This window comes from Chrysemys picta, chromosome 3 (genome assembly GCF_011386835.1).
Source record: "Chrysemys picta bellii isolate R12L10 chromosome 3, ASM1138683v2, whole genome shotgun sequence".
NCBI lineage: Eukaryota > Metazoa > Chordata > Testudines > Emydidae > Chrysemys > Chrysemys picta.
The window spans coordinates 169,468,688-169,612,866 of record NC_088793.1 but is presented as its reverse complement, the minus strand read 5'-3'; the positions used below and the strand labels follow the sequence as shown (position 1 = coordinate 169,612,866).

General features: G+C 44.7%; 1 long non-coding RNA gene across 1 annotated transcript; it reads left to right on the top strand.

The window, feature by feature from the left end:
• Window positions 1-49,894: 49,894 nt before the first annotated feature.
• Window positions 49,895-139,599, top strand: LOC101945303 (uncharacterized). The gene is made up of 4 exons (XR_256378.4): window positions 49,895-50,091; window positions 84,404-84,584; window positions 88,376-88,472; window positions 134,710-139,599. It is a non-coding gene; the product is annotated as an uncharacterized LOC101945303 (long non-coding RNA).
• Window positions 139,600-144,179: the final 4,580 nt, after the last annotated feature.

The following is a 144,179-nucleotide window of genomic DNA, read 5'->3' as shown; positions in this document are numbered from 1 at the left end:
CAAATCTTTCAGACTGGGTAGTGATCCAAGATCCTCTGTACAAATGAATCTTTGCATGTCACGGAATTCTGGTTGGTCACTTGAGTAGATATTAAACAGCAAGGGTGATAGAGCAACTGAACCTTGGGGCAATCCATTCCATTGAGTACACCACTGACGTTTCTGACTATCCATCTCAACAAAGAAACATTGATTCTCAAGCAAGGAGAGGACCTGGACCATCTTGCTATTTCCCAAAGTTCTTCTCCAGGAATTGTGCTGCTTAAAATGGAACTCTGTGTAGTTTGAAAGCTTGTACCTACCACCAACAGAACCTACTTTGTCTCTCATATCTTGGGACCAATATGGCTACAACACCAATTTCTCGCTGCTGCCAAGCAGCGTAGTCATATTAAATCTAATCTGAACATACTTCAGTCTGAGAAACAACAGCCTCACACACTGAGGTTTCACTGTTGAGGAATTAAACCCAACACCTGTTATACTCTGAGTTGCCGGAAGAAAGCAGTTCTGCGGGTGCTGTGGCCTGCTTCTTAGGGTACGTCTCTACTGCAGAAGGGGGTGTCAGTGGCAGCTTGTGTAGATGTACCCGTACTGGTTGTACTTTAGCTAACTCACTAAAAATAGACGTGGGGACTCTATGGTGTAGGTTTCAGAGTGTTCTGCACAAGCAAATAAGTACCCTGGGGATCAAGCAGACTTGCGCAGCCTGTGCTGAAGTCCGTGTCATGGCAACCTCACTTCTGTTTTAGCAAGATAGCTAGATTACAGCTAGTGCAGGTACATTTATGAATTACCATTCATATCCCTGACTGCAGTGTACACATACCCTTACAGTGCCTTCCTCACCATACAGATCACACTCCTCTCACAACCATGTAAGGGAGGTGCTTTCTAGGCCACATCTCTGAATTTAGGGTCCTGAGGTGCTGAGCACTCCTCTGGGACTCTGTCACCATAGAGACCACACCCAAACTACTGCCACTTCATGGCAAACAGGCAGGCAGCAAGGTACGTTGTACACACAGGTAATCTAGGTGAAAACATGCTCATATTATTGTTACCTCATCCTCCCTCCCCTCTGTCCCACCTGTTTCTTGCACATACTGTTGTGTCTTGTCATTGACCTAGAATGTAGGGCTCTTTGGGGCATAGACTGTCTTTTACTACATGCTAATGGGGACTATTTAGCTGGGGCCTCTAAGTAACACAAACAATAAAAAATAATAATTTCTGTATCTACTCAGCAGGAATATAAGCAACAAGGTTGGGCTATTACACGTAACTTTACATTTACCCTCATGTTGCCCCATTAACCAGAGTGGTTAGCCAATATTTGTAGGCTTCTTTCTTTTAGGTTGAGATATCAGTGGTGTGAGGCAGGAATATTCTTGGTGCCGTCGTGTATATTTATCAAAGATGTACATAAAGTACTGTTCCCTGGACAGAGTAGAAACAAGTGACAGCAGTCAGTTCATCTACCTGGGTTAGCTACAACATGCCATGCAGCCTTTTAACTTGGGCAGTCACCATTATTGTCCCCAGCTGTTTTTACTACATAAAAAGCTTGATTGCTCCTTCTGTTGAGCCTGAAAAAGTGTTGGCTCACCCATTGGTTTTAAGGAGTCTATGACTGTCTTTGGATCCAAGACTCATCTAATGGCGTCCGTTAGCGCCTTTCAGAGTAACATCTCATAATACACTGACGTTCAGTGATCACTGAGTGCTTGACGTGATTGCAAGAGCCCTGCTCTATTCTGTGTCTGATTTCGTCTGGCTGTGCATAACAACAAGAGCCTCACAGCACCCCACTCAGGCTCTAACTGGGAAGCTCAGCCCTTAAATTCACAACTCCTAATACCACATACTAGTATCTGGGCTCTAGTACCCCAAGGCATATGCCATGGCATAAAATTTACATTCCTTTAATTTCGGTTTTCAGCCTCCTTTTGAGGACCCATACCGAAAATTGCATAGCTACTTGGGGGATAATGGTAAACTGCACGCAGAGCAGAGGTGCAGGTTGGGAAGGGAGTGGATCAGCATCTACAAATATATAATGGTACTACACATCCGCTGGCATCCAAACTAGACAGCATTAATATGTGAATACACTATTCACCTTAGCATATTCTCAGGCAGTGATGCAAAGCAGTCACTAACCCAATTTAACTGGCTGGTTAAACTGAGGTTTACAGCTGCTTCATGCTGCTGTCCTGGAGAGGTGCACAGCAGCTAGATCCCAGAACTGAATATGACCCAGACTTTGCATTACCTACCATTATGAGACTTCCCATTTACTGTAATCAGACCACTCAGCAGAATATCTCAAAAGATACCACGGGAACATCACCACAATGCAACTGTTCAGCTGTTTCTTGCAGAGTTTAGCCACACATTGTAGAATTTTAAACAATGCACAGTAATTATTCAGTACTAATATCATCTGCATTTCTGAAGTTTTGCTTATAACATCATCCTTGCTGATTTGACAACTTCACATTTTTCTTGGAGTGTTACAGCAGGTGACATCATTTGTATGTGAACTTCTCTTGAATGGGATAACACCTTGTAAAGTGCTTTAACAAGACAGCAATGCTAAAATAAAATTTGGATTTGGTTTCAAAGATTTGCCCTTTAGGAGACCACAATAAATTCAAACCCCAAATTGACACCCAATTCGCTCTATAAATCTACTTTTCTAGGGTTCAGGTTTCTGCATGGTGCAGCATAATTGCTTTATAAGGAAAGACTACAAAACTGTTATATAGTTTCAATTGCTTTTCCTGGCTTTTGGGAAGTATATGGTTTTACAATTAAGCATCAAGGATGCTCTAGTCTGTCACTTATTTTGGTTTGTTAAATCCATCAGCAAGCAGTAAAATCTCTAGTATTCTGTGATTTTTACTGTTTATATTTTATTTTCTTCCTACACTTCCCCCCTCCCAGCTTTTTTTTTCTTCCACGGTTTGCTGGTTCCCATTTTATTTACCTAACCCCTGATTAGATGATTAGAGATGCTGCCAATACTGATTCACAGCTAAGCCACCAGGGATTAGTGTATCATCTTGGGCCATGCTCGACCTCTGCTGTCTATCAAGCTCTTCTTCATTATTGAGCCAGGATTTCTGTCAGTGGTTTCAGATTCTGTATTTTAAAATCCTCTAAAGGACAGTGTGAAGTAGTTTCAGGTCCCAAACAAAGGCGGTGGTGTTGGGGTGGGGTTTTTTTTTGTTTATTTGTTGCGGGGGTTGGTTGGTCAGTTATTTTGGTTTCTTTGTCTTTGTTTTATGGGGTGGGGGTTAAGGAAGGAGGATTAAAACACAATAGGTGAATTTTGCGCACACAATCCCAAATACCCTGGCTTTGTGCAGGAAATTATGGATGTAAAGAGCAGCAGGAGCCCTTCCAAGCCCCATCTGTGTGGATTCTAGACACTGGATATCACCCGCCCTCAGTAACTTATCCCAAGTTGGCTTGTTCAAACCAGGGCCGGCTCCAGGCACCAGCCGACCAAGCACGTGCTTGGGGCGGCACCTTGTAAGGGGTGGCCAATCTTGGGGTGATGGTGGGGGCACTCGGGGTTTTTGTTGTTGTTGTTTTGGTTTCGGCTGGGTGGCGCTCGGGGGGGGTGGATTGTTTGTGTTTTGGTGGCGTTGCACTTGGGGGGGGGTGTTTTGGTGGTGCGGTGCAGCGATCCGGGGGGGTGTTTCGGCGGCGCGGTGCAGCGCTTGTTTTTTTTTCCCGGCGGCGCGGCGGGGGGGGGGTGTGTTTCAGCAGCATGGCGCTCAGGGGGGTGTTTCAGCGGCACGGCACTCCGGGGGGGAGGTGTTTCGGCAGCATGGCGATTGGGGGGGTGTTTTGGCGCGGCACTCAGGGATTTTTTGTTGTTGTTTTTTCCAGTGGCGCGGTGCTGGGGGGAGGGTGTTTAGGCAGCACAGCGCTCAGGGGGGCGTGTTTCGGCGGCGCAGCACTCGGGGGGGTGTTTAGGCGGCGCGGCGCTCGGGGGAGAGTTTCCATGGCGCGGCGCAGCACTGGGGGGGGGGGTGTTACGGCGGGGCAGCGCTCTTTTTTTTTTGCTTGGGGCTGGCCCTGGTTCAAACCATCCTCCATTGTGCAGAACACAGAGGTTGCAGAGGGTAACCTGCTCAGCTGCTCCTTCCGTGTCCCCTTCTAATTCAAACCATTTGATAAGAGTCAAGTTGCATGGTGGATGTGGCTTGTGTTGTTTGTACTACAATAGACCCCAAAGCTCCCAACCAGAACTGGGGCTTCGTTGTGCTAGGCACCACTTAAAAACAGCTTCCCTATGAGGAGAGATGAATAAGACTGGGACTTTTCAGCTTGGAAGAGATGAGTAAGGGGGGATATGATAGAGGTCTATAAAATCATGACTGGTGTGGAGAAAGTAAATAAGGAAATTTACTCCTTGTAACACAAGAACCAGGGGTCACCAAATGAGATTAATAGGCAGCAGGTTTAAAATGAACAAAAGTATTTCTTCATACAACACATAGTTAACCTGTGTAATTCTTTGCCAGAGGATGTTGTGAAGGCCAAGACTATATCAGGGTTTAAAAAAGAACTAGATAAGTTCATGGAGGATAGGTTCATCAGTGGCTACTAGCCAGGGTGGGCAAGGATGCAAAACCATGCAAAACAAACAAACCAACAAAAAACAGAAGAATTTATAATCTAAGAAGAAAAAATAGATGAAGAAAGATAGAGTCCAATACATAAGAAAAATGGTAGAGCTGGATGTGAATTTTCTGTCAGAATGATTTTTTGATGAAAAATGCTGTTTCTGCAAAATCAAAGTTTTCCATCTTTTTCAATTATCCATCATGAAAATAGAAACGAAGTATTTCTTCAGGTTGGTCTATCCCAAATCATAATATTTCAGTCTAATTAACTGACTCTACATGTTTTGTTTCAAATCAGTAAGGTATTTCCCTATTCTAGCATGTTGCCTGATATTGAAAGTGGTGGGGACTTCTCTTCTCTTCGCTTCTCGGCTCTCTATGAGCTAAGATCAAGTGTCAGTAGTTTCTTGGTCTATCCAAGGCCGTGATCAAGTGTCTTGATGTTTTTGGTCTTTTGGCCTCGAGATGAAAACCTTGGCTTTGTTTCTGGAACCTTGAAGTGAAAAAATTCTCTAAGTTATATCTGTTCTTATCAGTTTAATATCTGATATGGTCTTGATTTGGGGACTTCCTATGGGCCAGGCTCTCTGGCTGGACTACATGTCCCATGATGCAACACAGTGTCCCCTCTAACCAAATGAAAGGTTTTCTCCTGGGAATTATATGGCTATGGGCAGCTGTTTGTAAAGAGATAGTGTCCTTAATATGCATGAGTATTTGGAAGGACCTTCTCTTAAAGAAATACCATCAACATAGACAGGTCCAAAACGGTACCACCTAATCCTAAAAAACACTCAGTGCTTCCCAAATGAAGGCTGCTTCACAGCTAAAATCACAGCTTTTTTAACTGTGAAACAACAACCCACAGATGAGGATGCACTTAACATAAGCAGGTGGACAAATATGTGCCTTCGCACCCCCCCATCCTTCCACTTTTACCTCAGTCTGTGTGCAGGCGGGAAACTGAAACAGACCCAAATCCTGTTATCAAAAGTGTTCAATTAAGTCTAGTTTGGAAAAATAAGTTTATAAAGCTCTGAGTACAATGAAATGTTATCACTCGGTATTTTCAATATCAGTGTCAGAAGTACCACATTCCAGAAGGCTACTGACCTAGAATAAATGATAAAGCCACTATGTACTCAGTTAATACTGATGCCATGTTATCTGTAAACTACCAGTTTTTAATAAGCTTCTGCTTTGGAAGAGAATACATGTAAATTAATGAGGTGAGAGTGTTGTGATACATAAACCTTTAGGCTGAGATTTTCAAAAACCAACTAAGGGAGTTGATGCTCAATTACAGGTGATGATAACATTAAAGTTAATAGAAATTGGGCTCCCAACTGCCCTGGGAAAAATCTCAACTTGAAATTTTACATAGCCTTGTTGATATTCAACATAAAACCATGAGTCTGATATTAGAGAAAGCAATTCTCCTATCCTAATGTTTATACATTTTACCCATCCACCATTTCCCTCCTTTCTATAGCAGAGCTTTCACTGCAGGCCCCCCGCACCTGGAGTCATGTGTTTACAGAAGACTCTCAACTTTCACTTTAAAAAAAAAGAAGGTTCTAGCTCGCATGATTGCAGGGGGAAAGGGGGAGGACGATCTTGAAAACGTGTCCTGGTTGTAATAATGATGCAGAGCTTGAAGCAATAGCTCCAAGAGTTGAGAACTGCTCCATTCACCTCAATAAGACTCACTGCTTCCGGGCCCTGACAGCACCACCACCCCGTAAGAGGGCTCTGTGCATGGTAAAGGGGAAGAGTGCAGCAGGCCCAGTACAGCTTCAAACAGATACGTTCTGGCGGCTGGAGTGAGTACTTGTGGGAGGGGAAAGGGGCAGGGACCCTGCCGCCACCCCTACTTGTCAGAGAGACCCCCTCTCTGTGGGGAGAGAAGAGCTCTCTGCTGGTCTGAGCTGAAGAGGGCCCTATGGGAGTCAGGGAGGCTCCCTGCCATCACCACTCAAAGTAGGGCCACAGAACGTGGGCAGGGCCGAAGGGTTCCTATGTTGTGGTGTGCTCAGGACTCTAAATGGCCTTAAGCTGTCTCTTGACTCAAGTCTCTCAGTAAAAATCTGTAACTTCCATTAGCTCCTTTCAGTGCAGAAAGAACCTCAGATATTTGCAGCAAGCACTTCTGCACACTTGGCTATTAAAATTAGAGAGAGAGAAAAGTCAAGCTGTACCAAATGCTGCCTTAACATACTGTATTAAAATGTAATGAGTAGTCATGAAATTTAAGTTAGCAATGGCTTTGCTGTACATAGATTTGCATTCATTTTTCATCACACTGTATAATAGCATTCCTGTTCCACTATATATATATGTGCATAAGCTATATTCTTTGGATGGATTGAATCTATCACATGACCAGCACATGGGTGGTCATAGCTAGTGGTTGGAGCAAGAGTCACAGCTAGTAGTTAGAACAGGAGTCAGTAGCCAGAAATTGGAGCCCATGAGCCAGAGTGAGAGATCAGGAATCAAAGCCAGGAGTCAGAACTAGGTTAGCCAGAGCAAGGAAAGGCTGGGGCCAGCACAGGAGCAGGACTGGGAACAAGAAGGCAAAGAAGCTATCATATCTGTGAGCAAATGCTGTGAGCAGTCACTGAACTACTGCTGCTGCTGACTCTTACAACCAATCAGGTGGTGTAGCCAACTGGGTAGCCTACTACAGGACAGCTGTGCTTGTTAGGTTGTTCACAGACTGGCTTTGATGCAGGCCCTCACTCGTGACAGAATCTGAAGGACTTTATCAATCATGTCAAACTAGATTCCACGCATAATTACTGTGTGGAAAAGAATATACTTCTTTAGCTTGTATTGGTTTGTTCCAAAAAAAACCCCATAACAAATAATTAGTTCAAAGTACACATAAAAAAATTATGTGTTCAGTTCTAATTAGTCCAAATTTCAAAAACCCTTGCAAGTTTTAGTGTACAATACTTCAGATCATCAAAAACTATACAATAAGCATATGCTTGTCAGCAGTTGATTAAAAAGTTCATTTGTGAAACCCTGAATCAATGATCCAGTTGCCAAGTGCCAATTGTTGGGATATTTTTTAGCATTAATCTACCAGAGCTTTAGTGGAGATTCGTATGCCTATAATTTATAAGGCCTGTAGTCTGATAGTCTTAAATGGCTATCCAGGGGTTGAAATAAAAGGAAAATGATCCCCGTGCCACTGAAACAACATAAATTTGTGGTCTATGCTACAGCTTTATTGGCTGGGAACACTCCCAAAACTAGAAAGACATGAATTACATTTCATTTTGCTAACTAGAGTTAATAGCCAAGATATGACCAACATAATTAGGCAGATTTAAAGTAATTTAGGGCAAAGATTTTGAAGTTGTTTGATCCTAGGTTAAACATTAACCAATGATGTCATACAAGCCAAACAAACCACAACTGTGAAATGTTTAGATTTTTTTATTGTCCTACTTACCATGATACATTGGCTTTTTGGAAACTGAAACATAAAGCGAGATGTTATATTTCTCAGATTAAGGAAGCATTCTGATTGACTGATGAACATTCTAATGTGGAGCTTTAATCTAGGCAAACCACAGGGCTCAGCCAAAACAGATGTTCAGTGTGCTTCTAAACTGACAGCCCCATCTTCTTTCAGCAGAAACATACACATTTTTATTCTGGTCCCAGCTCCCCCATATATGCTGTTTTAGGATACACTAAGTAAATTAGTAGATGGTGGCTATCCTGATATAATCACACCCATAGCAGATTAGAGACACTTCACTGCACCTTCTGCCTCATAAAAAGCCACTGGTGTAATTATCTTGTCAAATATACTTCTGGAGGTACTTATCGATCAATTAAAATAGAGTGTCTCTCAGCTCGGCCCCTCTTGTTGAATCTTACTTTCCACTAGTTTCTTTCTTTAAGAATATTTGCATGGTATCTCTCAGTGCATACAAATACACAAACCCATTGATAAGTACAAAGAAAGGAGATATTTCAAAGACAACAGTAATAAAGTGCAGTTAGTTTTTAGAACCAGACAGCCTATCAACAAACAAGTAGCAGACAACAAAGTCAAACATATCAAAATGAATAAACTGAAAGCTGGCCAATTTCTTTGGCTTGTTTAGATGAGGATCTTATTTGACATTTTCAATTAACCATAGCCAATTGGCTAAATCATTAAGTTTGGAATCTCTCTTTTTTCCCCCATGATAGGATTTTCAGATTAACCTAGAAAAATCTTAAAAGTAGAAAAGAGTCAGTTAGGCACAGTCAGAATCTGGCTCAGGATTAGGCTTGGGCAGGAATCTGAGGCTGACTCAAAGCTCAATTTGGAGTTCAAGTTCAGAGGATGCCAAAAATCTCACACGCAGTTCTTGTGAGATTAGGGTTTCAATGGGCAGAATTCTCATGAGATCAGCTTTTGTGAGAGATTTTCACCATCTTGAGCCAAACTTTCACAAGCATAGTTTTTCACACAGGATTTTGGGAACTGAACCTGGAAAATAGGCCTTTGTGGTTTTGAATCCCGCCTGGAGAAAATTCCAGGCATTTGATTCATACCCTTTCTCCTTTGAAATTCAAATGGGTTTTCTCCAAGATTCCAGTTTTGGTTCATCTCTTAAAACATGCTGGCATTTATCCTCACTACAGGAATAAATCCTTTCTTCATATATTAGCCATTAAAATTTCTGAGTCATATTCACTGGCACACTGATGATACTGAGTAGCCATGAACCCAATTTAACAAGCATATTAAACAGAGTTTCTAAACTACTTTTATCATCCAAGTAGCTAATGCAGAGAAGCCAGTTTCCCAGTGAATCTGGCCATCTTTTCCAGTATCCATATAAAATAGTGAGTATTCTATCGAGAAAAGTATTCTTCCAAATTTCAGCCAACATATAAATATTACATTATATGGGCTAAGAAATGTAATGTAAACCCAGCCATATTCTGAATTCTTAAAGAGAACAACACCATGCAATTTAGAACCTGAGGGCCAGATTCAGGATATGCTCCAGATAATTTGTGCTCCCGCACTACTGCAAAGAAGCTATACACCCAGGTTAACTGCAAACCAAGTATGCAGCTGCTTTGTATTGCCACAGTGGAGCAAAACAACCAGTGAATACTGCTGCACCTAGCCCCAAATTTCCATTCCCATACCTCAGTATGACAAATGTTGACCTTTTAGGGCTTGTCTCCACTTACTATGGATCGATGCTGCAACGATCAATCCATCGGGGGTCAATTTAGCAGGTCTAGTGAAGACCCACTAAATTGACTGCAGATCACTCTCCCGTCACAATAGTAACAAAGTAGAACCGACAGATATAATGCAAGTAAAACATTTGGGGAGAGATGGGTCACAGCAAAAGCATTTCCCTGGCAGCCTCCTTAAATAAACAGAGGCATCACATATTGATTCTGCAAAATAATGCTGATTTCAATTAGATATCAATTAAGGATGTTAATTTAGGGTACTGAGCATCTCCTGAAAGGTGTGGCGTATTCAATCAACTCCCATTGGAGTTACCGGGAGTTGAGGGGACTCAACAGTAGAGAAAAATGCAGTTTCGGGTTGACCAAAACTACTCATAAATTTGGGTCAAATTCAATTAATAGTTGTGGCTGAGATAAAAATGGAAAAAAAATGGAAAAGTCAAAATGTTTTTCTGTCTTTTCATTTCCAAATGACATTTCAGTTCAAAATATTCCTAGATTTATTTATAAAAACACACACACAAACCAGAAAAGGGTTTTAAAAAAAATGAAAACAAAAAGAAATGAAGAACACACTGAAAAAATTATTTTGGGTCAAGCAAACATTTTGTTTGACTCTAAACAAATGTTTTTCAGAATTTTCTATTTGGTCACTGAACTGAAAAATAAATTATTTGCTCAGCTCTAGTTCAGCATCTTTCAAAAATCAAGCCCAAGCCCTTGGAAACCAGAGAAGACCTTATAAAACCTGAAGTTAATTGGCACGGTGAAGAGATAAGGGCTTTGTCTGCATGTTAAGACACTGCGCTGCAAGCCAGGCTATGAATTTATACTGCATCAGCTTGCTGCGCAGTAACATCCAGTGTTGACGTTGCTACAGAGCACGGGAATTCCCAGAGTGCAGCTTGGTTTACTACTAGTTGAAAGTCTAGTATGCTAAGCCACACTCTAGGACTTTCACTGTCATAGAGCAGTGTCCATACAGCTCATGGACTGTAGATTCACACCCTGGGCCTTGCCGCATAGTAACTTGCCATGTAGACAAGCCCTAAGGAAAGGGCTCGTTGACGTAATAAAAAAGATGCCCCAAAAGATGGTATCTGTAGAAGTGCAAGGAGATTTTATATATAGTGACAGGGTTTATAGAATGCTTGTGTTGAATTCTACATTGTGTTTATAGAACAATCTGTTGGTTTTCCATTAGGAAAGGAATAGATAATAAGACAGAAAATATCATAATGCCACTATATAAATCCATGGTACATCCACACCTTGAATACTGTGTGCAGTTCTGGCAAACCCATCTCAAAAAAGATATATTAGAATTGGAAAATGTACAGAGAAAGGCAACAAAAATGATTAAGGGTATGGAACAGCTTCCATCTGAGGAGAAATTAAAAAGACTGGGACTATTTAGCTTGGAAAAGGGAAGACTAGTGGGGGATATGACAGAGATCTATAAAATAATCAGTGGTATGGAGAAAGTGAATAAGAAAGAGTTATTTACCCCTTTACGTAACACAAGAACCAGGGGTCATCTAAAGAAATTAATAGGCAGCAGGCTTAAAACAAAAGAAAGTATTTCTTCACACAACGCACAGTCAACCTGTGGAACTCATTGTCAGGGGATGTTGTGAAGGCCAAAACTATAACAAGGTTCAAAAAAGAATTAGATAAATTCATGGAGGATAGGCTATTAGCCAACATGGTCAGGGATACAACACCATGCTCTGGGCTTCCCTAAGCCTCTGATTGCCAGAAGCTAGGAGTGGATGAGAGAGGATGGATCACTTGATGATTGCCTGTTCTGTTCATTTCCTCTGAAGTTCCTGGCATTGGCCACTGTAGGAAGACAGGATACTGGGCTAGCTGGACCATTGGTCTGACCCCGTATGGCCATTCTTATCACTGCCAGCAGTGACATTCTCCAGGTTGGAAGTTCATGAAATAAAGAGACTGTTGGGTGGTACTGTTGACAAAGGGATTTGTATTTTGAGAGAGGATTATCATGATAACATAGACCACTGAGGATGATGGATATTGTAAGCAGGGTTTTTTAAGAAGACATTCAGATATTTGCAGGAAATTCTTTTACCAAAATAAGCCCATCTACTATTAACTCATTCCTTGCTTTTCAGTTTTGTAATAAATGAGAGCCTTCATTGTGCATGAACAACTGTTCTCCCCTTTCTTGGAACTGATCTCAAGAAACAAGAGAAAAGTTAGAAGTAAACACAGTAACTCAGGAAAAATCTATAGACAGCACAAACCGAAAAAAAAATGAATTGTCTCTTATTCAGACTGAGTGCTAAAAAGAGGTTTTCTAAGCACAAAAGTGAATTCCTCTATAACCGTCACACCGTCCAATTCTAATATATATATATGCACCCAGTTAAAGCCAGTTTTCTAATGCAAATCTTTGCTCTGCATTTGGGTTAGCACATCATAACAAATTTGCTTTCTCCTTAAGTAGCAAAGCAAATATTCTCGGGAGCAGCCAATTAGCTAATTGTAATAATAATCAAAGAAATGTAAATTCCTGGGAGTTGAATATATTCCTCTTCAAACAGCAGATGAGTGATTTTCTTTAGGGTATATTTCTCCCAGTAGGTGTTTCAGAGTTCTTGTACTGGCATGGTGTTGACTTCCTAAGGTCCGTAAACAATGTGCACTAAGAGGTTGTCAAGTATCAGAGGGGTAGCCGTGTTAGTCTGAATCTGTAAAAAGCAACAGAGGGTCCTGTGGCACCTTTGAGACTATCAGAAGTACTGGGAGCATAAGCTTTCGTGGGTAAGAACCTCACTTCTTCTTGCATCTGAAGAAGTGAGGTTCTTACCCACGAAAGCTTATGCTCCCAATACTTCTGTTAGTCTCAAAGGTGCCACAGGACCCTCTGTTGCTTTTCACTAAGAGGTTGTCCATATGTACTGCAAACACAAACATTTTCATGACCAGGCTACTGCCAGGACATGAACAATAATCCAGTTTCTTCCATGCATTCATGATATTTTTCTTTAGAAAAATCAGATTTCACTCACAATGAAAATTGATATTTTAACCAGAGATAAGCTAGCCTTTGGGGCTAGGTGAGCAAACAGCCAACCATCTGTAATAGTATGCTGCTGTGCTGGCTGACAACTAACATCTGAGTTCCAAGTGGCTGAAAATAACACAGTCTCTAAAAATAGCCCCTTGCCAGAACACAGAGAGAAGAAAAAATGCAAATACCTGTCTACATTCATGAGGTCCACACCCTGGAGAATTGTTCAAGCAGTACTTGGGGAGTGTGGGGGAGGGTTAGTTAGTGTTGTGAAGATCTGCATCCACACATGCTCATAGAAGTTAATACAGTAGCTATGCACTTTAATTCCAAGTCCTCAGTTAGTATACTCATTCAGTAAGGTCCCAGGATGCTAGCTCCACCACAGTGACTACAGGTTTCTGCCACACCGTGTCACTTGGTTTACAGCATTCTATTGCTGTATGGAAACCATAACACAAAAAACTTCAAATCTTGCTTCTGAAAGACAAGGTTGGTGAAGTAATACCTTTTATTGGACCAACTTCTGTTGGCGAGAGAGACAAGCTTTCGAGCCACACAGAACTCTTCTTCAGGTCTGGGAAAGGAACTTCCTTCCATCATCACAGCAAAATGCAAGGTGGAACAGATTGTTTAGCATAAGTAGTTAGCACATACTGTAAGGGACCATTCAAGGTAGCAAGTTCAGACAGCAGCTGCTGCCAGCAAACTCCCTCCCTCCTGAGCCCTGTCGTGTGTCCTCCCGCTCTGTGGGGAGGGGGACACCCTGACAGCAGCACCCCTATTCCTCCTCACCCCCTGCACAGCAAGCAGGAGGCTCCCGGGAGCAGCTCCAAGGCAGAGGGCAGGAGCAGCAGTGAGTAGAGGGACACCTGAACTGCCCGGCAATTGATAGTCTGCTGGGCGGCTGCCGCTCAGGGAACTTAGGGGAGCTGATGGGGGACTGCCGGTCCACCCTGGTTCCAAGCCCCCACCAGCTATCTCCAACGGGCTGCTCTTCCTGCAAGCAGTGGACAAAGCAGGCGGCTGCCAAACAACGTTATAAGGGAGCATTGCGCAACTTTAAATGAGCATGTTCTCTAACTGATCAGCGACGTAACAATGAAACAACGTTAACCGGAACGACGTTAAGTGAGGAGTTACTATACATGGCTAGACATTCATATGGCAGTGGTTCTCAAAGCTGGTCTGCCGCTTGTTCAGGGAAAGCCCCTGGCGGGCTGGGCCGGTTTGTTTACCTGCCACATCCACAGGTTCGGCCGATCGCGGCTCCCACTGGCTGCGGTTCGCCGCTCCATGCCAATGGGGGCTGCGGGAAGGGCGGCCAGTACATCCCTCAGCCCGCGCTGCTTCCCGCAGCCCCCATTGGCCTGGAGCGGCGAACCACACCCAGTGGGAGCCGCGATCAGCCAAACCTAGGGATGCGGCCGGTAAACAAACTGACCCGGCCTGCCCGGGGCTTTCCCTGAACAAGCGGCGGACCGGCTTTGAGAACCACTGCATTAAGAGACAACACGCATGGGAATTACTTTTGAAATCCCTTAGGCAGCAAGGCAGGAATATGAAGAAACACCTTCAAAGTCACAGTGTGTACAGACTTGTACAGTACAACTGACATGCTGAGTGCTGTTTCCTGTTTGGCTTGTTAACATAGCGGCAGTACCTTTTCAAAGGCCCTAAAACACCAAGGTGAAGGCAGACATCAAAAAGAAAAGATACACCTTAGTGTGTTTTCAAATACATGGAGTCTTCTCCACCAATGCCTGCTGCTGACAAACAGAAATAAATTAGTCTGTTGAGATCTCTCTCTCTCCCTAGAGCATTAAATTGCAGTGTTGATGTGCTGATGGTCTTATAAATTGTAGCATTCTGACTGGTCTAAAAAGCAGCTATTTTGGAATACTGTTGTGATTTGAAAAATATATTGTTTAAAAGGAAAACATAGCATCTGAGTGGACACCCATCAGGGTCTGCCAGATCTACAGCAGTGTGAGCTGCAGATGTTCATCACAGTACCTTCACCAGGATAGTCCGCTGCTAACCTGAACAAAAAACCCTATTGATGGGTTAACCTTCTTACATAGTTGCTAGCTTCACTGCTATGGTGCTGCAGGTAACAGATTCCTACAGGAGCTAAAATCAGTTCCTGTGTTAGGCTGAATAGTTACCAGTGTCTCAATTCTTTAAGTGGCTTTTTTCCCAGTGACAGTCTCTTAAAACATATTAGTCATATCAGGCTTGCCATCTGCTTGAATAAATTAGCCTTTAAAATAATTTGTCAGTCCATCTACATTGGCAACATTTATTTAATTAATTGGAAGAATTAGCTCTTTGTAGCAAGTCAAAGAATGTGGAGCCAAAACATACTGTACTTTCTCCCAGGTGACCTGCAGACCCTTGGACGAACTCTTGGGGTGCCATTAAAATGAATAGTTATACAGAAAAAATATCATTTTCGTGTTTGTTTAATGTTTCTACCTTTCCAAAAAAAGAACTTTCAACATTTTTTAACATCTGGTTGCCTTATTTTTGAGTTTATTTATTCAGTGGTATGAAAAGAACGTCTTCAATTTAGAAAATACAAGTCTAAATTCTTATCCACACAGATGCTATTAGGTTGCAAGTAGTGCAGAGGAAGAAAGATGTATAAATGCTTCTTTAAAAAAATCTTTTATGACTGAAATCTGAAATTTTAGAGGGCCAAGTTCCACTCTCAGTTACACTAATGAGGTCAATGGAGTTACTGTCAAGTGCAATGGTGTAAATTAAAGCAGATATCTCTCATATTAAACATTCCAGACATTGCTGCATGTTAAGCACGCAGCTACTATGTTTCAAGGCATGGTGGCCAAGAGGATAGATGGGGACCGGACAGGGATGCAGGAGACTTGGGTTCCATTTCTAGTGCTGGCTTCAGTTCAGTTCGAATCCTTAGACCTTCCTTTGTTTGTGTTGGTAATTTTGAGGTTATCTTTTGTAAGGCTTTCTTATTCAGAATTCCTCCTGCAGTCAATTCCTTGGATGGAGCATGATGTTACGTAATCACCAATGCAGGAGTCCTAGGATAGACTGTTTCCCCATTTATTTCTAATAGTTTGGCCACCATTTTCAGAAAAGAAATAAGGCCGAGACATTAAATTCTCTTACATATTTGCACCATTCATCACTTTATTATGAGATAATATGGGATGGAATCATTTTTGCTGGTCTTTCTGTAGCTAAAATGAATGCTCTCTTTGGTGCAGTTACTCAGAACACAGTGACAAGTTAGTGGTATCATTCATTGCAATGCAGCACACAAAGCAATAAATGACTTTTATGACTGGCTAAACTCTAAGGCAAAGCTGGGATGTTGAACAACTGCAAAATGCTGTTCATTGCAAATACACCCCAACACCACGGATATTATTCCTACTATAGGGGAAAATTAAAAAACATAAAATTAAAAGCTTCTTTTTTAAAAAGAAAGAAAGAATATTTCATCAGGGCTTGAAAGTACTATGTGGCATCTTTCGTAAAATTTCTAGTTCTAAGTTTTCTAAACACAACCTCCCATTTTGCAACTGTAATTTGCATCCCTAAAAACTGCATTATTTTTCTTTTTTGGTCCTCTCAACTCAGTGCAGGGAGAAAGAAAGAAAGCAAGCAAGAAAGAGGCAATGTTTGCTGGCACAGTACTGCTCCCCCCAAAAAGGGAGGATGGGCTAAGGCCCAGCTGAAAATCAGGCCTCAGCGCATCAGCAAGTGTTTTTGTGTCCTTGTCTGAGGAATCATATTTGAATTTTGGGAGAGGATGCAATTCTTATCTTCTCACATTACAACAGCAATGGCAAGCCTTTAGCATCTTCAAGCTGCTTTGCAAACTTAACTCACTAATCCTCACAGCTTCCCTCAGAGGTGAATATTTTACTCAAGGGAAATACTTTACAGAAGGGAAATCTGAGGTTGAGAGGTTAAGTGTTTTGCCCAAGACTATAAAAGGAGTCAGTAAAAGAGTCAGGCTTAGAAATTAAGAATGCCAAGCTCCCAGTCCTGTGTTCAGGTCACACAGCCCTCTATGATAATGGATATTGATTTTAAAACAATTGCCACCAAACTATTATATTATTACTTTCTTTTGCACAGCAGAAATAATCATGTGATTGCTATGTAATCACAAGACAATTGATCCCTGCCATATGGGTAAAGTTAAGCTGCTTGATTTGTATTTTTTCACTAGCTGTGCATTTCATGTTTATCAGCGGCATCTAGACTGTGGGAGAGGCCCTTATTAAAAACTTAAATGTATGTAATTTGTTTAATAGGGAAAAATATTCACCTTGCCTCTAGGGCCCAGATCCAGCAAATCACTTACGTACATGCTTAAATGTAAGCATGTGAGTAATCCTGTTGAAGACAGTGGGACTACGAGTGTGCTTAAAGTTAAACATGGGCTTATAGTAAATGCTTTCCTGGACTGGGGCCAATGTCTCTAATGTAGACAGACAGCGTGTACCTATACCAAGATATATGTGTGTGTGCTTCGGGTATATTGTGAGTTATTATGTAAAAAAGTCATGTCTACCTCAGGAAAGTTTGCATTTGTTTTCCAGCAAGAGTACAGCTATAGCAATGCCAGCAATGGTCTACGAACTAGCAAACCTCTCCAACTCTCTGAATCGTGCGGTCCATTCCTCATTAGGGCAGGTTGTCCTGCTGCTCCACCTCAGTGGGCAGAATTCTCAGTTGTGCTGTTCTGCCCTGCTTCTCTCTGCCCTTAAAGGAGCACAGATGCCTCAGTGGGAAGACAGCAGAGCTGCTTGAGAGCTCAGCTGATGGCTGCTTCTGAGGAAACCATGCAGGAGGACCAAGGAAGCAGCCGGGGCCACTGCTTTTTTCACAGGAGGGAGGTGGGGAGGCAGTCCCTGAATTGCTGCACTCTTTACTGGCTGGGCATGAGGAGAGAAGCAGCATTCCAGGGCTTACTGTGCAACTCCCTTCCCTCCTGTGAGCAATGTACCAAGAGAGCGGACAATATGGATTACATTGTATTGAAGAGGACAGGGCAGCATGGATTGAATATAGGGGCAACCTGGACAGGGAACACCCCTTGTGCCATAAACCACCTCTCTCTAGCATCATACAAGAAGCCAGGACTGGGACCCTATCCCCAAACACCACGAACAGCCTGAGCAAAGGAGTCAGACAGGGAGGAAACATCCTTTAAAGCAGGTGTTATACTTAAACCCCATTATAATCTGTCAGTTACAGTGGCAGTGTGCAACGAAACCCACGTGTTCAACATTTCAGTCATTTGTCACACATTCTGGTAAATCGACAGGTTCAAAGGCTGAGAAGCGTTTTCAGGCCCACATTAACGAAAACTTGCTTAGAGCTGCCCTGAGCCCTGTCTACACTAGCACGTATATCACCTGTGCTGGAAACCATTTTCTAACAGCAGGTATGTCTACTCTGCAATCAGAGGTGTGACTGCAGCATTTCTATTCATACCCCAGCTAGCTTGGATCTAGCTAGTTTGAATAACAATAGCAGTGAAGCCACAGCAGCATGGGCAGCAGCATAGGCTAGTCACTGGGGTACATCCCCAGAATCCTGGGCTGGGTTGTATGGTCTGTGCTGCCACCTGTGTGCCATGGCTATCTCTGGTACATCTACATGTGCTGCAGTGACACCTCTGACAGCAGCATGCAGGCACACCCACGGACAAGTGTCCTCTACCTCCTGCGAAGCATGCATGTGCATCACTGTCCTTCTAGGTGTGCATTATCACCTTTGGGTAATATAATGTACCTCTGGATGGTGCTCAGTCCTGTAAACTAATCCCACCGCCCACACAGGTAAGTTACTCAGGACCAGACAAGAGGATTGGGATGGGGCTGTTATTTTTGTATAGATATTCATAGCACATAGACCTCATCATATACTAAGATTGTTCCCAATATCATCTCACAGAATACAGGTTGACTGAGAGCTACACCTAAGGCATGTGTTTAAGGCAGTAGGACTCAAACCATGGCCCTTCCTAGCTATACCTCAGGGCTTGTCTACACTACAAAATTAAGTCGACTTTATCTAATTCGACCTCGAGCCTCTGAATTAATGAAGTCAATTGTGCGTGGCCACACCATGCTCATTGTCTCGATGGAGTGCATCCTCACAAAGCAGTGCATCGTGGGTAGCTATCCCAAAGTGCAACTTACTGCAGTGTGTTTTGGGAAGTTTGTGCAATGTCTCAAGGGACCAAAACATTGTTGCAGGGGAGAATGGGAATATTGCGTCGGCATCCCATGATGCACTGTGCTCAATAGCAAACAACCGAGTGGTTTTCGTGCCTTAAAACCACCGCGCGTATGCCATAACCTCAGAAGCATGAAGCCAGCACAGTTGTGCACTCTTTCTGTGAGCATCTCAAACACCTCGTGCCTTCTCCTGCTGTATTTCCAGAGCCAAAGTAGGGTCTGCCACATGGAACATAGCGATGTCCTGCAAGCAGCCCTGTTGCAAGCCATTGGAAAAAACAATTCACAGTTGCTGCTGGCAGTCACAGAGCAGCTGCACTCTGTTGAGCGCCATTTCTGGTCCCATGACACAAGAACTGACTGGTGGGACTGCATCGTTTAGCAGATATGGGATGACGAGCAGTGGTTGCAGAACTTCCGAATGTGGAAGGCCACCTTCCCGGAACCGTGTGCAGAGCTTTCCCCTGCCCTGCAGCACAACAAAACACAAAAATAAGAGCTACTCTAACAGTGGAGAAGCGAGTGGCGATTGCTATTTGGAAGCTTGCAATGCCAGGCAGTTACCGGTCAGTGTAAATCAACCATGGGAGCTGATGTGTTCCAAGTGTGCAGGGCCATTAATCGCCTTCTGCTACGAAGGGTGTGAATCTGGGAAATGTGCAGGACATAGTGGATGGTTTTGCAGCGATGGGGTTTCCTAATTGCAGTGGGGTGATAGATGGCATACATATCCCCATCTTGGCACCAGACCACCTTGCCAAAGAGTATATAAAACCAAAATGGATACTTTTAAATAGTGTTGCAAGCACTGGTGGATCACAGAGGGCATTTTACTGACATCAACGTAGGATGGTCGGGAAAGGTTCATGACGCGCACAACTTTAGGAACTCGGGTCTGTTCAAAAAGCTGCAATCCGGAACTTTCTTTCCAGACCACAAAATGAACTTTGACGATATGGAGATGCCTATAGTTATCCTGGGGCACCCAGCCTACCCTGTGCTCCCATAGCTCATGAAGTCATACACCGGCCATCTGGACAGCAGTAAGGAACAGTTCAACTATAGGCTCAGCAAGTGCAGAATGGTGGTTGAATGTGCCTTTGGTCATCTGAAAGGGCGCTGGAGAGGTTTACTAACAAGGTTGGACCTTAGTGAAGAGAATATCCCCACGGCTATAGCTGCCTGCTGTGTGCTCCATAATATCTGTGAAAAAGAGGGGGGGGGGATTTTCCGCAGGGGTGGGCAGTTGAGACTGATCACATGGCAGCCATTTTTGGGCAGCCAGACACCAGAGCAATAAGAAGAGCACAGCAAGGGGTGCTGCATATCCACAAGGCTTTGAAAAAACGTTTCAATAATGAATCACGGTAATGTGAGCTGCTTGTCTGCATTGTGCTTTCCCAAACCTTCACCTGCCTTGTATCACTGTCCCTGTAAAGCCAACCCCCTGCCCAAGCCCACTGCTTCTATTCAATAAAGAACATTTATTTCTCAAATCCATTTACTTTATTTAACAAACATAAGAGGGAGAACAGAAGAAAAAAAGGTAACCTTGGGGGAAAGGGGTTGTAAAGTTGGAACAGGAGAAACATTTTCAGCTGTGTAACATAACACTGCATTCCAGACCATCAAAGATCTGTGAATGGGAGCCTTCTCTTCCTTGTACCCTCCCCCTGAGTTAAGTGAAAGGGATAATGGACTTTTTGCCCACGCCTCATGGAACACTTGGGGGAGGGTGATTCTGCACCAGGCGATGCTCGCTGGCTGTCCACCAGGGTCTGCAGAGGGACTCTACCCTCCTGCTTCTGTTCCTGCAGTTCAACCAGACGCCTCAACATGTCTGCTTGGTCCCTCATAATCTGAAGCATCTCATCCTGCGCCACACGCCCTTGCTCATTGGAAGCTTTTCTGCTCTCCATGTCCATATCTAACTTCTCAGACACTGAAATCCTCCACGCTCTCAGCTCTGTGTCAGCTATCCCGGAGGCGTTCATTATCTCAGTGAACATGTCCTCCCACGTTCTCTTTCTCCTCCTTCTAATCAGCGAAAGTCTGCTTTCAGGTGTTGATGACACACCAAAGGACACATTTCCAGCAGTCAGTCATGGGAAAAAATAAAGGAGCCATTGTACATGAATAAAATGTTTCCATAGCATGGTCATTTTCATAAAAACACAAACACTTATTACACTAGGTGCAAGCCATAACATAATCAGAATCCATAACCATTCACTGTGCTGTTTTGCTGCTCCAGCCATGGTGAGTAGGCCCCACAGGTCATGGGTGACCACACTTTTAATGAAGTTTATGGCAGGCGCATGTTGGAAGTAGAGGTAGCTAGTCGAACAATGGCCTTTCCCCATAGCACCACAAGAAGCTGTTTATGAACGGGGCTGAGGGGGGAACGTTTTCACTCCCAAATTGTGGAATCGCTCATGTGGGGCTCCAGTCCCCTATCAGCCACTTTAAACTACTTGCCAACCCATGCCAAGCACAGTAAAGGCACATTAGCAGCCGGGTGGTTTGGTGATCTGGAATGTGTGTGTATGTGGAGGGAAGGGGGTCTATATGCCCTTTTTTTTTCTTCTAAGAGCACTTTTAATGAGAACTTCCATTTCCCCTAGGCAAACCGATGTGATATCAGTCTCCTGAGGGTAACAGTAGTGGAAAGGAAGGAGATGCAGCAAGCGTCTGGGTATAGACCTGGTCTTTATGCTGCTATGCTGTGTACCACAATGATGCCAGCAGAATTAATTCAGGAGTTGCGTGGGAAAGTGTCCTTCCATGGTGGAAGAAATGAGACTGCCCTGCCCAGAAACCTTCTGCAAAGGATTGCAGAGTACCTCCATGAAAGTTTCCTAGAGATATCCATGGAGGATTCCCGGCCTATCCCAGTTCACCTAAACAGTCTTTTCTGGGGACCACCCTTTGCGTAGCTGGAGCAGCCTCTTGTAAGCAGAGAACCACAGCACCTTGCTTTTTCTTCACAGTAAACATGCAATACCACCGAATGTGTGTGCCCGCTAAAGTTTAACTGGACTTTGATTGTAACTGTACACTCACCAGAAGTGCCTTTCCCAGCATCACGGTCAGCCACCGTGATGTCCTGTAACCCACCGGCCTCCAGGGTTAAAAATATTTCCTGGCTCTTGGGGAGAATGGATCCACCGCTTGCCTGTCTCCCATTCTTCTCCTCTTCTTCCTCATCCACCATATTGTCCTCCTTGTGCCTAGACTCACACACCTGTGAGGTGTCCACATTGATTGTGGGGGTGCTGGTAGGGTCACCCCCAAGAATCGCATGCAGCTCATTGTAGAACTGGCATGTGTGGGGTTCAGCACTAGAATGACTGTTCGCCTCCCTTGCCTTCTGATACGCTTGGTGAAGTTCTTTTATTTTCACATGGCAGTGCTGTGTGTCCCTCGTGTAGCCCTTCTCCCCCATTCCACGAGCAATCTTTGCATAGATGTCAGCATTTCTTCTGCTGGATAGGAGCTCTGCCTGCACAGACTCTTCTCCCCATACAGCGATGAGATCCACCACCTCCTGTGCAGACCAGGCTGGAGCACGTTTGGGGCATGTAGTCTCCATGATCAGCTGTGCTCAAGCTGGCACGCTCCCACTGCTGATCAAAGAGGAAATGGGAATTCAAAAGTTTCCAGGGCTGGGGGAGGGGCTGTTTCCTGTGTACCTGGCTGCAGTGCAGCAGAGTTGAGAATGATCTCCAGAGCGGTCACAGATGAGCATTGTGGGACACCACCTGGAGGCCAATTAAGTCAAATTACACAACGCTGCGCCTGCACTACCTTGCAGTCGACCCATGAAAATTGAATTAAGCGCTACACCTCTCACAGAGGTGGATTACAGAGGTCAACTTTAGAAGTGACTTAGGTTGGCGTAAAGGACCCGTAGCGTAGACACATATATTAACAGGTCAACTTAAGGCAGCTTCCATTGACCTAACTTTTAGTGTAGACCAGGCCTCAGTCCCACATTTCAGGGCTATCAATGCAGCTCCCTGTGTGGTCTCTGAAACCAACAGCAGCTAGGAGAGAGGGGAAATCTGCCTTTTTTATTTATATAAAACCAGCTAAAAGTTTGTATTTATTTAGAAAGGAGCTTAAACTGCACTTGACTCTAAATAAATAAAACACATTATTTTCCCTCTCTACTGGTTGCCACCAAGCCGTGTGCATTGCAAAGACCACACAGAAAGCAGTGGTAGCCAAAGCACTGTGCGCTGAAATGTGGGACTAGGGCAAGTGAGTGAGTGCACCGGAGACTGCATTTAGCAAAACCTACAGGTGAAGGGGGTTAGGAGAAGAATATTTTAAGGCCAGGGCTGAGTACAGTCCCTTAAGTTACATCTGTGTCCCAGTACATGTCAAAGAATGTCCACTCCTTCACCATATCTGCCTGCTCGGATAGGACTAGACTTCCCCCTTTATTCACACTGAGTAGGACCTTAGACTGCAAATAGTTCCAGTCAATCATCGTGACTAGTCTGTTTGAATAATGATGGCCCGGAGGGAGAGGAATGCTGAAGACATAGACAGGAAAAACAGCAGGACAACACACACAGAATGGGCCAAGTGTTTTTCATTCCAACTTTAAATTAACTAGAGAGAGAAAATTAGGGAAATATCTCAAAGATTTATTTCAGCCTGGTTATTGCTGAGAACTAACCAGCTTCAGATCCTTGAAAAAATAAACACTCAACACAGAGAAATCTGGAAGGTGAATGTTTCCTAGGGGTCCTTTTTTTCCTCCCAGTCCACAAAACACATTTCTGTAATACAAACCCCAAGCAAAAAAGAGAAATAAATCTCTCCTTCAGCTGTCAAGCCATAAACACAATGGGCCATCAATTCATAGTAAGTACAGTGATTAATTTGGCTCAAGCTTCTATATAAGAAAGATCAGCTGAAAAGTAATTGCACAACAACTCCCCCATTTCCTGCTTCAAGGGTGAGTCTGATCTCAGTGCCTGATCAGCAAAAGATACTGAGTCCCAACTACCTCCCACATCTGATAGTCCCACTTGTCTCCACACAATAGGTAATTGGGTAACTTTAGATGAACCCATGGCTGGGCTTTTTGGCAGTGCTGTGAGGGGAGACACCTGCTTCAGCTCTGTTGATTGGGGGATGAAGTTCTAACTCTTTTTCCTGCCAGCATCCTCCTAAAAGCAGCCTATTTTTTGTTCCCATACAATCCACTCATAACAGATGCTACACAAAAACTGATCATTCAAACCCTCAATTAAATAAACAACAAATCCCTGTTGGAGTTGTAGCCTTCTCTCGTGTCTGAACTGCTAAGCTCTTGACTCAGACCCTTGGTTGCCCTCTCGTCCCAGCTTTTATGTTTTTTTAAATCCATGCAGAATGAATCACAGAAGTCAAGCTATCAGTATACACCTTACTGATATTTACCAGGGCCTCTGTCCTATCAGATTTGGCTCCAAATGATTTGTGGTTTGTTACCCAATTGCTATCAGGAGAAGAAGTGGCCTACATGCTTTCAGGGAAGTCATCCATGAGACAATCTGTCTGTTACGATGTGGCCCACAGGAAATTTATTAGAGTCAAAGGTCTATATCTTTATCTCATTAAAGTCAGAATTTTGTCCTTGACTTCAGTGAGACCAGGATTTGTCCTCAAAACGTCAACAGTAAGCGTTGATCCTAGCCTGAAAAGTCCACCTCTAGAGATAAGAAGGTATAATATAAAACTTCCATTAGAACTTTGTTCTCCATGGGGACTGCTAATGAAGGGCTACATTTGCCAATTAAGGCTAAATGCAGTGGGTAGCTGTTTTATGATGCAGACAGATGTCTACTAGGAATTACACTGAACCAGCAACTCATTTCACAAGCCCCAGTAGTCATAGAATGGCAACAAGGTTTAATATATACTTACCCGGAGCTTTTTTGATCTGGTGGTTGTATTATACTTCACCAGTGGTGAGCACCAAACTACAGCAGAAGGATTGGGACCCAAATTAGCATCAGGTGCTAGAATTTTCCTTCTTTTTTGGGAGGAGAGGCGGCTCAATGAAAGGTGAGAAATAATTTGCCTCAGAGACTGGCACGGCAGAAGACAGGAAGAGAGCAATAGGGCTACTATGAGGTCACACCCTGAAACTACACATTTTTTCCAAATACAGCAGGGTTTCAGCTGCTATGGTTTTTGAGGCACCCAGCCAAAGTGTGACAGCTCCAAAACCCCACCACAGAAAATCCATTGCTGAGCATAACGACACTCTTGGCTTAGAACTGGCTGTTGAACGAAAGGCCAGTGGATAGTCCTCAGTGTAAACTGTTTGTTGAGCATGAAATGACAAGCAGCAGCTGTGAAGCATAAAATATTAGAGCAGCAACTAAAATTCCCTACTTGGGGATGCTGCAGAAAGTCCAGCTCTCACTGGCCACTTAAAAACCGCAAGCCATTTTAAGATGGAAGGAGGCCAGGAAACTTAGTTGGAGTCATCTTCTCCTTTGAGTCAGTGGTTATATCCAACAGGCAGGGCTGGTTCAGACAATGGTGCCAAACCAGCAGCCACACAGTGCCCACAGGTGTAGAGGTCCCAGCAATAGCAGTGCGGTATTTTCACTTAGTGTTCCAGTAGCACATGATGAGGAGCATATGCTGCTTCATGCCAGCTACACACTCAATGGGAATAATCATTTGAGCTCCCTGTGTAACTGAGATGTCTCCCTCTGTATCCTAGCTGTTGCCAGGACACATGGCATGTTCTCACTCTTCCCATCTAACAAACCTCCATCCTTAGGTCTCAATTCCCCCCACCAGCTCTAGGCAATTCATTTTCTCTCTCACGCCGCAGACCCCATGGTCCTTGATCCCCCAGCCCTGCATCTTGGACGGCACAGGAGTTTGGTATAAAGTGCAGTAAAATTTTAAAATATGCCGTTTTCTAGAGTCATCTCTTTTTGAAGAGATGTACAGGAAAAGCAAAGTCTAGCAGCGATGGCTGATACTGACAGACACAATGCAAGCTTGCCTGCAAAGTCCTGCCAATCCACTACAACCCTGATCTGAAATAGCTTTGCCCATCCAGGCCCTCTATGTGGAAGAGAGTACCAGTCATTCAGGGGGTGCACCATGAGGACCACTCTCTACTAGGATGTCACTGCCAAACTCATAACACAAGTCAGGAAGTGGATCTCTGTCTCTCTTTACAGAGGGAAGGCCTGTAAATATCCCCACTCTGCTACCTAACCTGAGACACTTTTGCTGCTGTTTTTAACCAGAAATCTAAAGTTTTAATTCCAGTGCATTCACTGTAATAATGTAGGTTTAATATAGAAGTTAATACATATGTTTTATAAGCAGAAATGCAGACTTGAGCAAAATTTGAAGGCAAGGTTAATGGCTAGTGCACTGAACCCCCATGCCCCCTCCTATGGTCCTTCTAATTAAAGATAGGGTAGGCATTACATTAGTACCTCTGCCCATCAGAACCATCCAAACGTGTCTTCAAAGCAATTTTCAAAATACTGTATTCTAGTGGGTTAGCAAGTTTGTTGGGGGGAGAGGGGGTGAAGGGGAGTCATCATTTGTCTTCATTCAGATTTCTGGGTGGCAAAAGAGACAGAAGACCTACAGCTGAAACCTCATCAGATATGAAGCCTCCCTATAAACATGTGTGGTCCTGAATTTTTGGCAGTCTTCAGACATTTTAAATTCCTATTCACCGTTTCTGGTTCAACTCTGATTTCCATTAGTATTTCTTCTTCCTCCACTATAGAAAATTGACAGGTATCTTTGTTTCTGGCATCTGTTTCCTATTCACCTTTGTGAAGATTGCAGTAAATAAGTAATTGAGGGTGACCATGAAGTCTTCCTATTTATACTCTGGCAAGTTTCTGTGCAGTAAAGCAGCTTTCTACATTGTAACTCCCAAGGTGTACACACTGCCAAGCCACGTAGTGTGCAAAAACTGCGCAGTTGCAGCGCTGTAAAAAACCCACCCCGCCGAGAGGTGTACAGCTTTCTGCGCTGGGGTACAGCGCTGCGGTGCCAGTGTAGACACCCTGGTCGATAACAGTGCTGCAATTGGCCTCCGGGATGTGTCCCACAATGCCCTGTTCTCGCCTCTCTGGTCATCAGTTTGAACGCTACTGCCCTGCCCTCAGGTGACCAACGGTCATCCCCACCCCTTAAATTCCTTTTGAAAGTCCCCTTCCTGTTTGCTCGGTGATGCATGCAGTGGTCTCAGCACATCTTTCCAGGTGGCCATGCCTGCTCCACGCACCAGGCGATCCCCTGCTTGGAGCAATGCTGAGCTGCTGGACCTCATCAGCATTTGGGGAGAGGAGGCTGTCCAGTCCCAGCTGGGCTCCAGCCATAGGAATTATGATACCTATGGACAGATTTCATGATGCATGACAGAAAGGGGCCATGACTAGGACACACTGCAGTGCAGGGTCAAAGTGAAGGATCTGCGGAACACCTACCACAAGGCACGGGAGGCAAACCGCCGCTCCGGTGCTGGCCCACAAGCTGCCAGTTCTACAAAGAGCTGGACACGATACTCGGTGGCGACCCCACCTCCACTGCGAAGGCCACTGTGGATACTTCGGTGGCTCACATGCCAGTCGAGAGTAGACCGAGCTAGAAGGAGGAAATCTTGGACGAGGATGTGGAGGGGGAGGGGGACCCAGAGGCAGAGGATGACTCTGAGGTCAGAGATGCATACAGCCAGGAGCTCTTTTCTACCCTGGAGAGGTTAGCCAGTCCCAGCTGTTGGAAGTTGGCGAAGTGCAAACAGGAGAGGAGGCCCCTGGTAAGTAGCTGTGATTTTGGGAATCGCTGAAGCGAATTGCTGGGGGCAGGAGGGTTGCAGAAAGTGTATCACCACATGCCTAGTTTGAGCGGCAGAACAGGCTGTTGACTGACTACTTCACTTCACGGGAATCTGCCTCAGAGATCTCCAGGAAACTCTCATAGAGATACTGGGCAATCCGCTGCCACAGGTTCTTTGGCAGAGCTGGTTTGTTTCTTTCCCCATTAACAGTAACTTTCCCGCACCACTCTGCCATCACTGGCAGGGGCGGGTCATAGTTGCACACAGGTAAGCCACATAAGGGCCAGGATGGAAGCTGAAGTGTTGGAGAAGACCCTCCCTTGATTCCCTGCTCACCTTCAGCAGTGAAATATCTTCCATAATGAACAGAACCTGTGGAAAATGTGTGGGGACAGGAATGATTATCAGGCCCCCCTACAGTGCTGGCTTTCCCCAAAAGCCACATGCCCAGTGTACAGTAGGGTCCAGGAATACTGATTTCCCCTGCCCCTGCGGCTACTCACCATTTTGGGGGTCTTGTGGCTCATGTGTGCTTGCCCAGGGTCAGTCAGTTAGTGACAGGTACGTGAATAGTGGCTGTGTTTTAAATCACTGAATCAGTGTTCTGTGTGTTGCAAACAATACTGCTTCTGTAAAATGTTGTGTTTTGGCTTCACAGAGATGACCTTGGGAGCCCAGCCTCCCTCTCTCTTATCGCCAGCTGAACGGCTGCACAGAATTAGAAAGTGGCCACGAAGAACTAAGGAGGACTTTCTGCATGATGTCATGATGCACTCCGCAGATGAAAAACAGGAATTGAAGGAATGGCGGGACAGTGAGAAGGGGGACTGAAAGGAGAACACGGTGCACCAGAATAAAGCCATGGAGTGGCTCTTAAACGTTATGGAGTGCCAAGTGGACATGCTCCAGGAAATATTAGCACTGCAAACTGAGCAGCTCCGTGTCCGCCCTCCCCTGCAGCCGCTGGCGCAAAACTCTTTCCCATGTGCCCCCAGACCCGCACAACACAGTTTTATCAACCTCCTGGCTCCAGTCTGTACCCACTGCATTCCACTCCTCTCCCCTCACAGTCCAGCCCTGCAGACTCCCAGTACCCACGGCACTCAACACCTGTCCCTCTGCAGTATAGCCCTGCTGAAGTACAGTACCCGCTGCATTGTACTTCAAAGGAGAAGGTTGGATATGATCTTTAACCATCCCGGGACTCCACCTCCTCCCCTGGGACCTTTCCTTCCCCTATCCGCCTCAGTGCTAATGTGTTTTTTTGTTTGTCTCTCTCCTCTGGTTGTTGTTTTTTAATAAAATAATTGTTTGAAAGCAATCTTTATTCTATTAACTGAAAGAAACAGAGCCCTGCAAAGCACCAGACAATTATCTTAAACCTTCTTATTGCATCACCACATGGATCACCTGGATCAATCAGTCTTCAGCTGTCGTTAAGACTGCGCCGATCACAACACATCCGCCATTCTTCTCACATTCTTGCCTTTCTTCTCCACGTTCGTCCGAAATGTTTAACAATGTCATCTTCCCATCTTCTTGGAGGCCGACCAGGTGGTCTTTTCTGTTCTCGCGGATACCACTCAGTAATGATTGTGGTCTACCTATTGTCCGTGAACCGTGCTATGTGGCCCGCCCATCGTATCTTCTTATATCTGCTTTCCATGACAATATCTTTCACACTGCTGCGTTCTTTAATCATTTCATTTGGGATACGATGCAGAAGGGAAATTCCCAACATAGCTCATTCCATTGCCCTTTCAGCTACCGACAGCCGCTATTCTTCTCTCTTCGTCAGTGCCCAGGTTTCACTGCCATACAGCGTGGCTGACAGCACTGTTAAATTGAAGATATTTGTATGTGTGGTCTTGTTGATTTTTCCTTTGAAGATATCCTTGATGGAATTAAACGCACATCATCCTGCCCGAATCCTTCGTGAGAGTTCTCTGTTCATGTCTTGGCGCATATTAACTTCTTGGCCCAAATATACATACTGTTCCACTTCTTCGATTTCTTCTTCTGTTACCGTTATTCGGGCTTTTCTTAAGATGTCTGATCGCATGTATTTCGTTTTGCAACGGTTCATTTTCAGACCGACCTGACAGCTTTTCTTGTCGAGTCTTCGTAGCAAGCTCTGCAGTTGGTTGGTGCTTTCAGCAATTAGTATGATGTCGTCCGCAAATCTGAGATGAGATAATCGTTCTCCATTTATATTAACACCACTCCTCCAATTGATCTTCTTCGTAACCATTTCAAGGCAGGTGGTAAATAGTTTTGGTGAAATCGTATCTCCTTGCTTTACACCTTTCTTGATTGGGATGTGGAGGGGAGTTTCGAGGAGAGTAATGTCTGTTGTACATCCAATACTGGATGTACGAATACATATTGCATCATCTGCGCTAATCACAATCACCTTCTAGCATTACGAGCATAGGTGCCAACTTCCCCCGGGGTTGTAGAGGGACAACTGAGACCAAAACTTGTTCATCTGCCCACCCCCAAAAAAGCTGGCAGATTTCTCCTACATCAAGAAAAAATGCAGTGGTCTGAAAGAAGCTACAGTGCAACATGGCTATAATGTTATCATGAGCTTGCATTCATTTAAAATATTGAGTGCTAGATTGTGCCCAGCCCTCTGTGAGTGTATGTGTGTGTAGAGAGAGATTAGGAAGGGGGAAACAGAGTTGCAGAAGGTTTCGCTCCCTCTGTATCCTTGTGTAAGGGCTAATCACAATCAGGTTGAGGAGCAGAGGCAATGGTCCCTGTTAGCACCTCCAGCTATGCTCCCTATCCCTTCCAAACCAGTCCACAGGACTGGCCTGGCCTGGAGGGAATGCATGCTGCACTGCTTCAACAAGTGGCAGAGGGAGCTGACATTCCAAAGGGCGGCCCCTGTAGTCCCAGGAGCAATGGCTCTAGCACCAAGCCATTGCACCCCATTCCAACACATGCTGTGGCTTAGAGCCACATCTTAGCCTAAACACTTTTTGATACTTACACTTTTTTCCATGTCTCTGCACTCATCTTCTTGACTTTCTCCCAGGTGAATGGGTCTATAACTTCTAGGGGCTTAGAGACCTTGACGTCCATTTTTCCACAGCCCAGCATGGTGCCCTGGCGATGTTTCTGACAGCAGATGCATGGTGAGGTTATATATTCCCTGTCATCACTGGGAAAGAGATTGCAGAAGAAAGTTCCAATTTATGGAAAATGTAATCAAACATTTCACTGACCACTAAAATGTCATTGCTTCATATGTTTGAAAAGGCTTCTCCCACTGAGTTCGATGGGTCTGGAGAGACTCCAGTTCATGTGGGTTGCACACATACCTCCCATTTTGCTTCAAAATTAAAAGCCTAAATTCAGATTAAAAAAAAAAAAAAAAAGCTTTTAGTGGTTTGCTATTGACCCATAACGTCACAGCAACCCACCTGATTTCTATTATGATCTGATGGGTCTTTTCAGAATGTTTTCCACAAAAGGTTGTGTGCAGAGCATTTCCTCCAGATGATCTGAGAAAAAATGACTATTGCATGTAAAGAAAAAGAGAGCATAACATGGTAAACTTATTAGTAATCATTTGGGAAAGAGAGTGACAGACCTTAAACCGCATAACTTAACACAGAAGTTAGGGCCCATTCCCAGAGAAGTGAGATCACCAATGTCCTAAGTTTTAGTTGCTAGTGCGGGTCTGTAGTCGGCCAGCCCCCAGTTGGGTTTAGCCATAGACTTTTTGAGCCTCATCCCCCAGAGTTCCCTACGGAAGCACCCACTCTTGGGCAATCTCACAGTTCCCAGCACAAGTTCAACTCACCCCTGGAATCTTTTCAGAGGCCAACTACAATTCACTTGTCTGTAGTCCTGGGAGGCACTCCCCAGCTCCTGCCACAGGTCGCTGGCAGGAAGCAGCCCTCCAAAGCCCCTTGCCCATATCACACTCATAGTGTCAGTGTGCTCCCAACCAATGGGACGGGAGGAAGGAAAGGCTAGCCACTGCCTTGGGCTAGGCTCCCCTTGCTACTGTAGCCTACTAGCAGCACCTCTGCTGCTCGGCAAACTTCCCCCTTCTCTGTGGCCACTTTCACCTTGTGAAGTTCAGTACTCCAGGGGGAGCTTGCTTTGCAGGTGTGCCTAATTGGCGCTGCCTGAGGGCAGGAATGCTCATTAGCCTTCCTACCAGTGGGATGGGAGCCTGACCCATCACATGGTCTTTTATAACTATTTTAACATAGCTGTGCCTCGGCGGATTGTTTACAGTTATCACTAGACTGTACACCAGTAGTGGGCAACCTGCGGCCCGCAGGCCAGACGTGGTCCGTCAGGGTGATCTGCTGGCGGGCCACCAGGCAGTTTGTTTATATTTGCACAGCTACCCACAGCTCCCAATGGCCGCAGTTCGCCATTCCCAGCCAATGGGAGCTGTGGGAAATGGCGCGGGCTGCAGGGATGTGCTGGCCATTGCTTCCCGCAGCTCCCATTGGCCAGGTCTGGAAAAACTCCAGTTCATGTAGGTTGCACACATACCTCCCATTGGCCGGGAACGGCAAACTGCGGCCACTGGGAGCTGAGGGCAGCCATGCAAATGTAAACAAACTGTCTGGCAGCCTGCCAGCAGATTACCCTGACAGGCTGCAGGTTGCCCACCACTGCTGTACACCATGGCCACTCAGAACTTCACTGCACCAGCAAAGAGAACTCAGACACTCTTGCTTGAAAAAAGAGGTCCCCAACACTCGAGCTAAAGAAGAATCCCTATTAGCAATTAGCAGTACAGGGCCTGTAACATACAGCTGAGCAGTTTTGATTCCATCCAGTAGCAGGCAGAGTGGGACATAGTTATATCTTTTCTAATTATCAGTGTTTATATTGCAGTAGTGTCTGTAGGTCAACCAGTTCAGGGGCCCATTTTGTTAGGCGCTGTACAAACATAGTAAATGACAGTCATCAAAGAGTTTACAATCTAAAAGACAAAATATAATGCCTGGATGAGGCAAACAAGAGGGTTGGGTAGGTGGGTGAGATATACACAGTAACAAAAATAATAAGATGTATGCAATTCCTAGCCAACAGGAGAAGTAATCACAACTCATCACCTTTCTATTACAAGCAGACAATCATTTGCCTACATTTGTAGTATCTATTTTTCATGCAAGGTGCCTAAACAGAGGACAGTGAGAGAAAAGTGATTTAAAATCTGACTGTAATTATGCCTTTTTAAACATTGCTTTATTGCAGAATACACAATATTCTGTGTTGCTTTAATCTGAAGGCATATATCGTTGGATTTAAGACAATAAAACACATCTCATTAACTTTCTTTTACTTTTTTCTCTTTTATGTCAAAGTTTCACAAACCAATTTGCGGGAGAACTGGTGGGTGCAAGGCGAAAGAAGCCATGCTAGTAAATGACCACATAATGCTTTGTTTTTCTTTCTTTGACTTTGTAACATGTTTGTGTCTTTTCTGCTTTGCCTACAAAATCTGTTGATTACAAAATGAAAAAAAATATTAGTGATAATGCTGTGATGTGCTTAGCAATCCTATTTAGCTCTATCTGTAGGCTGTTAAAATATTGTTTCTAGAGTATAGATGAGCTTTCATCTTTCATTTCCACTCATGTAAACTCGTATGGAGCTTTACTGTACGTAGTAATGAAAATTAAATAAAATTGAGTTTGAGGTACACCTTATTGATTCCAGACCCAGTTCAGTAGATTGTGACACTTCAATGACCTTCACATTCTACACATTATAATCTATATTTTACAGAAATGGCTTGTACCAAAGACATGAACTAATGCCTTCATTGGCAACATCCAGCAGAAAGATACAGGCAGAAGACTAACTCAGTGAAAGAAGGAAGAGATGTTTTCCAGATGATTTTAATGGCCATATTAAGGAAAAATAATACTTTCGTTCTCAATAACAATTTAATGGGAATTACACAAGATATGGAATATACTTTTGGAGTCAATATATTTTAGGGGGAGAATAAAGATATCAGGATACGTATGAATAAGTAATAGCTTTTAGTGCAGTTGCAAAAGCATAAGTACAGTAGCCTTGTCTCAGTTAGCTTATTAGTGTAATAGAGGGCATTATATATATTTGGGTCGATCCTCAAACCCTACTCACCTGAATAGCTCCATTGTCTCCAGTGGGACTAATCATGTGCATATCAACTACTCACAGGAGACAGGGTTGGTAGGATTGGGCCAGTTATCTATACAGCCAGAATTGCCATTATGGGGAGAAACTTATGCATTATTCATGATTTTCAACTTCCCATAATCCCTTAATTCTATAATTCTGAGGGTAGCAGCTTTTTCTTAACAGCAGTGCCAGAAATAATAATCTGGAATTGCATGTTTATGAAATGAGGTCTTAGTGATTTATTAGGATCAACTGGGATTGAATTAACATTGGCTAATGTTCAAGAGGACTGAGCAGACAGAATAAAACTTCAAATATTTTGGAAACATTTAAATGGCTATTTGTTGTGTATTCCCAAAATATTAAAAACATATGAGCACATCAGATAATAATTTTCTCATATAGTTATATATAATTTATATACAGTAGAAAAAATAAATAATTTTGCATGTTCATATTCTTCTCACATTATCTAATGCCTCTTTCATTAGCTATTAAAATCACCCCGAGGGCCTGATCCTGTTCCCAATTAACCCAGTTGCACATGTTCTATTGCCTTAAATATGCACAAGATCAGGCCCTAAATCCAGTAAAAATGAAAAACTATCTTGTTAAACTAAAGGTCTAATCAAACTCCAGTGAAAGCCTAGAGGAGTTTTGGCATTGACTTTAATGGGAGCAGGAGCAGATCCTAAAATGGTATACTTTGAGGGAGGAAAAATCATTCTTAATAGGATGATTAGGCACTAAAAATTGTTTCATAGGATGACAGCATATAAAATCAATATATCATTGCACTGTTTGAAATTATAGCTTCATTTCCACTGGTGACTGAATTGCTAAAGAGACTAGCAATTCGATACATCACTTTTCACTGCTAATCACTGGTTCAGATTCAGCTGGGACTGTTAGACACAGCAAGTTGCTAGCATCTGATGGTTGTATCATGACCTGTGAAAAATGAATTGCTGGTCTCAATGGACAGGTATCCATATTGCATTTGGCAATCTATATTGGGGCTTAAGTGAGGCTTAAATAGTGTATAAGTCTTGTGTTAGACCTCTGTGCAGTGAAGTCGGTAGCGTACCTTCTCTGTGGCTAAATGTATCACTACGTTTAGTGATCTCACAGTCAGTCACTTCAGTTCTATCAGTCAAGCCCATTTTACAGGCACTTAAATTTACTTTAAAATTAAAGATTTGTTCTCTCTGTTAACAACACCATTCACAGAAAAGGCAGATAGCATCTAATATTTCAAAGCTTATCTTTCAAAGCTTAGACATGAGTGATTTCTGTAGATAAGTCATAAGAGATACATGCCTGTTTATGTTATTCAACTCATTTATTGGCCACCTGTCACAAAGGATCTAAGCACTGCACTATAAAATCAAACTACAAAGATTAAAGATAATCAAAATGTACTGACTAGTCCCAATATGCAGCCAGACAGAATGAAGACACCAACATGAGGAAACTCAAAGACAGTCAACACAAACTGCTTCACCACAAAGGGGTCATTTCCCAATTGATAGAACAGGATGGAGGAAGGGGAGGAGAGTCAAGGATGGGCCAGTTATAACATAAGAACATAAGGACGGCCATACTGGGTCAGACCAAAGGTCCATCTAGCCCAGTATCCTGTCTTCTGACAGTGGCCAGTGCCAGGTGCCCCAGAGGGAATGAACAGAACAGGTAATCATCAAGTGATCCATCTGCTGTTGCCCATTTCCAGCTTCTGGCAAACAGAGCCTAGGGACACCATCCAGATGGGACAGGTAGCTTGCAAGTCAGGGTGGACCTCTTCCAGGAGGGAATTCCACTGCTTGAAGGCCACTGGCTGTGAAAAGTTTGCCCACCTCTGGCACTGACCAAACCTAGAGACCAAGGAGAGGCTCACTCCAACTGACCATGACTAGTAGGGTGAGATAGGGAGAGAGAAGAAAAGGGGGGGGAACATTGACTGAAAACCAATTTCTTAAACAAAAAAAAATGGATTTCCGTTTTTTCATCAAAAAAATGGAAAATCTTGACCAGAAAATCATCCCAGAAAAATGTTTCAACAAAATAATTGACCAGCTCTAGTAAATAAGTACACAAGGTGCAAGGCAATGGTGAATTGAGCCCATAGAGCATCAAACTCTCCAGAGGTGAAATTACTCCAGGAATGGAACTGATCCATACATTACTCAGTTAGGATGTTCCAGGCCTCTCCTCACACCTCCCTCTGACCACTCCCACACATTCCCCACAGCTACTGCCGAGGTAGAGCATCCTCTATGCCATGGAGCTTAGCTCTGCACCATGCAGATTACGCTTTAATAAACTCAGAGACATGTTTCATACTAACGTAGCACATTATCTTAGAATCATAGAAACATAGGGCTGGAAGGGACCTGAAGAAATCAAGTCCAACCCCTACCCACCTGAGGTGAGGCAGGCCAAAATAAACCTAGACCATCCCTGACAGGTGTTTGTCCAATCTGTTCTTTAAAACCTCCAGTAATAGGGATTCTACAACCTCCCTTGGAAGCCTATTCCAGAGTTTAACTACACTTATTGTTGGAAAGTTTTTTCTAATATCTAACCTAATCTCTCTTGCTGTAGATTCAGCTCATTACTTCTTTATAGCTTATAAGATATTACTTTATACCTTATAGGATATTGCTTAGACATATCACAACCCTAGACATGTATATTCAAAGCTGTGATATTAAAGGTGCTGGTCAAATTTTCAAAGTAACTAGTGATTTTGGGTGCCCTGCAACAGTCACCCTAAAGGGGGCTGATTTTAAGAGGCTGGGTGCTCAGCACTTTTTGCAAATAAGGTCCTTTTGAAGTACCTCTAGTTGGGTACCTTAAAATTGAGGCATGCAAAATCACTAACCATGCCCAAAGTCTTAACCACTACATAAAATGCAATGTAATATAATCTAGTTCATTGCAATTGTCATGCATTCCACTTGATGCACTTAATGACTCACAAAACAGCACAGATAAAATAAGAAGGAGATAGAAATAGAGATATAGGATCAATGTAAACTATAATTCAAAGACTATAAGGTAATGATGGGCAACCTGCAGCCCACGGGCCACATATAGCCCATTCCAATAATCTGATTGCGGGCTGAGAGACATTTTGCTGATGTTGACCGTCCGCAGGCACGGCCTCCCACAACTCCCAGTAGCCGTGGTTAGCCATTCCTGGCCAATGGGAGCTGCAGCCCGCAATCAGATTACCCTGATGCACCGCATGTGTCCTTGGGCAAGTACTGGTGGAAACTAAGGCCCAGAAGTCATGTTTACAGAATGTTCATGAACAAAAACTATTGTATTATCCTTTGAAGACCATATTGTCAGGAGCTAGTGAACAGGAGCGGCTAACAGGGGAGTTTGTGAGGGACTTCTCCAGGTGAAGGAGGAGCAATTATGTGAGTCTTGGGGTAAGTTTGCTCTGTGTGTGTGTGTGTGTGTGTGTATGTGTGTGTGTGTGTGTGTGTGTGTGTGCTTGCTGCTGGACTGAATTATACCATGTGGTCTGTTTGTTTGGGGGACTGTGTGCTGAACGTGTGGGTACTGAGCCTAGCGGCCTGCTAGGCAAGGCTGAGAGCTGAGAGCTTCTTAACAAGACTTTGATCCCTAAGCCCTTTAGCACCCATCAACACTTAACCAGGAGGCGGGGCTACTCAGGAAGACCAGGACTTTAAAAAGCCCGCTCCTAAGCGACCAGAGGAGCTAGCAACCAGGAGCAGCTAATAGGGGAGTTTTGCGAGGGACTTTATAGGGGGTCTACATACACTTAACATTCCTTAAACTTTTTTAAACTTAAACTCCAAAATACCCCCCGATAAAAACAAAATAACAACAAGCCTCTGTGCTGTTGAGGAGGATGAAAGTCTCAGGGAAGGAGAACATCCAACTGGAGCTGAGGGAAACAATCCCATAGTTGGGACCCTCCTTTCAGATGATGTTGGGGTATCCTCTCGCACTGAGGATACTTCTCTGGGGGAAGGAACTCCAGTTATTAGGAAGAGACAGGTATTAGTAATGGGAGATTGGATCATTAGAAACATAGATGACTGGGAGAACCGCAAGGTGACGTGCCTGCCTGGTTCGAAGGTTGCAGATCTCTCGAGACATCTAGATGTGTAGTGCTGGGGAGGAGCCAGTAGTCATGGTACATGTAGGTACCAATGACATAGGGAAGGATAGGAAAGTGGTCCTGGAGGCCAAATCTCTTAGGCTGCTAGGTAAGAGATTGAGGTCCAGGACCTCCATGGTAGCATTCTCTGAAATGCTCCCAGTTCCACACGCAGGGCCAGTTAGACAGGCAGAACTGCAAGGTCTCAATGTGTAGAGGAGACAATGGTGTAGGGAGGAGAGGTTTAGATTTATTAGGAACTGGGGAAACTTTGGGGAAAGGGGAAGCCTATACAGGAAGGATGGGCTCCACTTAAACCCAAAATGGAACAAGATTGCAAAGTAATGCGCATTGGAAAACATAATCCCAACTATACATATAAAATGATGGGGGCTAAGTTAGCTGTTACCACTCAAGAAAGAGATCTTGGAGTCATTGTGGATAGTTCTCTGAAAACATCCACTCAATGTGCAGTGGCAGTCAAAAAAGCGAACAGCATGTTGGGAACCATTAAGAAAGGGATCGATAATAAGACAGAAAATATCATATTGCCTCTATATAAATCCATGATACGCCCACATCTTGAATACTGTGTGCAGATGTGATAGCCCATCTCAAAAAAGATATATTGGGCCTGGAAAAGGTTCAGAAAAGGGCAACAAAAATGATAAGGGGTATGGAACGGCTGCCGTATGAGGAGAGATTAATAAGATTGGGACTTTTCAGCTTGGAAAAGAGATGACGAAGGAGAGATATGATAGAGGTCTATAAAATCATGACTGGTGAGGAGAAAGTAAATAAGGAACTGTTATTTACTCCTTCTCATAACACAAGAACTAAGGGCCACCAAATGAAATTAATAGGCAGCAGGTTTAAAACAAACAAAAGGAAGTTTTTTTTTCCACACAATGCGCAGTCAACCTGTGGAACTCCTTGCCAGAGGATGTTGAAAAGGCCAAGACTATAACAGGGTTCAAAAAAGAACTAGATACATTCATGGAGGATAGGTCCATCAATGGGCAGGGATGGGCAGGGATGGTGTCCCTAGCCTCTGTTTGCCAGAAGCTGAGAATGGGTGACAGGGGATGGATCACTTGATGGTTTACCTGTTCTGTTATATCCCTTTGGGGCACCTGGCATTGGCCACTGTCAAAAGACAGTATTCTGGGCTAGATGGTCCTTTGGTCTGACCCAGTATGGACATTCTTATGTTTTTATATTGTCAGGTTATTTTCCGTACTGGAGTTTTGAATGCAGGAGATTTAAATGGTATCTTGGAGTAAAAAATTAAATTGTTGGGTCCTGCAACATTGTTGGGTCCACATTACTCCTGCCTGCTTCAGAACTTTCATATGAAGAGAGGGGAGTTGCAGGGCAGAAAGAAAGGTTGCCCAGGAAGGCTGGGAAAATGGAGGATGTACATGTTGAATTATAAATATGAAAAAAATTCTCCACTCAGTCATACCTATTTTTAAATGAAAGGACATTTAATAGAGCAGGACAAGAACATTTCCAAATTCAGTTGCCGAATAATCTTAGTAAATGACCTAACTCCTTTTCCAAGTCTCCAAAGAAAATAACCAAAGGAAACATGATGAAGCAACTAAAAGAAAACCAATATAGCAAAATCCAAGCACAGCATAGAAGGCAGCAAAAAATTCAAGCAGTGATTTTAGAAAGAAAGAAGCAAACACATCTTCACCAAAAGCCAGTTAGAGACCTCAGCCATTCTGGAGCCTGAGTTCCTGAGACACTCACTGTGCAACATCTGAGCAAGGAAGACACAGACTTTTTGTGGTTAAACTGGTTTCATTCAGGATTTGTTAGACCTAGAATCATTTTGCAATCCCACATATGTAGATTTTGTTCAGAATAGTTAATTTTTGACTCACTCACAAGTTTCCCTCTTGAGATACCTTCCTCTTTCTGGTAACTATAAATCATGGAGCTTAAATGAAGGTCGTGCACACATTCTTCATATTTCAATATGATTCAGTTGCATAAGAAAAAATGGTATGGGCTACTTGGTTTGAGGTTTGCAAAATCATCAATTCACTTCTGGACTGACTTTAACATGTCTCTATGGGACATTTTTACCTTCAGAAGCCCTCCCTGTCCTCATTAGTTCCTGACTGCTTTCAGCCAGTCACAGAATTCATGAAAAATATAACCATTACACAGCAAATTACAGACACCAACTTTCTTTCCCTCCCAGATAAACACACCATACCATAGACTAAAAGCCCAACGGAAGTCTCCCATGGAAGGCTGCAAAACTTCAATTGAACTCCGCAGGAGCAGACCCGAAAGAAGTCTTGTCTTTCTTAATAAGGGCAAAAGCACGCAAGTTTTCTGCCATAAAGCATGACAAGCTCTCTCTCTATACATATATATATATATCACAGTTTAGGCTATGTCTACATTGCAATAAAAAACCCGTGGGGTGAGTCTCAGAGCCCACTTGCAGGGCTCAGGCTGTGAGCCTAAAAATAGCAGTGTAGACATTCAGGGCTCAGAGACCCTCCCCCCTCATGGAATTTCAGAGCCCCGCAGCTCAAGCCCAAGTCAGTGACCCAGGCTCTGAGACTCGCTGCCGCTGGTCTTTTATTGAAGTGTAAACACACCCTTAGACTTAGTGTTAGTTGTGCATGTTTAGAGCCACTAGTTCAGGATGGCTGCTAGGGCACATATAGCATGGAGGAAAGAGTCTGGGTAAACAGGAAATAAAAACAGTCTTGTATTCCCCGGACCCTGGGGTTTTGTGTCTCTGTAATCGCTACATGGTGTCAGAACAGGATTGAATAAAGACCCAACAGATCACAGAACACCCCTGCAAAAAGAGAAAGGGGGAAAAGAAAACAGACAAGCAAGTCCTCCAGTTCAATCAGAACAACCTAAAAGCTGCACAGAGTCAGAAGCAAAACAAGCGGAGAAGAGGCCTAAAAACACAGAGGGCCCAGAGAAATAAAATAACAAGCCTTAGCAACTCTTTGTGAACTGCATTTAAAAAAAAAATCAAAAGCTATACTGTGCCAGAGAGGGACAGGCCCATGCTGTGTTGGTGGCACAGTCTCGCCTATTCCCCAGTGTAAAGGTAGAGTGCACACAAATCAGGATGCTCATCCCATTGGGGTCATGACAATCTAACCTTTTTCTTACTTTCTTGCCCTTATTGGTTGCAGAGAAAACCTAAAATCTGTTGGCAGCAAATACTGCCTGAAGCTGAAGACAGCCTGAAACAATAGCACTAAAAATGTGAACTGCCTATTCCTCTCAGTCAAGGGCCCTGTGATCCCAGAACCATAGAACAAAGCTTTTTTTCTGATATTTCATGGTATTCTGCATTTTTGTCATGGAATTCACCATTCTGCTGCAGCCAAGCACCCAATATTTTGTTTTCTGTCTCCCTGTCCCTGCTGTGTGCCTTCTGCCTAAGTTTTATTACTAGAATGAGTTGGAAGGATTTACACATGAGGGGTGCCCTGTTTTGCTGTCCACTGACAGAATATATAGGAAGGGAAAAATTAATTCAAAGGCATTAAAGTGTGGAAATGCACATCTGAAGCACCCAAACAACCTTAACGCTGCCCTGTAGTGACACCATGAAGGGAAAACATGAAAAAAAATCTAATGTGTCTTTAAAAAATAGTGTTATATGATCAAGGACTACTAACATGAATATGCACTAACAATAATTGTCACTGCAGGGAAGAGTTAAGGTTTTTTGGGTGCCTTAACCTGTTCATTTCTTATACCTTAAGATCTTTGGATTCCTATTAAGTTTAGACTCAACTCTGAAATTCCTGTTTTTGTAATTCTTGTTTAGGCGACAATTACAAAACTCTTAATGCTTTTACCCTTAATTTACTGACACATTAATTCCAGCTTAACATTGTGTTTATTTGGAAATACTCTAGAATTTGCTGGCTTTCTCTGTAGGTACCAAATTTTGCCTTATACAAAATACAAAGTGAGTCAGTGCACGCCCAGATGAAAAATTATATCAGACCAGTAGGGAAAGTTTATTTGGTGATTACCACATGAACACAACTGGCTACTCTTTCATTACATTTTGGACCCACTTGACAGCCTAGAAAACAATGTAAAATCATGACTTTCCAATTAAAGCATAATAAGAAATGATTGGTACACAGAATAGATATGTGGCTTGCTCCTTATAATATGCCATTTTTGTACTGTAAAATCAGGCAGAATGCTTTACACAATAATACTGTATCTATAATCATGCTAGAAATCATGACCCTAGCTGTCAGTGCTACCATCATGGTCCATACTATAAAATCCTGCTACCAGGGGCAGACATTGATTGGCAGGAATTGTCTGACTAACCCTCTACTTCCTTGTTCCACATTCCACTGAAAACTGCCATCAGGAGTGCAAGTACTGCGGTACCCTCCAGTACCCCGTACCTGCAAGAGATTTCTACCCGGTACGGGGTACCGGAAAGACGTGGGGGCCACCAGATAGCCCTATGCCAGCAGCTCTGCCCCCCCATAAACCTCCCCTACCAGAACCTGCTCCTCCCCCAGCTCCTCCTGCCCGCAGCACCTCCCCCTCCCTCTCAGCACCTACTGCCTGTGCGAATCAGATGTTTCACGGCATCAGGAGGCACTGGGGAGGAGGGGAGAGGAGCGAGGGCACAGCACACCCGGGGGAGGGGGAGGAACTGGGTGGGGAAGAGGTAGGGCAGGGGCAGGAAGAGGCAGGGTGGGGGCAGAGCGGGGGTGGGAAGAAGCAGGGCAGGATGGGGTCTTGGGGGAAGGGGTGGAGTGGGGGCAGAGCCTGGGCAGAGCTGGGGGGAGCACCCCCTGGCAGATTAGAAACTCAGCGCCTATGTCACAGGCCCTGCCCCTCCCCGGGACGGCCCTGCCAATAGCTTCTCTGTGCAATTTGAGGTGTTGCATTTGTTCTCTAAAGCACTATGTGGCTTGGGTCCTGGCTAGAACTGGTGGAATAATGCAAGAAATGATTTGAAAATAGTTTTGCAATTAACATGGTGAGATCAGGCTGCTGTTATTCATGAGGTGACATTACCAGTTGTTCTCAAGTGTTTGGACAAGCATCAAACGCCAACCAAATTTGTGAACTTTGCTCATAAATCCCAAACATATCATAATTTTTGCACCAATTATTTTTGTCTGAAAATTCATAATGGACAGTGTTTTATTTGTTACTCAACATCCATCCTTTCTTATTCTCCTTATTAAGAAGTTTCAGTTAGGGAGCAGAAACAATATGATGGCCAAAATTTTCAAAAATTATGTTGGAAGTTAGACTCCAATATCCATACTGAGGCAGCTAAATGAATGGTCTGACTTTCAGATGTTAAAACAATGACCAACTCTTAGCCTCAAGAGACGAGATTGACCTCAGCTGACCTTTGACATAAGGCTTCCCCCCGCCCCGCATTTTTCCTCCAGCTCCTCTTTGTTCCAGCAGGGAATACTTAACACAAAATTTGCAACATCACAGTCATTCCCATGGCAACTGATTGTGAAATAATTAACAGAAGATTTTGATCGCTATCCTCAGACTTCAGCTGGAAAAGAAACTAGGTTGTGACCTGAGGGAGAAATATATGATTCAGAAATAAATAACAGCAACAAGGGAATGCAGAACCACGGTGTTGTATTAAATTGCTTTGGGGATAAACTGAATCAAAGCCATGCTGTTTATATATAGCATTAGATCTGGAGCCCAGCTTCCCCAAGGTTGCTAGTGTTTGAATTCAATGTTCCCATTCAGACGATTATTAAGTGCCCTGCTCTGTGACATTCAAACCCTGATAGGGAATGGATCTAAACTCCCCAAACTTTGGGTATGTGTTACATTCAAAGTTCTGGTTCTACCCAACACAGAGACAGGTCCAAGCCATGATGTTCTGATCCAGCCCTAGATCTGAATGCCCCCAAATTTCAGAGAAGTTGGATCCAGTTAATTTGGCTTACCTCATCTGAGTAAATGTTCTTTCAGTTGAAGTTCCCTCCAGCTGAAAGTTCTTCTTTTGATGGAATGTGGGACTGTTTATTCTTATGCTTTCACTCAATTGAATGTTTTCATTTGCACCGATAATCACATCAGTTTACTGCCCAGAGTTTATCTCTCTGTGAGAGATAAAGCCGCATCACTGCTAGAATATGCTACTGCTGATGGGAATGTGCTTTTAACTAAACATCTTTAAAACATTTTAAGAACAAAATACATTACTTGTCCCACTTGAAATTTTCTCCCCTTAATTGTGCAAAAGTTACTCAAATACATTTGTTTCAAAAATAAGTCATAACCAAGCTGCGGGTTGCAATGCCCACTGTTAATTTAAGGAAATTACATGAGACAGAGGCAGCAAAGATGTACTCAGATAAGCTGAAAATTATTCAGATAGTGAACAGATGAACCAGTTAGTTGTACACTTATAACTCAAATTCAGGTTAAGAGTACAATCTGTGGGAAAACCCCCAAAGCAATCTTTGATCATAAAAAAATTGGTATACCATATTCTTGGAATAAGCATAATTCCTCTGATTTAGATCTTCTTGGACCTTGTGTATAGTAGCTAATCTTCTTTGGTTTGCTATATAAACACAGTTGTGCATACCAGGTTAAGTGTATCTAGAAGGCATTCCTACATCCTGCTGCTATGGACATTTTGACTAACCCATTACTGCTGCCTGATTTGTGTACATGAACTCATTCAGTGCTTTATTACATTAGTTTTATTAGACGAGAAGATGGGTTCCTTTATGAACAGGGTGCCATGGAAGCAGAACAGGTTCTCATCGCTTTTTGTTCAAATAGAGCTGATATACATTTGAGAATTGCTGCCTGCAGTGCACAGTTAGGTGCATAGTGCAGATGTGTAAAACTAGCAGTTTCAGTCCACAGGGATTCATGAAAATAATTCCTTAAGGCTTTATCCTTGTGTATTCATACCCATGGATTTCAGGTCTGAATGAACCCAAATGCAGTGAAAGTGAAACACAACTAAAATCTCCAAATTTGGGGAATCCCACAAAATTGCGGTGTCCCATTTGGCACCCACTCCAAAGTATAAATTAGCCCAGATTTGCTTGCAAGTCTTATTGAAAGGTTCACACACCTTTCAAATGAGCTTGGCCCAAAGTTTCACCCAACACTGATATTGCTACAGTAGTTTAGCGTGGCTAAAGGACCAGATTTTCAAGAGAGCTGAGTTCCCATTTTGGGCACTTTAAGGAAGTGGCTACATTTCCAAAAGTGCCTGGTACCCAGCAGCTCCCACTGAGAGGGGCCGTTGAGAGCAATATAAAATTGCTGAGAGCTGTTCATTTATGAAAATTCAATCATTTATTTAGGTGCCTGAATGAGAGCTGCTGGTTTCTGAGTTCTTTTGAAAATCTGGGCTATGGCATATAAAATATGGCCTCCAAAAATTCCCCTAAAGCAGCAGACGATATAAAAAAGTCATAGGACTACTGATGTGCAGCACAGTCAGTGGAAGTAGGACTTTTTAAAATATTGAATGGGAAGAGAAAATGTTTCAGACAAAAACATTCTAATCTCATCAAGTTATTAAAATTAAGTGCAACTCCCTCTGCCCTTGTTACTGCATTGTTAATATTGAGATCTCACACAAGAAACTTAACACATTCTTCCCAGTGCACCACTTTGGTCACACACCAGGAACACAGTATTATAGGCCCAGAAGTCAACTGTCCCAGCGCAACAGCTGCCTTTGGTGGGTTTGAAGCTACAATCATCCATGATAAAGTCTGAGAAGTAGGAGCCTTCTTCAAGGATGGTGGCATGTTTCTCAACCTTTTCATACTGGTGAGCCCTTCTTCGAAGTCAAAACTTTTCATGACTTCCTTACATTTCTTGTAAATGTAATAGTAAAACATGTATCAGTGATAACAATGTTAAGCCTATACAATTTATGTCTGTGTATGTTTCAAGAAGCTGACAGAGAATACTTGATCTTCAAGGGTATGGGGGTGCAGGAGCGAGACTTTCTTTGCTTCAGATTGTAATACAGTTTTCAACACATTGCAGCGCCCCTGATTGCCTTTTCATGAACCCCCTGGGAGGATCACATCCTACCAGTTGAGAAACACTAGTCTTGTAGTTAAGACACTGGACTGAAACTCAGAGATATGGGTTCCATTCCTGGCTCTGCCATAGACTTCTTGTGTGACCTTGGGTAAGTGATAATCCCTATGGGTGAAATCTTGGCTCAATGGAAGTTTTGTCAGGATGTCATCACCTATGTGCCTCAGATCCTCCTCTTCATAAAGGGGATTATAAATTACTTCCCTAATTCACAGGGGTGTTGGGAGGATAAATCTATAAATAAATGGGAGCCACTCAGATCCTACAGTGATGAGGCCATGTAAATAGCATTACCATATTCACCTCTACAAATTTTATTGAACCAAAGAAACATCTGCTTTACTTGGAGTTTTTTGGTTGGTTGGTTTGTTTTTGTTGTTGTTGTTGTGTTTTGTTTTGTTTACTATTCATCAGTAACTTAATGTCCTGGCATTTTTGGTCAGTCATTTTCCAATCAAGAAAGAAACAGATATCAAGAGAGGCTCTGCCAGGTTAAAAAATCATATATATATATATATATATATACACGGATTTCTCTTTCTGGCTAAATCCTCTTGCAAAGACAGCAAGTAACAAGCGGGATGGATAGCAGCTGGAACAGCAGTGTTGAATGCAATGTGTGGCTGTACATATTTGGTACATTTATATTTCATTTTCTATTTGTTTAATGCTCAGCAGGAAGTAGAAATTCTCTGGGGGTTGGAATCATCCATAGCTGAAGACAAAGAGAGAGAAGAACATTAAAAATCATCTTCTTTATGAGCCTGCCTCCCACTGACTTCAACTGGAGCTAAGCTGGCCCTAATAGAGACGGGTGAACCTTAAAAGGCTCAGAGTTCAGGTTCAGTTCAGATAAACATCCAAAAGTTCATAGGCTTATCCAAACTATCTGATCCTCTAGAGCCCAAAATTGGGCTGGAAATCTCCAGAACAGCCTTTCTTGAGGGATTTCCTGCACTTCCACTTTTGGACAAAAATCAGAAGTGGGGGAAAAAAACAAGATGTATTAAAATATTTCAGAATCACAACCTAGGTTCATTTCAAATTATGCTCCAAAACTAGGCCAATGCCTGAGTGCTTTTGCTATCCAAACTATTTTGGTCATCTCTTCTTTATAACAGCTTCTGAGCTGGAATCAGAGCACATATACTTAATCGCCTGGGGTTCCCCACCCTCTCTCCCCAACTCTTTTCACTGTTGGATTCTTACCCTTTTTCACAAGCAGCATTCTGTGGTTAGAATCAAGAACAGGTGGTACGATAAAGCTCTCTGCCTCCACACACACTACATACCTAACTGGAATATTCAGGTCTTGGTAACCTTGCAGAACATGTCTCTCGATCTAAAATATGTATTAAAGAGGAGGCAAGGAGGGAAAAGTGAGTATGGTGTAACAATTGACAACATGTTGACATTCATAACAGAAACATTTTTCTTCAGTATGGTAGATGTTGGTTTGGCTCGTGGACATGGATACAGGAACTATGGCAGCAGCAATGTTATCAGCAACAACATGACCCTTGACTAAGATTTCATTGGCTTTCCCAAACCAGGTGATCACAAGAGTTTCATCTGCAGCATTAACTGTAATCGTTCTTTTTCTCTATTTTTAATGATGTTTGAGATTGAGATGGATCTTTGTTCCAGTATAGATAACGAATAGGTTGCAGGCACCTTTCTTCATCCATAGAAGTATTTAGTCAGAAAGACATGGGGCCAGTTTCATCCTGCTGTAGCTCCATGGAAGCTATACCTGAAGCCAACTACCAGGCAACTTTCCAAAAACAAATATCTCCCTTTCAGTTATTTGGTACTGTGCATATACAGTAGTACCATATCTGTGAGGCTTAAGTGACTATTTTCAGTGTCTGATCAGGGATATATAGACTCCTTCTCTTCCCCTGCTGCCAACTAGAAAAAAAACACTTCGATTTCTATTGTGCCACTGCAACTTTCTAATTAAATAGGCACCAGAAAGGACCAGTTACTCTATGGCAAGACCTCACATACTGTCCACACCTTTCCTGAAACTGGCTACACCCTTCTCGGTGTTTAAGCTCCTAAAGGCACAAGCACCTCTTAAATGGTGTTAATCATAAGTGAATAAAGCTTTCTGATCTCTTTGGTGATTCTCAGCTATAGTAACTACTGAAGAAAGAACCTTATAAAAGCTCTGTTTCCATGCTCCATCCACGGTTTTCCACTTCCCTCTCCTTCTCTCACCAGTGCAGTCTGGTCTCAGACTTGCCTCCCATCGTAAGTTGGCTCAAATCCTTGAAGCAGTTTGAATTTTCCAGTGACCCTACATAATGCATTTTACAGCAAAGTTTTTACTCTTTTGCCCCTCCCCTTTACTGGAAGCCCAAAGTGTATGATTTCAGACTCATCATGAAGTCTTACGGTCAAGTGGCGGCTGAAACTTGTGTCTCTGGTAAACAGTTTGCTGCCGTCTTGCAGAGAAGCTCATCCTGTGAGATCTACTCAGCCACTGAGGAGAAGCGGGCTTACGCATGAAACCAGCAGGGGTTCCAATGGAAGTTCTATGCCTAAATCCTCTGTGCATTGGTAACCAGGGGCATACATTTGCATGCGCATATATAGCTCTCTGTATCTTCTTACCATATGGTGCATCAATCCCTTCGGAGGCTACGGACAGGTTTTCTTTTTAATGAAACTAAGTACTATCGGCCACATTCAGGCACAGCAGCAGTTTACCCAAAACAGATATATCCTTGACACTGCATTCATGTGAGCCTAAATCAAGACTGCCCATGGCTCCACACACAGTCCTCTATATAGACCCTTCCTGCCAGAACACAGCCCCTACACATCCAGCAAGCTGAAAATTCCCTTCTGCAGCAGCCCCTGCCCCATGTGAACTCCATAAATCCTGGTGAAGCCAGAACCAGAGACATGGCTCCCCTCGTCCCCGTAAGCCTAGCCCTGGTGTTCTTTAAATGCCCCAATAGGACCTCATAGTGATGAGGTCCACAAGGCTCCAAAGAAGCAATAACTCTTTAATTTATTTGTATAAAACTTGGAGCAGCAGCCTACCTGTAATGTTTTTGTCAAGCCCTGGTAAAAGACCAACGCTGATTTTATACCCTGGGCTTGGATTCTGTCAAATATCTAATAAAAAAAAATTTAAGAAAAATAAGAAGTAGCCGATCCAAGAACTGGCAGTGCCTGTATTCAGGGATTCAATCATTCCCCTGCCCCCCTTCATCCCACTCCTCCTCTTCCTCTGCCCCGCTCTCTCACTTACTTGGAAGATGTTATTGTTTAATATGGCACATTCCCAAGCTGCTAGACCAGGACACTAAAATTATTCACTGACTTTACTGTACTCCTCTACCAGTCAGTCATTTTTTAAGCTTTCAGCCCCCCCGTTCCCCACCACTCCCCAATGAAATTCTCTCTGAGGTTTCTCCCCCCACCTCCACCACCCTTCCCTGGCTGTCCCCGACATCCCCAGCCCCCCCCCCCCCTTTATTAGGCAGGATCTGGAAAAAAGAAATCAAGGCCAAGCTCAACAAAACCACTGCTGCGCAGTAGCGGCCTTTTTTCACGCACAGATGGTCAGCCAGAAGAATGAGAGCTTTATAAGACAGACATCATGCTGATCCTTGGAATCCCGTTCTCCCGGACCTCGTCAGGAGTTTTTCATCACCAAAGTGGATAATAAGTCTGTCAGGCACCTCGTACAGATCAAACAGGTATTAATAAAAACAGTTTTAAAAGGAAAATACCATAGTGACTGAATTCACAAGAAACTGAGAATCTTAATGCAAGAGTTAAAAAATGTGTGTTATGGTTACGCATGACCAATATTTATGTCAACAGTGGTTTATGGCAGGTTGCTAATAAGCAGAGAATGCACTGGTGTGTATGTACAGGGTTTGCACTTTAATGGCAACATGTTCAGTAGCCAAAGTCTATGTACAGTTGTGTATTTACATGCATTAACAAATTGTGTTTCCATATGACCATTGAGGTGTTTAACTGTACATGGTCACGTGCAATTGCACAATTTGCATGTGCAATGGCAGTATTCACATTTGCAAGTATATGATCGATAGATACAAAATAACACTGTATAACTTTAAATTTTTTTTTACCCAAAACAGAGTTTTGATAACAGATTTTTTTCCCCAAAAGAGCAAAAAGCTGAAGCCCCAGTCTCCTCTATGGTAGCTATACAAAGCAGGGTTTGTAAGTGTCAATAAAAGCATGCAAAGATCATATAAGAAGACATGTATAACACTAGTGTTTGCCAGCCCAAGAATATAAGCAAGCATTTATGGCATGGTATAATATTTTTGGACACTATAATTTTTCTGCAGCCCTGACAAAAGAAGTGATGCAAAAGAGAACTGCCAAATTCAGTTTGAACTAACAATGTTCTTTGGCACATTCAACTCTCTACTTCTGCCACAAATGGAAATCTTTAGTGCTTTTGTGATTTAATTATTTTAAAATCTAAATAGAAGGAAATAATATGCATATTTTCACCTCCCACAGATAAGGAAGATTTTAAAAGGCAGCATTTTTTCTATCGTTAATGCTTCTGCTCATTAAAACATGTCCTAGGACAGTGTAATTGAGGACTTTTGAGATTTACTTAAAGAAAATTTGTCCCTGCCAGTGCTGCACACGCCCCGTTTGAGGGGTAAACCAGTCTTAGGACCCTTCCAACAGTCCCCATCAGTGCAGCACTGCTCCTCGCCATAGGGGGTGTCCAGTCAACACTCACCTGAGCAGCGTCACCAGTCCCTGGATGTGGGTCGGTTTGCCTGCCGGAGTCCCCGACATCGGTCCACGGACTCCAGGCAGCGTTCCTTGAGCTTGAGGCAGCGATCGCCAGTGGGCTGGCACAGACCTACAGAGATACGGACCCAGTCCTCAGAACCCCAGTGCTGGGAGCACCTGAGCGCTCTCCCAGCGCACAGCACCACTCCGGAGGGTCGAGATGCCAGTCCCCGGAGCCCCGTCACTGGTCGCTAGACCGCCAGTACAGTTCACTATGAGCGTGTCGATGGTCTCTGACACATCAGTCTTCTCGCTCCCATTTCTGCTCCCGATCTATAGAGTGGCACTGCTCTCTAAGCATAAGGCGTCGATCGCTGGGGTACCATTGCAGATCTGCTGAACGCCACCACCAGTCGCTAGGATCGTGGCACCGTGAGCCATCGCCCTCCTACAGAACCTCTGAAGAGGTTCAGGGCTAGAGCCGACAGGATCCGGGTAGACGGGCAGCCTCAGCACTGTCCTGGTCCCCCAGACATGTATCCCCCTCCTCGGGCTCTGACAGCGAGGAGGAGATTCTGCCCATGGACCAGGGCTGCCCATCAGGGGCATCGGCATTTCCCGCTGGGCCACCAGTGGCAGCATGGCCACAGGGCCAGTGGTCTGCCCCTGGCAACTCTGGAACCCCTGGGGGTTTCCCCAACCATCACAGGGGCATAGGTCGGCCTCAGAGACATCCGACAGTCAGCGACAGTCTCCCACCCATCCCTGGACTCGGCCATGGAGTCAGAGCAAGCTCCCCAGGTTCAACCAGCCTCAGTTCAGGCTCCCACGGCAGAAGTGGCAGAGCTGGCAGATACCGCCCATACCTGCCTCCTCCTCATCTTCACCTGATGAGGCGATAGTGGGAGCCTCTCACCCAGTTCTCCAGGACGATGCCAAAGCTCACCAGGAGCTCTTAAAGAGGTTGCTTCCAACATGTGGCTGGAAGCTGAGGAGTTGGTAGAGCCCTTGGACTCCTTGTTTGACGTACTCAGGACGGCATCCCCAGCCAGGGTGACATTGCCAGTACAGGAGGGGGTGGCAAAAATCACTAAGGCCCTGTGGCAGACACCTTCCTCACTGCCTCCCCATCTCCAAGCGGGCAGAGTGGAAATATTACATCCCCGCCAAAGGGTACAAGTCTCTTTACACCCACCTTGCCCCTGGTTTTGTTGGCAGCCAATGAGCGCAACAGACAGGGCCAACTGGGATCGATGCCCAAGAACAAGGGAGGCAAAGAGAGGCGCCAGCTGAGAGTGGCCGCTATGATTTTAATATCTGGCAGTGCATGGCCAAGTTCTCGGATGCACTGCCAGAGGAACCCAGGAAGGAATTCCTGGCGATTCTGGATGAGGGCAGGGCAGTAGCCAGGGCAGCCCACCAAGAAGCCTCAGATGCAGCAGACTCTGCAGCCCAAACCATGGCCTCGGCGATTTCAATGAGGCGGGTGTCCTGGTTGCAGTCATCGGGCCTTTCGACGGAGGTTCAACAGTCCATCCAGGACCTCACGCTCGATGGTCTGGCACTAGTTTTCAGAACAGACAGACAGCAAATTGCATGGCCTGAAAGACTCCAGGGCTATCTTGCACACCCTGGTCCTGTACACACCAGGGCCGGCAAGGAAGTGGCTTAAGCCGCAACAGACCCATAGGTTCGGGAGCCAACCTCAGTCAGAGCCCATCCGTAGAAAGGGCAAGGGACATAAGCGCTGGCAAGGCCATCAGCCAGCATCCTCTACTCACTCAAACTCCACCCATAACCAACTGGGTGGTAAGCAGGCATCTTGAGGTGCACCCAAGGGCGACCTGCCAGCCTGTGTCCTGGATCCTGCTCCCTCATTATTTTCCAACTACCTGTCCCCCTTCCTCCCTGCCTGGACCTCTATAACATCGGACCGGTAAGTCCTCAGCACAGTAGCAGAGGGATATACCTTCCAGTTTATTTCTATCCCCATCCCCCCCTCCCTGTCTCTTTTCAGGGACCCTTCTCACGAGCATCTGCTCATTCCGGAGATACAAGGCTTCTCCAGGTGGCAGCCATGGAAGAAGTCCTGCTTCATTTAAGGGGCAAGGGGTTTTACTCCTGCTATTTTTTGATCCCAAAGGCCAAAGGGGGTCTACGTCCCACCTCAGCCTGCAGAACCTCATCAAGTATTTCAAGAAGTTGAAGTTTCGCATGTAAGTCTCCCTTACCTCAATCATTCCTTCCCTGGATCCAGGTGACTGGTACGCTGCCCTCCATCTGAAAGACACTTACTTTCACATGTCAATATTCCATGCTCACACATAGTTGAGAATGCCCACTACCAATTTGTAGTGCTCCCGTTTGGCCTGGCAACAGCGCCAAGACTGTTTACAAAATGCATGTCGGTGGCGGCGGCCTACATCAGGCGTCAGGGTATCCAGATTTTCCCATACCTCAATGACTGGCTATCAAGGGCCGCTCCAGGGCCCAAGTCCAATGCAGCATCAAGATACTGCAAGCCACCCGTTGAGCTCTGGGCCTGCTGATAAATGAACAAAAGTAAACGTTAGTCCCGGTCCAATGGATAGAGTTTATCAGGGCAGTACTCGACTCTACCCAAGCCAGAGCATTCCTGCCAGAGGCCAGATTCAGGGCAATGTCACATCTAATTGCCAGCGTTACCGCACAACCCGCTCACCACAGCCTGGGTCTGTCTCAGACTATTAGGTCCTAAGGCAGCATACACGTATGTTGTCCGCCATGCAAGGCTCAGACTGCATCCCTTCAAATGTGCTAGCGGCAGTCTACTCCCCGGCCAGACATCACCTGGACTAGGTCATCATGGTCCCTCCAAAGGTACTTACCTCTCTGCAGTGGTGGACCGATCCGAGGTTGGTGCTGGAAGGAGTGCCATTCGAAAGTCCACAACCCACAATCGCCTTGATATAGGATGTGTCTAACCTCGGTTGCGGACTCAAGGAACAGTCTCAAAAGGATCTCACATTACATATAAACAACAGGGAGCTCAGGGCCATCCATCTTGGTGTCTGCCTGCAGTATCTTCCCCAGCTGTCCGGTTGGGTGGTGCAGGTGCTGACAGACAACACGGCCTCGATGTTCTATGTCAACAGGCAGGAGGGGGCATGCTCGTCAGCCCTCTGCCAGAAGGCCCTCCGCCTGTGGGACTTTTACATTCAGCATGCGATCCACCTGAAAGCCTCACATCTTTCCGGCATCCAGAACACACTGGTGGATCGCCTCGGTGGGTCCTTTTTCTCTCACCACGAGTGGTTACTCCACTCTGAGGTCATCAAGGCACTCTTCCGGAAGTGGGGGGCTCCCTGCGTGGACTAATTCACCACCAGACAGAACAGAAAGAGTTGTCAGTTCTGCTCTCTCCAAGGCCTCGGCAGAGGCTCCCTTTCCAATGCCTTTCTCCTGTCATGGTCAGGAGACCTGATGTATGCCTTCCTGCCAATTCCGCTCATCAGCAAAGTCCTCTCAAAAATCAAGCGGGACAAGGCACGAGTCATTATGATCGCCCCAGCGAGGCCGTGGCTGCACTGTGGCCATTGTCCAACCGCCCAGACCTACTCTTGCAGGATCACAGTCAGCTCCTGCACCCAAACCTTACCACTCTCCACCTCATGGCTTGGGTGTGCGTAGCTGAACCCGGAGGAACAGGCCTGCTCTAGTCAGGTACAGCAGATTCTCTTGAAAAGCAGAAAGTCCTCCACAAGAGCGACTTACCTGGCAAAGTGGAAGCGCTTCTCTTGCTGGGCATCGGAGTGCAACATCTCCCAGACCCAGTCATCTCTGCAGTCCATCCTGGGTTACCTGCTTCACTTAAAACATCAGGGCCTCACCTTCTCTTCAATCAAGGTGCACCTGGCAGCCGTATCAGCCTTCCACACTTGCGTCCAGAGTAAATCAGTATTCTCACACTAAATGTCAATCTGGTTCCTTAAGGGCCTTGAGCGGCTCTTCCCACTGATCCAGGACCTGGTCCCCCAATGGGACCCTTTGAGCCCATGGCTGCTTGCTCCCTTTCCCGTTTGTCACTGAAGATTGCTCTCCTTGTAGTAATTACCTCAGCGAGGTGTGTATCCGAGATTAAAGCCCTCACTTTGGAGCCTCTAGATACGGTATTCTACCAGGGACAAGGTCCAGCTGTGGCCCCATCCGGCTTTCCTGCCTAAGGTGGTGTCACATTTCCATGTCAACCAGGATATCTTCCTTCTGGTGTTCTGTCCAAAGCCTCACTCAACCAATGAGGAGAGGCGGCTGCACACTATAGATGTCCGGTGCACCCTGGCGTTTTACGTGGAGCGCACCAAGCCCTTCTGCAGGTCAACCTATCTCTTTATCGTGACAGCTGACAGGATGAAGGGCCTTCCGGTGTCCTCTCAGAGGATTTCAAATTGGGTCACCACCTGCATACGTATGTATGTACTTGTTATAAGTTGGCACAGGCTGTGCCTCCACTGATAGTGAAGGACCACTCGACTAGGGTTAAGGTGTCTTCAGCTGCCTTCCTGGTGCATGTCCCTATCCAGGACATCTGCAGGGCCGTAACGTGGTCTTCAGTACACCCCTTCCGGATGCATTACACCATCACCCAGGAAGTCAGAGATGATACTGGATTTGGCAGAGCTGTGTTGCAATCAACACATCCATGAACTCTTACCCGCCACCAGTGGTACTGCTTGGGAGTCACCTACAATGGAATGGACATGAGCAAGCACTCGAAGAAGACAAGACAGTTACCTTTACAGAACTGGCGTTCTTCGAGATGTATTGCTCATGGCCATTCCATGACCCACCCTCCTTCTCCACTGTTGGAGTTTCTGGCAAGAAGGAACTGAGGATGGGGGGAGCCGGCAGTGCCCCTTATATCAGTGCATACGCACGCCATTCCAGAGGGCGCCAGAGCTGGTCCCCTATGGATACCACCGAAGGAAAAACTTCTGGCACTGGTGCATGTGGCAAGCACACACACCTACAATGGAATGGACATAAGCATCACATCTCAAAGAACACCATTTACGAAAAGGTAACTATCTTTTGGCTTCCTCTTTATGACCAGTTGATGTCTGACCATAATCCAAGTAAAATAGAGGTGGGAAGAGTGGGAAGAGAAAAACACTGACGTCCCCCCATTTTAAGGGCATCTGCTTTTCAATTGTCAAGATTGTTCTATTACTCTCTTCACTGCTCCTGGACACAAAGATAACAAAGTGGCAAGAAACATCTAGCCAGATTCTCAGATGAAGACAAACTGTGCACTAATCTGCACTATTGCAACTGGTTCAGCTGTGCCACTATAGCGCTTTAGTGAAGATGCTCCTACACCTACTGGAGACCTTCTCCCATTGGCATAGTTAATCCACCTCCCCCAAGAGGCAGCAGCTATGTCAACATGAGAAGCTCGCCCACCAACACAGGGGTTTAGGTCAGTATAACTACAGTAGAGCCTCAGAGTTACGGACACCTCGGGAATGGAGGTGGTTCGTAACTCTGAAATGTTCGTAACGCTGAACAAAACATTATGGTTCTTTCAGAAGTTTACAACTGAACATTGACTTAATACAGCTTTGAAACTTTACTATGCAGAAGAAAAATGCTGTTAATTTAAATGAAACAAGCATAGAAACAGGTTTCAGAATGGTAGCCGTGTTAGTCTGTATCAGCAAAAACAACGACAGATTAGGCCTGAATAAAGACTGGGAGTGCTTGATAATTACAAAACCTAAACCTAATTTCCCCAATACTAATTTCCCCCTACTGTTACATACATTCTTGTCAACTGTCTGAAATGGGCCACTCTCATTACGACTTCAAAAGTTATTTTACCTCCCTTGGTATCCTGCTGTAAATTGAATTGTCTCATTATACTGACCTCACACTGGGTAAGGCAAATCACATCTTTTCATGTATTTATACCTGCTCCTGTATTTTCCACTCCATGCATCTGATGAAGTGGGTTCTAGCCCACGAAAGCTGATGCCCAAATAAATTTGTTAGTCTCTAAGGTGCCACATGCACAGAAACAGTTTCCTTACCTTGTTGAATCTTTTTTTAAGCCTTCCCTTTATTTTTTTTAGTAATTTACGTTTAACACAGCACTGTACTTTATTGGGTGGGGGACAGGGCTTGTGGTTTTGTTGTTGTTGTTGTCTCTGCTTCTGCCTAATTGCTTACTTCCGGTTCCAAATGAGGTGTGTGGTTGACCAGTCAGTTCGTAACTCTGGTGTTCATAACTCTGAGGTTGTACTGTACATCACTCGGGGCTGGGGATTTTTCACACCCCTGAGCAACATAGTTATACTGATATAGGTCTGTAGTGTAGACCTGACCTGAGAAATGAAAAACACCAAGAGGATGTCACGCTGGGGCTCAGTACACTGGCTTCTGAATCAATTCTGCGTATAATTTCAGGTCTCAGCTGAGGAACTGCCAATGAGGATCATGTTACAATTCATGAAGGAGATACAAGGGCAGAGCTGTCAAAGCCTTCAGAGAACTTGGCTTCCCTATGCCTCCCTCAAGCTGGTGCTGTCAACTCTTCAACAGCATTAAATTGGCCCTTCTGGCATCTTTCTCATTCATAATAAATTTAATTTTAGGGGCATTTTTCCATTAACTCAAGCGTATTGACTTGGATTCTCCATGCTTCTCCTTTATCCAAGTCTGTGCCATAAAACTAACAATGACTATGCAAAAGTGACAAAGAGAGACACAGCTCTGTGAAGCACAGATCCAAATACACAGAATTTGGAGACAAAGAAAAATTAGTTACTGAACAGCAGACTGATATTTTTCAGTGTTTTGCTGCTTAAACTAAAGAACAAAAGCCATAGGCCCAGATCCTCACAGTTATTTTGCTCCTAACTTCCACTGAAATCAATGGAAATTAGGAATCTAAATACTTTTAAGGATCTAGGCCCTACTTATTTTAAGAAACAAAACAAAAACATTCCTTTAAATATGTAATATCGGATATAGTCCAATCTTCATAGTCACATTCAACTATTCTTTTATCAAAGTCTTGTATGTAGCCTCTAAACATGAGAAAGTTACTCACCTTGCAGTAACTAAGGTTCTTCGAGATGTGTGTCCCTGTGGGTGCTCCACACCAGTGCCGTAACAAGGGCGAGGCAAGTGAGGCACTAGCCTCGGGTGCACAAAGGGGAGGGGCACAATCACCTCCTGTCCGCCTCCTCCCCTGAATGCTCCGCCCCTGCTTCTCCAAGCCCCCCGCTTCCCACGAATCAGTTGTTCGCACGGGAAGCCTGGGAGCACAGAGAAACAACCGGCGGCGCGCTCAGGCCCAGGGAGGCAGAGCAGAGGTAAGCTAGGGTAGAGAGTGCAGGGTCAGGTCTAACTTTTTTGCTGCCGCCCCAAGCAAAAAAAAAAAAAAGAGGGGGGGGGAGGTGCTGCCGCGGTGCGGCCGGAGAAGCAAGGCGCGGGGGGGGGGGGAGCAGTGTGGCCAGAGGAGCGGGGGGGAGCATGGCGCGGCCGGAGGAGAGAGACGTGGGAGGGCGCGGCTGGAGGAGCCAAGGGGGGGGGGGGATGCGGCCGGAGGAGCCAAGGGGGGGCACGGCACGGTGGAGCCAAGGGGGGGGGGGCAATTTTATATTCTTGCCTTGGGTGCAAAAATAGCTAGTTACAGCTCTGCTCCACACGAGGTGACGGTGTGTCCCAGTGCTGTTGATCAGAGATCTTTGGTAGCAGTGCCTGGTCGGGATGCACGCACTTAGCTGCTGTCTCGTGGCAGCGTTAGGGTCTGCCTGAGCATGCGTGTCCCACAGCCCCCTCAGTTCCTTCTCTACCGTAGAGTTGTCTGATTAGTACTCCAAATAGAGGGGAGGAGGGTGGATAGTGGAGCACCCACAGGGACACACATCTCAAAGAACCTCAGTTACTGTAAGGTGAGTAACTTTCTCTTCTTCTTCAAGTGCTGTCCCTTTGGGTGCTCCACTCCAGATGAATGTGAAGCAATATCCACTATGGTTGGTGGGATTTTGGAGTTGCGTGAGAGATAACAGTAGACAATACCGTATGGCCGACTATAGTGTCTGCCATGGTATCCAGTGGGATAGTATAATGTTTGCAAATGTGTGGTCAGATGTCAATGTGGCCGTCTTGCATATGTCTGTAATAGGTACGTTGTGGAGGAAGGCAATGGATGTTGACATTGCTCTAGTAGAATGAGTTCTAACACTCTGGTGGTTGAACATTCTGGGTCTGATAGCAGGATCTGATGCAGTCCGAGATCCACTTGGAGAGTCTCTGCTTAGTGATAGCCTCACCCTTTGATCTCTCGGTAGTAGAAACAAATAGCCTAAGGGATTTATGAAATGGTTTAGTTCTGTCAAGATAGAATGCAAGAGCCCGTCGGACGTTGAGGGTATGTAACGCCGCTTCCTGTGGAGTCGTGTGAGGCTTGGGCTGGAATACAGGTAAGTGTATTGGTTGATTAAGGTGGAAGGTAGACACCACCTTGGGAGAAATTTGGGGTGGGGCCGCATTTATTGTCTTTAGAGAAAATGGTGTAGGGGGTTAGGCCATCAGGGTGCTTATTTCACCAACCCTTCTCGTTGACGTTATGGCAACCAAGAAAGCCACTTGCATGGACATGTGGAGCAGGGATGAGGTAGCCAGGAGCTCAAAAGAAGGTTTCATAAGAGCGCAGAGAACTAGGTTGAGACTCCAGGAGGCTACTGGTGAATGAATCTCAGGGTAGAGATTTTGCAGGCCCGTGAGAAAGCGTTTCATGGTGGGGTGGGCGAAAAGTGACTAGCCATCCAGAGTGTCATGGAAGGTGGTAAGGGCCGCAAGGTGTACTCTGATAGAACTGAGCAAAAGCCCATCCTGTTTTAGTTCAAAAAGATAGTCTAAAATGTCAGGGAGAGTTGCAGTCTGGGGTGTCAGGCATCTGTAGAAGCACCAGATGGAGAAGCATTTCCACTTTTGCAGGTAAGTCTTACGAGTGTAGTCCCTGCTACTGTGCAGGAGGTCGTATTGGACCTGTTCCGAGCAGGCTAATTCATGGGATTAAAACCATGAAGGAACCATGATGTCAGATGGAGTTTCCGGGGCTGCGGATAAAGAAGCCGACCACAGTTCTGGGAGAGAAGATCTGGTCTGTCAGGGAGAGTCCTTGGAGGATAGATTGACATGCGTAGCAGGTAAGGATATCATGTCTGTCTGAGCCAAGCTGGGGCAATAAGTGTGACCCAGGCCTTGTCCTCTGTGATCTTGCGTAGAACCCTGTGTATCAGTGGAATCAGTGGAAAAGCGTACATGAGGGAGTTGTTCCAAGGAATGATGAATGCATCCCCTAGAGATGCGTGCCTGAGTCCTGCTCGGGAGCAAAATAGATGGCATTTGCGGTTTTGAGGAGTGGCAAACAGATCTATCGACGGAGTGCCCCAGTGGGAGAAGAGCTGTTGGAGTGTCATGGGATGTAATTCCCATTCGTGTTCCTCGGAGAAGTGTCTGCTGAGTGTGTCTGTGGTAGTGTTGTGACACCCAGGCAGGTAGGAAGCGGTGATTTCTATGTGATGTTGTATGCACCAATTCCATAGACGGGTGGCTTCTGTGCACAGGGAGTGAGATTGTGCTCCTCCCTGCCTGTTGATGTAAAACATACATGCTATATTGTCCGTCAGAACTCGGATGGACTTGTTCTTTATGCTGGGGAAGAAAGTGAAGGCAAGCGTACCTGACGGCTCTGAGTTCTAGAAGACTGATGTGCAGACGCATCTCTGAGAGGGACCAGCGGCCCTGTACCTTGTGGTCTCCTAGGTGCACTCCCCAACCTATCAGGGAAGCGTCCGTGGTGAGCATGAGTACTGGGGAGTGTGGATAGAAGGGAACACCCGTTCATAGGTTCTCTGGTTTTGTTCACCAATGTAGGGAGGCCAATACGTTCAGTGGCGGAGTCAGTGTTATGCAGAAACTGTGTCTGCTGGGTTTGTAGTTGGAGTTGACCCAACGCTGAAGGCATCTCACGTGCAGCCTGGTGTATTTGACCACAAAGGTGGTAGCTGCCATGTGACCAAGAAGCTGTAGGCAGGTCCGTGCCTGTATTTTGGGGCTGTCAGGACTGAGATCCCCACTTTGAACTTTAGGGTACAAATGTAGGGGCCTGCATAAAAACTTCTAAGCTTAATTACCAGCTTAGCTCTGGTTCGGCTGCCACCATTTTCAATGGATTCCCTCCCTGGGAAACCTTGAAAAAACCTTCACCAAATCCCTGGTGAAAACAAATCCAACCCCTTGGATTTAAAACAAGGGGAAATTAACCATTCCCCTCCTTCCTCCCACCAACTCCTGGTGAATCAAGATCCAAAACCCCTTTGGATCTAAAACAAGGAAAAAATCAATCAGGTTCTTAAAAAGAAGGTTTTTAATTAAAGAAAAAGGTAAAAATCATCTCTGTAAAATCAGTATGGAAATCAACCTTACAGGGTAATCAAACTTAAAGAGCTCAGAGGACTCCCCTCTAGTCTCAGGTTCGAAGTACAGCAAACAAAGAGAAACACTCTAGTAAAAGGTACATTTACAAGTTGAGAAAACAAAGGAAAACTAACACGCCTTGCCTGGCTATTTACTTACAAGTTTGAAATAGGAGAGACTTGCTTAGAAAGATGTGGAGAACCTGGATTGATGTCTGGTCCCTCTCAGTCCCCGAGAACGAACACTCTCCCAAACAAAGAACACAAACAAAAGCCTTCCCCCCCCCAAGATTTGAAAGTATCTTGTCCCCTTATTGGTCCTTTAGGTCAGATGCCAGCCAGGTTACCTGAGCTTCTTAACCCTTTACAGGGAAAAGGATTTTGGAGTCTCTGGCCAGGAGGGATTTATAGTACTGTACACAGGACAGCTATTACCCTTCCCTTTATAGTTATGACACGCCCCCCAAATCACAGATAGTGTTGGATGTTCGGTTCCACACTGGCTGTGATTTCTTCCTGGAGTTCTAGGAGAAAACAGAGTTAATAAGACACATGTACCTTTAGACATACTACTGATTATATAAAAACTAACAATATGTTTCATTCCAAGAACAATTGTTAACCAGTTAACTCTGGGAAACTTTCCCGGGAAAGTGCATCAGCCACTTTGTTAGAAGCTCCCGAAATGTGTTGTATTTCAAAATCAAAATCTTGGAGAGCTAAACTCCACCGAAGAAGTTTTTTGTTATTTCCCTTGGCGGTATGAAGCCACTGTAGCGCAGCATGGTCTGTTTGTAGTTGGAAACGCCGTCCCCAAACATATGGGCGTAGCTTTTCCAGCGCGTACACAATGGCGTAGCATTCCTTTTCACTGATTGACCAATGGCTTTCCCTCTCAGACAGTTTCTTACTGAGAAACACGACAGGATGGAATTCTTGATCCGGTCCTTCCTGCATTAAAACTGCTCCCACGCCTCGCTCGGACGCATCTGTGGTTACTAGGAACGGTTTGTCAAAGTCTGGGGCCCTTAGCACAGGGTCAGACATGAGTGTTGCCTTAAGCTGGTTAAAGGCCTTTTGACACTTATCAGTCCACTGAACTGCATTTGGCTGTTTCTTTCTGGTTAGGTCTGTCAGCGGGGCGGCGATTTGGCTGTAGTGGGGTACAAATCGCCTATAATATCCAGCCAACCCTAAGAAGGATTGGACCTGTTTCTTAGACTTTGGAACCGGCCACTTTTGGATAGCATCCACTTTGGCCTGTAGGGGATTTATAGTTCCTTGACCCACCTGGTGCCCCAGGTAAGTCACTCTGTTTTGGCCTATTTGACACTTTTTAGCCTTAACAGTTAGTCCTGCCTGCTGGATGCGCTCGAAAACTTTTTCCAGGTGCTCCATGTGCTCTGCCCATGAATCAGAAAAAATGGCCACATCATCGAGGTAGGCAACTGCAGATTCTCCCAATCCCGCTAGGAGACCATCTACGAGTCTTTGGAAGGTGGCGGGTGCATTTCGCAACCCGAAAGGAAGTACATTGAATTCATACACCCCTGCCTGGGTGACGAAGGCTGACCTTTCCTTAGCGGGTTCATCTAGTGGTACTTGCCAGTACCCCTTGGTTAAGTCCAAAGTAGAGATGAATTGGGCATGTCCCAATTTCTCCAATAGCTCATCTGTGCGTGGCATTGGATAGTTGTCAGGACGAGTTACAGCATTTAGCTTACGGTAGTCCACGCAAAAGCGTATTTCCCCATCTGGTTTGGGAACTAGAACCACTGGAGATGCCCATGCACTCTTAGAGGGGCGGATTATACCCATCTGTAGCATGTCCTGGATCTCCCTTTGTATAGCCGTTTTGGCATGAGGTGACTCCCGGTAGGGTGGGGTTCTAATAGGGTGAGCATTACCTGTGTCAATGGAGTGGTATGCCCGTTCGGTCCATCCTGGAGTGGCTGAGAAAATTGGTGCAAAGCTTGTGCACAGCTCCTTGATCGGCTGTCGCTGCAGACGTCCAAGGGTCGTGGAGAGGTTCACCTCTTCCACGCCACCATCCTTTTTTCCTTCGTAGTAGACACCTTCAGGCCACTCCGCATCATCTGTTTCCTGGGCTGTAAACTGGCAAACGTTTAATTCTCTGGAATAAAAGGGCTTAAGAGAATTAACATGGTATACCTTAGGCTTTATGTTGGAGGTGGGGGAGGCTATGAGATAGTTAACAGCTCCTAGGCGCTCCTGGACCGTGAATGGTCCTTCCCACGACGCTTCCATTTTATGGGCCTGGAGCGCCTTTAAGACCATGACTTGGTCTCCTACCTTGAAGGACCGTTCTCTGGAATGTTTATCATACCAGGCCTTTTGCTCTTCCTGAGCATCCTTTAGGTTTTCTTTAGCAAGGGCCAAATAATGTCGGAGGGTGTTTTGTAGGTTGCTTACAAAGTCTAGAATGTTTGTTCCTGGAGAAGGCGTAAACCCCTCCCATTGCTGCTTCACCAACTGTAATGGCCCCTTAACCTCACGGCCATACACAAGTTCAAATGGTGAAAACCCTAAACTGGGATGTGGTACAGCCCTGTAGGCAAAAAGCAACTGCTGCAACACGAGGTCCCAATCATTGGAGTGTTCATTTACAAATTTACGTATCATGGCCCCCAAAGTTCCATTAAACCTCTCCACCAGGCCATTGGTTTCATGGTGGTAAGGGGTGGCAACCAAGTGATTCACCCCATGAGCTTCCCACAGGCTTTCCATGGTTCCTGCCAGGAAGTTAGTTCCCGAATCTGTAAGGATGTCGGAGGGCCAACCTACCCTGGCAAAAATGTCTGTTAATGCCTGGCACACACTTTTAGCCCTGGTGTTGCTTAAGGGTACTGCTTCCGGCCATCGGGTAGCAAAATCCATGAAAGTCAGTACGTACTGCTTTCCTCTGGGTGTCTTCTTTGGGAAAGGACCCAGAATATCCACAGCTACGCGCTGAAATGGGACCTCAATTATGGGTAGTGGCTGGAGAGGGGCTTTAACCTGGTCTTGGGGTTTTCCCACTCGTTGGCACACCTCACAAGACCGGACATAATTAGCAACGTCCTTGCCCATTCCCTCCCAGTGGAAGGACTTCCCCAACCGGTCTTTGGTTCTGTTCACCCCAGAATGGCCACTGGGATGATCATGGGCTAAGCTCAAGAGCTTTACCCGATACTTAGTGGGAACTACCAACTGCCTTTGAGGATGCCAGTCTTCCTGGTGCCCACCCGAAAGAGTCTCCTTGTATAAAAGTCCTTGTTCTACAACAAACCGGGATCGGTTAGAAGAGCTGAGAGGCGGTGGGGTGCTCCGCGCCGCCGCCCAAGCTTTCTGAAGGTTGTCATCTGCTTCCTGCTCGGCCTGGAACTGTTCCCTTGATGCTGGAGACATCAGTTCCTCCTTGGACTGTGGACTGGGGCTTGGTCCCTCTGGAAGCGATGCAGGTGCTGGGGCTGTTTCCATTGACTGTGAACCGCTGTCCGCTGGAGCACTATGTGGTAACTCAGGCTCTGGCTGAGCCTCTTGGGTAGGGTTATCTGCTGCTTCTGCCAATTCAGGCTCGCTGGTGCCCTCTGGCGTTGGAGTTGTAGACGGGTTTGCAAGCGCTGGACTCAGGGCTGGCAATGGTTCTGGTGCTGGTTGCGTTGCCGGTTCCGGTTCTGGGACTGGCTTTGGCTGGGTCTCTGGGATTGGATCCACTACGGCTGTTGCAGTCGTTGGCAGGGGATCCAGTTCCACCACCTTTGTCTGGGTCTCCGGTAACACAGACGGGGCCCTGGTGGACGGCTCAGGAACAGGGATGGGGGTGAAAGCTTGCTTAGCCTGGCTGCGGGTGACTATTCCCACCCTCTTGGCTACCTTCACATGGTTGGCCAAGTCTTCTCCCAGCAGCATGGGAATGGGATAATTGTCATAGACTGCAAAAGTCCACATTCCTGACCAGCCCTTGTACTGGACATGCAACGTGGCTGTAGGCAAGGTTACAGATTGTGACACGAAGGGTTGAATTGTCACTGTAGCCTCTGGGTTGATGAGTTTGGGGTCCACTAGGGATTGGTGGATAGTTGACACTTGAGCCCCAGTGTCCCTCCAAGCGGTAACCTTCTTTCCGCCCACTCTCAAGGTTTCCCTTCGCTCCGAGGGTATGAGAGAGGCATCTGGGTTTGGGGATCTTTGGTGTGATTGGGGTGTAATGAACTGTAATCGGTTGGGGTTCTTGGGGCAGTGAGCCTTTATATGTCCCAGTTCATTACATTTAAAACATCGCCCTGCTAAGGTATCACTGGGACGATGTTGGTTGGTGGATACTGCTGTGGTGGGGTGAGAAGGCGTCTGGGGTTTCCCTTGGGATGTGGGTGGGGCCTTGGGTTGTCCCCGGTGGTAAGGTTTTGTTTCGGCTTGCCCCTTCTGATATTCGCTCCAACTGCTACTAGTTTTTTTCTTTTCTGCCACCTCCACCCATTGGGCTCCAATCTCCCCTGCCTCAGTTACAGTTTTGGGCTTCCTATCTAGGATGTACCTTTCTATTTCCTCAGGAACACCCTCTAAAAACTGCTCCATTTTTACTAGGCAAAGCAGATCTTCCAGAGATTTAACATTTGCTCCTGATACCCAGGCATCACAATTTTTGTCAATGTGGTAGGCATGACGGGTAAATGACACATCCGGTTTCCACTTTAGGGCTCTGAACCGCCGACGGGCATGCTCGGGTGTTAGCCCCATTCGGAGTCTGGCCTTGTTTTTAAAAAGTTCATAACTGTTCATGTGTTCCTTAGGCATTTCAGCCGCCACCTCTGCTAAGGGTCCACTGAGCTGCGGCCTCAGCTCTACCATGTACTGGTCTGCAGTGATGCTGTATCCAAGGCAGGCCCTTTCAAAATTTTCTAAGAAGGCCTCAGTATCATCGCCTGCCTTGTAGATGGGGAATTTTCTGGGATGGGAAGTGGTACCGGGAGGGGGGTTGTTAGCATTGGCTGGTGCATCCTGCTTAGCTTTTGCCACTTCCAGTTCATGCTTCCTTTCTTTTTCTCTCTCCTCCATCTCTTTTTCTTTCAGCTCCATAGTTCTCTTGTGAGCCTCCTCTTTGGCTTTTTCCAGCTCCATCTCTCTTTCATGGGCCTCCTTTTTGGCTTTTTCTTCTCTTTCTCTCTGCTCTGTCTCGAGTTTTGCTAATTGAAGCAGTCTCTGATGTTTTCTTTCATTTTCTTCTGCTTCTAGTTTGGCCAGTTCTATTTTGTTAGCTACTTCTTTGGTAGTCATTTTCCTGTTTTCTTGTGCTGGGTAACCCCCTCTGCAGTGGGCTGAAACTGGGAAGCTCTCAGCTCTGGCTGCTGCAGAGTTAACAGTAACTTTCTAACTAGCTACTCCCGAGGATGTAAAAAGAAAAAAAAACAATTCAGCTTGTAAATACCTTTTACCAGTCATTTGCTAATTGAACCCTTCTCTTAACAAAGGACCTGTAAAAAAAAAACTTAACACCTCTGCCTTCAGGCAAGGAGAGATAAGATATGCATCTATCTACTTCCAGCTCGGCTTTCCAAGCAGCTAGAAGGAAAAAAAAATCTCACTGGCTTTTGGGTTTAAAATGATCCCACCGCTATTCACCATGTCAGGACTGAGATCCCCACTTTGAACTTTAGGGTACAAATGTAGGGGCCTGCATAAAAACTTCTAAGCTTAATTACCAGCTTAGCTCTGGTTCGGCTGCCACCATTTTCAATGGATTCCCTCCCTGGGAAACCTTGAAAAAACCTTCACCAAATCCCTGGTGAAAACAAATCCAACCCCTTGGATTTAAAACAAGGGGAAATTAACCATTCCCCTCCTTCCTCCCACCAACTCCTGGTGAATCAAGATCCAAAACCCCTTTGGATCTAAAACAAGGAAAAAATCAATCAGGTTCTTAAAAAGAAGGTTTTTAATTAAAGAAAAAGGTAAAAATCATCTCTGTAAAATCAGTATGGAAATCAACCTTACAGGGTAATCAAACTTAAAGAGCTCAGAGGACTCCCCTCTAGTCTCAGGTTCGAAGTACAGCAAACAAAGAGAAACACTCTAGTAAAAGGTACATTTACAAGTTGAGAAAACAAAGGAAAACTAACACGCCTTGCCTGGCTATTTACTTACAAGTTTGAAATAGGAGAGACTTGCTTAGAAAGATGTGGAGAACCTGGATTGATGTCTGGTCCCTCTCAGTCCCCGAGAACGAACACTCTCCCAAACAAAGAACACAAACAAAAGCCTTCCCCCCCCCAAGATTTGAAAGTATCTTGTCCCCTTATTGGTCCTTTAGGTCAGATGCCAGCCAGGTTACCTGAGCTTCTTAACCCTTTACAGGGAAAAGGATTTTGGAGTCTCTGGCCAGGAGGGATTTATAGTACTGTACACAGGACAGCTATTACCCTTCCCTTTATAGTTATGACAGGGGCGAACAGAGATTGTGTGTATGAGATGCGTAAGAGTGAGGAATCTGTTGTGTGGAAGCAAGGCTCTGGTTCAAATCAAGTCCAGGTGAGCTCCAATGAACTCTATCTGCTGTGTAGGTATCAGGGTGGATTTTTGGAAATTTATTTGCAAGCCTAGACTGTGGAAAAGAGAGATGGTAAAATTCGTCGCTTTTAATGTCTCGTCGTAGGAGCTGGCTTTGATAAGGCAGTCGTCTAAGTAGAGGAAAAGTATAATCCCATGTTTGTGGAGGTTGGCTACAACTACAGCTAGGGTCTTGGAGAATACCCGCAGTGCTGTGGAGAGACCGAATGGAAGTACTCTGTATTGAAAGTGGTCGTGTCCGAGTGTGAATCGCAGGAAGCGTCTGTGTGCCGGATGAATGGATATATGGAAATCGGCATCTTGTAGGTCGAGGGCTGTGAACCAGTCCCCTTGTTCCAGCGCGGGTATTATTGTGCCCAATGTGACCATCTTGAATTTTTGTACACGTACAAACTTGTTCAGTCGGCATAGGTCTAGTATAGGTCTCCACCCCCCGCCTTTCTTTTGGGTCAGAAAGTGGTGGGAGTAGAGCCCTTTTCCCCGATGTTGCGTCAGTACATGTTTGACTGCACCTAGGTGGAGAAGATGAGCCACCTCCATGCAGAGAAGGTGCTCATGAGAGGAGTCCTTGAAGAGGGACGGGGAAGGGGAAAGGATGGTCGGGGAAGATAAGAAAGGGATGGAGTAACCTGATTGAACTATTTCCAGGACCCAGTGGTCCTGCATGATCTGTTGCCAGACATGGTGGAAAGCCTGGAGGCGGTAGCCAAATGGGCAAATAGGCGGCGGAGTCAAGGGGTGGTCTTGTAGAGCCCCGACCAGCACTTCAAAATTGTTGTTTGTTATCCGATGGGTGGGAAGTGGTTGGTTGCACCTGGTTTTGCCTGCGCCTAGGAGGTCTGTTGCAGTTTCTCCCAGTGTCATATGGTCTGGACTGGGGTCGGTGATATTGTTGTGCGCGGGGCCTCTGATAAGGTTGATACCGTTATCTCCTAGGGATGGATGGGTATATGCCCAATGTGCGCAAAGTGGCTCTAGAGCAGGGATCGGCAACCTTTGGCACGTGGCTCGCCAGGGTAAGCACCCTGGTGGGCCGGGCCCGTTTGTTTACCTGCCGCATCTGCAGGTTTGGCCGATCACGGCTCCCACTGGCCGCAGTTTGCCATCCCAGGTCAATGGAGGCTGCGGGAAGCGGCACAGGCCGAGGGATGTGCTGGCCGATCCCTGCTCTAGAGTCTTTCATAGTGTGAAGGACTTCATTCATTTTTTTGGAAAAAAAGTTTATGTTTGCAAAGGGAAGATCCTCCGCTTTGGTCTGCAAATCTTTGGGGATGCCGGATGCAGACAGCCAGGAAGACTGGCGCATCACAACTGCAGTGGCAGTGGTGTGGGCTGCAGTATCTGCCATGTCCATGGACACTTGTAGTGCCCATCCTAGACACCAATTGACCTTCGACGAGGTCTTGAAGTCTGCTCTCCTGTCCTCCGGGATATGGGAGGCAAAATCAAAGAGCTTGTTGTAGTTATCATAGTCATAGTTTGCGAGGAGGGCGGAACAATTTGCAATTCTGAATTGTAGAGTAGAAGAGGTGTAAACCTTGCGGCCCAGGAGGTCAAAGCATTTGAGGTCCTTGTCCTGCGGAGTGGGCCAGTAGTGTGGCTGCTTTGTTCTCTGCGTCGCTGCATCCACCACAAGAGAGTTGGGTTGTCAGCACCAAGGGTAAAGACCTTGCGGGAAATCCTTTACCCTTTTGGGTGTCTCTGAGGGGAGACATTAGGGCTTCCTGCCTCTTAGCGTGAGAGGGTGAAGCCGTGCTCTGGGTCAGTTCTGACTTGGGGAGCCTGAGGGAGAGGGTTTACTGCCCTTCTCCATAGGCAGCTGCAGAGCTTTCTCCATGAGGAGCATTTTTAGCCGCAAGTCTCTGTCACAGCGAGCTCTAGTTTTTAAGTTGGTACAGTGGAGACACTTCACAGGGACGTGTGTCTTGCAGAGGCATTTAACACAGAGTGAGTGCCCATCAGACCACGGCATAGACTCCTTGCAGGAGCCACATTTCTTAAAGCCTGGCGACCCTGGCATAATGAAAGTATGAGCGGCCAGGGAAGTCTTGAGACAGCAGCTGAGTGCGTGCATCCCGACCAGGCACTCCGAAGATCTCCGATCAACGGCGCCGGGATGCACCGTCACCTGGAGTGGAGCATCCACAGGGACAGCACTCGAAGAAGAACAATGATTACTGTTAGTAGCAAACTCTCATGATTCAGGGCATAAGCCAATCTCCAACTAATGGGGATTCAGAAGAAGGTTATCCCATAACTGCCTACTGCAGGGTCCTTGAATCTTCCCCTGAAGCGTCTGGTATTGACCACTGTTAGAGACAGGTGATCAGATTAAATGGACCTCAGGCCTGATCCTATATGGTAAATCCTGTGTTCCTATGTTATGCAGCTGTTATCTTTTATCTAGTAGTCAAATTTCTTAAACAGGGATAGGTGATATTGGGAAAAAATGTTTAGACTTGAAAAGATCCTGCAAACAAAAATGTACTAATAGTAGGTTATAATGTATATCCACTCTTTGTTTCCCTCAAAAACTAAAGTATCTAATAACATGCTGGTCTGACACTAGGAGTTGCCATTCCATGTCAGCTGCAGCAGTAATCAATATGTCTTATGCTGCCACATCCTTCCAGGAAGCAGCACCAGTTAATTAGTTGACAGTCATCCCTCACCAACCAACCATATATGAGGGTGATCCTCTTCGTAGCCATATCAGCGCAATCAAGACCACCAGCTCTTCGTCTGCAACAAGTCTTCACACTTTGCTGTCTCAGAGTAGTTATTAATGTTTCAAGAATGAGTTTCATACTTTGGTTTTTGTTTCATCATGAAAAAATGTGACAGTTGGTCTTCTGGATTCAATGAGCCAACTCTGGTGAACTTTCACTACCCTGCACATAATGCAAAAAGTTTAAAAGTAACTTTCCCACTTTTACTCAGAGTTTCCCTTCTGCCACATCGGGTTTGAATAAACCTATATCTGAACATGAAACCCAGGGGTATGTGACACAACACTGGATCTCAGGAGTGACTGCGTGGAAGTCTAAGTACATATGTAAATAAACCCAGCCCTGAGAGACTTGGGGTGAAATCCTAGCCTCATTAAAATCACTGACAAAACTCCCATTGACTTTGATGGGGACAGGATTTCACACTCTCGTTGTCAGGGCTGTATATCAACTCAAGTAAATGAAGCAGTCAGTAAACATCAGCTGGATTTTTAATCCAAGCAAACTCATAAAATTGTAATAGCTCTACCATCTTCTTACTCTCTTCTCTCCCTGATTAGTTCCCTCTAGTGCTCTCTGACTCATGCCATAAGCTCCCTCCACTGTCCTCAAGCACATATTGCATGGACTCACTCTTTCTCTAGCTGGGCACCAGTCATGTAACTCACTCCACGTGGCATCCCTGATCCCTTGTGGAGCCCCACTGAAGTTCACGGGCTTGGCACGGGAGTCTTCTCGCGCAGAACAATTTACCATTAGAGACACCACACACGGTTGCCCTTTAACTGACAGTTTTTTGCACAGCTCTCCTTCCAACAGTCAAAACATTTTCTGCTTTATACCTGATCTGACAGTTATGAATACTACTGCATGTACATACCACTGATTTTTATATGATTTAGAATGAAGTGAGAGTAAAGATAACAGTTACATTAATAAATTTTAAGTGCCTGTGAATTTTTATGATATCAAACTATTCACCACCTCCCAAGAGGGTCTGCACAAGCACAAAAAACGTGCCTATTTGGCAAGAACTACAGACAAAGACTTTTTTTCTTTAACCTTCCTCCTCTGCACCAAGGGCAAAAATATTTGATAGAAGACTCTGGGCCAACACCCCGCTCCCTTTTTCCCCCTGCAGCAGTTAGAGGTACTCTGATGGTTTAATAGAATTCTCTAATTACTTGGGTGCTAAAAATAGAATTCTAGGGTTGGGTAGGGTTTTTGTCATAGTAGAAGAGTAGAGGAGACAATGTCATAGCCCTAGCTTTTCTGCCACTGAAGTGATTGTAATGAGTCCTTAATTTTGTTTTCATTCTAAGCCTGCTGTCCCTTCTACCTTTCTCAAAACACAAGACAAAACTCCTTTTGGCTTGAAATTTCCCCTAATTAGTCTAAGGTCTGAGGAAATGTTTTGGATGGGCTAGTTTGGAGGATTGGTGTGGGGAGTGCTGTTTTTTGTTGTTGGATTGTTTGTGTTTGGATTTTGGGGAGGGGCGGGGGACCCGGTTTTGGAAAACCTTATTTTAGTTCATTCAATTTAAACTGATCCTATGTGATAGTCCTCAGGGAGCATTACTGGGAGCGAAGTAGAGCTCCTCTCCCTCCTCTAGCCAGTACTGGCCACCCTTTGGATCTCAAGGGGCCCACTGGTGGAGTGGGAGGATGGGCACCTACCTTGTTACTACCCTCCTCCAGGTACCTTTCAGAGCACGCTGGCAAGGCCTACACTGGCAGTAACACTGCACCACGTTAGAGCATTCTACAAATCACACCCCTCTCATGCACTTTGCCGTGCCATGTAGACAGACCCTTAATCCTTCTCCAAGTTACAGTGAACTAAGGCCTTTTCATTCCTGAATGAGAGTATCCACACAAGGGTTGGCTGCTACCTCTAAGGTACAAAACAAACAGGGACATGCCTGAGCTGGCGAAGGGGAGCACAGAAGGAGTGTGGGAATAGAAGCTGGCTCCCTGAAGGGGAAGCAGGGCCCTGCTGAGCAGCTGCCACCATGGTGCATGACAAGAGACATAAACCCCCAGCAGCAGCCCTAGAGGTGACTCCGCTGACAGATTTCCTGGGAAAGCTCAAAAAAGGGATAATCCTGGGAAAACCTGGACAGATGGCAACCCTAACAGGGATAATGAGCTCTAACTTAGGCCAGGTCTATGCTACACTTATGTTGGCAAAACTTACATTGCTTAGGGGTGTGAATATTCCACCCCATGAGCAACCTAAGTGACGCTGGCATAAGCATTAGTGCACACAGCACTATGTCGGCAGGAGAGCTTCTGCCACTCGCGGGGGTGGGTTTTTTATGCTCTCTCTGGTCTGCACCACATGCACTGCAGCAATGCAATTGTACCGGTACAGCTGTGCCGCTGCAGGGCTGTAAGTATAGACATGCTCTTATGCACATTGACTTCACGCCGTTAGTTACTTCCCTTTAACTTTCCTGAGTGTCCCATTGTAGACGTGGCCTAAGATACATGCTCTCAACCCTTCTACCATGAATCTTTGAGAAGGGGTATGAAGCAACCTAGGGGACCCACCCAAAACTTCTGGGGTGAAACCCTAGTCCATTGAAGGAAGGGGGTTTCACCAATTATGTCAATGGGGCCAAGATGTCACCCTATTTTATACAGATATCTAGCCTTATAAGAAAAAGTGCCCATCTGTGCTCAGTAGTGAGCTCATTAACTTTACAATATTACATCATAACACAGTATCTAAACTGACTGTGGCTGCATATATGTAACTAATAAACCCCAAACAAATATGTTTTCCCTTAAAGTTCAGCCTTCGCTCGGATTGTGTTTGTTATGCTAGAGCACATTATGTGACAGTGTTCTGCGTTATGCAATACTCTAGGAAGGCATGTCAAAAATGCACATTGTAGAGTAAAGTGATTTCATATTCAAAACAAGTATGTGCATTTGGTAAATATTAGTACACAAAAGGCAGGTATTTTGAATTAAGGGATCTGCAGGGAATTGGCACATCACAAAGTTCCAATTAGCTTTCAAATTATCTCCCACACAATGTGTACAAATATTCCTAACCAAACTTCACTGGAAAATGGATTCTCAATGCTTCTATTTACCTAATAGTTAACACAAGGATAACACACATACAAATTTAAAATAAAAACACGTGTTTTCCCCCCAAATAAGAATTTGCAACAGATGTGCTCTTTTAACAATATTTCTTCATTCAATGTTTTTCTCTTAAAGATCTGTAATTTTTTAAAAAAGTATTTGTACTAAAAGTACAAATAGTTATCCTAATAAATGATTCACCCTTTTATCTGACAAATGTGGTTTTAAAATAAAATATTCCATCCTTACTCAGAAATCCCACTCCTATCAATGGGAGTTTTGTACAAAGAGAATAGAATCTAGTCCAAATATAAATGTAGACATGATTTTCATATGGAGTGTATCTAAAGAACAACATAATTAGATTTTCCTATTCTTGCATTAATGAAATAAGCATTAAAATATTCACTTTCTGTGAGCGTCAGTATTGTACTCTCATTTCTTCAACAAATAAATGCCTCAGAGGGGCCCCTAAGGTCCCCAGACTTCTCTTTGTATAATTCATAGCAATGATATCTGACGTTTAGAGCAAGGGACTATGCATTACAACTTCTTGGTTCAAGTCCCAGTCCCATCTGCCATCAACAGAGTAACCTCCAGCAAAACACTTGACTGTTCTCTGCCTCAGTTTCCCCTTCTGTCAAATAATAACAGTACTTTCCTCTACTATGTTTCTTTTGCAGCTGTACATCAGAAATAATTAGTGCAACTAGGGTGACCAGATGTCCCAATTTTATAGAGACAGTCCTGATATTTGCGGCTTTTTCTTATATAGGCTCCTATTACCCCCCACCCTCTCTCCCGATTTTTCACACTTGCTGTCTGGTCACTCTAAGTGCAACAAAATTCCATAAACAAGCGGAACAACAGAGCTATTAGCAAATCAGCCCAACTCAACCAAATCCAAACAAATTCAGAGAGAGAGAGAGAGCTTTCAACAAATAATGGGATGCCTATGTTAATCTATGCTGCTCTGAGTAGAAAATGTCTGCAACCTGAATTCTTATAACACAGAGTGTTGGTTTTATTGTTGTCTACAGATTTTCAGGAACAGTCAATCATGTCAAGCTGCGTTACGCCTCATCCAGTTATGTTGTGTCCTGCTCAATATGAGAATACAAAATTTGCTGCACAAAATAATAATTTGAATATAAACATTCTTTGCAAAATTCTTATTCCATATATATATATATAACACACAAAAGTTTGGCAAAGTTATAAACAACTGAAAACAGAGTCTTTGAGGGGAAATGTCAGGCAACCTTAATAATAGGCAGTGCTACCAGCTCTACCCATAATATGTAGATTGAGCATCCTGGCATCCTGAAAGAAGTCCGGTTTCACACCAGCCACACAGGGAGAGGAAGTCAGTGGGTAGATTTTGCAGTCCTAGCACATTTTACCAACAAATCGTATCAAAAAACAAAGTGTCATTGAGCTAGGATGCTTTTGCACTGCAAAAAAATGCATGAACAGGGCTGCAAGAAATTGCTGTAAAAATCGTAATTAGAGACTCAAACTGAGTGAATTAAATGATGGCCTACAAGCAGCAAATCAACATAAGCTGTAGAGAGAGCCAAGAGGTAACTGAACACTGACCACTGGAAAATAACTGGTTGGCAGCCACAATGCACTGAGCTTTTTAATTTTCTGTTGAAACTAAAGTCAAGTCAAAGTTAGTAAAGCTGAGTAATCCTAACAACCTGATTTAATATATGTAGACAATAGAGAGAGAATAACCTTTAAAAAGTTAAAAATTCATTGCCATGGAGCAAGTTTTGTACTTGGTTCGCACTACCCCGATTTCACATTAAGGCAAAAAATCAGAAAAGCAGATGAAAGTTTATTTTTCTTTTGATAAAAGGAGATAAATTGGCTTTTGGCAGCTTGCCACCAATTTGACCCCCCAATACTGTAAATTAATCTTACACGGGATGGGAAAAAAAATCTGAATATCTTCCAGGTTTCAAGTCCTTTGGCTGAACCTCTCAGGGGTGAATCCCTTGGTGACGCTCCTTGATCCTGACTCTTTCAGTAGGGCCTCTTCCCTGAAACCAACCACACTGGCTTCTCTCATAGATTCCACTTGGTCTCTCTCTCGACCTGACAACTTGACCATGACACTTCCCTCATTTAAATTGCTACCACCAATACCACCATTACTCACAGCTTCGGGACCAGATTTTGTTCTCATTTTACACTAACGTAATTCCAGAATAATTCCACTGAGCTGAGTGAAGTAATTCTGGATTTACACTGTGATAACTTAAGAGGAAATTTGGCCTTTAAATAATTTGTGCCCCAATCGAGCAACAAAAATCAGTAACTATGATGGGGAAAGAATTGTAGCTGATTTTGATGTTATCAATTTAAAAAGATGTTTCTAACTTGTTTGTACACAAACAGTGCTCAGTAACTTACAGTAACAATACAGGGGATGACTTTCAGCTACATTTAGACTTACACATATTTCCATGTTATCTTTTGCGAGGCTTTCATGTAACCTTATGAAAATACTAACACTGAGATTTGTTTTAAAACACAAGCTCTTTCCAATCCTGACATGCCATTTTTTATATGGTTTGCTCCTGCATAATGCTAAATGCCAAATATCACACATGGATATCAGAAATACAGTATAACGGTGTCATAGTCTAGACATTCAGGATTTCACTGTTATCATATAAACCAACATGAGCATGTGGACTTCATGTTCAACCTAATGTAGAGAACTTAGGACAACCTGTATTATTTGACAGCAACAGAGCTGGGAATAGAACCCAGGTTTCCTGACACCTGGTTGTGAGAATGTGCCATCTCCTCAGAAACAATAAGGGGAAAATGTAACAGGAGTTAAGAATACTTGCCAGCTGGAACAACAAGAGATGCAGTAAGCAGCAGACAGTTGCAAAATGGCCATCTTAGGGCTGCAGCTGCTGCAGTCTGCCAAATTTAAAGGGCGAGTCCCAGAATATGCATGCTGGGAAAAAGTTCCTGTAAGGGACAATCTGCTCTACAGGAAGGTTAGCAGAAAGTAGGCTGTCATCGCAGAAGAGGTTGTGGTGGGGTACTTTATACCACCACGGTGTTAAAGTAGTATAGTGCCTTATTTGATGGACCATGCTGCCAGCCAGTGTGATAACTTTAGCTTGCCAAGTACCTTTGTGTTCCATTGTTGCTAATTAAATATTAATTGCGTGGGTGAGAAAGAAATTGGGAAGACAGGTACAAACTGTTGCATGAACAGGACGTACATTAAGAGCCCAGTCCTGCAACTTGTTGCATATGGGAACTTGCTTGTGTGAAGCCCCACTTAAGTCAGTGGTGTTCCATGTGGATGGAGGGGTCTGCCCATATGCAACAGTAGGGGATAACAAGTATCAGGGGGTAGCCGTGTTAGGCTTGGTCTACACTACCCCCCTAATTCGAACTAAGGTACGCAACTTCAGCTACGTGAATAACGTAGCTGAAGTCGAAGTACCTTAGTTCGAACTTACCTTGGTCCACACTCGGCAGGCAGGCTCCCCCATCGACTCCGCGGTACTCCTCTCGCCGAGCTGGAATACCGCAGTCGACGGCGAGCACTTCCGGGTTCGACTTATCGCGTCCAGACTAGACGCGATAAGTCAAACCTAGAAGTTCGATTGCCAGCCGCCGAACTAGCGGGTAAGTGTAGCCAAGGCCTTAGTCTGTATCTACAAAAACAACAAGGAGTCTGGTGGCACCTTAAAGACTAACAGATTTATTTGGGCATAAGCTTTCGTGAGTTAAAACCTCACTTCTTCGGATGCATAGAGTGAAAGTAGGGGATAACACGATCCAATGGCTGGAAGTTGAAGCTAGACAAATTCAGACTGGAAATAAGGCACAAACTTTTAACAGTGAAAGTAATTAACCACTGGAAGAATTTACTAAGGGACATGGTGGATCCTCCATCACTGACCATTTTTAAATCAAGATTGGATATTTTTCTAAAAGATCTGCTCTGTGAATGATTTTGGGGACGTTCTATGGCCTGTGTCATACAGGAGGTCAGACTAACTGATCACAGTAATCCCTTCCGGCCTTGGAATCTATGAAGAAATTGGAGGACATGGGGTTTAACTGTTGAACCTGGTATCACTCACATCCTTGGAAACTTGAAAGATTTTTCAGGCCAGAGACTGGTTGCAGGAGGAGAGTTTCGGGTTTTTAATCAATCTGAATTTTGTGAAACAAAAAGCTGGCTGTTACGTCACCATGTAAAATTATATTTATGTTGGCTACCTCTCTAAGGCAACATTTCTTGATTCCTTCAAATGGCAGGAAATATCTGGAATCCAATCAAGAGGGAGTTAGAAAGTCTTGTTAAATGTTAAGAAAACAAAAAGATGCAACTCAGGAAATGAGCTTTGCAACTATCCGCTGTGCTGCAGCCAAGTATCAGCTAAATGTTAGGTTATCATTTAACCTCCAAGCAGGAAAAAAAACAGTACATCTCAAATTTAGTTTAAGGGTAAATTTCAAAAGCACCTAAGTTCCATTTTCAAATATGCCTTAGGAGCCTAAATGCAGTGTAGTTGAGCCATGTCAGTCTCAGGATATTAGAGAGACAAGATGGGTGAGGTAATCTCTTTTAATGAACCAAATTCTGATGGTGAGAGAGAGACAAGCTTTCCAGATTATTGTAATAGATTTATTACAAGCTGTAACAATCTGCAACCCATGAACACCACCACCACCACCACCTTCACCTTTTTGTCCTATGACTTCATGAGTGTTAACTGGACACTTCACTTTGAATGGTCTCTTGCAATATGTGCTAACTACTATCTGTTCCACCTTGTATTTAGCTGTGACACTCTGAGTAACTTTCCCAGACCTGAAGAGCTCTGTGTGGCTCGAAAGCTTGTCTCTCTCACCTACAGAAGTTGGTCCAATAAAAGATATTACCGCACGCCCCCTTCTCTCTCTAATATCCAGGGACTGACATGGCTACAACCACACTGCATGTAAGGAAACTATTTCTATTTGTCACTAAGCAGAGTCAAGCTTACTATAAAACTAATAACATAAAAGCAGCCACAATCTCTTTCATGAACTACTGAATTCCATAATACAACAAGCTAGCTATTGCAACCCTCCGGAAATTTCTTGTCCAGCCTTGTCCTCTATTTCTTACATCTTATAGCTTTACCTCTTACACATTTGCTAGTGTGTAACATACACAAGCAGGTGACACTTCTCCTTTCCTCTGTCTAGTTATCTGTCCAGGTTTTTGCATTAGTAGTATAGTATCTGAGCACATCTCAGGAGAAAAAGACAAGAATACAGATCTCTCTCTCTCTTCCATCCCTATCAATGAAAGGCGGTTTAAGATAGTTTGCATAATTGTTTTAATTATTTTGAATGTATAAAAATGGGATTTTTATAGGTGAGCTGGGGGAAAGCTAGGGCTAAGTGGTGAATCTATGTGGGAATGTAGTGAAGTTAATAACCATTCGATTTTGTCTTTCAGTGAACTTCAGAGTCTGGATCTGGCTTCCCTGAGGGTTTTGTCCCCCATGACCACACATCTTCCCATATTAACCAACAGTTTAATTGTTCCATGTTATAGGAGGTTGTGGTCACAGAGAGAAAGAGATCTCTCAGGCAGCCAGAGCTTTGAAATTCAGGCCATCAACCTTGAATAGTCTTCTGCGTTCAGCTGCCCTCTATAGTCTACTAGAATAAGAAAATAATCAAACTTCCTGAGAATAATGAACTATGACCAATAAGGAGCATGTGGTTATAAATTACAAATCAGGCAGATAAATTTTCTTTGTGTCATATAATTCTAGTGACAACACCAAAAAAACAAACAAACAAACAAAAAAACAGCAGACACTTGAATGTGGTAAAATGATTCCTTTCAATTTAAGTAACAGGTCATTTTACGCAGTCACTAAAATCCTACTTTCCTTTTGTTTCTAGCAGTGAAAAAGGAAAGAGAAAACTATTGAGTGTAGCTTGGACAGTCAGTGAAAACAAATACTTGGTTTACTCTTACTTTCCGCTCTTCCTGCCTGAATTAATGAAAATGGTGATCTTTGGCCTCTTCTTTAGGCTAGAGAGGCAATGAGACTGGCAGAGCTAATATCCCCCACAGCCCACAGCAATGCTGACGGAACATTTTAACGTGAGAACACAGTGTGCTAGTCAGGCACTGCATTCCCTCAAGAGAATACAGTAGACATTGTATGGATTACATTTAACTAGACTCGGACATTAAGAACTTCAGTCCTCTTGTTTGATGGTAAAGGTCAAGAGAGATCATTCTAAACTCAATTTTCTTTCTAGGTTTATTATGCCTTTCTCATTCCCTCTTTCTTTTTATCAGTTACTTGTTACATAGCAGGCAACCTTTTATTATTTTTTATTATTATTTTAGTAATTCCAGTAACAACATTATACAGGAAGTTTCACCATGAAAAATAATCAGAATGCCACAGAGCATCCGCACAGTCCTTTCAATAAACCTTTCTGGAGTACAAGGATCTGGTGGAAATTTGTCAGACCCTCACTTTAGAAAATAACCTTGGCCAATCTTCACATTCAGAGGAAGCAAAATTCCTTCCATGAGAAAGACCAAACTTCAGCTTTGTCTGAGAGCAGTTTTTGTTTTTTATCCTGTAAAACACAACTACCCACAGGAATCATCAGCACTGTGCAGCAGTTAAAAACAATAGATGGATAGCAGCTCCTGTGGTTGCCTTCTGAACAGTAACAAGGGTTTTTCTAAAATGTGGTGCCAACAACAGTGGCAAAAATTATTTCCCTTCTGCATTCTGCCCTTGTCAACACTACAGAGGAGGGGGAAAAATCAAAACAAAATTCAACTATTTAGGTGATCCTGTCTATCAAGTTTTTTCTAAGGTTGCCCATCCCCAGGGTATCTGAATGCCTCTTTGTGTTTCAAAGTTTTCCAAAGTGGTTGTGTTACATGACAAAGCCACCTTTTGATAGTTATGCTTCAAAATAGAGTAGTCGCTTGAAAGAAGAACCCAGTCCTAGTCTCCAGAACAAAACCTGAAAACTTGGATCATGCAGGAGAGGAATGGAAAGGGGGCAGGAGTGGATGAGCTTCTGCTCCTGGGCCCCAAAAGCTAGTCATGTTGGCAGGGCATGGGAGGAGAATAATGTTCACCTGGAAAGAGGTGGCACAAATTACTTCCTCTCACCTCCAGAAGCAAGAGAGTCCTTCCCAGGGCTCCTCTTGGGATGGTGCAACTTTGCGCTGCCCCATACTCAGTGAGTTGCACAGTGGCTCAGTCTAGCCTTTTGAAAGTACAATATCTCTAGAAGAACAAAGATGAGCTTCCCACCTTGACATTAGCTTGAAGAACAGCATGGAAAATGCAGTGCAAGGGCCATTTGGCTTCCTTCATTTGGGGAACATTGCTTTTGTATCATGCACTGGCAATGTGTGATTGGTAAACATTTTGTAAATTCGTAAAGCACATCATGTCATCACTTCATAAATTCAAAGGCTAAAACATGATAGTATATTATAACGTTGTAACATAATAAGTCAAGCATTCAGGGACAGTTTTAACCCTAGCATAAGTCAACACAACTGTTGACTTCAATGGAAATTGCACCTGCTTACTTTGAGGAGTCCTTTAAAAGGATCATTTACATGGGAGCAAACAGGGGAGAAATATTTATACGAAAAGAAAACCTAACTGCACTCCTTTGTTATTTCACATATTAGTGTTTGAATGAGATTTTCCTCACCACTTCAGCAATTAATGAAATGCACCTGATGTCAGAATTTCAGCCTTATGGGTGAAATCTTGCTGAAATCAACAGCAAAACTCCCATTCATGCCAATGGGGCCAAGATGTCATCCTATGTCTTCATAGCAGGAATAAAGAGAAGATGGGTTCAGAGGGAGCTTACAATGAGACCTTCATTGGAGCAGATTATCCAACATCTGCCTACAGTGGAGCTTCTTGCATCTTCTTGTAACAGGGTCTGCACCCGCTTCTTGTGTGTGCCCCCTTTTCTCTGGCCGACAGTTCTTTTAACGGGGGGGGGGGGCACCCACCTCTGACAGGCAGCCCCCTTTGTGTGGGTGTGAGCCTACTTTTGGTTTTAGTTCTTATATCGGGGTGGCATCCGCCTCTTGCGAGCGCCCTCCATCCTGGCCGGTGGTTCTCTCAGCTGGTCTTCCATGCTGTTCCCACTTCCGGGGTATACAGTCCCGAGTTCTTATCACGGCCCTGGTATGGGGGCCATAGCTCTTAGGCTTCTTCCCAGAGGCACTGCCTTCTTCAGACACCTAGCTGGGGCCCATCTCGGTACCCTCCACAGGTGTCCTTTTCAGCAGCCCTCCCTGGGTTCAGTCTGGTACCAGACCAGCAGTGTCCATCTTGGTACCCTCGTCTGGTCTGGCCAGGTTTTATGCTCAGTCCCCCGGACTCAGCCTACCCACACTGACCTTTCGATAGCTCTGCTGCTATTCTATCCAGCCAGCCGGTCTTTGGCAGCATCCGCTGGGCTCAGTTCTGTCTGGTGAGCTCTTTGCAGTAAGCTATCCGCAGTCCTGCTGTTTGTCTAGCCAGCCTGGCATCCACTCCTCCCTCATCAAGCTCCACACAGTAATTGAACTTCTCTGCTCTGCTGCTTGTCTTATATAGGGCCTTTCTGGCCCGGGATTGGCTGTTCCATCAGCCCCTCTGATTGGCCGTTGCTCTGCAGCCATTCTAGGCTGTCTGGAGGATTTCCCTTGCTCTATTCTTGGGCAGGTGTTGCAGGGCCACGAGACCTCCAGCAAGGGGCCTCTGGACCTAGTCCACCCTGCCACACTTCTTCTGAAGCCACTGGCTCTGCCTCTGTCTGAGCCAGAATTCTTGACCACAGAGACCATGGGTCTGGTCCAGAATAGCAAGTCCTATGTTGCTATGAGATATACGAGATACTTTATAGTAGAAATAGGCCCAGGCTAGAAACCTGGATCCAAGTTGTTTCCCAAATGTGGGGGTGCTCCTGACATTTTCATGTCTACATCTGTGAAAAGTGAAAGTTTTCCCCAATGCCAATGTCCCTCTGTAAGAGGAAAATGCATGAGAAGTAAGTGTGCTGGTCCATTTGCATAAGTGGTGCGTTGGAGTCCTACGCGAAGGCCTGAGTTTGTTTCTTGGTCTCAGGCGCAGTGTGCTAGCAGGGGCAGCTTGCTAAACCCTCAGAGAAGAGAGTGCTTCAGATCACTCAGCTGCATCCCCAAAGGACAATTCTGGGAGAAGCATTGACAGGCTCTGGAGGGAATCCTGTCCACTCCTCTTCAGGTGGAAAGATGTTGACCTTGACACGAAGCATCCAGGGTGGGTGGGCTTAAAGTGGAGAAAAGCTTGGTGGGCTCCAACAAGCATTTGGCAGACCCTTCCTCTGCCTCCTGGGGAGAGGGATGAATGCAGTTTTGCACGTCTCTCATTCCCAAATTTAAAAAATAAAAACTGTTTAACCTGGCAGTGTTCCACTGAAAGAGCAAATGGAAATAATACTGTCCATGCTCACTGTGTAATGCCGCAGGTTTGTGCCCCTTCACCTCTAGCATCACAGTGTGTTCCAGGATGGGGGTAAAAAAATATAATTCAGGGTTTTTCAGATGACTTTTCAAATGACCATTCCCCATAAAAACTTCTGAAGCCACAGGACCTGAAGCCAGCGAGGCATGTGCAGTTTAAAAATGGACCTTTAAAGAAAGAGATTTGTTAATTAGTTATGCAAACAAACAGTTTCAATCTAGTGCAGGCAGCTAAAGATGGAGATAAGCACTTCTGAAAATCTCAGTAAGTGCCTAGGCACCTAACCCTCACAGGGGAAAGAGAAAATTTGAAGAAGAAATTTTGTAGAAGATAATAAGGGAGTAAACCAGTTGAGAGAAAATGTTCTACAATTTTTATACATGTTTAAATTATTTACTTACTTTATTTCCACATGTGTTAAAACACGCCAGAGGCTTCTAGTTACCCCACCCCCTGATAATGAAGCAGACCTAACAGGAAAAAAAATGGTTACTTATCATCTAAGCATAAATAAGATAAGTCTTACTATGTTAAGCCTTTAATTTTAAATCCATTTCTTGAAACAACTCTTCCTATTTCATGATTATAGGCAAGAGGCCTGAGCTTTTGTGGTCAAAATAACTTGATTGTAAATCGTTGTTCGGGCTGATGGAATTGGTTCTGAAGCTAGAGAGTCAGAGTGGTGAAATCGGACTGCCACAGAACATTAGTTTACAGAGTTCATGTATCACTGAAAATCTGTTTTATGACTTAAAACTGAAATTAAAAGTAAGCAAAGATAGAAATTCCTATTAATCTGAAACTTTCTCTTTCTCACCTTGTCATAAAAGCCCTTTGTTCCTGCAGCAACTGTCTCTTATCTATCCACAGGAGTTTGCCAAAAGGAAATTGACACCTCATTTGAAGATAGCAGGGAAGAGTGGTACTACTTGAATCCTGTTTATCTTCAGAAGTGATACTTTCCTCTTCCGCTGATGGCAAAAGATTTACGTAGAGAGATAAAATAATTGGAAAATGTAACTGAACAACCCATTCACAATACATCTTTATTGTAAGCAGCATTTGGGTATTTGTTTCATTTGTGGTCTCATTTTTAAAAAATCAACTATAACGGAATTCTTAGAATTAGAACTGGTTGAGCTAATTGTTGTAAATAAATGATCTGCCGTGGTTAGGGTTTGTCTTCATTGCCCAAAATGTGTATTTGTGGCACAGGATAACATGGCATTAGCCATTTTGCTGTGAAGATCTGGTGTAGATAAAGCACTGTGGTTTCACCATGAGATAAACTAGGAGAGGGCAGCCATAGGTCTGGGATATGGTGCTGACCTCACCAAGCTACCTTGCAGTAAAACCTACAAGTGTCGTGTCTCCACTAGGGGTTTACAGCGAGATGGCTAATGCATGTTACTTATCCTATCAAAAAAAACCACATGTTTTGGTACTGAAAAGACAGCCTTATTTTTTTCCTGTTTCAGAACTATTCACTAACTGATTCTGGTTTCTTTGAATATATTCCTTTTTAAAAAGTATTCATGTAATAGTTTATGCAAACAAGTCTATTAGGAAGTTTACACATTTATTCACTTCTCCCTACCCAGTACTTTTGGGGCATGATTGTTTACTAAAGTCCCTTGCTACTGTTTCTGCTCCAAGAAAAACATTTAAACAGGAGAATAATGAATGAAAAATAACAAAACCCTAATAGCAAACAATGAATGATTTTGTTCACTCAAGAACACCTTTTATTATTCATTCCATAATGTGTGTAGAACAGCCTTTTCCTAAATATTCATGATAACCGAGGCCCTTATCTAACAAAACACTTAAGCACACACTTAACTTTAAGCTTGTGAAGAGTCTTATTTATTTTAAAAGGACTGCTAGCATGCTTGGAGTTAAGCACATGTTTAAGAGCTTTGCTGGATCACAGCCAAAGCCCCATTTGCATTACAGTTTGTTAGTAGCTAGTGATAAGCATAATTACCATGGTCAAACTGAACAATCATTGAGAATATTCAGAATATTGTGCCAATATTGGCTCTTCTCCAAATGCACTGGTTTGAATGTATGGTCTCAGTGTTCAGGACAGAGAACCACAGACTATAGACTTCACTTGGGATGGTCATTTTAGGAGGGAGAGACTCTAGTTTTACAGACCTTTTAATTCCTGATACACCATCCCTTTCCCTTTTACAAATATCCTGCTGTGAAACTCTAACGTGCTTTCTAGACATTGATGACCATGGAGCTGTCTACTCTATAAAGTGTCCATCAGCCAGGAAAGGAGGCAGCTCATAAGAATCAAGTAGCTGAGATATTGCAATGATCTCATCTTTTTGTTATGGGTTTGTACAGTGTCAAGAACAATAGGGCCATGCTCCATGATTGGGTGCTATTGCATGCAAGTGATAATAATAATTAATAATAAATATTCTATTACCCCCCTCCTTACAGCAAAGCATAAAATGCATAATCTCCACCGTCTTTATTTGCCATGAAAATAGGAATCCCTGAGGTTGTTTTCAAACCTGAATTTCCTACATGCCAACACAAAGCACTGCAGCCCTAAAACCAAGCCAACCACAGCATTTAAAATAAAATAAGGCACACAACCATGTACTGGTTTGAATACAGCTAGAGTCAATTTGTGGGCTGAAGGGCTCCCTTTGAGCTCTGGGAAAAAATTGGACAAGATTGTTAGAGATCAAAAAAGAAATGTGGGTCCTGTTCCTGGGTCTGGCCAAGGTGTACTCAGGACAAGTACTTGAGGGAGGAATGGCTGTGGCCCATGTTTCTGTTTCCCTGTTCTTGGGAACAATCTGGCCTCCCAGAGCAATTTAGAGCAGCGCTTAAGATGGTCTAAGTTTGGGCAGCTAAAATGGTCCCCCCTTGTTAAAATCCTGCAGTTCTAAAAGTGAAGCCTCATCAATTTCATTTCTTATTTCAAATTAACTTAATTGGAAGTAATTTCTGTAGTGCACAAAGCTCTTTCAGAAAAGCCCGAACTGATTAGTATTGTGGAAAAATGGAGCTAATTCCTGTATTAATATAATAACAATCAAAGTTGGAAAGTAAAGCCATCCATTCTTGTAAAATCCATGGCCATATTTTTGAAACATACACATAATGTATGTCCAGCCATTAACATGTGTAAATCAAAGAACTGCATGGCTAGCCACTTAATTTGTACATGCAAATACCTATTTGCAAAACTGCAGGTTTTATAAGTGCACAGAGATGCATGCACAAAACATGCATGTGTAGCTTTGGAGGCTATTTGAAAACTTGTCAAAAGAATCTGTCTATCCAGTTAGGGTGAACTTCACCAGCAGAAGGCCTATGACAGATCAAGCCCCACTTCAGCCTAACACATAGGCCATTTGCTGGCCCTTTGTCCAGTGGCGAACTTCACCTTTAGAAAATATTTCTAGGACTAATGCTTGATTGAACAACAGGGGCTCCTCCTAAAGAAGCACTGTGAAGACTACTGAGCCACCCCATTAACCAGTCCCCCAATGGTCCCATCTGGCTGGTCTTACCTGTAGGAATTCAAGCATGTATTTATTTTTTCAACCACTGTTTGCTGCAACCAGAAATTTTTTAAGAAGCAGACTTCTGACTTATTATTAGCACATGCGCAGGTCAGCACATAGGTTTGTTTGCTGGTACTCAGCCTCCTAACATATTGTTTTTTAAATTACCAGAGGGGATATGAACAAACTGAAAAGTAAGTAGATGGTTGAATTCCTAAAGGTAATATCTTATAGCTGGGTCCACTGTCAAGGCAAGTCACATTTTGATTTAATAACTTTGTTGAATAATGTGCCATCAAAATTGCTAAATTTTGTCTTCAAAATTAGGAAGTAAAGATTTCTGGATCTTGTTTCGACTGATTTCTATATTTTAACAATTCCTGTTTAAGGCTATATGTAAATAACTCTCTGGGGACTCAGCTGTGCCATTGAATTACACCCTTATATTGGGAGTGATGTGCATTCGCTCCGGCCCATTGGGACACCAGCAGGCATTCCGTCTCAAGGAGATATGATTCCTCATGAAGATTCCTGAAGGAATAGGACAGGGGAAGTGTGCCCACTACTATATGGCTTCAGCATATGCAGTATATTCCCCAGGGACCATTTTAAGTAAAATATACCTCTCAGTGCCACCAGAAGGAGCCAACCCTGAGCACGAGGATGTGGTTGGGCAGGCCCTTACATGGAATGTCAGGGCAGGAGAGGGGGGATAGCTGCTTGTATACCCTTACCTAGGGTACCCACTTATAAGCTGTCACCATCTAGCATAGGGAAATACACACCACAATGACTATTTATAGCATACATGCATGGCATGCTGGAAAGCCAGGCACTACCTCCTTATAAATTATTCCTATCAGAGTAAAAAATATGGAATCACTAATAAAATTGATTACCCATTTGCTTGCTTTCATCTCATGCACAGCCCTGAAAGGTCTGAAAAGAGATAAATATCTGTTATATATATGGTGTTACACATTTTTGTGCAGACAGTTTACTTGAATTTCAATCATGGGCCAGAACTGACCATTTATCAGCTTAATCTTCATGATGTATTTACTGTCTAATCATAATACCTTCAGCTCCTTCACAGTCTGCAGATCACTGGGGGCCGGGGGGCGTGGAGGGGGAGCCTGTTATGAATCTGTCCACTAGAAAGGAGGCTTGTAGCAGTCTGAGGTTGGAAGTTATAAATTCTGCAGATACTTATGTATGGAAATAGTCCCACTGACTTCATTATGACTAAAGCTATGTATGTGCATAAGCATTTGAATGATCCAGCCCATTATCTATTTGTTTTAAGCACAGACCTTCCTACTTCATTGAAGAACACAGAAAGGGATGAAATGTTTGGTGCAGTACAGCACTTCTACTCTAATGGAACCAAGAGCCAAATTAAGGTAACTTGATTATAGCATTAACTTAAGTTGCAAGGACAACAATGGGCCTCATTTCAGCACTGTGACCTGAATGTTTAATCAGCACAATGAAATTTTGGACCTGAATGTTACTTACACTAACACCCTGCATGTTGCCAGAAAGGTATAAAAGGGTCTCAGTGCACAGGAGAGCCAGTCCTCACTGTCAATTTACAGTATCACCGACTTCAATCATGCAAAAATCACAAAGCAGATCCCCCACACACACACTTGATTCATGATATTGGCTTAAAAATCATGAGATTTAAAAAATAATAACATGGGGGGGGGAGGGGTATTTGCCTTCTGGAGTTAGACACTTTGGAGTTCATGTTTTCAAGCTTTCCTCTTAAGCCATCAGGCCTACATACTTTCCTTAAAAAAAAAAAATGCAGAGATTTTCAGTTAACATCATGATTCCAGCAGCTCCAAGAAAACCCCCAAATTATGAGACTTTTGATAAAATCACAAGCGTTGGCAACACTGAAATTAACAATTGAATTTAACTGCGTAGGCCAAGTTATCTGTTTCCTAGTCTAAATTCTGCATGCTATATTTCCAAACTAAGCCTTTTACATGCACAATAATGTAGCATGCACATGGGGGAAATTTTCAAATCTTCCTATAGTATTTAGGAGCAAAAATCATATTGACTTTCAATGGAACTCATGCTCCTAAATCTCTTTGGTGCTTTTGAAAATAAATGACAGGAATATTATTGTGAGATTTTAGGAAACCTTTTCTAGCTGTTATTTATTAATCCTTCCTAAGTATTTTAATTGGTTTATTTTAAAATTAGGTCAATTCAGTTTTCAATAAAGGTGTTGGACTCCTAGCTCTTAAAATGAAGGGTGTGCCTCCACCACCAGCTCAGCTGGAAAAGAGAGCTATGACACAGACACCCAGCTACTCACTTACAGTATCCCAGAAATTCAAGCTACCAGACAGGAAAGAGGCATTCCATAGTTTAAAGCCCCTCTCCTAGTAGAAACTCCTTGAGTTGGCCTGCCTGATTGTAATAACAGGCCAGACCCTCCATAGACATCTGTAGATGTCACCATATCTATGCCGATTTACATCGGCTGAGGATCTTGCCCTGCATTGGAAAGATATGATCCTTCGAACCCTAAAGGCTTGTTCTCTGATTCAACTGCCTTTCTTCTTTATTCTCTGGCTCTACTCGTTGATTTGATGCTGGCTGGAAGATCACTTGGAGCAGGCAGGAGGGAAACAAGGAAAAACATTGCTCAATCACTACAGAGCATCAAACACAAAAGTGGAAGAGGACAGTGGCATTGTTTTTCCACCCAAGACCAGAAAGATTATTTTGCTTTTGTTCTGTGTTTATACAGCCCCCAGCATAAGGCGTTCCTGGTCCAAAAAGGACAGTTACCTGTTCCATAACTGGCGTTCTTCGAGATGTGTTGCTCCTGTGTATTCCACAGTAGGTATGCGTGCTCGCCACGTGCACCGATGCCAGAAGATTTTCCCTTAGCAGTACCCGTACTGGGGGAGCACCGCAGCAACCCCTGGAGTGGCGCCTGTATATCGCGCTATAAGGGGAGCAATGGGCTCCCCCCACCCTCGGTTCCTTCTTGCCAGACAACTCCGACAGAGGGGAAGGAGGGCGGGGTGTGGAATAGACAGGAGCAACACATCTCGAAGAACGCCAGTTACGGAACAGGTAACTGTTCTTTCTTCTTTGAGTGATTGCTCCTGTGTATTCCACAGTAGGTGATTCCAAGCAATATCTGTTGGAGGTGGGTAGGAGTTCACGATGTTTCAGGATGAAGTACCTCCCTGCCGAACCCGGCGTCATCCCTGGACTGGGGGACGATCGCGTAATGTGAAGTAAATGTGTGAACTGAGTCACACGTGGCCGCCCTACAAATGTCCTGGATGGGGACATGGGCAATGTAGGCAGCTGATGAGGCCTGAGCTCTTGTAGAGTGTGCCCTTACAATCGGTGGCGGGGAATCCCTGCCAAATCATAACACGTGCGTATGCACGAGGTGATCCAGCAGGAAAGCCTCTGGGTGGAGATGGGTTGCCCCTTAGCCCGAGGCAATAAAGAGTTGAGAGGATTTCTGGAACAGCTTAGTCCGATCCAGATAAAAAGCCAACGCCCTACACACATCGAGAGTTGGAGGCAGCGTTCCTCGTTAGAGGAGTGGGGCTTAGGACAGAGCACGGGGAGGAAGATGCTCTGCTCCATATGGAAGGCGGAGACCACTTTCGGGAGGAACGTCGGGTGTGGGCGGAGCTGGACTTTATCCCTATGGAAAACCATATAGGGGGGTTCTGAGGTTAAGGACCTGAGCTCTGAGACATGTCGGGCCGACGTGATCGCCACTAGGAAGGCCACCTTCCACGAGAGGTGCGACCAGGAACACATGGCCAGAAGTTCAAAGGGGGGTCCCGTGAGACGGGACAAGACCAGGCTGAGGTCCCATTGCAGCACAGAGGGCCTAGCATCTGGGAACAAACGGTCAAGGCCCTTCAGGAAACGGGAGATCATCGAGTGGGAGAAGACCGAGTGACCTTGCACCGGCGGGTGAAAGGCCGATATGGCCGCCAGGTGCACCCTGACTGAGGAAGGTGCCAGTCCCTGGGCCCTAAGGGATAAGAGGTAGTCCAGGATAAACTGGAGAGGTGCGGCGGAAGGGGACACTCCCCGCTCACTCGTCCACCTGGCAAACCTGGACCGTCGCGTGGACGGCTTCCTGCTTTCCAGGAGGACTCACCTTACTTGCTCCAAACACCGATTCTTCTCCTCATTCAGCCACGGAGCAGCCACACTGTCAGGTGAAGCGCGGCAAGATTGGGATGGACAAGGCGCACCCCATCCTGGGACAGGAGGTCCGGGCGGAGCGGCAGCGCCCTAGGGGGGGCTGCTAAGAGCGTAGGAGGGGCCCATACCAGTGCTGGCGGGCTCACGCCGGGGCTATGAGAATGACTCTTGCCTTGTCCGCTTTCACTTTCTGAAGGACCTTGGCGATGAGGGTGAACGGGGCAAAGGCATACAGGAGCTGGCCTGACCAGCTCAGGAGGAAAGCGTCAGAGATCGCGCCTTCCCCTCCCCCTCTCCGGAGCAGAACCGGGGGCAACGCCGGTTCTGACAGGTTGCAAACAGGTCGATCTGGGGAGCCCCCCACTTTTAGAAGAGCCGGTGAGTGACCTCCGAGTGGAGCGACCACTCGTACTGGGAGAAGAAGACCCTGCTGAGGTGGTCTGCTTGCGTATTGCAGACGCCCGAGAGGTGAGCCGCCCTCAGGGAGATATTGTGGGCTATACAGAACTCCCATAGGTTCAGGGCTTCCCGGCAGAGGGCTAGGGAGCGAGTCCCGCCTTGCCTGTTGATATAGTACATGGCGGCGGTGTTGTCTGTGAGGACTCTGACCACCTTGCTGTGGAGGTGCGTGAGAAACGCCACGCATGCTAACCGAACCGCCCTGAGCTCCTTGACATTTATGTGAAGGGGCAAGTCTGGGGCTGACCACGTTCCCAGGGTTTGCACATCCCCCGTGTGGGCTCCCCAGCCCAGGTTCGAAGCATCGGACATCAGGTCTATGGATGGGTTGGCCTCCCTGAAGGGAATCCCTTGCAACATATTGCTAGGGCAGGATCACCATAAGAGGGAAGCAAATATCAGGGACAGGACCGTGAGAACCTTGTCCAGACAGTCCCGAGCTTGGGAGAACTGGGAGGCCAGCCATAATTGGAGGGGCCTCATACGGAGTCTTGTTTGGTGGAGGTGAAGTGAACTGCAAAACGTAGCCCTTGGAGATAGTACTGAGGACGCATTGCTCCGAAGTTATGCGGGACCACGCCCTGAGGAAGGCAAACAATCGGTTGCAGAACACAAACTTTATTAATTGGGGGGTCTCCCTGGCAACAGCCCCCCCTGCAGATAGTCAAAACCGCCTCTTCCTTTGCCTCTTGCCCTTAGAGGGACCAGGCTGCAGGGCAGAGCGGGACTGCCTCTGAGACTGACGCTTCTTGTCTCTGGGCCTTTTGTACAGGGGATCATATCTGTTCCTCGCAGCCTGAGCCGCCGGAAGCGATTTGGGTTTGTCCTTAGCCAGAGGGACATAGAGGCCCAAGATCTGCAAGGTGGTGCAGGAATCCTTCATCCCATGCAGCCTGACGTCTGTCTGCTCCGCAAAGAGCGCCTTGCCATCGAACAGGCGGTCCTGCATCAGTGATTGTGCATCCGTCGACAGTCCAGACAACAAGAGCCACGATGCCCTGCGCCTGGTGATCGCGGAAGCCATTGAGCGGGCCGCCGTGTCCGCCACATGGGATGCCGCTTGCAGGGCTGCTTTTGCCGACGACGACCCCTCTTCCACCAGGGCCTTGAAGTCCTTCCTGTCCCGGTCCAGGAGGAGGGGCTCAAATTTAGGCAGGGACTCCCACAGGTTGAAGACGTACCTGCTCATTAAGGCCTGGTGGCTGGTTACTCGAAGCTGGAAGCTAGCCAACGAATAAAATTTTCTGTCAAAGGAGTCCAGTCTCCTGGCATCTTTGTTTATTGGGCTGAGCGCAGGCTGGCCCTGGCGCTTTCTGTGGTTTACCAATTCCATGACGAGCGAGTTGGGTGCCGGGTGTGAATACAGGTATTCATGGTCCTTCGCCAGCACAAAGTATTTCCTCTCAGCCTTTTTCAAGATTGGGGCCAAGGAGGCGGGAGTTTGCCACAAGGAATTTGAAATGTTGGCAATACCCTGGTGCAGAGGCAGGGCCACGCGGCCCGGTACCGAGGGAGACAGGACGTTAAAGAGGGAATCGGACGGACCATCCATCTCCTTGGCCTGCAGCTGGAGGTTGGAAGCCACCCGCTTTAGCAGGTCCTGGTGCGCCTTGAAGTCCTCCTGTGCGACCGATGACGGAGGCACCACTATGGTGTCATCTGGTACCAGAGAGAGGGCCGTATGAAGCCGGGCACCTCGGTCAATGCCGGGGCATTGATACTGAGGTCAGAGTCCCGGCGCGTGTCCGCCAACTCGTGACCCGCCGACTTGTCTTGTGGGTGGTCAGAGGAGGCCGATGGAGCCCGGGACGCTCCGGTGACCAAACGGGCCTCTGCTTGGGCTGGCACCAATGGCCACGGTGCCCACTGGCACCACTGTCCTTGCCACGGAGTCCCTCGCCATTGGTTCAGCTGAGCACGGGATGGCAATATGTGCCCCAGCAGAACGGCACATGCGGAGGGTGGATGGACGTGTGCCGAGGCCGAGGTCGAGGTCGCCAAAGAACGCTCGGTGTCGCGGGAGCGGTAGGAGCGGCGTCTGTGGCGTCGTCTCCCTCGGGACCAGGATCTCGACGACGATGAGCGGTACCCATGCGACGAACTGCTTCGGTACACGTGATGACGACGCAACGCGCAGTGCCCTGACGCTGAGATACCCCGAGGGGAACCTCTGGCGTGGCGCCTAAACAAGCAAGAGCTGGAACGGGAGCGGCAACGTCTGTCCCGTCGAGAGTGACTCCGGTACCCACGTCTAGCAGGTGAGCGTTCCCGGTGCCTCTCTCGGTGCCTCCGCTCACTGGCAGGCGGCGTGGAGGGTTCCTGCGACTCCCATCCCAACGGCGGCCCAGACGGTCTGGCCAGCATTGAGGGTGGCCGGGAGCTGTCCGAAGAGCGGCCGCTGTGCGCCGAGCAGTGCGGAGATCGATATTCGGAGCGGGAACTGCGGCTGCTCGGAGAGGTCTGGTGGGCACCCAAAGGGGGCTTGCCCCGTGACCTAGGGCCTGTACCCGATTGCAAGCTCGGGACGGGCAGGGACATAATGTCCTTCGCAGCCTGCACCGCCTCCGGCATCGACGGCATCCGTACCGGCAGGGATGCTTGGGTCGACGGTACCGGGCTGCTCCACTCCACACGAGTCGGAGCCTTAGAGCCCGGGGGAAGCTAGCCGACGTGGGACCAGCCTCCCCCTTGCCCTTCTCGCGGCGTTGTTGCGAGGCCGAGCTCTTCCCTTGCTTTTTGGCGGGAGAGTGCACCAACTGGTCGAAGGGGCCTCGCTACATACCGACGATGCGGCGGCTGGTGCCGAGTCCGATCTGCACACCGGCGTCGGAGTCAGCGCCGACTCCATCAGGAGAACTCAAAGTCTGAAGTCTTTCTCCTTCTTGGTTCTTGGCTTGAACAACCTGCAAATCTTGCAACGGTCACTGATGTGAGTCTCATCCAGGCAGCAAAGGCACTCAGCGTGAGGGTCACTCCTGGGCATAGAACGGCGACAGGAGTCGCACGACTTGAAGCCTGGGGCATGGGGCATGCCCCGAGTCCGCTCTGTCCACTGAAGAACAATCTACAATGGTACCACTAAAGTCGAGAAGAAGGGCCGCAGGAGAGCTGGAGCACAAAAGTTCCGACTACCTTCACTGGTGGCAAGAAGAAACTGAGGGTGGGGGGAGCCCGTAGCTCCCCTTATAGCACGATATACAGGCACCACTCCAGGGGTCGCCGCGGTGCTCCCCCAGTACGGGTACTGCTAAGGGAAAAACTTCCGGCACCGGTGCACGTGGCGAGCACGCACACCTACTGTGGAATACACAGAAGCAATCATTCGAAGAAGCTCTGCCCAGCTCTGAAGGCAGTGCTGCCACCAGCAGCAGCGCAGAAAAGACGGTTACTCACCGTTGTAACTGTTGTTCTTCGAGATGTGTTGCTCATATCCATTCCATTAGGTGTGTGCGCGCCGCGTGCACGATCGTCAGAAGATTTTTACCCTAGCAACACCGGCGGGTCGGCTGTGGAGCCCCCTAGAGTGGCGCCTCCATGGCGCTGAATATATACCCCAGCCGACCCGGCGCCCCCTCAGTTCCTTCTTGCCGGCTACTCCGACAGTGGGGACGGGGGGCGGGTTTGGAATGGATATGAGCAACACATCTCGAAGAACAACAGTTACAACGGTGAGTAACCGTCTTTTCTTCTTCGAGTGCTTGCTCATATCCATTCCATTAGGTGACTCCCAAGCCCAACTTAGGTGGTGGGGTCGGAGTGAGACATTGCTGTGTGCAAAACCGCTGATCCGAAGGCAGCATCGTCCCTGGACTGCTGCACTAGTGCATAGTGAGCTATAAACGTGTGGACTGATGACCAAACCGCCGCTCTACAAATGTCCTGGATCGGAACTTGCGCCAGGAAAGCAGTCGAGGAAGCTTGGGCCCTCGTGGAGTGAGCGGTGAGGTGCGGTGCTGAGACACCTGCCAGGTCATAGCAAGTCCGGATGCAAGACGTAATCCAGGAGGATAGGCGTTGTGAGGATACCGGTGAGCCTTTCATTCGGTCGGCCACTGCAACGAAGAGTTGCGTCGTCTTTCTAAAGTGCCTTGTGCGGTCAATATAGAAGGCCAGGGCCCTGCGTACGTCCAGAGAATGCAAACGTTGATCCTGGCGAGTAGCATGTGGTTTAGGATGAAAGACCGGGAGAAATATATCCTGGTTGATATGAAAAGGAGAAACCACCTTAGGGAGAAAGGCAGGATGTGGACGAAGCTGCACTTTATCCTTATGGAAAACCGTGTAAGGGGGCTCGGATGTAAGCGCCCTGAGTTCAGAAACGCGCCTTGCTGAGGTGATGGCTACGAGGAAGGCTGTCTTCCAGGATAGGTACAAAAGTGAACAGGTGGCCAGTGGCTCGAATGGAGGACCTGTGAGCTTGGAGAGAACCAGGTTGAGGTCCCACGTCAGAACGGGCTGACGTTGTTGTGGGTACATCCGGTCTAAGCCCTTGAGGAATCTAACGACCATCGGGTTAGAGAATACCGAAGACGCGAGTTCCCGTGGGTGAAAGGCCGATATAGCGGCCAGGTGAACTCTAATTGAAGATATCGCCAACCCCTGCTGTTTTAGGGAGAGGAGATATTCCAAAATGAGAGGAATAGGTGCCTGCAACGGGGACGTGGCTCGTTGTTCGCACCAACAGGAGAACCGCTTCCACTTGGCCAAGTATGTGGTCCGTGTTGAGGGCTTCCTACTGCTCAGCAGAATCTGTTGGACAGAGTGCGAGCACTGCTGCTCTGCCTGGGTGAACCATGGAGCAGCCACACCATGAGGTGGAGTGATTGCAGGTCGGGGTGACGCAGGCGACCGTGGTCCTGAGAGATGAGATCCGGGCATAATGGAAGCGGGATCGGTGTCTGAACTGAGATCTTCAACAGCGTGGTGTACCAATGTTGTCTCGGCCACGCTGGGGCGATCAGAACCACCTGTGCCTGGTCTCTGCGCAATTTGAGCAGTACCTTGTGGACCAGAGGAAACGGAGGGAAGGCATAAAACAGGTGGTCTTTCCAGGGAAGGAGAAACGCATCCGAGAGGGAGCCCGGAGCTCGACCTTGCAGGGAGCAGAACACATGACACTTCCTGTTGTCTCGAGATGCAAACAGGTCTATCTGGGGAAACCCCCACTTCTGGAAAACGGAATGTATGATGTCCGGACGGATAGACCACTCGTGTGTTTGAAAGGACCTGCTGAGTCGGTCCGCCAGAGTGTTCTGGACTCCAGGGAGGAACGATGCCGTGAGATGGATTGAGTGGGCGATGCAGAAGTCCCACAGGCGAATGGCCTCTTGGCATAGAATTGACGAACGTGCTCCTCCTTGCTTGTTGATGTAAAACATGGCAGTGGTGTTGTCGATGAGAACTAACACACAGCGGCCACGTAGGAGATTGAGAAATGCCTGGCACGCCAGGCGCACCGCCATCAGTTCCCGAACACTGATGTGCAGGGCTATCTGGGGTGCAGTCCCCAGGCCCTGGGTATGGTGTTCGTTGAGATGGGCGCCCCAACCCAGGGATGAAGCGTCTGTGACCAGGTGCAGAGAGGGTTGTGGGGCGTGAAACGGCATCCCCTCGCAAACCACATTGCGATCTAGCCACCAGGTGAGGGAGGTCAGGACCGAGTTCGGGACCGTGACCACCATGTTCAGGCTGTCCCGATGTGGGCGGTATATTGATGACACCCAGGTCTGGAGTGGGCGAAGCCGAAGTCTGGCATGCCTGATTACGTACGTGCAGGAAGCCATGTGACCCAGCAGGGTAAGGCACGACCTCACCGTGGTAGTTGGGAAGGCCTTGAGCCCTTGAATGAGGCTCGTGATGGTGCCAAAGCGGTTGTCTGGCAGGATGGCTTGTGCACGCCTGGAGTCTAGAACTGCGCCGATGAATTCTATTCTCTGGGTAGGTTCTAGAGTGGATTTGTCCTTGTTGAGTAGGATGCCCAACTTGTTGAATGTGTGCACTATTATGTGGACGTGAGCTCGAACTTGCTCTTTGGTGCGACCGCGTACCAGCCAGTCGTCTAGGTACGGGAACACCTGTATCCCTTGCCGACGAAGGTACGCTGCCACGACAGCCATACATTTCGTGAATACCCTTGGGGCCGAGGATAGGCCGAAGGGAAGGACTGCAAATTGGTAGTGCACCTTGCTTACCACGAACCGCAGGAAGCGTCTGTGAGGCGGGTAAATTGCGATGTAAAAGTATGCATCTTTCATGTCGAGGGGGGCGAACCAGTCTCCAGGATCGAGGGAAGGGATAATGGTCCCCAAAGAGACCATGCGGAACTTCAACTTTACTACGAATTTGTTGAGTCCGCGCAAGTCCAAGATGGGTCGCAGACCTCCTTTGGACTTGGGAATGAGGAAGTAACGGGAATAGAATCCCCTGCCCCTTAACTCCACTGGAACCTCCTCTATGGCCCCCATAGCAAGGAGCGAGGAGACTTCCTGTATAAGAAGTTGCTCGTGAGAAGGGTCCCTGAAGAGGGACAGGGAAGGGGGGGAGGAGGGGGGGATTGAAGAAAACTGGATAGCATATCCCCTGTCCACCGTGCGAAGGACCCAACGGTCCGAAGTTATAAGGGACCAGGCCCGGTGGAAATGGGAAAGGCGATCCCGAAAGGATGGGGCTGGATCCTGTGGGATGACTGGGGCGCCGTCCTCGACCGCACCTTCAAAAGTTCTGCCTGGGGCCTGAAGGTGGTCTAGGTGGCCCCTGGTTCTGACCAGGTTGAGGGCCGGTCCACCTTCTTCTACCACCTCGCCCTCGCCTCCGGGTCGAGTCCTGTCTCTGACGAGGCGGGGGGGGTAGAAGCGCTGAGGCTGCGGTCTAAATGGCCTGCGCTGAGGGCCCACAACATGCATCCCCAAGGAACGCATGATCGTCCTGGAGTCCTTGAGGCTCTGCAGGCGAGAGTCCGTCTTTTCTGAAAACAGCCCTTGTCCTTCAAAGGGCAGATCCTGCAGGGTTTGCTGCAGTTCCTGAGGCAGACCCGAAACCTGGAGCCAGGAGATCCTCCGCATAGCGATACCTGAGGCCAGGGTTCTCGCAGCAGAGTCCGCTATGTCTAAGGAGGCCTGTAAGGAGGTCCGAGCCACCTTCTTACCCTCCTCCACCAGGGCTCCAAACTCCTCCCTGGACTCTTGGGGAACCAACTCCTTGAACTTCCCCATAGAGTTCCAGGAGTTAAAGCTATAGCGGCTCAAGAGCGCCTGTTGATTAGCCGCTCTAAGTTGCAACCCTCCGGCTGAGTAAACTTTACGGCCGAATAAATCGAGGCGCTTAGCCTCCTTCGATTTGGGCGCTGCGGCCTGCTGACCGTGGCGCTCCCTTGCGTTCACTGATGCCACCACCAGTGAACACGGCTGGGGGTGGGTATACAAGTACCCGTAGTCTTTAGACGGGACAAAGTATTTCCTTTCCACCCCTCTCGCTGTGGGTGGGATAGAGGCAGGAGTCTGCCATATCGTAGATAGATTGGCTTGTAACGTGCGGATCAGGGGTAACGCCACCCTCGATGGGGCATCCGCTCCGAGGATATTCACGATGGGGTCGTGCACCTCCACTATCTCCTCCGCCTGCAGGTCCATATTACGGGCCATCCGACGCAAAAGATCTTGGTGAGCCCGAAGATCTATTGGAGGTGGACCTGTGCACGATGTGCCCGCCACTGCCTCATCCGGAGAGGAAGAGGAAGATGCCTCCGGTGGAACAGGATCCAAGGGAGGGTCCTGGTCTCCCTGCTCCTGGGCCGGAGCATCACCTGCGCTTGAGTCCAGGGCGTCAGGTGGTGCGGACACGGAAGCCTCCATGCCCCCTGGCGGAGGCCGAGAGATGGTGGACTCCGGGGCCCTTCTAACAGAGTGACCGGAGCGAGAGGTCGAAGCAACTGGAGCCCCTTGCGCCTGATGGTACGCCCACGGGGTCCAAAACGACCAGTGAGATGGGCCATGAGAATGGTCCTCTGTTATATTCTGCCAATGGCCCAAGTCCTGTTCCTCGGCTTGCCCCTGAGGGGGGTATGCCGATCTCGAGAGGTCCTCCGAGGAGCGAGACCCCGATCTCGATGGCCATGGCGGTGCCGAGAGCGTCGAGACGATTCCCGTGGGCTGCGGTGCCGCACGGTGCCGGTCTGGAGATGATCTATCTCCACGCGGTGCCGGCGATCGGTGCCGGGACTGCGACCGGTGCCGATGACCTCGTCGGTGCCGGGAGTCGGATCTGGACCTCGACGAGGACCTGGAGTATGCCCGGTACCGGGAGCGGCCTCTCGACGTCGAGCGGCGACCGTAGCGGTGCCGAGAACTACGTCTCGACGTTGATCGGTGCCGACGATCATAGCGGTGCCGAGACGTAGAGCGGTGCCGCGAAGAAGATCTTGGCCGCGAGTACGACCGGTGCCGAGGTGATATTCGGTGCCGGGACTGCGAGCGGCGTGGGGACCTGCTTCGGGACCTGGATCGGTGCCGAGGTTCCAGCCCTTGCGATGGAGGGCGCATCAAGGCAGGTTTCCCCCTCGACTGGACCGGGCGAGGCAACGGTGCCGTCGGTGCCGGTGGTTGAGGCGGTGCCGGCTCCGTGAGAGCTATTAAGTCTCTCGCCGCCGCGAAGGTCTCTGGCGTCGACGGGAGGCACTGTATCACCGCCGGCCTCGGTGGAGACGCCCTCTGCACCGGACTCAACGGCCTCGGCGCCGGAGTCAACGGTGCTGGAGGCACCTGTTTCCGGTGCTCCATCGGCGTACGCGGCTCTACCCCCGGCACTGGGGGAGCCAGCGTCTTCGGCACGGAGGTCCCCGTCTTATGGGCTTTCTTATGCCCTGGGGATAATGACCGGCGCCGAGGCACTTGCTGTGCTTGCGGTGCCGACGAGGTCCGGTGCCGGGAAGGCTCATCTGACGCCACTCGCGTGGTCGTCATGGCCGGTGCCGCCGGGGCACTGCGCACCGAGGCGCTAGGTGCCGGGGCCTGACTTGTAGATGGAGCGTCCGGACTAAGTGCCGCCTCCATCAGGAGTTGCCGGAGCCGAAAGTCCCGCTCCTTCTTGGTCCTTGGTCTGAAGGCCTTACAGATCTTGCACTTATCTGTTTGATGGGACTCTCCCAGGCACTTCAGACAGGAATTGTGCGGGTCGCTCGTGGGCATAGGCTTAGCGCAGGAGGCGCACAGCTTGAAGCCGGGAGCGTTGGGCATGAGCCCGGCCCCGCGGCCGGGGGAGAAAGGGGGGAGACGACCCCCTTAATCCCCTGAACTATTATAACAACTAGACAACTCTTAAAACTATTGAACCATTTAACTATAAACACTAGGACTATAACTATAACTGCGAATAACGAACTAAGCTAGGGAGAGTGGAGAACAGCTAAGCAGCGCTCCACAGTTCCAACGACCGTCAGGGGCGGTAAGAAGGAACTGAGGGGGCGCCGGGTCGGCTGGGGTATATATTCAGCGCCATGGAGGCGCCACTCTAGGGGGCTCCACAGCCGACCCGCCGGTGTTGCTAGGGTAAAAATCTTCCGACGATCGTGCACGCGGCGCGCACACACCTAATGGAATGGATATGAGCAAGCACTCAAAGAAGAAGTAAGGGTACAGCAACCCCCCCTACAATAACCTTGCGACCCCCCGCCCCACAAGTCCTTTTTGGGTCAGGATCCCTACAATTAAAACACTGCGAAATTTCAGATTTAAATAGTTGAAATCATGAAATTTACTATTTTTAAAATCCTATGGCCATGAAATTGACCAAAATGGCCCATGAATTTGATAGAGCCCTATGAGAGAGACAGAAATTGTAGATGGGCCCAAACTGCACAGTTATATTTGCAAAGTTTGTAGGGGGTGGTTCTAGGCCAACCTTGATAAACAGAAACTGATGTTAGGCTGAACACTCATGCAACTGATAGTAGGAAAACTGAATGGCATTCTGTAGCTTGATACATAGCTGGAAGTTGGGTTTGAATCAAAATAAGAAAGCCATAAAAGATTATTAATTATTATTATGAAAGGCAAATAATTTTAACTAAGGCAAGTACAGTGCATGAAAATTCCATTGGCCGTGCTCCTGCTTTCGTTTTTAAACTGCTATTTCAGTAAGTGTGGCAAGCAGCAGAGTTCAGAGGTCAAGCTAAAAGGATAAGCATCAATGGGAAGTCCTGCGGTGTGACACAAGTGCATAGTGGTGTATTGCCCACAGCCCATGGAGAACTTGTCAACAGCTCAGTGCGACTCCCTAGAAGAAGGGTCTACTGTTTCATTGCATTCCTCTCCCTGGAGACTGCAGCACACTCATGGGGAAAGAACAACAACCTGGCTCTCTTTTATTTTAAATATCTTCATTTTTTGTTGTTTGTCGACAAACAGGTTATCAGTGCAAAAGGTTCCCAAGCTCCTGGAAACTTAAATGCAAGCTAGAAATAGTAGAAAGACTGACAGTGATGTGGTTTACAGTGACAGATGACAGGAATAAATACTGAGAGTCATTTATTATGTTTGCTCAACTATCGCTAACCCTCTGCAGAACCTTCCTGCTACATCCCATTGATCAATGTTTCATTCTCCTATGAAAGCTGAACCTATCTAAGCACCAAAGCAGGCTTTGACGAACCAGAATTCGCTCTTGGAGAAATATTTGTGATACAGGGTCATTTTCATGAAAAATAAATTATCAAATTACCAGCTAAAATGTATCACGTTCACTGGTTGGGCTCTCCTTTATTTGACTGTAATCACAACAGTGTTTATGGACAGCGCAGAGGGCATCTCTTGGCAAGTCACATTGCTTCAAAAGTGTATATATATTAAAAGAGTCAAGAAAATACACTCTCAAAGAGCTAAATTCACCCCTGGTATACAGGAAATGGAGTTCTACCAAGGAAGAATTTGGGTCAGAGTGAAAATTAAGGATAACCTTTGACTGGTCTTTCTATCATAACCAATGCAAACACAAACAAGATACTCAGGGGCCATTTTCTTGTTCTGTATTTGTACAGCACCTAGCACAATAGGGTCCTATTGTGTGATGGGGGGGTCGTAGGCACTGTGATGATATAAAAAATAAATCATCTTCATCTATTTTGAATTATGATTGAGGAAGAGAAAAGAAACGAGAACATAAGACAAGGATTCCTGAAATTTCTATGGAACGATATAGATAATGACAGAGTTCATTTGAAAAGAAGCAACATCATGGTCTCTGAATATGATCAGCCAACGGAAAATTTTTTTTGCATTGATATAGGTCCAATTGTGTTGCCCTTACTCACTCTGAAATCCTTGGGACTAATCACAGAGAAAATACGAATAAAAGTGGCAGAATGGGAACCTTAATGTTTCTATTTTTATATACTGTTGGGAAGCTTTGGAGGAAGTGGTGTTTCTTGGACCCAGAGAGAAACTGAATTATTTCTTTCCTATATATGCCGGTTCAAATCTCATTTAAATTAATCTTTTCCTATTTTTAATTAATTCAGTTGTTGTATGACTTTTACTTGCTTCCAGACTCTTCTTCTTCTTCCCCTTATCCCATCATCTGGGGTCTGGTGGTCATGCAAGCATCCACCATCTGCATCTGTCTGAGGCAGTACTAAGTTCCACCTGCTTACAGTCTTCTTTGATGAAATCCATCTATTACTTTCTCAAGGTCTCTTTTCTACCACCCTTTCCTGCCATATTGTATTCATCCTCTTGGTACGTTCTCTGCATGTGTCCAAACCAGCCGAGTCATGCTTCCTGGATTTTGTCAGCCACATCACAGACTTTGACTTCCATCCTAATGCTTTCATTTCACAATCTGTCCCTTCCTTTTACTGTGCAAAGATATCTCATCTCACATACCTGTAAGCATTGATTCTGCTTTCCCTTCAGTGCCCAGGCTTGTCCACCATACAGCACTGAGGTTGTATCATTGTGCTACACAGTCGGGCTTTCAGTCTCAATGGCACATGCTTGTCATACACAACACGGGAGATTTTATTCCACACTCTTCCAGCACTCTCCAATCTGGACTGTATCTCCTATTCAGGCTTGCCATTATCCATGACCCAGCCACGCACCTACTTGAACAGGCCAGTCTGGTTTAGTCATATTCCATTAATCTCCATATCCAGTTTCCCTGTGGTACTTCTACTGACCCACCATAACCTAAGTCTCAGTCATGTTCATTTTCATCCCATGCCTGCTTAACTGGTCATACTACTGGTTAACTTCTAGATTCTTCCTTAACTGTAATCGAAACACAGCAAAATGTGCAAATATTTAATGCAGCCATATGAATTTCAGGCTTTTACACACATGGGACCTGACTCATCATTGTGTTACTCCAGTTTTGTGCCAATGTAACAGTGTTGACATAAATGGAGTTACACGAGCACAAACTGAACGCAGCGATGAACCAGGCCCATGCATTTTAAAGTCATTTATGGAAGATGTGTCACACTTTGAGTGCTACGAGCCTTGTGTTGGAGCAAGGGTTATCACTTGCTCACTGAGCAAAGTTCAAACCACGGTACCATACTTTCACTACAGGGATTGTCAGGGGACCAGTCCATTATTGAAGCATGGATGGGCTCAGCTGCTCTGACCAACGTACTGCCCAAAAAGACAATAATAATGATTAATAATAATAAATAATATGCACCTGTACAACCTCTTGAAAGACCTCAAAATGCTTTACGGACATCAATCAATTAAGCTTCACAATACTGTATAGGATAGAGAAGGAAAACAGAAGCACAAAAAGATTAAGCCAATAGTTTTCAAGGATGTCTTCTAGTTTTGGGTGTCCAATTTGAGATGATGAGGGCCTGATATTCAGAGGTGCTTGAACTGTGGGTGATCAAGATGTCTGAAGCTTAGGCTCTAGGTGTCTCATTTTGAGTACCAAAAAATGAAGGCACACTACATTTGTGATCAATTTTGACCTAAGTGGCTTGTCTAAGGTCACAGAGTGAATCAGTGGTACAGCTGGCAACAGTACACACAAGTACTGACTCCTACTCTGATGTGCTACTCACCAGACCAGCAGTTCTCAGATTTTAAGGCCTATTGTATCCACATTTCCAACTCTCAGAAGTACGTGGTGAACCACCTCTGTTCTTTACTCAGTGTAGTTATAATGGACTCTTTTTCTGAGGTTATACTTTCAACAAACCTGGATAACACCTGATTGCCACCAGTTTGAGAACCACTGCATCAGGGAGTGAGCATGGTCTAGCGCACGTTCTGCAGTGAGTTTGGCACTGTGCAAGGGAAGCTTGACTCTCCATATGGCTAGGAGGAAGCATGGTTTTTGCTGTACATGAACTATGGCTGCATCATTAGCACAAAGCCATCCTTAAATCAATTTCCTTTCAAAACCTAGACTGTAGGGTGTCGCTTTTGAATATCTGATTTAAAACTCTGGCAGTGGGAAGCCTTTTTTCTGTTTGTCTGGATTTGACTAGGCTTCAGGAAGCCTGACTACATGGTATTATAAAATCTCAAGCCCCAGGGAATTGCACCCACATCTGATCTCTCATACCTACTCCTGGTCTTGATCTGCACACACAACTCCCACTGACTTCAGCAATTCTGCATGGAAACTGCCGACCAGTATGTGCCAGTGAATATTTAAAATGTACAACGTCTAAACTGCAGGAGAACATACTTCTGTGATCCGCAGATGCATGCTCCTGTGATCTCCTATTGAGGAGAGCACCAAGCAAGCTCTTCAAAGCTGCATTACTGACCTTGGGCCTGTTCCTGCTCCCATGGAAGTCAATGGAAGTTTTCCCATTGACTTCAGTGGGACTAGAATCAGGCTTTTTCTCTCTAGTTCCTTTTAGCCACACAAAAGGTGTAGGGGGCAGTGTCACTTCATCTAAAAAGCAACATTTTTAAAGTGTCTTATTCCCATTATACAGTACATCATTCAGTCTGATAGCTACCTTGTCTGATATAGACTCACTGTAAATGTTCCAGTTGAGAGGTTATGTTTCCTTTTACATTTTATTTTTCTTCAAGGGATTAGCCTTTTAGAGGAGAGCTCTTCTATTATAAAGCCAAGTCTTCTTGTCTCACCTTTATGGCACTTGATAGTGGATCTGCAATTATATATTGTTCCAAATGCCTGTGGAGCCCTTCCACTGCACAATGTTATCAGACTTCAGTCTTGCAGGGTTGTTTCATATATCATATACACGTGGGACAATTTCCTGTGGTTACTTTTCACCTGTATAAGTTGCAAGCCAATATTCTATCAATCATTTATGACTTTGAACATATAAAAAATAATTTCCTGGAAAGTTAAGCATTTTAATTGCTCCATAAATAAAAATAGAAAAAGAAAAAAATCATTTCTAAAAATCCCACAAAATATTCCACAGCATTTTTGCAAGAGATATATCTATCTGTTTCCAAATCTCAGGAGCTGTCAAGGGACTAGTGTTCAGAAATAATAAACTCTCCAGATTCTGGGTCGAAAACTGGGGTGGCAAGACGTTTGAACAAAAACTGAAAGATCATTGTATTCCCTGGACACAGAGGGCTGGATGTGTTGCAGTGAAACGTAAACATCCTACAGTTTCATCTGCTAAAGCTGTTTGACCCTATATATGACTAGCCTTCCTTTTTCCACAAACCCCAGACAGTAAATTCAGTCCTGCACCACTGAAGTCACTTTTGCCATTGACTTCTGTTCCCAGCTCTGCTACTGGGTGATGTTGGGCAAGACATTTTACCTTCTTGTGCTGCATTTTTGCCAGCTGTAAAATGGGGATAATGATGCTTACCTCTCTTTGTAAAGCACTTTGAGATCTAATGATGACAAGCACTCTGTAAGAGCTAGATAGTGTTATAAAAGCAGCCTTTTTTAGGGGATAAAACTACATCTTGCCTTGCCTTCAATGGCACTACTTATGTGAGTAAGAAGAAACTGTGTGATAACGGATTTGCAGGTTCGGTCCCTAACTTTTCATCCTTTAATAAGAAAACATACAAAATTAGTGATCTGGGGCAGAAAATTAAATCCCTAGAACTGGATCATATTCTGAATAAAAATAAAGAAGTTCTTTACAAACTAATCTCTCTGAAGCCTCGATACAACATGATACTCTCTCAAGGTGCAGGTTTCTCTAGCTTGCTCCTTAAGAGCACTTTGCTTTGCAGAATTTAACAATGCAGGCTATTTTTTTAACTCAGTTAAAAGGTAACAAATTACCTGAAATCATAAAAGAATAGAAACAAGATACTGGCACTCAACTTTAGAAGTAATTGGAATCAGATTCTTAGATTAACGCAAAGATATTGTCACTTTTTTTTTTTACCAGTTATTAATATATTTGATTCAAACTCAACAAAACAGCCTTTTGCAATTTCTTTTTCCAAGTATGACTGGAAAAATATACACAAACACTCAAAGCAACCCATTTCATTAAAAGAAATAAAAGTAGCCATTAAACTGGAGTGTAAAGAAAGTCCAAGTGCAAATGGTGTCCAAATAGCAGCTCTCTAATGAAGCTGGATCTAGCTGTAATCTTCCTGCTGCATTTTCTGAAGCCATGACATGATGTGTTGATCCAGCACCTTACATTCAAGAATCTCACAATAACTTTACAGACACTAATAAATGAAGCCTCATAACACCCATGTGTTATCATACTCACTTTACAGATGGGCAAACTGAATATCCTCCCCACAAGATCCGCAAGCAGAGGGGACCCCCAATGCACAGATCTCCAATATAGAAAGGGGAGGTGCCACCTTTAAGGCACTGTCCCCCACCCCCACACCCCACCCCCACCCACCCTGAGTGTTGTAGAAGGCCCTCCAGGGAGTTGGAGATCTGCATGTGAGAGTGAACTAGGAGTGAGGCGGAGAGATGAGTGAGCACCATCCCCAACCAAGCCCCCAGATAATCTATTTAAAAGTTACTATAACTGTGAGGAGGAGCCCTTCCATGTTATGGGTGGTGATTGTGGGAATCTGTGACAGCACCAGGGGAGGGAGCTCTAGAGCCAGTGTAGCTTGCCTTGGCCACCAGTGGGTCCCCAGACATCCACACAGATCTCAAGGAATGTAAGGATTCTAGGGACCGAACCCCCTGCTCATTCCAGCAGAAAGAGGGGGCAAATCCTACCCCACAATGGAATTATTTGGTGGAATCTTTGCAAGATCAGCCTCAGGGAGTATGTGGGAGAGAGCAAACTGCCACTTGCTCAGCGTCCCACAGTCAGTGGCAGAGTCAGGTACAGATCCCAGGTCCCCTGCTCTCCCTCTCCCCTTCTGTGTTCATCTCACTGGGAAATCTGGGTAGGGTGAGTATCGCAATCACCATCCCATAGGAACGATTAACTGACTTTCAACTATTTGCTACAACTGCTGTCCAACGTCTTGAAAAGGCTCGGACCCCTTTTTGTACAGAATCTGGCACGATGGGGCCTAGACCCTGATTGGAGCCTGTGGGCACAACTGACATATAAATTAATAAAGTCAAATGATAATAATAATTAATAATAAATAGGCAAGCTGGTTGTATCAAGACTGAGTATGGTACTGGCAACGGCAGAAATGTATATAACATCAGTATGGCAAATAAAACATCTGATTCCATTATTCCTGTCCTGTGGACTTTACTCCCTCAGATTATTAACAAAATCCCTACAATATCTAAAATTATCTCAACAACTCAAAAAAATGGGTAGGGGGGAGGAAATAACGGAATATATTTAAATAATAGCTTATCTTTTGGTGCTGCAGTCCTTGCCCCTCCCACTACCCTTTGGTTGTCATCACTTGCTGCTCTACGTCTTATTTAGGGCCCAATCCTACAACATGCTGACTTTATTAAATCTTTTCATCTCAGACCAGGCATTCATTGGTTACAAGAGCTGTCACAGAAACCTTCTGATTCAGATCTATATACTAAAACCAAGCTGTAGCTCTTGTCTCCTTATGTGCCTTTCCTCCAGTGTCTCTTCCTCCAGACTTAAACAATCATCTCCCTGACTGAGGGTCATGACAGAGGCTTTCAGAAAATCTTGCTGATATAGTTGATTCCCCAGATGAGCTGCTCTTTATATGCTTCTTTATGGAACTCTCTCAATTTCTGGATGGGTAAGGAAGACGTACTTACACGAGGTCTTGCTCTCCAAGGGCATCAAGTCATGTATATGAGTGATATCATTCCAGGTGGTCACTTATATTCAGTTAGGGAAATGCAATCGACATTTAATTTAGCAAGTCAACAGTTTAAATATTTACAGATTAGAAACATACATCTAAAACATTCTCAAGTTTTCCTTCAACCAAATCTTCAGACAACTTGAGGGCATATAAAATAACTGAATGTTAAAATACCAGCATCTCAAGTGGTTTGCACAATTTCCAAAACAGATATTTCTAGACAGGACTAATCATTAACCATTGCAAGGGTCATAATAGTTCTAGGAATTGGATACTTGGATTTTTCTCCTGCAAAAGTGATTTGCTGTGGTCAGCCACCAATATAAGTATTAGGTTGCAAGGAGGAAGCTGTTAGGGTGCGGAGGGTATGATAACTCTGCCGTCGATGTTTCTTAGACAGACCTCCACTGCTGCTATAAATACCTTGAGTCTTCAATACATTTGCCAAATCATGATGTAGTAAGGCTCAATCCTCAACCTACCAAAGTCCATAGGAGTTCTGCCACTGACTTGTTCAACTGATGCATTTATTATTAATAAACATGCATCGTCCAAAGTCATTTCTAAAATACCTATTCAGCAAACAATTTAAAACAGCAAATATTTGTTCACTTTTTATAGAAATAAAGGTGCGTATACACTGTGCAAAAACAAGTAATCCAGTGTTATCTGAGCAATTATCTTTAATATCTATTCCAAAATCCTGAATGTGTCAGGCTGCTAGTCCACTTCCTATGTTTTTTCTATCTGCAAGATCTGCAAGTAATTTAGTCTTCTTTTCACAGAGCGCGAAGACATTCAGTTTGTTTACACTGGAGACAAATTTTACTCAATTGACGCAATTCTATTGATTAAATAATGGCTTTCTTCCTCATTTATAGGCAATTTCAGCCTTATATCATAAAAGCAGTAAGTGATTGTCATCTGTATGCATATTATGTGACAGGCAGATTATCAGGTATAAGTCTTAGTGCCTAATGACAGGACCTTTTTAGTGAGTGATTCAGGTCTGCATACCTATAACCTGTTCTAGAAATAGAGTAGATGATTAAATAAGTCAACAAAAGGTCAACTATAGGCCAACTACTGATTGTATAAATGGTCAGACCTTGACAAGGTGAAATGAAAGAGACACTTTGTCCTATTCATGCATTAGAACAGTGGGAGACAGCTTCTGTTTCTCGATAACTTTTAATATTAATTGATATAATTTTGCTTTAACAATATTATTTAATATCAAGTATCTTTTTATAGTTATTTTCAAAGGAAAATAATATCTTACAAAAGTCTACGCATTTCCTTTTCTGAGTGAAATTTCCTCTCACAAAGAAATGAAATCAAAAAATGAAGAATGAATTGTCTCATTTAAAAGGACTGGAAATCGGAGTTTCAAAGTCTTTGTGCTGTAAGGACCTGGTGCAAAGCTTAGTGAAGTTCATGAAAAAAATAGCCCTTAAAGAAACAATCCTATTGGTATTAGTGGGTTTGGCTCAGGCACTCTGGGCCAGGTTTTCAAAGGTATTTAGGCACCTGAAGCTGCAGATCGGTGCCTAGTCTGATTTTCAAAAGCACCTAAGTAGGTTTAGGCACCTCACTCCCATTTACTTCAATGGGTGTTAGGCATCAAGTGGAATTTACAAAAGTGTCTGTGCAGGTATCTGCCTCTTTAGGCACCTAAATACTTTTGAAAATCTGGCCCTAAGTCATATAATATTTTAATTGTATTTAATGTAACAGTTGTCTTAGCCATTGTTGGACCATCCTAAAAATGTGTAAACTTTTCTGGAGGAGGTTGTTGTTTAGCAGTGGCTAAAACAACTGCTAAGTTAAACAAAGTTTAAAACGTTATATAACTGCACAACCTACCTTTCCATACCGCTAAAATTCTCTGATTTCAAATGCCAGGTATATTCTTTCAGTCCAGTACTGCAACATCAAACCAGGCCTTTTAAATGTATTTGCATCCATTAAATATTACTTGAAATATTGCAGCTAATCACTGCCACTCTCCCACTCAATGCTGTGATTCCACAAGATATCACAAGCTAAATAAAGCTTAGCTGGGGTGGCTCAACAATTAGACGGGGCATTGGAGAAGTACAGGAGGTGTTTCAGACCCTCTTGTTGGTGACTCAGTAGATACGGACAGCTCTCCAGAGCCAGAGCCCCCGGAAGTCAATGGGAGTCTTTACATTCATTTCAATGCACTTTGGATCAAGCCATTAATCAATACCTAACCAATGTCCCAGCACTCTGCCATCTGGCACTGTATTATGGGAGGTGTTGGCTTACAAATAAGACTTAAAACAGAAATCCTCACCCTTTGTGGTAAATACATAGAAACCATGGCACTTTTTGTAAGAATAGCAATATCAGCCCTAATGTACCTTACAAAGTTCCAATTCAAGTATCTACATTCTCCCTAACCTTAGTTTTAATATTTCATATAAGATAGTATTCATTTCCTGTCCTAAACCTCTGTTAGTGTGCTGGTAAATAGTTGCTGCGCTTCAGACCAAAGGTGGCTGCATTTCGGTGGTAGATAAAATGATCTCTGTGGATTATATGTAAAGTACTATAGCCTTAAATGGAAGATGGAAAGTAAATAGAAGAGAAGCTGACACGGATGCAAACATAGATGCACCAGTCACCTGTAAGTGTCCTTTCCCAATTTCTCCCTGTAAGGATCTCCTGCTTCACTACCTGAAAAGGCTGTTTGCAATCATATTTCTATAAAGCAATAGTGACATCTAGTGATCAATTAATCTAATGTATTCTTTTAATCTTGTGCTAAAACTTATGTTCTTGTGTTCTTAACTGTGGCACCTTCAGGCTTTCCTGGAGGGAAACTGAAGCATAAGGCATGCACAAGACCAGTCTTGAACTAGCTGTAACAGCAACAAACAAGAAAAACTTATAAATTGATTTATAGGTGACGCAGGTAGATTAGTTAGCTGCCAAACTCTAACAAGTTTCTACTGAGCATGTGCAAACTGAGATTTTCAGAAACTCATAAATTGGCCATATTTAGGTGGATTTTCCTGGGGATGGCAAAAGGCACATCCCTGACACCAGGACAACCTCTCTGCCAAAATGTAAATCCTTGCTCCAAACCAGGGCGGCACTAGAGCTTCTCAACTAAACAGCTGTACGAATTTTTAACATGATCAAAACAACAAATGTTTCCCCTAATCTCATTCTTGAAATGACTACACCATTTTGGCTGAAATATTTTTAAAAATTCAGTCTGAAGCAGATACTCAGCATAGAAAATTTTCAGCCCCAATGATTCAAGTTTGGTAAAGATATAAGCAACCAAAATAAGGTCTTATAATGGGAAATGTCAGTTAACCTTTATAGGCATCACTACCTGCACTGCTTAGGATTACTTCAATAGCAGCCAAAGTTTTCCTGAAAGACACTTTTTGAATGAAATGGTATTTCACAAACGAAGGTATATATCAATTACACTTCAGTAATGCAAATATTAAAAGGATCTAAAAGTTTTTATAACAGCACTGATCTATTTTCAGTATAAGATCCTACTTTAAGTATTTTATAGAAGGTTAAGAATTTTGCCTAAAAAACACAACACTTTTCAAAAACGGTATGCAGACCATAGTGGTTTATGTTGCTGTGTGTGCTTCATGCCACACAGCAACATCTGCTAGCAGTTAATTTGCAAAATGGGAGACTGTCACCACAAAATGTAGACCTCTTAAAATAAACACACGAAAAATATTACTCAAGCAAAAATAAAGCTGCACAATAAATATAAGTGGGTGGTAGTGCTACACTAGCATAATGAATTTTATAACGAATCAAACGACTCACCACACTGAAGCTGACTGCCAAAGTGCCACTTCTAAGTGACTGCAGTTGTCAGGTTGATAGAAATCAGGCTTTCCCCCTCCCCCTTTACTTTTTTTCTCCCTGTAAAAATATCCTAATTATCTATTTATTTTCCTGGGTGGTAATATTTTAAAAATACAAACCCAAAATCCAACCTTTCAAAGAGATTTGTCAGCAGAAAAAAAATTGGGCTTTCCTCTTTTAGGGCTATAGCTAGATGTGATGGTCACAGAAACATGTGTAAATACAGTATGAAAGCAAAACCGGAACACAGTCACTATTCTATGGTGGCTGTGTTGTTTACTGACTGACAAGACCTTTAGCATTAGACAGCCAGAAAGAGAGGAAAAATAAGTTATCTACAGTATATAATACTGATGCTCCTTAATGTGAGCCAAAAAAGAATCACTCTGAGATTTTGAAAAAACACCCAACAAAACAAATGAAAAATCAATCAAATTCTTAGGGTTAAAAATATGGCACAAACAAACCTAACAATAATTTGGTGGAAACGGAACGAAGAATTGTGTTTTCCATGTTTCTGTTATTTTATCTTCCTTTACTTTTGGCCAATTCCAGTTCTTGTGGTCTCAGATTTTACCAAAACAGCAAGGGTCACTTTATTAATCCTTGCTAAAGGGTTTATTATCAGTGCAGTAATGTTATTGCCATAATCATTTTTGAGAGAAATAGCTTATCTTTGTACATAACATCCTATATCACAATGAGAAATGCTTTAGTATAGAATGAAGAGTAGAAAAAACGGGTCTTTTTAGCTGCATCTTTCACTTTAGGAGGGGGTCCAAATTCTCCAGTGGGAACGCAACAGCTCTGTAACCTATCGAGCCCCTACTGGGGAATAACCTAGGTTCCAGTAGGAAAAGAATATAGGACTACTCTCCACTATGGCTAACCTCAAATCGTAACACTTTCACATTTGGGAGGAAAAGGGGCTACAAATTTGCTGTCATCATAAAATCTACCAGAGTACACTACCCTCAGGATCTGGAGTAGAACCCAGAATTCCTGGGTTCTGCCATTCCTCTGCTGTCAGAAAACAGCTGAGACAGCCACTGGTCCAAACAGAGGATGAAAACCTATTACTGCTATCATTTACTATATTAGCTCAAGCGGCAGAGTTCTATGCTGTGGATATAAAGGTTTAATCCTGCTCATTACCCATGTGGCAGCCAATATGTACAATTCAATTTCTGTTTTTTCCAGTGGTGCTGGAACTAGGGGGACGGGGGTGCTACTGCACCCCCTGGCTTGAAGTAGGACTAACAAACACCAAATACATGGTTTCCTTCCTCAGGACCCCCACTATAAAAATTGTTACAGCACCCCTGTTTTTTTCAGTCTGCTTTTTTAAAAACCTAGGCAATTACACACAAAAAGTTATGCTAAAAAAAACAATAAGGTTGCAAAGTCAAGCATTCAAAAGTTATTTCAGTGCACAGAATAGACAGAGCTCACAGAATGAACCAGGGTGGTGTAGTACCTTTGAAAATCTTCCCCAATCCTGTTTTCCCCCTGCCTCACTGGTTGCAGAAGTTGGAAGGTGAGTAGTGACTGAAACAGGAGACTGCAAGAATGGAAAGAATGAGATCATGGTTTAGGAAATTGAATGAGGCCCTAAAAAGCTGGATTCTATCCCTGCCTCTGCCACACAGTTCTTATATGATGCTGGGCAAGTCACTTAAACCAGACTTTTCACAGGTGGTCACTAATTGTGTGGTCCTCCTTTTTCTGGGTGCCTGATTTGGTACACCATGAGGTCTGCTATGTGGAACTGCTGAGCCCTCACAACTGCCACTGACACCAATGGGACCTGTGCTCTGAACATACAGAGTGCTATATAATGCTAAGTACTCTGAAGAATCAGGCCATAGACATTTCAAATTGGGCACACAAAAGTAGTGGTTATTTTTGACATCGACATCTCTGTGCCTCAGCTCCCCGTCGGTGAAAAGGAGGTGATACCTGCCTCACCTCACAGGGGTGAAGATAAATTCATTATTGTTTGTGAATAATTCTGTCTTCAGAGCAGGGTTTGAATAGTGTGCCGTAAATAAGGCCTAGGCCCACACATTGCATGATGAGGACAAAATGAAATCAAATCAAATGAAATGTTGAATAGCTGCTCATTAATTGAGTACCACCTTTCCTGTGCGCCGAATGAGGCTGAACAGCTGGCAGAGAGGAGGGTGAAGGCACAGGGAGGAACTTTGGAACTGACGTTTTCCAGGAGCTCTGCCAACTATTGCAGAGCCATAGACTTAGAACTACTGCCCTTATTGTGGGAGTGCAGGACACCACATTCGGGGACAAATGTATCTGGGATCAGACAGTTTAAGGGGCTTCCCCTCCCCCACTGGCTGGGTTGCAGGTGGATGTGGTATGACAGAGAGCCTGGGAAATGAGAATTGATACAAAGTGTTCTTTGGAGAATGGGGGATGGAGTCACCTGTCCTCTGCTCTAGGGGAGGCAGGTGCTGCTCTGGGAGGGTGCCGGCCATGTTAAAGGTTGTGGAATTTTTAGACAATGTGGTCTCTTCTCATTCATTTGGATACCCTGACGCTATAGTGTAACATCCCTCTTACATTCTATGCACTGAATGAGGCAAGGATCTCTGTGGGAAAAAAATAGCATGTGATCTTGTAATCAAACAAGGGGGCTGAATTAAGGTGTACAAGCAACCTTGAGTCTGGCATTTCCCAACTACTGAGTGTTTGACTTTGCACCCTTAATGTTCTTTTCATGTAGTTTTTTGTATGCAATATGTAAAATAGACTATAATGCTGTTCTGTTACTGAAGATTATTTTAATGTTACTGAGATTCCCAGCACTGAATTAGCTTTGCTTTTGTAAAAATGTTTCAGTTTACATAAATGCATATTAAATTAATAAGACAGCATTTGTACATCACCCTCCATCTGAAGATATCAAAGTAGCACACAAACATTAAACAGCTAAATTCTGCTTTCACTTACTATAGATTCACATGAATGTAACTCCATTGATTTTAGAGTATGTTTACCTCCAATTTGGTCCTACTTAATTAACTCTACAGCACCCTGTGAAGTACTGAAAGTTTCATTAGTATTATTATCCTCATTTTACAGTTGAGGAAACTGAGGCAAATCGTTTTTTTTAAAGGGCTGGATACTGCCTAATCCTTCCATGGGTGCTGAGGGGATGGGAATGATTTTGAAGGGGTATAATAGGCTCCTCTTGCACACTGGTAGTTCTGTGAGAAATTCAAAATGTCTCCCAGTGCTCCATGGGGTTGTGGCTGACTACCTGGTCAAAGGTCACACCATAAGCAAGAGTCAGAACCAAGATGGAGCATGAGTCTTCGAACGCCCAGCCCTATACTCTAACTGCTAGACCATGCTGCTTCTCTGTATCGCTCTCTTCCTCTACCACTGTACTGTAATTACAGCTCCATTTCAGCTGTCAGATATCAATTCATGTAAGTTTATTGCATAGCTTGCCTATAATATCAATGACCATCTTTCAATAGTTGAACCATATATATATATATATATATATATATATAAAGAATAACCCTCTGCTATTATACTCAGCTGAACTAGACCTTGTTTAACTGAGATACTTGCGATTATATTTATTTTAAGCTAAATCAGTCAGCCCTTATCTGTGTTCAACACAGATGGGAATTGTGCCATAAAGTAAATTCTGGGCTGTAATCGGATCATTAATCCAAGCAAATGATTGGCTGATAACCCATAGTTTGACTTTTAATCAAACTTCTCACTATTTCTTTTCAGTGATCTCAAGTGGGGTTGATTATTCTTATAAAATAAAGCTAATGATTTAATTGATCAACTAACTCATTGTTTTAAATTGTCTAACTAACTACTCCCTTTTTAGCTGACAATGGAAAAAGCTGGAAGCAGGCTTCTGAAATGTTTGAGAAATGGTGTTGTTGGAGGTAATAACGATTCCCAGTGGTTGAACTGACTTACTGGCATTCAGAGAGCAAGTGGTGTTACATTTTTTCTCCACAGATTGCTCAGTTAAATAGTCAAAGTTACTAAATAACTTTTGCATTTCTCTGCAGCTAGGCGAGGAGCTGATTCTTCAAGGAAGTATTTAAGTTGCACATATCCATTGAGGCTGTTTGGGAAATAGTGATTTATTGGGGGAGGGGAAAATAAGTCTTTACAAAATCTCACTTTGAAGCTTTTGATTGTGGCTTGCTTTATTGTTGAGATTGTGGAACTGTAATAAGGTTGCTCTCAGGTTGTCAATCACCATTTTCTTTAACACGGCAGCTAGGGTGGACCAGACAGCAAGTGTGAAAAATCGGGACAGGGAGTGGGGGGTAATAGGAACCTATATAAGAAAAAGACCCAAAAATCGGGACTGTCCCTATAAAATCGGAACATCTGGTCACCCTAGGGCAGCAGAGCACCACAAACAATAACCTCCCCTAAAGGAGAAGGATTTTTTTCTTCCCAGGGATCTGGTGGCAAAGTCTCAAACAAACAAAAACGTTTTATGTTAGAGTTCAAGCTAAAGAAAACCACCTCTCCTCCTAGGCATCTTTGCTGGGAGTCCAAACTCTCGCTGAGATCTGGTAGATAAAGTTTTGAACAGCACACTAAAATCCCAACAACAACAAAAATAGCCCCTGCACAGGGCTCAAATCAGCTGAGTTTTCCCTTCTCTCCAGAGAAACTCTCAGTAAATCCCCTGCCAAGAGAGAGGAGAGCCTCGCCTCTTCGAAGTTCTGGGCCCAAGCCCTAGACAGCATTGGTATCCTGAGTTTTTCTACACCCATGAGCTGCTATCTCAGGACCACTTCCTCTCTCTTGGCAGTTGTTGTCTGGAGTTGCATTTTCAGGAGGGAAAAAAAAACCTAGAATAGGGTTAGCATGATTCTGGATATTTCCCTCTCAGCCTTAATAGGCCTCTGTACCATGTTAAAATAGTCTCACTCTTTGGCATAGATGAGGGAGAGAAACATATCGATAGCTCTCAGACGACTCTCCACTTCCCCTAACCCTGGGCCTGGCTGCTGACCCATTCCGGGCCTGCTCCTAACACAACAGTAGTGTCCTACACGGCCATAAAAAACCCACTGCACCAAGTTTCGGAGCCTGTGTCAACTGACGTGAGCTTTCGGGGCTCAGGCTGTAAGGCTGAAAATTGCAGTGTAGAAGTTCAGACTCAACCTGGAGTCTGGGCTCTGAGATCTTCCCCTCCCGCACCCCTTGCAGGATTTCTAAGCCCGGGCTCCAACCTGAGCCTGAACATCAACATCACAATTTCTAGCCCAAGCCTTGCCAGGCCCGAGCCAGCTACGGCCTTGCTGTGGCTCTTTTATTCCAGTGTAGATGTACCAGGCAGGATCTGTCTACAGTTCCTTGACACCACTCCTTAGCATGGCCAAGTATCTCTCCCATCGTGTCTGAGGAGGAGTTGATAAAATGTGTGTTAATGGGAGAAAAAACAAAGGCCCAAATTCTGCTTTCACTCTGCCTCATTGACTTCACTGAAATTGCTGGGGTGTAACTAATGGCAGAATTTAGCCCTAAATATTGTGAAATGTGTATAATTATATGATTTGTTAATCTAGTACTTTCACTTCTAAAAGACCTTTCATGTGAGGATTCCAAGTTTCCCTGGGAAGCACAGATCCAGCAGCTCTGCACCAGGCAAAGAGGTTCCCTGTGCCAATGATATTCATCAGGGCAGGCCTTAAGTCTGCTCTGTGGCTCCTTTGTGCCAGTGAAGCGTGTGCAAAGAGGCCATAGGGCAGCAATTAATCAGGCCCAACAACTAATAAAAAGTTATAATTGTTACTTCGGAATTAATTGCTGACCTCTAGTCTGATGCACGACTTAAAGATCCAGTGAGTTCTGGTTTTGATTTTGTTTTGTCAGTACATTAACCCTGAATTGCCTCATTCGCCAGCAAAGGTGAAAACAAATTACTCAGATTGTCTTTCTCAAACAGATGTGCCGATCCCCCACCCTTTCCTCTAACTCAATGCCATTCATCTCACTTAGTGTTTAATAAGAGAGACACTGGACAGTACTATCTGTACAGTACTGCAGTAAGACTGCATTGCACTAGGTGGCTGGTTTCCATTTTTTTCTCAAATCAAAGAAATTAAGGGCCTCTGTTTTGTGTCCACCCATCCCTGCCCAGGAACCTAAGAAAGAAGCTCAGAATCCAGGCATGGAGAAGAGAAAGGATGGGAATTACTGGAGCCAGGGTGATGTGTATCATCCTCTAATCTCCAGCAGTAAGTTAATGCAGCTTCAGGGTGCATTTAAAAGGGGATTTGAGGGACAGCCATGGGCAGGGAAATGGCTGGCTGCAGCATTTCTTCAGTGTGTGGATGGAGAACAGAGTCAGGGGACCCCAAAAGTGTAGTGAAGACACAAAGGCCTGGTCTACACTGGGGGGGGCGGAGTCGATCTAAGTTACGCAGCTGAATAGTGTAGCTGAAGCCAACATACTTAGATCCACTTACCGCGGTGTCTTCACTGTGGTAAGTCGATGGCTGACGCTCTCTCGTGGACTCCGCCTGTACCTCTCGCCCTGGTGGAGTACCGGAGTCGACAGTAGAGCGCTCGGCAGTCAATTTATCGCGACCCCTGGATCGATCGCTGCCCCTCGATCCAGCAGGTAACGTAGACAAGCCCAAAGCCTTCACATTGATCCATGGGATTTGGAGGCAGAACCTCCTGTTCATTCCATATTGGGAGCTAAGTGAGGAGAACTTGGGTGAGTTTTCCCACACAAAGGGGGCAAACTGGGCCCATATTTCCACAAATAAATGTTTTCCCATGTGCAATAAATTTTACATGCACACAATAAATAGAGGCCCACTGAAGATTTGACCACGTGAGCTAAATATTCAGTTCAGGGCGCTGGGATTAGAGCTGCAACATCCATTATTGTTAATGACACCTACACATCTAGTCCTGTGCAACACAGTAGTTCCCAGACCTGATGAGGCCTAAGACTCAATGATTTAAAAATAAGACCTTGGTCTGAGTGAGCAAGTACATAGTTAGAATATGACAATAAAAATGTAGAGACAGGATTATCTTTTTTGAAAGCCACAAAGTTTGCTTGAATACCTTATGTTCCTGAATCCGATCCATTTCTCTGTAGTAAACTGATGCTAGCCTACCAAAGCCTTCCTTGCCAAGGTCACCGAGGAACATCATATTAGTTTATGGTTTCATAATCACCTCAAGCTGAAGTCCATTTTCTGGAGTTTTTCCAGTTATTTGCAAATTATAATTCTGTTAAACCTTGCAGAGCAGTAGCTGTAGATTATTTTATTTCAGCCTTGCCATACAATGACTTTGTTGTTTCATCTCATCAGCTGTTTTAGGATCATATTATTAGGGATAATACTGGGAATTATGGAATTAGCTCAGACTCCTAGAATCTTGCACTGACCAGCTTATTCTGTCTCCCCTTTATGAATGCCTGACGTAATATACAAGAAGAAGAAATTTATACCATTCCAAAATATTAAGCTTTCACCTAATCATTATTGTTTGAAACCTTATTGAAACTCAACCTGATCTGCAGCTGGATATTACTAATATTTGACCTCAGACATGTGATCGTACATTAAATGTGGCTGGTAAAGTATCTGGTTAGCAGATTCATGATGGGAAACTTAATGAACTAGCACTATACATACACTGCAGTGCACATAAGTTATATCTGGCTGCCATGTGTGCCCAGAAGCAGTGCTTTCTCTGGATATGTTGAAATACTCTGTCACCACAAGTCAGGCTCGCCCTTGATATTTTTCATAAGCCTCCAGAGGAAATTAACGTTGGTTCTTAGAGGTTATATCTTTTGTATAATAAAAAGAACAGATAACTATATCCTACTGAAAACAGAAATATATCAGAAATGAAGAAGGTAACATAACCCACGTGAAACTGATAACTCCACTATGGGGCTCATGTTCAGTGCGTGAAAGAATTACAGGCCATGAAAATGGCTGGCTGGTGTTTTCTCTCATCGGAACATTCAGCGTTACTGCCAGACTGTCTGGAATGAGGGTGGAGGGGAATAAAACAAAAACGTGAGGCACAAAGGGTTTGGAAGGAGAGCTGAGAAAAGGAGGCAAATGTTTTTTAACATCCTGTTGCGGCTTTCAGTGATCAAAACTGTGCCACAGTATGAAGCACGTGTTTAAATACAATTGTTGGTAATGGGGTGGCAGCGTGGTTCCCTTGACGAGTGCAGACACAGATTTGTTTTCCCTGGAAACCTTATTAGTCAAATCATGTTATAGATTGCACCCAACACCATTCCCAGCTATGTATGGGCAGCTTTGATAATATGGAAGTGCTCACAGTCTAAATAGATCAGACAGAAAAAGGAAGTATTATCATCACCGTTTTACAGATGGGGAACTGAGACATGGAGAGTTGAAGTGACTTGCCCAACATCCCTCAGGAGTCTATAGCCGAGTCAGGAACTGAACCAAGATTTCCAAAGTACCAGACAGTGCTTTAGCTACAAGACCCCATCCTCGTTTTGGGCTTCTATCTGACTCATATTTTGCTGACAATTATGTCCTGACCACATAAGAAGCTGAACCTTACACTATATACTGTGTGCTGAGCAAAGGCATTTTACTTTGCAGAAGTATATACCCTTTGACATGTTCAGTCTCCCAGGTTGCCTGAGAGGCTCCCAGTTTTGGCTGTTTTCCACACTCTTCCCAACTGGGAGCATCAATCTCCCAATATGGAGAGCTGTGGAGAGAGGGAGAGAGAGAGAGAGAGAGAAAAGAAATTCCTGTTTGGAACATAGATTTGTCAGCATAACCACATGGCTATTTCTTTGTTATAGTGGGTGGGAGGGAAGGAAAGGGGGAGGGATGGAAATTGAGGTCCAATTATTTTTTAAAGTGTGCAAACAAAGATACACACACACACACACACACACACTTTTGTATAACTCAGCTGTACATGCAGAATGCCCAAGGCAAAACCCCTGTTCTGCAAAGCACTTAAAACACATGCTTAACTTTAAGCACAAGCTTAAGTCCCATTGATTTCAAGGGGACTTAAACATGAGCTTAAAGTTAAATACAATTTTAAGTGCTTTGCTGAATCAGGGCCTGATCCAAAGCCCACTGAGGTCAATGGAAAGACTTCCATTGACTTCAGTGGACTTTGGCTCAGGCCCCAGGTGAACACGTCAGGGACTTGCATGCATCATGAATTTTAGACTGTCAACGTGGGTGCACTTATAGTTCTAAAAGTTCAGGCCTTGATGCCTGGGTTGTTGAGAATAACAAAGGACATTCCATTCTCCTCAAGGTTGTTAACTACATATATAGGATGGTAGGGCACTCAACTAAGAGAATGACTTGATGATTTATAAGTACATAGATTAGATAGGTAGACAGAAAGATAAGGGATCATTTCTATAGAGTTACATCACTATAACTGTAGAATAATGCATTGGTGAAATAAAATTAATCTACAAGCATAACAGTTTGGTTCTTGATACATTGGAATGAAATTGGAAAAGATCAAAAGGAAGTCTCAGAATATTATTCTAGGTGTATCATCCCTTTATGTTTGACTAATTTGTCCTGAGTTCCACACATCCCGTGCACGGATCCTTTGCTTGTGGGTTAAGAGTAGTTGGTTAAGGCGAATAAAACTGTAAGAGCATTTAGAGAAATTAAGAATACATTGGGGGAGGGGAACAGAAGGGGTTACCTTCAGAGAATTCTATAGGTCAAATATTCAAAATGTCCATAATCAAATATGCATGTGGAAAATTTCACCAACAAGTATTTTGGTAAGAAGCCACATATTTTCAAATGTCCCTGAGTATTTAGTTGATTTTTTAAGAGTTTAGTATAGTTGGAAAGAATGTATCATTGTATAAATGTGCATTCTGCTAGAGGAGCCATTGTTTCCTGAGGATATGTCTATGCTGCAATACAACACCCGTGGCTGACATGGGCTTGCTGGGCTCAAGCTGCATGACTATGAAATTGTAGCACAAACATTCAGACTCAGACTGGAACCGGAGCTCTGGGACCCTCCCCCTCAGAGGCTGGAGCCTGAGCCCCAAACTCTACAATGCAAATGTTATAGCCCCACAGCTTGAACCCCATCAGCTCACATGGGCCAGCCATGGGTGTTTTATTGTATTGTAGGCATATCCTGAGTTTCTTAACCTAGTTTTTCTAAGTGTCTGGGTTTTGCCTCATTAGAAGAATTCTTGTTTGAACCTGGTTTCTTATTGAAGAAACATTTATCTCCTTTAACACACAATTCACCACAGAGAGGATAAGGATTTACGATGATGCTGTTCGGTCTGAATGAGGTATTCTTCCAGCAGCAGAGGCTCAGCAAGTCAGCAGTGAGTAACCAAAAATACCGTCCCGTGATATGAGAGGAGTCAGATTAAAGGGAGGGATCCAATCCATTGCAAAATTTAGAAACCTCAGGAGATTAATTTTTTCTCAACTCCTTTGCTCAACTCCTTTGCTTCAGGTGCTTCTTTGATTCAAGTAGGTAGTTCTTATGGCTCTCGGATACCACGGTGATGAGTTTGGTAGAAATGCCTAGACAGGAAAATTAGATATAGATGGTAAAAGGATGTGTACATTGCTTTTAGTTTTCACCATTCCCCATCACCCAGTGCATTATGGACCAAATCCTGTCCCATATGCATAGCCCAAGCTCTGTAAGTGCTGGGTTGACCTGTATTTCACTCCACAGGCCACAGAGCTGCTCCACAATCAGGCAGGAGAATATCTCTCTCCTGCTGGAGTGGCGCATGGTTTCTTTTCCTCCTCCTCCTCCATTCTCTCCCCTATTGTGGGGATTTCCAGCAAAATATGAGCCATGTGCAGATGGTTTCCTCTGTGCACAGATCAGGATGAAATGGCATTGTCTGACTCAGTGTTTGTTTTGTGCAACATTCCTTACTTTTTGTCCAGGCACCTTTATAAGGTAATTATTGAAAAGCCTTTCTCTAAATGATACAACATTCTGGGGACTGTATATGAGCAAACTCTTCACAAATTGTAGTCTAGATGATACATTATAGATGGATTATAGTTCTGGGCCTTTTACTAAAGGGATTTATGCACATCTTCTACTGTAACGTAACATAAGGCAAGGAATGTAAAAGTGAAGATCATAGAATCATAGAATATCAGGGTTGGAAGGGACCTCAGGAGGTCATCTAGTCCAACCCCCTGCTCAAAGCAGGACCAATCCCCAACTAAATCATCCCAGCCAGGGCTTTGTCAAGCCTGACCTTAAAAACCTCTAAGGAAGGAGATTCCACCACCTTCCTAGGTAACCCATTCCAGTGCTTCACAACCCTGCTAGTGAAGAAGTTTTTCCCAATATCCAACCTAAACCTCTCCCACTGCAACTTGAGACCATTACTCCTTGTTCTGACATCTGCTATCACTGAAAACAGTCTAGATTATCCTCTTTGGAACCCCCCTTTCAGGTAGTAGAAAGCAGCTATCAAATCCCCCCTCATTCTTCTCTTCTGCAGACTAAATAATCCCAGTTTCCTCAGCCTCTCCTCATAAATCATGTGCTCCAGCCCCCTAATCATTTTTGTTGCCCTCCGCTGGACTCTTTCCACATCCTTCTTGTAGTGTGGGGCCCAAAACTGGACACAGTACTCCAGATGAGGCCTCACCAATGTCAAATAGAGGGGAATGATCATGTCCCTCGATCTGCTGGCAATGCTCCTACTTATACAGCCCAAATGCTGTTAGCCTTCTTGGCAACAAGGGCACACTGTTGACTCATATCCTGCTTCTCATCCACCGTAACCCCTTGGTACTTTTCTTCAGAACAGCTGCCTAGCCACTCAGTCCCTAGTCTGTAGCAGTGCATGGGATTCTTCCGTCCTAAGTGCAGGACTCTGCACTTGTCCTTATTGAACCTCATCAGATTTCTTTTGGCCCAACCCTCTAATTTATCTAGGTCCCTCTGTATCCTATCTCTACCCTCCAGCGTATCTAACACTCCTCCCAGTTTACTGTCATCTGCAAACTTGCTGAGAGTGCAGTCCACGCCATCCTCCAGATCATTAATGAAGATATTGAACAAAACCGGCCCCAGGACCGACCCTTGGGGCACTCTGCTTGATACTGGCTGCCAACTAGACATGGAGCTGTTGATCACTACCCGTTGAGCCTGATGATCTAGCCAGCTTTCTATCCATCTTATAGTCCATTCATCCAGCCCATACTTCTTTAACTTGCTGGCAAGAATACTGTGGGAGACTGTATCAAAAGCTTTGCTAAAGTCAAGGAATAACATGTCCACTTTCCTGTCATCCACAGAGCCAGTTATCTCATCATAGAAGGCAATTAGGTTAGTCAGGCATGACTTGCCCTTGGTGAATCCATGCAGACTGTTCCTGATCACTTTCCTGTCCTCGAAGTGCTTCAAAATTGAGGACCTGCTCCATGAGTTTTCCAGGAACTGAGGTGAGGCTGACTGGCCCATAGTTCTCTGGATCCTCCTTCTTCCCTTTTTTAAGGATGGGCACTACATTAGCCTTTTTCCAGTCATCTGGGACCTCCCCCGATCGCCATGAGTTTTCAAAGATAATGGCCAATGGCTCTGCAATCACATCCGCCAACTCCTTTAGCACCCTCGGATGCAGTGCATCCGCCCCAGGGACTTGTGCTCGTCCAGCTTTTCTAAATACTCCCGAACCACTTCTTTCTCCATAGAGGGCTGGTCACCTCCTCCCCGTACTGTGCTGCCCAGTGCAGATGGAGGAGACAACCTCCTTTCTTCACAGTGAGGAATCAGCTTGGGTATAATGTCATAATGTGCAATTGGTGGTATGTGCAGACTATGTCGGTAGGTATCAATGTTAATTCATTTCAGATCAGGCTGTGATAAAAGTAGTTTACAACTAATTGTAACTGATTTTTTAAAGAGTTATAACAAGTTGTGCAGGAGCTGGACTTTCTGTTTCACAGGAAATTCCACAATTTTGCATTTGCTTTGTTCCAAATTGGAATGAAAACAAAATGTTTTGAAAGCTCCTTTAAAATATAATTTCTGAAAAAGTTTCATTTCAGGGCAATCAAAACCTTTAATTTAGATAATATAAAAAAATTATTATAGAAAATAAAAAATTTCAAAATGAAAAGTCATTTTGAAATAAAAAAATCTGAAAGTGTTGAAATGGAACATTTGGGTCTTATCAAAACACCTTTTTTTTTCATTTCCCCCCCCCCTAAATTAAATGTTGTCAAAATCAAACACAGTCCTGAGGGAAGTTTCAATTTTGAACAAATAGTTATAAGCAGAACCCCCTCAATTCCTGATACAGAATGCAGGGTTCCTACCAAAAAGAATGTTCTCTGTTCTACTGTCAGGTTATACAGGAAAGACAAGGTGGGTAAGGTAATATATTTTATTGGACCAATTTCTGTTGGTGAGAGAGACAAGCTTTCAAGCCACCCAGAGCTCTTCTTTAGATCAGTCCTTATATCCCATTATTAAGCCCTGCAGTTCCATCCAGGTAGTAAAGCCTGTCATGAATATAAAGGGAAGGGTAGCAACTGCCTTACCTGTAAGGGGTTAAGTAGTTCAAATAACCTAGTTGGCACCTGACCAGAAGGACCAATGAGAAAAGAAGATACTTTCAAATCTGGGGGGGGGGGAGGGTTGTTTTTTGTTCTCTTTTGTTGTTCCCTCTCTTGATGGAGGGAGAAGCCAAGCAGGTACAATATCTCCTGAAAATATACCTGGAATAATCCATCTAAAACCACAGAAATTGTAGGTAGGGCAAGGAAATGTGTTAGGTTATCTTTTGTTTTCGCTTGTGAATTTTCCTATGCTACAGAGGTAGTTTTATTCCTGTTTTTGTAACTGTGAAGCTGAGCCCAGAGAGGAATCTGCTGTGTTTTAATCTTTGTATTACCCTGTAAAGTACCTTCCATCCTGACTTTGCAGGAGTGATTCTTTTATTTTTTTCTTTATAAATAAAGTTCTTCTTTTAAGAACCTGATTGATTTCAGTGTCCTGAAGACAAAGGGTTTGGTCAGTGCTCGCATTGCTAATGCAACTGGTTGGTATATTATTTTCAAACCTCCCCAGGAAATGGGGTGAAGGGATTTGGGGGGATATTTTGGAGGGATGGGGATTCCAAGTGACCCTTTCCTGAATGTTTGTATAAATCACTTGGTGGTGGCAGCAATACCATCCAAGGACAAGGAAAGGAATTTGTGCCTTGGGGAAATTTGAACTTAAGCTGGTAAAATATAAGCTTAGGGGGTCTTTTATGCGGGTCCCCACATCTGTACCCCAAAGTTCAGAGTGGGGAGGGGAACCCTGACAAAGCCTGTAAACAAATACCACTCATACTGTAAAAAAAGAGGTAAACAAACTTGGTATCCCAGAATCCCGAGGTCCTTCATACTCCAAGAAAGGGGATCACGAAACACTATATTTCCCATAAATACCTGAAGGCGAGTTGTCAATTTCTCCACAGAATCAATTGCCCACATTTTTGCAAACCATTCTGTGGCTGAGAATAGTGTTGATCTTTTTGCAATATTTAGCCATCACTCTAGTACCAGCATGGAGCAGCTACATAATTAGGCTATACTTGTTTTATGAAAAATGGTACATCCTGCATAGTACTAAATAAAAAATTGCATTTCTAGTTTTAGATATTTTGCTGTAATCGTCAATATTTTCTATATAGCATTTTCTCCCAAAGTCAGGATTCTCAGCCACTTCATAGGTATAAAAATAGTGATTTTCTCACAACTTCTCCAACAATTAGGCAACAAACCTGCCCCAAGATGGTTCGATTTCACTGGAGTCAGCACCTATGGTACAATGTGGTTTGCGTTTCTTTAAGCATTCAGGAGTGTTTTCAGTAAGAACTCCAGATGGCTTTGCAATCAAAACCTTTGCATTCAGCTGATACCTTCAAGCTCTGTGTTGATATTGTTATGAAGAACTTTAGCCACATATGAATATTCAATATGGAAGGTGTTTCAAGTGAAGCAAAATATATTGGCTTCTGCAGCAACATGTGTTTAACTATTCTTCGTCTTTACAGTATCTTTAAAAATATTATGTGACATTTAAAATAGTAAAATTAGGAAAGAAAGGAAAAGGGAAAGAAAGGAAGCATGAATGAAGTGCCGTTCCTTCTTCTTTTCCCAAGTGAAATTGTTACTTAATTACAAACAGGGCACCCCTACGTGAGGAACTGAAGAGAAGGGCAACATATATGACCTTTCCATAGCACTGTGCTTTGAAATATATGCTAGGCAGAACCAATCAATGTGGACAGATTTAGCAAGATAAACACTCAAGGTGACATTTTATATTTGACAAGACTAGGTCTTCTCTGGGATAGAGAACAGCAATGAGAAAGCTTGTTATGTACATTTACAGATGTACGTTTAAAAGGAAAATATTTGCTTATCAGTTGTGGCAGTATAATGTCAAACATACGGTAGCTACTTGATGTTTTAACCTTACCCCCAAGCTATAAGGAAATTGGGTAGATAGTTCATTTTCTTGTGTCTTTAGAGTAACTGAACATGAAAGGCTGGACTTAGGGAGAACAGCAGATAAGCTGCCCAACAAGGCCAACAGAGCTGGGGAAACATGTTCATGTGCAATGGATATCCCAATGTTTGCTTGGAAAAATGTAACATTTAGTGCTAATTTAAAGAATCCCATGTGAATAGGTAGTTGAGTTTACACAGGAAAAAGGATATGGAAGATGGATACAAGTTGAGACTAAATTAATGACTGTGTTAATATACCTAAGACCCATTTTAGTTAATGCTATGATCATATACCATAGTTAACGTAAACATTTTTTAAAGGGCAAAATAATGACCTGCGCTGAAAAATCCAATCTCAGACAAATATCTTGTAGATAGTTTAGCATCAGAGGTACATTTTCCTAGCAATACGAAACTGATGCTTTAGGAAAAATAGGCCTATTTTAGCAGGGATTGCTAACGTCTTATCCCAATTTCTATTGAAGTCAATGGAATGACTTACACTGATGTCACAGGGCTTTGGACTAGAGCCCTAGGCAGGACTTAAGAACAGTTTAAGATACTTGCTACTCCATATTAATCTTAAGGAAAAATCCTATAAAATTTAAGAGAGAATGATAACTTTGCTATGCAATTTTTAAAACAACATATAGAGTTCAATAGCAGGGTTATAATTTTCTATTAAATTCTATCGGGTGTTTTTAAAATGTTGTAGAAATTACATTATTCTCTGCTAAATTCAGAGTGATTTTTGTAGCACCTTCTTGGTTTAACAAAGAACAGCCCTATATACAAAATCCCAGTAGTGCTGTTATCCAAGATTTTGATTCAGGCACAATCCTAATCTTTAGTTATCTTTCCACAGTTAACTCACCTGTTTGACAATAGACATTGCTCTAATGTGTCCTGTGGATGCTTAGAGAGTGATTGTGAGAACTAGAACAGGTATCTATCCCAAATATAGTGTCCACCAAATACCACATCTTTAATAGGGCTTTGTTAAGGCATTAATTCATTGCATAGGGTTTGTACTTTGATTAGTTTATAGCTTAACTCTCACCTTTTGATATGCTGTACAGCTGCTTGTTTTCCACTGAAAAATATTCCCCCTGAAATATTTTAATTGAAAAGGAAAATGTGCAAAAATACTTTTTCTGCAACAACTCAAATTTAGGAACCAGGTCACCTGAGCAAGTTTTATCCTGGTTGTTTATTTAATCTTATTTCTTCCCTGAAATACTATTGGTAACCAAGTATTTGCCTACTGATTCTTGGATCACCATAAGGAATAGTCTGCTAGACAAGACAATCTGGTATTGGGCCTTCTCTCTCCCATCCAAACTCGAAGTCGCCATGTTATTCAATCAGGCTATTCTCAGCTATTGCCATTTCCTATACATGTGCCCTGAAATTAGGGTTGCCAACCCTCCAGGTGTCCAGGAGGGTGTCCTGGAGACTCCAGGAATTAAAGATTATGTCATATGATGAAACCTCCAGGAATATGTCCAACCAAAATTGGCAACCCTAGTCCTGATGTAGTTAGGGAAAAGAAATGCCTATCACAGAAGTACATGAAGCACCCACCGAAATTACCAAGCATGTAAGGCGGGCCTGCTAGAACCATGTGCCCATTGGCTGGATCCTCCTACAGCTACTCAGTAGTGGCAAGGAAGGGACTCAGAGCTGTGTTACATCCTGCACAGATTTCCACACTGAAACTCAGCTGGCCTCCAGGGAATAAGAACATAAGAACAGTCATACTGGGTCAGACCAATGGTCCATCTAGCCCAGCATCCTGTCTTCCGACAGTGACCAGTGCCAGATGCTTCAGAGGGAATGAACAGAACAGGGCAATTTATCAAGTGATCCACACCCTGTTGCCTAGTCCCACCTTCTGGCAGTCAGAGACTTAGGGACTCTCAGAGCATGGGGTGCCATACACATTAGACTGTCCTTTGCTCCACCCTATCTTGCCCCAGCCCTGCTCCAAAAATGCATGGAGCCCCAGTGGAAGCACATTCACAGAGGACTAGGAAGTTTACCCGTATCTAGATATCTCACTGGTTGGTTTACTTCCATACAGAATATAGTGCCTGTAAATTTCGGTTTAATTAACTCACATCTGGTTTTCCACAAGAAGAAATAATAGTTCTGCAGCCAAGTCCTACTACTAGCTAAAATTTCTTGTGTTATCACTTGTCTAGAGATGAAACTAGTGTATCTTTGATTATTAAACCTATATTCTCAAAGTCTGATGCCTGGTTAGAAGGCCAGGGGTTATTAATTTCAAAAACAGAAGGTAGAGTTTAATGAATAATGAATAGCAGCTGTTGGAAACAAATCTTCGTAGCCCTGGGACTGTCTTTCCCTATGTTACAATTACACTTTGATTGACCCCAACAATAACTAACAAGCATGCCCAGCTGGATCATAAACTAAGTGTATACCACATCCAGATTTGGTGTAAAATTTCACATCAATGAAACACTCACTGTCCGTCTAACTTTTTCCAATTGTACATCAATCAGACTTACGAATTAATTCTGTGGAAGTTTGGAACATGCATATTCCTGGTGAAAAGTTCTTTACTGGCAATGAACACACATAGATCTGGGAAGTCATTAATGCACAGGGACAGTAGACATGGAAGAACAACACTCGGTCACCTAGAATTCGGGGACTGTTTATTGTGTGATTGCCTGTGGGCTCTGAGGGGGGTGGATGTTTTCCAATTTGCGTAAAGCAGCAACATCCTTGTAGCCAGGACTGACAGCAGAAAAGGCTTAAATATGAGAAACTGATTGATTGAGCACCTGAGCTGTTTGGATGTTTCTTTATAAACATCTTACTAAGCTAGGGCTCAGTTCTCTAGCTAGTTGGCATTTGGAATAGCCGCTGACTCCAATGGGAGTTCAGTGCATCTATTGTTTGGAGTACAATGTAGCGCATCACATGAATTTGTCAATTGTCTGAGAAGAACTGCTCCTTTGCTTTTACCTTGCTAGCAAAACCAGAAAAGCCTGGTATGTGTGTGCTAACAACAATTCTCTGACTGACACAATGGCTGACACAATGTCTCTACCTTCCTTCCTCTCAAACAGGAAAGCTAGTCCATCGGCAAAACATTAAAGGGATGAGACAGTGGTGCATAAAATGATCCATCTTTTAGATTTCCTGAGTGGTCCCCCTGTTCTTTCCCAATAGCCCCAGCTGAATCAAATAAGAGAATAGCAGATCCTCATCTCATCAAACTCCCTGGTATGTTCCTCATTAAGACAATTCCCAATCTAAAACAACGACTGTACATAAATATGATTTTCATAGGTTTTGTAGGGGAGACAAATTCCTCTGCCAGCATTCCCTCTGCTCCACAAAATGCACTGCAATGGATCACAGATTATTTTTACAAGGCCTTTCCCTACAGGGAAGGCTGGAGTGCATCCTAACCTATAGCCGGAATGTCACAGGCTTAAGATTCAGCCATGACACCCTGCCCCTCCAGTTCAGTCTTCCAGATGCCTTCAAAGACAGCACGCAACAGGACCTTATGTATCCATTGAGCTGTAACTAGCTCAGCTTCTGGGCTGTATGCAGCACGCAGTAGAACAGTAGCTGTGTTCCTTACCTGTTTTCTCCATATGTGCAGAAGAAACACAAACATCCCTTCCTTCTGCTGCTCTCCCTTCCGCTGGATGTCAGACAAATAAAGGGCTGTGGAATAAAACGGGATCTATCACAAAGACAAAAACTGATCCTTCTTTCTTTCCCCTGCTCATAACACTTCTCTCCCCAACTGCCTTCATTTTGTGGTCCTCACTTTATGTTTTCACAGTGACTGTAATCAGCTATACCTTGTGTTGCTGAATTTAGCACTCCACAAAGGTTGCAATTTCCTGTCAGATATTCCTAAACTCATTCTTTCCTATATGGAATTTCTTTGGATTCTTGTCTGAATCTCAGAGAACCAAGTCCTGGGCCATCATGATGGAAATCTTTCTGAATATATCTGAAGAGATGTTAAATATAAACTATAGGACCAAATTTTCAGCCACAGTCTATGATCTTAGGACCACAAAAGTACATGCAAAATGTTGGTGCCCTCAAAACCTTGTGGATACTCAGCATTTATAATTGGCCTCTCAGAGATCCAATTCATCTGCACATACACGAGAACAGGTCCAAGTTTGAGGGTGCAATAAATGTGTGTGTATTTTTGGAGGGTAGTCTGGGGTCAGCTGAAAATTTGGTCCAAAGTGATTTTTCAATCTAAGTGAAGCAGAACCTCAGTTTCTTGAACACCCCTAAATTCAATGACAGTTATTTTATAATTACAGTGAGAGACTGTATATCCATAGCCCATTTGCTATCCATTTTAAATGGCTATTCTAAAAATGGGGTTCTTTTCACAGCCCATTATATAGCACAGGTACAATGATATTTTTCTCTTGGATGAAAAGTGAAGACAAATGACATGCATGTCATAAACCTTCATGAGTCATGACAAAAATCAGTGTCTCTATAAAAGAAACTGAAAGACTATTTCATATTCTTACACTATACTAGTATATTCCACCCTATCCACACCAGAAGAGCTGTTGGACCTGATTCTGACTTTGTATTGATTTTATCCCGGTGTAACTTCATTGACTTCAATAGAGCGCGGACTGAAACTGCTCATATGAATCTAATACACATAAAACCCTACAAGTCTTATTTGAACTTTCTGAATCAGAAAGTTCATGGATGAATGACATCATGGACATTAAATACACTTTGGGCCAAGTCTTTGACAAAAACATTGGGTTTTTTTCCACCTGTTTCTGATGAGAGGGTTGGGGGTCTTTTCTCTCCAGTGCAGGGACTTTGCCATACTTATCCATGCCTTTGTCACCTTGAGACTGGATGGCTGTAACGCGTTCTACATAGGGCTATACACTGAGATCACTCAACAATTGGAACTAGCGCAGAATGCGGCTGCTCACTTATGGAGTTTCATGCCAAGAACACTTTACACCAGGGCCCTGGGATCTGCACTGGCTGCTAATACATTTCTGGCTGGAATTCAAGGTGTTGGTATTGACTTACACAAACCTAAATGGTTACCTGAGAGACCACCACTCTCCCTGTAACATGCTGCTACAGCTGAGATCAGCAGAGATGCTTGAACTGGACCTTGAGCTGTGGAATTCACTCCCCACCTAGTCCACCCAAGCCCAGATCCATTAACATTCAGGACATGTTGAAAGTCCCATCTATTTCCCAGGCATTTAGGGAGAGTGTAGTTTGAGGGCTGGGTATAGAGATTTTGTTCTTTGCTCTGGGGGGAAATTTCATCTACTGGTAAGTAATTATTTTGCACTGGGAAGAACAGTCCATTGTATTTGAAATGTTAATGTGGAAATAATTTATGTCAGGGATGGGGGCCTGCCACTGAAGGCAATGAGCGTTTTATAACTGACTCCAGCATTCATTGATGGGCAGCTGAGAGGACTGGAGAAGTGTTGGAGGAATGAGAGAGGGTTGGCAGAAGTTCTAAGCATGTCAGCTATGATATTTTTTTATTTATTTTTAAATGTAGAAATATTGAGGTATAGAATGATCTTAATCTGAAAGATGAGGAGTGGCTAGGTAGGTGGCTGGGCAAGATTGGTGAGTCACAATTCAACTGAAGAGCCTTTCATGAGCTGTTTATATACTGTACTTAGCCAAACGTGTCAAAAGAGACATCTGCCCCTGAGCTACACGTACCCTACTTGCTGCCACAAGTGAAAGGAAGTACAGACAAAGTCTTAGCGTTATTCATAACTGTATTCTGTTTGGCAAACATTATGATCAGGCATCAAGTAATGCATGGTAATACTGTACATATATATATTATTGATGAAAAGTGCACAGGATATCAAATTACAGTATACGGTACATAGGATATTAAGTAGATTTCTAGTTTATTCCAATTTACAGTACTTGAGGTGGTGCCTAAATTCTGAAAGTTCTGCCTTTTGCAAATTAGTGCCAAGTACACCTCTACCCCGATATAACGCGACCCGATATAATATGAATTCGGATATAATGTGGTAAAGCAGTGCTCCGGGGGGGGGGCACGGCTGCGCACTCCGGCAGATCAAAGCAAGTTCGATATAACGCGGTTTCACCTATAAGGCGGTAAGATTTTTTGGCTCCTGAGGACAGCGTTATATCGGGGTAGAGGTGTATAGCAAAAAAGGGAGGACTACTCCATCTGTGTCTTCCCAATGCACTAGAATAGATTTTGGAGCAGTAAACACTTTCTGCCAATATTGTGGAGGAAGAAAAGATTGTCTAACATATTTTTGGTTCTTTAAATCTAGAATTCCATGTCCAGTAAGAGCCACAAGAACACTGGGAGAAAGGTTAGAATCTGCTACTTGGGAACCAGATTCACTGGAAAAGTAGATCCTATTCCTTGTTTTCCCTTTCCTACCCGACACAAACAATGGAGGAGGAGTCTAAATAAATGAATCCCTGGGTCCAGGGGTTCTGGAGCTTTTTTCCTGTTGCTGTCATCCTGAGATGCCGTCTGTTCCCAAATCCTGTCTCATTGCCCCAGTATCATTGTCATGTCCACAGCCACATCCTGCTTTTGTCAGTGAGTGCTCAAAGCGTTCCTGCTGGGTCAGAGAGTGTTATAGAAACACATGGATTAGATTGGACAAGGTAGATAGATAAACTAATTCACGACTACAGACATTGTAGGTATCAGCTCAGCTGAACCACAGACTTTGACATTTGAGAGAGAACCCAGAACCACTGGCCCAGAAGAAAAGACAGATGTCTACTACTCAGATTAAAGGCAAATTCTCTGTAGCTGCTCCCCTAATAGTTGGGTCATACCTTACATAAGCTGTCATGATAAAATGCAGTGAGACCCGTACATTGGCCAGTTACAGCGCCAACCCAGACGACCTTGGATTTTAATTGTGATAGAAACTAGAAGTGCTGCGCAAGAGACTCTCCACTTATGCAATAAGGGCTATCTCCTTGTTCCACTGATATCAGCGGGAGTTATGACATTGATTTCAATGGGCCCAGGATTTGGCTTTGAGAGCTTGGACAGCATCTGGTCTGTCGCCTATACAAAAATATGCTCATAGTTTGCTGTGACATTACATCATTGCCTCCCAAGGACACTGAGGGCACATTTACACTAAAAAGTTTTATCAGTAAAATTTCTGCCAGCATACAGCTGCCAACATTGCTGTGTCACTGAATGGTGTTCACTTTTGGCTGCCTTGGTCAGCGCAGCACCTTCTTGTGAGTACTTTCAACTGTGAGACTGTGTGTGTAAACGGGGGAATGGTCCCGCTATTGTGGGGAACTTTCCTGGCTCATACACTACCCCGGTGAAATGGGCTAGCGAAAGGATCTGAGTCCTCACTCCCACTTCCTTTACCCAGAGGCCTGCCTGACCTGGAGGACTCCCCTTCCACTCTCCTGTGTGGCAGAGTCCTCATAACCGCAACAAGGCTGGGCCCAGGATTCCTGGCGGGCTCGACCCCCAACCTTGTCTTGATCACTTAAGGTAGGGTCTAGGGTGCTCTCTCTGCACTGGATGCTTCCCCGACCCACTAATCATTACATACAGTTCAAAGCAAATACAATATTAAACAGCAATCAATTAAAAAAAATAAGGAAAAATGGGAAAGGCTAAAGGAAAACACATAACCCCGCACTGTGGCATGGGGACATCACAACCAGCGTCTCTGGCATGTAAGGGAAGTTCAGTCTGTCCCTCACAAGTCCCAGGCCCCTTCTCAGGCCTGGCTGTGCCGCAGGGATGCTGAGGGTCAGACACTTGCTCTGGCGATGGCCACATGCCCTCAAGCTCTAGATGGCAGGACCCTTCTTCCCGGCGTTGCCCCTGCCCCATCGGGGTTACAATCCCCCTCCAAGTCTGGCCTGCAAGGCGTCTTGGCGGGGTCTAGTGTTTCCTCACGCCGGAGTGCTCTCTCTGCACAGGGCCTGCTGCCCCGGGTCCCCCTCGCTCTCTCCCCAGCTGCTCACCGTACCCGGCTCTGGACTGCTCCAGCTCCACCTCTCTACCTCAACTCCAGCTCCACTCTGCCTCAGCACTGCTGCTGCTGCTCTGCCTCCAGCTCCTTGGGCTGCTTCTCTGGCCCCTCTGGCTCTGGTTGCCGCAGCTCTGCTCCCAACGCAGGGTCTGCTCCCTGGGTTGCTTCTGTGACTCTACTCCCAGCACTGACCTGCTTCCTGGACTGCTTCTCTGGCCCCTCTGGCTGGCACGGCTCTGCTCCCCAGCTCAGCTTGACCCTCTGCTGTCTCTCTAGCTTGGCCCCCACCCTCTCTGACCCAGGCAATTCCAGCTCACGTGGAGGACGGGACCCCACTGGCCTCCTGACTCCCTGATTAGCCTGCCTGCCCTGTCAATCAGGCTGAGTTGGAGCATTGGCCTCTCCCCATTGTTCCTGGGGACTGTCAGTCTCAGAGTCCTGATTGCCCATTGACCCTTCCCCTTTCTTTTGGTACTGAGAGCTAGCCAACCAAAACACCCCCACTGAGTTTTAGTAACGGGACAACAGTCCCTTTACATGTGGAAAATCATGTCAAAGTTTGGCTTCCCAAGCAAATTTATCAACACCACCTGCAACATCTGCCAACAAGCCTGTGGCTCAAGGATCGGACTCCTCAGTCACCAAAGGACCCAGGAAAAACAATAGCTGTGAAAGATCATCCTCAACCTCGAGGGATCGCCGATGATACCTTCTTGTAGTAACAGGTTGTATCAGCAAAAGACATGCAGCATAGCACACAGGTATTCCAATGTTCCCTGTGCCGAGAGCCTGAGCACCATCTTCAGAAAAATGTTACAGTGCCTAGTGGGATTCCAGCAGTCCTCTGAGGACTTGTGGGGGTTTGGTGGTCAAGGTCTCACAATTCTCTCTGTTCCATCCCTCGGTCTTCTCTTTTTCATGCCCTCATTTCTTTTATTACCACCGTTCTCTCTGTCCCATCCTATAATCTGTTTTTATTTGTGCCAGTTTTCAATCTCTCCACTGTCTTGCTATTGGAAGCAAGGGGATGCTGACCAGATCAGCTGAGCTTTCTGGTTTGTTTTAGAAACAGGCCTACTGATTCTTTTATATTTGTGGAACTATAACGACCACCCCACTGGCCAGATATGCAGCAGTGAAACTGAGAAAACTAAGCAGGAGTGGATGATGTGGGCAGTGAATGAAAGTCACCAGATACCACAGGCATTTGCTGACCAGCTGGATATGGTGGAGCAGTGGTTCTGGGCCCATGAAATGAGCACTGCATGGTGGGATTAGAACATGATGCAAATCTGGGATGACCAGCAGTGGCTGCAGATCCTTCAGATGAGGAAGGCCACATTGCTGGAGCTCTGCACGGAACCCCAGAATGAGAGCTGCTTTGACAGAGGCTCATGTTGTGGAAGCTTAAGACCTCAGATTCCTATTGGTTGGTAGGTGATCAGTTCAGTGTTGAAAAATCGAAAACGAGGGCAGTCTTCATCCAAGTGTCCAAGATCATTAAGCACGTCCTGCTGCACAGGATTGCGGCTCTGGAACCAATAAATGGATTCAATGTGCCGGAAATACTAGATGGATTAACTGAAATGGGCTTCTCTAACTATGGTGGGATGACAGATGGGACACATAGCCCGATTCTGCCCCCACACCCTTGCTTCTGAGTATCTAAACACAAAGGGCTACTTTTCCATGGTTATGCAAGCATTAGTGGATCACCAGGGATGTTTCCCTGGAATTAACTTTGGGTGGTCAGGTAAAAATTCAGGACTTTATGAAAAGCTTCATGCAGAAACATTTTTCCTGGACTGGTACATTCGCATTGATGGGGTATCAATGCCAATTGCGAATCTTGGGGGCCCAGCTTATCGCTTGCTTCCTAGCTCCTGCCGCCATACACCAGGCACTGGACAACAGCAAGGAAAGCTGTAACCAAGTGCAGGATGACTATGTAGTGTGCATTTGGCAGATTTAAGGCTCAGCAGAGATGTCTGATGATTAGGCTAGATCCAGGGAGCCAACTATTCCTATAGTTAGTGCTATATTTCACATAATATTTGTAAGGCGAAGAGGGAAATGTTACCAGCAGTATGGAGGAAGAAAGCAGACAGCCTGTGTGCTGATTTTGAGCAGCTGGACACAAGGGCATTTACCAGACCACATTGAGACACTATATGGCTGAAAGAGGCCATAAGAGCACAGTTTGAGACAGTGTCATCGCCATTAATGAACACCTTTTAGACTTGAAAACCGAAACATTGTGTTTTGGAATAGAAAACTTTCCTCCAACAAGTTTACAACAGTACTACTACAGAACCATGTAGTCTGAATGCCCAGGTACTAGATTGTTGTAAGCATTCTTTTGTGTTTTTGATGTATTTCCTTTGACTACTCAGTTACTGGTTTATGTGCATTTCAGCTTTGAATGCATTGAGTTATGTTTGTATTGTTTTTATCATAATAGATTTTTTTGCTGCCTGCAAATGTTTTCCCTTTGAATGCCACACTGGGTATTTGGGAATGCTTTTCGATTGTTTAAAATACTATTTCTGTTTTGCTTATTAATGCCAGTGCATACTCTTAAAATAAACTGGCTACTTTAAAACAATTCTTTTTTTCCCTGCCCCCATGCGGCTGGATGTCATTTTCAGGAAGAGGACTGGGGCATGAAAAGAGGGGGGTAGAGTGTTGAGAACACTGAAGAAAGTTAAAAAAAATTTGCATTAATGGGGGCAGTAAACACACCAACCTGAGTCCCTTGCTCAGTGGTTCTCTCTCTGAGTTTGGCTGGGTCTTGAAGAGCTCCTAGCTGTTCATAGGCTCTACACTCCCCATGTCCCACCCCTCAAAGAACTCATGATCACTGTGCTTTTCTGGAGTGCCTTCCTCCAGACAGATGAGCAGTCAACTGTCACTTGTGGCTGAGTGGTGGGGTCCTCTTTCAGTATGACATCCAGCTCAGCATAGTGGTGGCAGCTCTCGGGGAGGCCACGCCAGATGCTTTGTTGGTCTCCTTTGTCTTGTGGTAGGGCTGCTGCAACTCCTTCCCCTTTGCCCACCATTGGCACTTGTCCCTGTCACACCCAGCTTCTGCATCTCTTCTGCAAGGTCCAAATAAACGTCTTTATTCCTTCAGGAATTCCATAGCTGGGCTTGCACTGCTCTTACTGCCCTCCCCACCCCAACCTCCCCACATATACACCACACACACACACACACACACACACACACACACACACACACAGGACAAGAAAACCTAGGATTTCTTTCCTGGACCAGACAGAAACACGAGGTTTAGCTTGAGTTTTAGCTGCAGCTTTACCTGGAGCCATACTTGCACGTTTGCAAAGGTTGGCTGACAGGAAGAGAGGCATCTCCAATACACACAGGAGATTTTAAAGCAGGGGGAGTGGAGGGAGGGTAAGCGTCAGGTCACTATGGTCCCTGGGCAGAAGAGTTCAAAAATTTTACCAGAGGAGTCACTACCATAGGGACAGAGGCATTGTAGGATTGTTGCTGGAGCACTGTTTGTACCAGTAATGTAGCTCCACACAGGCATTATACCAGTGGAATAGTGCTGGCATGGCTCAGGGAGCTGGTTTAGCTTTATTAACAGAAGTTCAGGGTTTTGTTGGCAGGACTCAAAATAGAGTGTGGACACTTGCAAGGCTGTGCTGGTAAAAATACTAGGGGCTTGTGCCAAGGGAGCTGTGTTGGTCAGAGATCACTGGGATCGAACCTGGGACCTTTGGAGCTCAGTGTATGAACCTCTTCTGCGTGAGCTAAAAGCCATGGCTGTCTCAGACTCATCAATCTCTGCTGGGCGAGGTGCCACTTGCGGGGCATAGAGTGCCACACCAAACAGGCATGGTTACAATCTTACTTCTTCACATCCCTAACCAACATAGCAATGCTGGCAGAAATCTGTAGCGTAGAGATGGCATAAGGCACCACAAAGGATCTTGATGGGGGCGTTTTGTCGGTATTTTTGGACTTCCCTAAAATGAGGCCCAGTTACTCTAGTCATAAAGAAGACATAAATCTGGGAAATGTCACATTCTAGCACAGAAATATCTTGAAAGTGTTCTAAAAAAAAAAAAAAAAATCTGAACTCCCACCAACAATCTCCATGTGAAAAGAAAATGTAGGCCATGTGTGAATGTAAAGGAGAAAGAGTGAATAAAATAAAATATTCTCCACCCACATCATGGAAACAAGAAAGAAAGGGGGTGTGTTCAATCTTTAAGTAAATCACTTGTAAAAGGAGTGTAAATGATGTTGCTTTTACCCACAAGAAATAGCATGGCAGGATTTCTCTTTCTAAATTAGTCTTTATTGTCTGCTTGGTAAATCATACTTCCATGTGATATTTATTACAATGAGTTTTATTGGCACTGTGGACCTGTTTCTTGCATTCTGTACTTTCCATTTATTTTCAAGAGGGAAAAGCACACAATTGTTTTTGTTCTATGGTTGAAAAGACTTTATGGCTGGTCACATGGAAGATCAGAGTAACAGAGAGTAGATCTCCAAAAATAATTTATTCTTTTTTATTAAGCCTGAACGCAGTAGGAATGGTCTTGTAGACAACAGATCATGTTGCTTCATCATTTTGTCCCTGTTCATTATAAGAGAGCTTTTTAAAAAGTACATCTAAAAGAAGAAAAAACATGTCCTTCCTAATGAGATTTTTCTATGCCTGTGTAACCTCAGTACTTACACTAATTCCTCTCTACAAATGTTCCACTCTGCACAGTTATTTAAGCCCTTTTATAACTGACCAAACCTTTACATACTTGCCAAACAAGTACAGCCAATTTGCAGATTGACACAAATTCACCTCCTCACTGAGGCCACGAATCACCACATATACAAAATGAAAGAGAGAGAGTGACATGGTTCTGGGCAAATACATTCCTTGCATTTTTTGGCTGGAAACCTACCCACGTTTGGTTTAAATTAAAGATCCATCATACTGAAACAAATAACTAAATGGAAAGATATGGGGCCCTTTGAAGTGTGTGCAAATCAAATTTGGGTGATAATTAGCAGCAGACAACTGAAGTCTACTATTTATTTACACATCAACGGATGTTACTGAGTGCTGTTTGAAGGAGAGTGTGGAGTGATTTTGCTTTATTAGAGATTAACTTGACTATTTTAATATATCAGTTAAAAATGACCACATTTTATATGAAAAAAAGGCATGCACAGCTGCCTGATTCCTTTACTTTAGCTACTGTCAAATAACGTAGTTACTGGGCTTTGGGACTTCTAGCTGCTGTATTTTCCTCCTGCAAATAGCTTCCTGAATAAAAAGATGCCTAGGGATGCCATAATTGGAATACAGAAAAAGCTGCTCATGTTTGTGTTATAACAAAATATAATCTCCAATGAGGTCTGCCAAAACTTATTCCCTGTTTGTTTAATTTGGTTTGCCAGACTGCATTAATATATGTGTCATCAGCTGCATGTTTGGCAAAATGTACAGTTTTTCTTCTTGATGCACTTGGCTGCAGTCGAAGAGGAAATACTGTATTGCAACACTAGTCAGGAGAAGAATGGCTCCCCAGCACTGAACAGACTAGTGAGACTCCTCCTCCTCACTGATTTATCCAGTGCATTGCATTAGGTTTGGGTATAGTTTTCACAGCACTGCATGTTATACAGATTTTTTAAATGACTGCTGATAAATCTAAACCATCAAAAAGCAAAAAGGATTTGATAAAGATGATAAAAATTAGGGCTGTCATCCTGCTATAGAATCCTTCTGTCAAATTCCACAGTAAAATGGACTTACTGATTGCCATCTAAATTTTAGAAGGGGCAGTAGGACTGCTGCACAGTAAAACCAGAAGAGGATAAGCACTAGGAACAGGGGTTCTTGAAATATGCATCTTGCTCAAGCATAAGATAGTTTCTCCATCTAGTGGTTTATTTTGGAACTATTTTTGTAATCTACATCAGTCACTGCAATATTTTTGTTCTGTCATATGTAATTGTGGCTGGCTTGATGATCCATTAGGGTGACCAGATGTCCCGATTTTATAGGGACAGTCCCGATTTCGGGGGATTTTTCTTATATAGGCACCTATTACACCCAACCCCTGTCCCTATTTTTTACACTTGCTATCTGGTCACCCTATGATCCATACAGTTATCTAATCCTTTCTTGGCTCTTGGCCTACATGTTATCTTGTAGCAGTGAGTTCCACAGATTAGTTATGCTTTTTGGATTAAAAGTATTTCCAGTTATCCATTTTAAATTAGTCCTTTTTCATTGGTTGTCCCCTTTCTCTTGTATTAGTGTAAATAAGGTACCTGATTTGCCTTCTTTATACCATTTGTTATTTTATAAATCAGGTCTCTTTTCATTTGGCTCCTCTGTAAACTGAACAATTCTAAATCTTTCTCTCTCCTCATGCAGACACCTTTCCATTGCTTGTCTCTGAACCGCCTTCACTGCTGTATGTTTTCCAGATAAGGTGGCCAGAATTGAAACCTTTATCCAAACAGAGGGCATACCATTAACTTGTAGAATGGTGTAACATTTTCAGTTTTTTCTAAGCTAGTCAGTACACTTTTTTTTCTTTTGACCATCCCAGCACATTGAGTAGACATTTTTACAGAGGCCTACACTGCAAAGTTAAGTGGATGTAAGCTGCCGTGTATTGACCTAGTTGTGCATGCATCTACACTTACATTTGTTTCCCACCAATGTAAGTGCCCCATTACAGCAAAATACTAATACCACCTTCCCAAGCGGTGTTGGGCCATGGTCAATGTACTGAGGTTGACACAGCGTTAAGTGTAGACCTATGTCGACCCTAACAGTCCTCCAGCAGCTGTCCCATAAAGCCCATCACTAACCACTCTGGTCACAATTGTGAAGCACAATGCCCAGGGGTCACAGAGACTGGAAGGCCCCCTCCCCTCCATTTAAGTCCCATGCATTTTTTAAATGCTTTTCCTAATTGTCCAGCTTGGCGAGCATGCCTAGCAGCTCTCCATTATTGTTTACAATGGCCCAGCTGACCTTGCCAGCTACATGCTCCAGGCACATTCCGGCTTGAAGTAGACAGGAGATATTGGATCTGCTGAGCCTGTGGCAAGAAGAGGCTATGCAGACACAGCCATGGATCAGCTGTAGACGTGTAGACCTCTACAAGCAGATTGCACAGGAGATGCAAGGAAAAAGGGTACAACAGCAACCAGCAGCAGTGCCGCGTGAAAGCAAAGGAACTGCGTCACATGTATCAGAAGGCCAAGGCGGCCAAAAGTTGATGCAATGCCAAGCCACAGACCTGCTGCTTTTACAAAGAGCTGCGTGCCATACTTGGTGGAGAACCCACTACCACCCTGCACACCACTGTGGATACCTCCAAGGAGACCAAGTCACAGGCCCCTGGTGTGAACAGCAAGGACAAGGAGGAGGTGGAGGAGGATGGGGAACATGCAATCAGAGGGTCCAGCTATGCTACAAGCCAGGACTTGTTTGAGACTCCACTGCTGTCCCGTCAGTTCCAGCACCGGTGAGCCTGTTGCAGGGGAAGGAACCTCGGGCAAGTGTGTAAATTTACTTCCCATTACACTGATGGATCCCTCAATCGAACAGGACACAGATATTGACTTTTTAGTAATAGACTCACACAAATGTAAGAGAGGTGTCCCTGCATTGGGTGGCTGTGGGGAGCTTGGCACACAGATCCAGGAACGTGGCCTTGCGCATCCGAAAGTTCTGCAGCTGCTGCTCATCATCCTGAGCCCACTAG